Source organism: Anabrus simplex, chromosome 1 (genome assembly GCF_040414725.1).
Source record: "Anabrus simplex isolate iqAnaSimp1 chromosome 1, ASM4041472v1, whole genome shotgun sequence".
Taxonomy (NCBI): domain Eukaryota; kingdom Metazoa; phylum Arthropoda; class Insecta; order Orthoptera; family Tettigoniidae; genus Anabrus; species Anabrus simplex.
The window spans coordinates 1,534,640,544-1,534,784,722 of NC_090265.1; the positions used below are offsets into that span (position 1 = coordinate 1,534,640,544).

Consider the following 144,179-nt stretch of genomic DNA (forward strand, 5'->3'; position numbering starts at 1 on the left):
TTGAATCAGAAAACCAGCGGGCTACTGTACATCTCGGGTAGCCTAGACAAAATATGACGATTTAAAAAAATCCTCAGCTGATAGAAAAATGCATATTTTCAAAAACGACTGAGCGAATTGTCGTGCGGTTAATATAGCGTGTCTATGCGCTTGCATTCGGGGGATGGTGGGTTCGAATCCCACCGTCGGCAGCCGTTAAGATGGTTTTCCGTAGTTTCCCCATTTTCACACCAGGAAATGCTGGGACTGTACCTTAATTCAGGCCATGGCTGCTACCTTCCTAATCCTAACCTTTCCCACCCTGCGTCGCCGGGAACCTTCGATGTATTAGAGTAACTAGCACTTTTTCTAAGAAAGGAGTTCATAGTATGAAGACCAGGTGGCAGCTGCGAGCACTGAATGCTGTTGCTGCTGTCTTACCAGCACATACTACACAGATGCAGTAGGAGCGGTGACCAATGAGCCGTGAATCGGATCACTGCATCGATTCAGTAACGTGAACGGAATCAAATGAATCGATTCAGTAAAATGAATCGAATGTCCCATCACTAGATCCAAGTGGCATTAAACCTCGTGCTGGTACTTCACAGCAAAGTTCTGCAGAAGCAAGTGAGGAAGATGCTGATTTGTCCCTTCTGTTCCCCGAGAATTCAGACAGTGATCATGAAGTTCCCCTAGAACTTCACTTATAAATCAGGTATTTGTAATACAAATAATTGGGTTAAAATATAACTGAAATGAAATGGCGTATGGCTTTTAGTGCCGGGAGTGTCCGAGGACATGTTCGGCTCGCCAGATGCAGGTCTTTTTTGATTTGACACCCGTAGGTGACCTGCGCGTCGTGATGAGGATGAAATGATGATGAAGACGACACATACACCCAGCCCCCGTGCCAGCGAAATTAACCAATTAAGGTTAAAATTCCCGACCCTGCCGGGAATCGAACCCGGTACCCCTGTGACCAAAGGCCAGCACGCTAACCATTTAGCCATGGAGCCGGACAAAAAATATAACTGAACTTGTGTTATTCCTAGTCTTCAGTGTAGAATTGCCAGATTGTAGGTCCTCCCCATATGTTTAGGTTTTTGACCTTAAGATACATCTTGCATTATTTATGATCCCATCTACGTTTTCTAGGAGGAATTAATATCTCGATTTACGGCATTCCAAATTGTACAGTACACTGACTTATCAGCAAGTTCTTTAATTTATTGCAAATATTACCTTTAGTTTCCATCACAGAAATGTACTCATTTATAAACATATTGTTTTTAACTTTCCAATATTAAGAATTCCGTTCCTTGGCAAAATGCAATTAATGAATTTAAAATTAGAGGTTCACTAAACATTAATGCTATAACTTAAATGGTACTTTGTATTTACATATTCTTAGTCAGACTAGTGATAAACCTTTCACGCAATCGTTGGGTCTGTACTCTGCAAAAAATTGTATAGACTGTCTTTCCCATCTTTTCGTGGAGAGAAAAAGAAAGGAAGATATTTATGAAAGGAAGATATTTATCTTCCGTTTTTTTTGTTGTTGTCTAAAACCAGTCTGCCAAGACTAGCTCAGTGTACACAATTAAAAGTGCATGGTTTACAGTTATAATAATTTGCTAATTGAACGGAACAAAGAACAATTTAATTCCCTATCCTGTAACCAGTGCTACAGAAGTTTGGTTTATTTTTTAACTTTTTCTAGTTATGATTTAGCTTTTTCTAGCTTATATTGGATGATGGTCTAGCTTATAAAACGATTATTGTGTTGGCAACACTGACGGCAACAGCCCTTGAGCGTGTTCGCGTGGGACGCTGTGTACGGAGCAGGAAAGCTCGACCTATTAAGAAGAAGTTACTAGAATGGATCTGATGGAGGGATTGATTGATGTAGGAGAGGGAAAATAAACTCAATATGATTGGAGCATGGTATATGCCAACAGAGGAGTCCAGTAAGTTGATAAATACGAGACACTTAGGCCCCTCGGTCTCAGTCGTGTCTCAGTGGCAATAGGATTTCGAAATTCTCACTTGACGTTGTAACTTAGGTAATTTAATGGCGTGCGGCCTCCGAAGAGCCCTGGTGCAGGTCTTTCGAGTTGACGCCGTATAGGCGACCTGCGTGTCTATGAGGATGGGGCCCTACCTATGATGAATTCTAATGATAAGGACGGCACACAACCCCAGCCCCCGAGCCATCGGTTTTAACCAAAGGTTAAAATCCCCGACCAGGCCGGGGATCGAACTCGGGACCCACTGGGCCAAAGGCCAGCTAACCATTTAGCCATGGAGCCGGACGTAACTTAGGTAGAGCCATATGATATTGGATCAGTGTACAGACTTACTTCTGAATTGCGGTAGCAACGACTTATTGCAGTACAGCCGCGGAGCTATTTTACTTTGATTTCTTGTACTTTGTACATTAACTCATGGAGAGTTACTTCATTAGACTACTTGTAGTCATATTTTCCAGTCCGGAACGGACAAGAGACCTACTGCGTCTCAACCGGGCATAGATAGATTTTTATATCTCTAGGGAGCATCATTTTAATTTAGAAAAATTCCGATCTTGGAATTTTCTCCACTCTAAAGTACCCATGGTGGTCTATTTCAGTAGGAATGATATCTGCTTTATAGATATTGGTGTAATAGGGAGTGGTAATGTTAGAGAAGACGACTTTCAAATTTTGATTGACGCACGCACCAGGCAAGGCAATACTAAGATGACGAGATGAGCAGCCCATACGAAGGAAGGCAACAACCACGGAACCAGCCCATTTTTTTTTTTTGCTAGGGGCTTTACGTCGCACCGACACAGATAGGTCTTATGGCGACGTTGGGATAGGAAAGGCCTACGAGTTGGACGGAAGCGGCCGTGGCCTTAATTAAGGTACAGCGCCAGCATTTGCCTGGTGTGAAAATGGGAAACCACGGAAAACCATCTTCAGGGCTGCCGATAGTGGGATTTGAACCTACTATCTCCCGGATGCAAGCTCACAGCCGCGCGCCTCTACGCGCACGGCCAACTCGCCCGGTGGAACCAGCCCATATCAGAAGGATTTTCAAATGAACGATTCTACAATCGGTGAGCACTTGATTAAATTGCAGCAAACATTCGCGGAGTCAATTAAAGTTAATGAGTCAACATTCAATCGGTAATCATTCAGTTCTTGGTACATTACCAGCATTCCACTTTCTCCTAAAAAGTTTTTGTGCTTTTTAATTAATTCGGATTACATCAATAATCCTTGTTCCTCACGATAGTACTTAATGGTTAGTGTCCTATCACCCTACCACTGGAATTATCTTGTGTCTTTCATTTTAAGTATAAATTTTATCATAGAGCTTCAGTTCTGGTCTGGCGCCCAATCACCTTACAAGAGAGATCTAACATTAATTTTTGATGGGTAACCACGGAACTATTTCAATTAAAAGTAATAATTTGAAGGATCAGAATCTAACGGGGTATGATATATTGTCGCTGCTGTGCCAAAACCGCGAATGAGTCAATGCTCTTCCAATCCATTATTTCCCCTAAGACTGGTCACGCCTCCCAGCCACATATTAATATGCAGTCCATCAGAATAATTTTCATTGAGTTCATTTTCCTATGTGCGTTTATAAAGGAAAATGGACATTAAATACCTGATACTCTAAGAGTGGGTAAATATGTCATGCAAACACATGCCTACTGTGCGGTACAGTAAGATTCATTTTCGTTTACACACGCGCATAGGAGAATGGACTCAACGATATTTTCTCTGATGGACTGGATATCAATATGAGGCTTGGAGGCATGACCAGTCTACCATAAATGTACTACCACACATTTCGCATAAAACGTCTCGATTTTTATTGCCTTCATTGCATCGAATGTTTGGAATTTGTAATTATTACTATTATTTCGATTTTACGGCCGCATTGGACCACAGCAGTCAACTTGTATCCGGTTTTCTATGATGTTGTATGGTTTTTACTTTCTGTTCTTCCAGTATTTCTTCATTCTATCTGATCGTTGTCGTTCTTCTTCTAAAAATACCCGTTTAGTTGTTTATCGTTTATCAATTTTTGGTAGAAATCTAATTTTACTATTTTTCAATTTATTTACTTTGATTAACTATTTAAATACTCCAGTGTTATGTCTAATCCTTTCATATCTTCTTTTATTTCTTTTATCGAAACAGGTTGTTGTTTTTGTTTCCGAAGCTTCTCCAAAATTCTTCGTATTAACCTGTCTTGAGGTGTTCTCAACAGATGACCAAAGAATGGTATTCTTTTCTTTCTTATGAAATCCGTTATAGGTTCTATTTCCTGATACACTGCTGCATTTGGTATGATACACCATTCTTCTTCTGTTTGGCACTTCTTATTAAGGCATGTTCTCACTAGTCTTCTTTCTCTTTTAAAAATGTTGTTGATCTTATTCTTTTGCCTTAGTTTAAATAGTTTCACTTCCATACGTTATTTCAGGTTGGACTAACGTCTTATAATGTTTCAATTTTGTATTTATTGACAAACATTTCTTGTTGTATATATTTCTGGTTACTTTTTGGGGTCGGGATAATTTATTCGTTCTCCCTGTCTAAGAAAATTATTTCATTTACATTGTACGTTATACTTTCTCCAAGGTATTTAAGTTATTTTACAATTTCTATTTCATTCCCACATATCTGAACACTGCTCATTAAAAGGGGATCTATTGCCATTATTTTAGTTTTTTCAAATGAAATTGTTAATCCTGTTTTTCCAGCAATAGTTTGGAGACTTGCAATTTGATTCCGAGCTTCATTAAGGTTATTAGCTAGTAGTGCCAGATCATCAGCAAATCCTAAGCAATTTAGGCTAATTCCATCCTTAGCGTTTCCAGTTTTTATATTTTTATTATTCTTTTTATGGCATTCTCTCATCAAGTATTCCAGAGTACAATTAAACAAAAGTGGTGATTACACATCACCTTGTCTTAGTCCTGTTTTGATTGTGAATGCTCCGGATAATTTTTGTCTAAACTTCACCTTTGATTTAGTATTTTTTAACGTTAAGCTTATCATGTTAACTAATTTGGGATGTAATCCAAAATTTCATAATATTTTTAATACTGAAGGTCGGTGAATGCAATCATAAGCTTTCCGAAAGTCGACGAAAGTGATAATCATTTGTTTCTGTCGTCTTTTGTAGATGTCCATTAATAATTTTAGTGTTATGGTTACCGAGCTCGATAGCTGCAGTCGCTTAAGTGCGGCCAGTATCCAGTATTCGGGAGATAGTAAGTTCGAACCCCATTGTCGGCAGCCCTGAAAATGGTTTTCCGTGGTTTCCCATTTTCACGCCAGGCAAATGCTGGGGCTGTACCTTAATTAAGGCCACGGCCGCTTCCTTCCCACTCCTAGACCTTTTCTGTCCCATCGTCGCCATAAGACCTATGTGTGTCGGTGCGACGTAAAGCAACTAGCAAAACAAAAAGTTATGGTTAGATCTGGACAACTACGCCATGGTCGAAATCCTCCCTAGTACTCCCCTAATTCTTTCTCCCTTTGTCATTTGCACCGATTGTAAAATATTCCCGAGAATATTTTATATGTACAATCCAGAAGTGACATTCCTCTATAGTTATCAGGATTTGTTCTACCTCCTTTTTTGTGTAAGGGGTGGATTACTGCAGTTGTGCAATGGTCCGGTAATTTCATCATTCCAAATTTTTATCAAGCATTGGTGAAGTGGTTCTCTAATTGATTCCGATGCATTTTTCCAAAACTCAGCAAATGTTTGGTCTTCTCCACAAGCTTTAAAATTTTTAAGTTCTTTAATGACTTGATTAACTTCATCTAAGCTGGGTAGATCGATATTTTCTGGTGGAGTTTTAATGGGCATATCCGTGTTTATATGAAGTAGTTCTTTTGGTTCTTCACAATTCAGTAATTTATTGAATGTGTCTGCTAGAATGTGTGTATTATTATGTAGTATGTGCCATCTTTCCGTTCTTATCTCTTAGCACAAGTCTTGGCGGTTCATATTTTTGAAGTTATTTACTAAATATTTGGTAGTACTATTTGTTGAATGATGCTTTTTTGATGCTGTATTTTAACATTTCTGACTGCTTTTCTTTGCTTGGTAAATTCTTCATGCGATATCTCTTTTTTATGACTTTGATGATTTAATCATGCCTGGTGACTACTTTCAAATACTTTAATGAGTACCTCATTCCACCAATGATGATATTTCTTTGGTCTTGGTAAGGCTATTTTCTGGGCTATGTCCCTTAGTTTCGGGATGATCTCTTCTAATTTAGCTGTTTTATCAATGTCTCCATTTAGTTCCTTATACTGTTCATTGTTTATTAGTTCATGGGGATCATAAACTTTTCTCAATTTACGTTTTGATTTTGGTTTCTTTACTGGTGTGAATTTAATTTTGATTTTCACCATGTAATAGTCAGACCTTACGTCTATTCCTCTAAGTACTTTAACGTTTTGGATTTCCTTATGATAATTATTTTCCATACAAACATGATCTAATAGCCATTCTTCTTTTCTCCAAACTGGGTGTTTCCATGTCTTAAGTTTATTGGGTTTTCTCATAAAATAGGTAGATTTTGATATCATATTATGGTTTCTACAAAAGTCTAACAATATTATGCCGTTTTTATTGGTCTGTTTTAAGCTGGTCATTTTCCTATTATGTTACTTTATCTCTTTTCTTTCCCTAATTGTGCACTGAAGTCGCCTATTAAAATTTTTATTTATATTTACCAACGGCCGTAGCCGTGTTGAAACACCGGATCCCGTGAGATCTCCGAAGTTATACAACATTGGGCGTGGTTGGGAGTTGGATGGGTTGCCACGCGCTGTTGGTTGGGGGTAAGGGAATGGAGGAGCGGAAAGGAACTGGCCACCCTACCGCACGTAAACTCCGGCTCAGGAACTCCTCTGTGGAGGTTCGAACCTGCCTTCGAACAGAATAACCCTTACCTTACCTTTATTTATATTTGTCACTGTTTTTTCTAGGAGGTCCCAAAATTCATCCACCTCTTCTCTGGTTTTTCTCCTATTGTTTTCATCATTTGTAGGAGCGTGGGCGTTAATTATTGTATAGATTTTATTCGACGCCTTTATTGACAGCGTCGCGAGTCGTGGGGATTTGGCCTGAAAATCTATTATCGAATCAGTTATTTTCAAAATAACTATGAATTCCGTACCACATTGTGGTCAATTCCTCATCACTAGGACTATTATTTTCATGATTGAGCATATATTTTTTGGTAAGACTGATAAGTTCATTATATGTATAAAAATGCTTGTTATGAGAAAGCTAATCGAATGATACGACGACGACGACGACGAACCCGGTCTTTCATCGGCACTGAGGCGGAGCCTCAGGGCCGAGAAGTTTATGGCTTGTCGACCGATACCGGTCTTGAATGCCCTATCTTGAATTTATTCCCTGACTGAATGGTTTTTTGGGTTTCGGGTTAGAGACGGAGTTGGTGGTATCATGGCTGACCAGTGTGTGACCTAGCGCAGTGCGCTGTCTAATTCAGGATAACCTTGGGTCTTTTGTGCTTGAGGCCCTCGGTTTCGTAGTTGCCGAGTGATGTGATGAGGGGATTACCCGCATGGGGTATCTTCTTGTAGAGTTTTACAGCCATGCTCCGCCTTCTAGGAAGAAATTTCGTACATGTATTCATCTACCAATCAAAGTTTTCTGATATTCATTAAATTAACCAATAAGAATTGGGGGTGCGTCAGGGCCTTGGCCAAGAGTTGTTTTGGAACTTTCCTCTCCGCTATAAAAACCGAGGGCTGGTGGGCCATGTTGTCTTAGTTTTCGCTCCAGTCTACAGTGCGTACGTAACGGAGGTAGGGGGAAAGGCTCCCTCGTCCATCTTCGTGAGGTCCACCAGCTCAAGGTAATGGCAGTTTTGGCTTTACTGTGAGATAGTTTTTGAAAGATAGCTCCAGGGGAAGGTTTCAAATATTCAGTAATACAACTTTTATTTTCTCAAATGTTAATTTCAAACTTTAAATAAATTTCAAACAAGTCAAAAGATCTTAACCGAAATCAGGGATTAAAGAGTGAGGTACCCTCTTGTATTCCCTCTCAACTTGATCATGAGGTGACTATGATTTTGTAACATTTAAGTTCTATCTTGTAATTTCTGTAACTTAAATATTTTTCTCCATCTAGTCACCTCCGTAGTATAGGCTTAGCTTGTGTAACGTCGGACCATTTTATGTATGTTTCAAGGAGCGCAAGTGTTCGCTCCTCACCATTTTTATTTTCGACCAGTCCGCCTCTGTGGTGTAGTGGTTAGCGTGATTAGCTGCCATCCCCGGAGGTCCGGGTTCGATTCCCCGCTCTGCCACGAAATTTGAAAAGTGGCACGAGGGCTGGAACGGGGTCCACTCAGCCTCGTGAGGTCAACTGAGTAGAGGTGGGTTCGATTCCCACCTCAGCCAGCCTGGAAGTGGTTTTCCGTGGTTTCCCACTTCTCCTCCAGGCGAATGCCGGGGTGGTACCTCACTTAAGGCCATGGCCGCTTCCTTCCCTCCTCCTTGTCTATCCCTTCCAATCTTCCCATCCCTCCACAAGGCCTCTGTTCAGCATAGCAGGTGAGGACGCCTGGGCGAGGTACTGGTCATTCTCCCCAGTTGTATCCCCGACCAAGATTCTGAAGCTCCAGGACACTGCCCTTGAGGCGGTAGAGGTGGGATCCCTCGCCGAGTCCGAGGGAAAAGCCGAACCTGGAGGGTAAACAGATGATGATGATGATGAACTTTAACCTTTAGTTTTTACCAAAGACAGGTAGAATGGTTACTCGTTACCCCTGTTACAGTTAACATCATTCATTTCATTTTTAGGCAATTAGACTGTTGAGGAGTTAAGACAGTGAATAGTGTCTGTTTTGTTAAATGTAGGTTGTGCCTTTGATAGGCCTGGAACTTGCAAATTTCGAGAAAAACCGTCTGAAGTGTAAACGTGTAGAACCAAGACGCTCCTCCACTGATGTCAAATTTTCTGACACCCGTCTCCTTAAGAAGCAGGAGTCATGTAAAAGTTTTAATTAGGGAGCTTCAAGCTCAGGTTGTTAAAGGATATTAATTCATTTTTCTGATTGTATTAACATTATTCTGTAGCTGATGTACTATTTGCTTAGCAAACTGTAAAGTTCAGAATTTGAAAAGAAAAACAGGAGATATAAGGAAGAAATATAACTCAAATTTTAAATCAATCTTCTTACTCTTCTATATCCACCCACTCATGCCCGCACATTCCTTCACCTCTGTAAACTACAATATCTCCGTAACAGTCATATTCGTCATATTTTCACTCTTTCTGGTGGTAAAGACCTTTTCACATTCAGTTTCTTTCTTCCGTGTTCAATTGAGTTGTTGTATTTTTCAGAATTACACATCGCATTTTGTTTTCTGGAAAATGGTAAGAACCTACCTTCCTCCCCTTTACACTTGCGCAACAGTGAGCAGGTAGCTACTTAAGCCTGTCCTTCGTAATCTGGTGTGCCTCAGAGGTTATTGAATCTTACTCAAATCGGAAGTGTGTATTCTGTGTAGTATAGTTCAAAAAAAAAATGCCTAAAGTGAAGCAAAGTATTCGAGTAAAATTACAACAGTTCGTGTCTCAATATGGTGAGAAAGTGTTCACGAGTGATGGTAAAATACTGTATTGTAAACTGTGCGATGTAAGAGTAACTGCGGAGAAGTCATTTAACGTTCAGAAGCATGTGGCAACAAAAAAACACAAACGTGGAGTACAACGAATCGAAAATGGAAAGTCACTACAGCAAATGCTCCTAGGAGAATCTCGCCAATCTTACTCATCATTCTGTGAAGAACTTTGTACAGCCTTTCTTTGTGCCGACACTCCCTTAAATAAGCTGAATCATCCAAAATTTCGTGAATTCTTAGAAAATACACCGGCAAATCTCTTACCGATCCTTTCTCTTTAAGAAAGGACATCAGCCGAAGATACAAAAAACCTATGCAAGAAATCAGACAACGGATTGCAAATATGGGTATCAATTAATAAAACTACAGACTTTATGGGAAGATATATTGCGAATGTCATTGTGGTGACTTTGGGAGAAGATGGTCCAGGTGAAACGTTTCTAATAAACTGTGAACATTTAGAAAAAGTCCATTTTTCTACCATTAGTAAACTGTTTGACAGATCTATGCGTTCCATATGGACCGAAGGCTTTCAGCATGCTTCGTAACGAGTGCTGCGCCTTATATGGTGAAAGCTGCCAAATCATTAAAACCATCATATAGTAAAATGGTGCAATTGACTTGTTTAGCACATGCCTTACACAGAGTTGCAGAAGAGATTCGTAGTCAAATCAGTGAGGTTGATAAATTGATTGGGTGTGTCAAGAAGGTCTTCTTGAAAGCCCCTCCACGTGTTGTATCATTTAAGTTGCTAGTTCCTGACATTCCCTTGCCGCCTCCTCCCATTTTGACAAGATGGGTATCCTGGATTTAATCCTGCAACTATTACTGCCAGAACCTCAACATTGTGAATGTCATTTATTCATTTGATAGCAGTGAAGCCGCTTCAATTGGACTAGCACAGGAATTAATGTCTAATTCTGACATTTCAGGTCAACTTTCGTACGTCAAATCAAAATTTTGTTTTCTTCCTGGCACTATAACTGCTTTGGAGCAATCAGAAGTGAAGCAGATAGAACTAGTGAAAATAACTGTGAATACATTTAATGTTGTTTATGGTAAAGTGGGGCAAGAAGTATCAAATAAAATGGAAAAAGTATCGGAGAAAAACGAAGGGAATCACACATTGTGTTCCATTTCAATTATTTTGTTGGGTGAAAAGTTTTCTCCTAATAATCTAGATGAAACCTACAACCTGTTTTCCAGTCATTGACCGGGTCAGGGATGTAATGAATGTAACATATACTGTATATAGGCTGTTATTACAATGGGGTCGCCACTCCCAAGGTGATTTCTAATAATCTAGAATTAGATTCAAATGATACTTCCATTACAAATAAGCTCATCTTGTGTCACCTGAAGTAGAACGAAGTTTTTCAAAGTACAAGGGTTTGTTGGCTGAAAATAGGAAATCATTTTTATTTGAAAATTTGCACAAGGTATTCATTGTATATTGCAATTCAGGGCTCATAAACTGAAGACACAGAAACTTTTTTTTTTTTGCTAGTTGCTTTACGTCGCACCGACACAGATAGGTCTTATGGCGACGATTGGACAGGAAAGGGCTAGGGGTGGGAAGGAAGCGGCCGTGGCCTTAATTAAGGTACAGACCCAGCATTTGCCTGGTGTGAAAATGAGAAACCACGGAAAACCATTTTCAGGGCTGCCGACATTGGGTTTCGAACCTACTATCTCCCGAATACTGGATACTGGCCGCACTTAAGCGACTGCAGCTATCGAGTTCGGTGAGATACAGAAGCATGTGAAAATAATCGCAGCATGCTTTAACTATGTACTGACAATTTTAATAAAATAAGAAGCACACTACAATATCAAATTACATAGTTTACCTTCTCTTGTGCATTTAATTCATAAATAAATGGTTCGTTGCCATAAAGTGATTTATTAATTGATTTTACAACTGGAATTTCATCTCAAACATAACACTGTTAGATTTGATAGAATCTGAGGATGTTCTTGTAGAACGAAACATGTCATTCTTTGTATGTTAGTGTGTGTTTTACAGATATGCTTTTAGTGTTTTAATTTACATTGTATTTGATATATGTGTTTGACAGACTGAAAAGCCTTTGCTACATTTAACTAAGTCAACACTGGAAAACATGGCTTCATTTTTAACAAATAATACTGTTAGGTCATATTTTTATGCTATTGTGCATATTTTGGTAAATTTTAGGTCATAAGAGCATTTTTTCTGTACACATTATGGTGATTTTCAGGTCATAAAAATCCTAGCCCTACTCATCACTCTTTCTCCAGGGATGCCTTTGTACACTCTGTACCCTGTGGATTCCATTGGTTCCTGGTCTGAATTCCTCACGTCTTGTAGTCCTGCTATAAGGATCCCTTGTTAGTCTAATTCATTTGTTAGGATTATTAAATTTTCCACCTGTGCCAGAGAGTTGATTTTATGTTGCTAAATAGTGTATCTATTTCACCTTTAATCTTTGGTTTAGTCGTTGGCTTGTCTTGGTTATTTCCAAATGCTCCGACTCATCTTTCAAGCGACTGCCCACCGTATCCGAATGCAGTCTTCCCTGGCTAGTACCAAGCGGTGGAAGTATACCGAGAAGATTTCCGTCCATTCTTGGATGAAGCAAGCTCCGAGTTACAACTATGGCTGTGAACCATAGAGTTTGCCTCAAAATGTTCTCTAGCTTTCCCCGGGCTTGGGACCGGCAACAGCAACTACTGAGCTACTACACCCTACCGGGCTTCGAATGGATGACCCACGCATAAGAATGCCTCCACGTAACGGGTAAACACCCACGGATGAGATTGGATTGAAGAGCGGGTCGAATTGCTTAACGAGCTTCGAACCGCTCCCCTTCCTACTTTCTGTGCCGGCCCGGCAGCCTGAGCACTTGGGGAAGTGGTACGTTCGAAAGAAAAAAAAACTAATACTTAAGATGGAGCCTTATGTCTATAATATGAAAGTAGGATCTCTGGGTTCAAATGCCTATTGGATACTGCTTAGCACTGCTACAAATGACAAGAATCATAAAATAGGGGTTACGAATGCAAATTTATTCACATATGACAATTAAAAAAAATTGACACAGCTCTATACAATGACTCTCCACATATGGGAGGAAAAGGAAATAATAATCACTTTAAAATACGAATCGCCCATGGGCATCGTCTGCATAACGGTATGATTGAGGTTTTGCGACTTGCTATCGTTCATTTTTCCTCATTAATTCATACCGTTCATGAAATTTATACATTATTCTGTCGATCACACCGTGAGATGACCTGATGTCCCTATACACAAATATTACTAGCTGTTCTAAGCACGAATCATAACCGGGGCCTACACTACATAATATCATATTAAAAGACACATTTGCATAATGCACAAACAAACACAAATACCATTTTTGCTAAACCCCGGACTCCTCATCTATCACCAAGACCACACAACGTGCACATAGGTTCTGTTTGAACTCAAAAATATGTGCACATAATTACGAAACATACACAGATATATGGATATATACACTTCATGCACAAAGGAGAGCCATTCCTAGAAAAAAAAACAGCATGTTTATCACTGTCTCCGGCCCAAGGCGTACGCCTGGAGCAACCCGCTGAAGGGCGCCATCATAATCCGGAGTCGAACTGGCCGACTCCCGACCGTGAGGTACTGTGGGTTTCTGTAGATCCCTAGAATAGTTACAATCTCATATCGCCGGATATCTGGGGGGATCCCCACTCATTTATTAAATACCTTTAAAAGAAATCACCGTGATCTTATCATTATACAAGTATTCTTAGCTAAGCCATTTAAACCAAACAAAGCACGCAGGCAGACCCGGGCTCCAAGCCCTACTACAATGGGACGCGGAATCCTTTTGTCACGAGGCCGAGAGCCAGACATTCACAAAAAAAGGAAGGCCGGCCATTCACTTCGCACGGCCGTTCTGATTCTTCTCTCGCTCACACGTCTACCCCCCTCATCTCGGGGACACATATCCATGGCCCGCTTCATTTGCTTATTCATATCATTATGGAATTCCCATGAAATACTCTTTTTATTCACTCCCTTCTCATTATCATCACTGTGACTGTGGGCACGATCACTTCTCAATCATCTCATCGTAAATTCCTATTCGGCCTTCTCACTACGTCTCATATCGCGTATCTTCTTCCCTTGGGCCTATGGCTCTCATGGCTCCTCGTTCATACCACATAAAATACACTTATATTTAAACCTTCTGACCAAAGATTAAGGACTCCTGCCCCTGGGTCTCACCCCGGCTATAGATAAAAAAAACACTCCAAACCATTATGGCCAATTAATCAAAAATCACGGGAAACTTGCACATGGTCCCTCACACCTGTCTAAATCACACAATATGTACCTCTCCCGGTCGGGATTTCTTCTTTCTTGCAGTCCATGCACTGATTATATCTGTAAGCTAGGCATGCATTGTCTGACTGACCCATGAGTTTCCCTGGCATATTCGACAATCACGTGGGACAATGACTACCAACATCTCGACATGTTTCCTTGCTCGCCAAATTCCATTTTTCCAACCGCCCCTACGGGAAACTCAAATATTCTCCTACCCTTGTTCCCATATTTGCTAGGACATTCTACATTTCACTAAAAATATAACCCTCACGATAAGCTAATCATTAAGAAAGAAATATGAGTCGTCCGGGAATTTAGCTCCCTTGAATTTACTTCAACATTATAAAAATCAATAAAATTTCCATATAGGACATGCATTAACTTACAACATTTTGATATTTACAAAAGAACGCTAATCCTATCCCCGGGTTATGTCATGCTTAGAAATTAAATTTGGACATCACTCATCTGTTTGGTGGCCGTTGTTGCTCCTTCCACGGGAGACCCATGGTGAAGTTCTTAGTACTCCATGACCACTCGGTAGGTGGCGGGCGTGCAGTCCTTCATCCCTGGTCCATACAAGTCCGACATCCTGGGGGACTCGTCACAGCTGAAATCGTACAGTAATCCAAGTGGGTAACACTTTACACTCGTCACACGTCCTCTATTTTTAGAGTTTACACCACGAATAAGACGGACTTTCAAATTACGGCGGGCGCGTCCACAGTAAGAATCGGGTAGCTCACGAGACTCGAGCCCCTGATTCAAAGCAACACTTTGGGTGATACCAAATTATGAATTTCACTGACTCATTAAACCGGCAGTTTCTCGGCCGTATTCTGCTACTTGTTGGTAAGTTATGCTCGCGGTTTTTACTAGTTTGACACGCAGCACAGAAACAATACCTAGGCTCGTTTGGCCTCCCGTTCACTTCACAAAGCGTGCTGGGCACAATGTCGCTTTCAGTACGCGGTCAAGGGTTTCTGACTTAAACTGGGGCACCGCGGGACATAGTGTCCTCCTCAACGATCCGTAAAAGAACAACTGTCTCTGCAATGGCCTGCCCGGCCTATATTATCTTGCCCGCCGGAAGCTTGGGGGCGTCAACGTTCACGGTTCATTAAGAACAAGAGCTCCTTTCGTACCAAGAATTGACGATATTTAAATATTGCATCTTGTAGCCCTCTGTCTCCTCTTTCATTTGAGCCAGGCGTGCTGGACCTACGATCAGCAGTTTTTATGTAATTTGCTTCCCGCCTTTGATTAATTCATTAGCGTCCCTCGGGAGGTGGAGTTAACTTTGAGCGCGACTCTTGGCTTGGGTGACGCCGCTGTATCCACATGTGTTAGCGATATGTTACATCTTGACAGCTGGTGACCTCATTTCTTCCCCTGCATAAGTTATTACATATTTTTAGTCTGGGGAACGCAGAAAATTCCGCTCTATTCAATGGTGTGTCTCCCATAATTTTCCTATGTCTGGATTAAAATATCATTCCATTGTTTACGCGCCAAAGTCCGACGTTGGCACCCGTGACACGTGCATAAAAAACCGGAAGTTCCTTATGTTCGTTTGGAACTCTGGGAAGCTAGGCCACACCTCGGGGCGTATCTGACTACTCCAGCATCGCGTCCCCTTCTATCTCTCTCTGCAAGTTGAGAGCGTATTTCCGCGGGGGCTTGGCTGTTGCTTTGTCCTCCCTTTGTTCGCAGGCGCTCTTTTCGCGGGTTCCGTTCTGGCCGGACGCCGCTCGATCCCCTTCGCTCATACTGCTACCAATGACGCGACCTTTAGGAGTAATTTTAATGGAGTATAAAGGCCCATATCATTCCCATGAGCTGTACAGGACACTGTACGGTTTCACTACTAAATCCACCCAGTAGGCACTGCAGGCGGAAGATATTGTAATATATACTCTTTTTCTGTGCGAGGGCATGTGCTTACAACCAAATGTTCGTCGTTAACACTAAGCAGCCTCTGAATGACATTGAAATACTGAATATATGCTTCCCATTTCATTTTAGCATTTTAGCATGGTGTAGGTACAGCGTGCCTAACCCGGAGGGGCCGGGTTCGATCCCGGGCCAGATCGGGGAATTTTACCTAGATCTGAGAGCTGGTTCGAGGTCCACTGTGATTACAATGAGGAGCTATCTGACGGTGAGAAAGCGGCCCCGATATAAAAGGCCACGAATAACGGCCAAGAGGATTCGTCGTGCTGACCACCTGACAACTCGTAATCTGCAGGCCTTCGGGATGAGCAGCGGTCGCTTGGCAGACCTAGGCACTTTTGGGCTGGTGCACCAAGGTTTGGATTCCACTTTAATTAGACCTAGCGCTCTGACATTTCTCGGAGCGTACGTCACGTCAGTCGGAGAGTCGTGTGGCAACCGAATGTTTTCCATCACAGAGAATTGCATCACTTGAAAATGTCAAGGAAATGAGGTCTTTTTCTACATTCCCAATAATTTTTCTTGGTCGAAAATTTCACTTCTAAATGGTAGACCAAAATATTTGATTGTATCTTCAGGCTTTAATTATTCAAGGATGGTGCGACCGATTGTGATATCATGTCCTTGGCAGAGATTTCCTTCTTTAATATTTACAATTTTTCACATGGAATGATTAACTGCAAGGACTACGTAAGATAAGCTACGCATTTATAGCTATATTCAGGAGTGACTGTGTGGTTATTTCATCTATGGACTACCACGATATCGCCCGCAAACATCAGAGTCGCAACGTTCTTGACCTCGAAGGACATTTGGTAACCTAATGCTTCGCTAACAGCATCAGTAAGTTCTCTGGCAGCACCGCCAATAACAAGATTGAATAAAGCAGGAGAGACTGGAGACTATTGAAAGTCTATAATGGCCGTTTTGTTAATGCTGCATTCAACTCTGATACTAATTCCTGATTTGAGCTTGGTGACCAAATCTCGTAAGTTATTAGGCATGTTAATGCGGTTAAGACATCTTCTAAGGTGCTCATGACCGGCTTTATCATAGACCTTGGAAATATCAAGAAATATAACATAGACATTTCGTTTGTTTGCTTTCGCGTTACGGAGACAACCATTATTGAGGTACACTGACTGACAGAGCAAATGCAACACCAAGAAGGAATGGTTCGAAAGGGATGAAAGTTGGGGAAAAAACAGAGACGGCACGGACGAATAATTGATGTTTATTTCAAACCGATATGCAGGTTACACAATGCGCACGGCATCGACTCAGTAGGATGTAGTACCACCGCGAGCGGCGATGCACGCAGAAACACGTCGAGGTACAGAGTCAATAAGAGTGCGGATGGTGTCCTGAGGGATGGTTCTCCATTCTCTGTCAACCATTTGCCACAGTTGGTCGTCCGTACGAGGCTGGTGCAGAGTTTGCAAACGGCGTCCAATGAGATCCCACACGTGTTCGATTGGTGAGAGATCCGGAGAGTACCCTGGCCACGGAAGCATCTGTACACCTCGTAGAGCCTGTTGAGAGATGCGAGCAGTGTGTGGGCGGGCATTATCCTGCTGAAACAGAGCATTGGGCAGCCCCTGAAGGTACGGGAGTGCCACCGGCCGCAGCACATGCTGCACGTAGCGGTGGGCATTTAACGTGCCTTAAATACGCACTAGAGGTGACGTGGAATCATACGCAATAGCGCCCCAAACCATGATGCCGCGTTGTCTAGCGGTAGGGCGCTCCACAGTTACTGCCGGATTTGACCTTTCTCCACGCCGACGCCACACTCGTCTGCGGTGACTATCACTGACAGAACAGAAGCGTGACTCATCGGAGAACACGACGTTCCGCCATTCCCTCATCCAAGTCGCTCTAGCCCGGCACCATGCCAGGCGTGCACGTCTATGCTGTGGAGTCAATGGTAGTCTTCTGAGCGGACGCCGGGAGTGCAGGCCTCCTTCAACCAATCGACGGGACGGGAAATTGTTCTGGTCGATATTGGAACAGCCAGGGTGTCTTGCACATGCTGAAGAATGGCGGTTGACGTGGCGTGCGGGGCTGAAACCGCTTGGCGGCGGATGCGCCGATTCTCGCGTGCTGACGTCACTCGGGCTGCGCCTTGACCCCTCGCACGTGCCACATGTCCCTGCGCCAACCATCTTCGCCACAGGCGCTGCACCGTGGATACATCCCTATGGGTATCGGCTGCGATTTGACGAAGCGACCAACCTGCCCTTCTCAGCCCGATCACCATACCCCTCGTAAAGTCGTCTGTCTGCTGGAAATGCCTCCGTTGACGGCGGCCTGGCATTCTTAGCTATACACTTGTCCTGTGGCACACGACAACACGTTCTACAATGACTGTCGGCTGAGAAATCACGGTACGAAGTGGGCCATTCGCCAACGCCGTGTCCCATTTATGTTCGCTACGTGCGCAGCACAGCGGCGCATTTCACATCATGAGCATACCTCAGTGACGTCAGTCTATCCTGCAATTGGCATAAAGTTCTGACCACTCCTTCTTGGTGTTGCATTTGCTCTGTCAGTCAGTGTATTAACATGCGTACCTGGAAATGTGGTTCAACCTCCCTGTTGAACAAAAATTTCAAGAATGTCTTTACTCGCTTACCAATTACTTTCTCAACAACGCATCTACATCAAGAAAATAGGGTTATATGTTTCCAGTTTGTTATCTTTTCGTGCTGTACTTTCTTTTACACTCTCCTGTGTTCCGTTCACAGACAAATAGTAATCTATATGTCTGTGGTTCCGTTTAGCTGGCGTGATTTGTAATACGATGTAATGTGTTTTACTTGTTTTTCCTCACTCTGTGATACCGAACAGCTGGATGTTCTGGACTTGGAAGTTAAGTGATCGATCTTGCTAAAAATTATGTAAACTGGATATACTTCGGTTCAAAAGACGTGAAATCTTTGTTATTAATAATTACTGGAAACTTTTCCTCGAATTTCTTAATTGCACCTTAATTTTCTTTTAGAAAGCTACATGTTTCGCTGCTGTAATGTGTAACTTCAGTACATTTGCAACTTCGTAGTGTAGCTGACCATTTTCACTAGAATTATCCCAACTCCGGGATGATATTTCGTATTTGGACGAGACATTTCTAAGATAAGCATCTGGATAGGCTTTACCTACATGTGTTACTATTTGATACAGAAATCCTTTCCAGAAATATCGCAAGTATTCAGTCTACTTTCTCTTCTACTACTCACATTTGAATTCTGAGTGAAGCGATGATCGGTGAAGGTTCATGCGTTACTATGTAAGTGCGCTTGTTTTTCTTTATAATTACCTTAAAAATCACACACAAAATTACCAAAACCTTCTTCTTGAATAATTTATGTGCAATAAATGCCAGGGAAAAAAGATGGCGAAAACAAAACCATAAATATATATGTATGAAAGAAACTAATAATTCCAAAACTGAGGTTGTGGAAGTTCTCCGCTCGCAACCACGAAAATAGCAATAGTGGTTGAATGTAAACACATATAAAGACTAATATAAAATACTCCTCTGTGACTGCAAGAAAAATATATATTACATCACTATGAAGGTTGAAGAAAACAATATAAAAGGTATTTCAATCAAATCATCGTGAGAATCCTTATAAAACTCGAGCTCAGTCAATTGTATTGTTTACCGGGCAAGCTGGCCGCTCGGTTAGGAGCGCGCAACTGTGAGCTTGCATCCGGGAGATAGTGGGTTCAAACCCCACTGTCAGCAGCCCTGAAGATGGTTTTCCGTGTTTTCCCATTTTCACACCAGGCAAATGCTGGGGCTGTACCTTAATTAAGGCCACGGACACCTTCCCATTCCCAGGCCTTTCCTATCCAATCGTCGTCATAAGACCTATCTGTGTCGGTGCGACGTAAAGCAAAATAGCAAAAAACTTTATTGTTTGAACAAATGACCGCTTTCTTGATTTCAAGAAGATTTTTTTCTTTAAACTTCGTTACAGAATTTTACAACTTTTCTTGCACAAAACTTTAATATGACTCTCCAATACTTACCAGCATACACAAATGTGTCAAGTAGATAATAGTACATGTTTATCCATTTTTAAAGTGAACATTTTCAAAAGTATTCAGTTACAAACTTGAAAATTATTGAAATTAATGTCAAAATATATCAGAAAAAATATTTTAATAATACTGTTTTAATTTATCAACATACCATCTCCGATGAAAGTGAGGGAGCAGAGAAATATGCCTCTCAGCTTACTATATCCACCCCGTAACTCAGGAAGAGCCCATGTGGCACATTCGTTTCGTGGAGAGCCTTCGCCCGCCAATATGACTACTGCCAAGTTAGATGCCTTGCAGATATTTGAGTGTTACGTGGTGGGCAACGTGACTATTTCCTCAACCGTACTGCTTGAGTTCCTATACTGGGTCCGCTGTCTCTCACGACAATAGTTCGTCAGTTGGTGTCACTATACTCAATAAATCCCGTACCAGCCCTGATACTTGGATGATCTGGCTACAGAACTCAGGCTTTCCACGTTAGAGACAGACCTTAGACACATTCCTCCACGGAAATGGCTCATCTAAGTTTGATTTTAATTCCTGATTTATGCAATGTGTTAAATTCTTATTCGGAAATATTAATACTTGTAGTAAGGTTTTACACATCTCAGTAAGGAGCTTATTAGTTTCATTATTATAAGATAGGTACTTTTTGCCATAAATGATTGTGGGGCTCAGTTAATTCAGAGGCTTGCAGACAACGCTGAAAGATATAACAATCTAAAATGATTTTCAGTATTTTTGTAATTATGTTTGATTTTGTTTGCTATTTTTTTAATGTTGCACTAACACCTCGCCAACGGCCGCAGCCGTGTTGAAACACCGGATCCCGTGAGATCTCCGAAGTTAAGCAACATTGGGCGTGGTCAGGAGTTGGATGGGTTGCCACGCGCTGTTGGTGGGGGAGGAACGGAAAGGAACTGCCCACCCTACCACACGTAAACTCCGGCTCAGGAACACCTCTGCGGACGTTCGAACCTGCCTTCGGGCAGAATAACCCTTACCTTACTAACACCTCGAAGGTTTTCGGAGACGGTAAGATGGGAAACGGCTAGGATTGGGAAAGTAGCAGCCTTGGCCTTGCTGTGGTGTGAAAATGGGAAATCACGGAAAACTATCTTCAGGGCTGCCGACAATGGGATTCAAACCCACTATCTCCCAATTGCAAGCTCACAGCTGCGCGATCCTAACCGAACCGCCAACTCTCTCGGTGTAATTTTGTATGTATGTATTTTTACTGGGTACGTATTTCATTTCAAACTGTGTTAGCACTATGTTTGTCTCCTCCTAATCGTACCCATCCCTTTTCATCGTCATAATTTTGGAGAAAGGAATCCAAACTGGAAGGTTGTTTGCAACTTTCGCTGTGCCGAAGCAAGCTTGTATTACTGCGTAACTGTTGCTATCGTGATCATAGTCACGGAAGCTTCAGTTTTACGTTGAATAGAAGGTATTTTCAACCATGGCAACCACGGCTACTTTGGTGAGAACCAAAAAGTAAGGAACTAAGTTATCGAGTCTTTAACTTGTGCTAAAGTGTCTCTGCACTAAACAGTCCTAAATTCAAACGAAACGGGAAAGAGTGTTCAAAAATTCCATTTTAAACCGCACATCATGCTGAGACATGACTTGTGTTAAGCTATCAATGGTAGGTGATAGAGGTTCGGAAACCGATCGGCTGATGCCAATGCCGGCTTTCTTATCACTGTTCTATTGACTATGGTATATACCAGGGCTGACCACAACGAGGCTCGCGAGCCGCATGCGGCTCTTGAGTCAGTCTTGTGCGGCTTTTGACACCAACCTTAGAGTTAAATTAAATGATATAATTAATGGAATCTAACGACATCTCGCGGCTGGCGTCAGTCAGTAGCAGTGATGTGCGGCTTAACGTTATTAGCGCTGTAGGTTCAGTGGTAAGACATGGGAGGTGAAGATAGTTCCGGCGCCTTCCATTTGATAGTGCTTTGAGCGGGAGAGTGTGTCAGTGAGCCAGTGTCGTGAGGTGAAGCAGTCGCGTTCACGTATAGGCAGTTGTGTGCTGTGCTGAAGAAATCAATGGCAGATTTAATGATTTGAGATCATTCCTGGAAAATCCTTTTTCTGTTGATGTTGTGAGCGATGGCAGCCCTGTTTCATCACCAATAACAAAGGATACAGCAGCTGTAGAGTTGGAGCTACAAGAACTGCAAAAGGACGAAGGATTAAAAGGACTCAAACGAACTGGCATTTCTACCACAGAATTTTGGAAGAATATTCCAGAAGAAAAATACACTCTCACAAAACAGTGTGCCAATAGACTAATCTCAATCTTTGGGACTACTTATGTGTGTGAATCACTGTACTCAACGATTAAATTCATTAAATCTACATATCGATCTGAACGAACTCATGAACATTTAAGTGAAATTGTGCGAACTGCGCTTACCAATTATCAGCCAGATTTCAAAAAACTAACAGCAAATATGAACACTCAGAAAAAGCAATTCTCAAAAGTAAAATCTCATTCCTTGATGTATACCTGAAAAATAATGATCTGTGTAGTGTAGAAAATAAATGTTCCTTCATTTGTTATAAAATGAAAAACGTGTCTTCATAATTTGCGGCTCCCAGAAGTAACGTTAGTGGCCACCCCTGGTATATACGAAGTAAAATACGAGCAAGTGGGTGAGCTGTAATAAAGAAATGATGTTTGGTGATGAAATGAGATATGGATTCCCACTGTCGACAGCCCAAAAGATGATTTTCCGTCAGTTCCCATTTTTACACCAGGCAAATGCTGGGGGTTTGCTTTAATTAATTCCACGGTCACTTCCATCTCACTACCATCCCTTTCTTATCCTATCGTCTCCATAATGTGTATCTATACAAGTGAAGCAAATTGTAAACAAGAAAAGAAAACAAAAAAGAAAGAAAATAAATCAAATTTTCTGTTTTGGCAGCTTGTAATTTCCAACAGTGGAATGAGATGGAAAGCTGAGGGACATCTTTTCTCATTAATTTGTGGTCGCAACGTTGCTACGAGGTTAGTCGGAAGCAATTCCCTCTTGAAGCAGTAACCCATGGCTCTTGGTGTTGATAAATCCTTTATTGCGCCTCGTTTCTTCTTATCACGAGTTCACATAGCTGTTATTTTTGCTTTTGTTGTGTTTTGTCATAATTCATTTTATTTAGCAGTTATTTTCTTTTTTAGTGCGAGATGTGTTCAAGTTGAAAAGTCTTCTGTTTTATTTTCCTAAAAGTAATTACACGAGACATTTGGAACCTCTTCCATTTCTTCACATAGTCTTCGTCTAAACGTATGCAATTTTGTAATGTCGCCAGCATGATTGCATGGCCGCTGCAAAGGTTTCTGGAAAATTGTGCGGGAACAGACGACTGAAGAATGTGCGATCTCGTAAATTGTCTTTTAGCACTGGGAAGAACCAAAAATCACTGGGTACAATGTCTGGTGAGACAGCAGTATGAGGAATTACTTCGACTTTGTTGTGAGGAATCTTTGTAGTAACCCTGCATGTTCAGATCGTCATGAACAACGGTGTGTCCCGAACTTCCGGAATGCCGCAGTCAGGTGACGATCCTCCATAACCTGTGGCACAATTCGTACAATCATCTTCTAAGATCGGCTGGAGTTTTGTCAAGGATGTTTCAGTTCGTTCAGACATGCTTCGTTGACTTTTACACCTATGAACGCATGGTACACACCCTCATGACACCACCAAAGCATCTCTCACTCACCTGACGATTAATTCCAGTCGGTGTGCTGACACCACGCAAATGGAGAAAACGCTGTTCCCGAAGTGTGGATGTCTGAAACGTCTCTGACTTCAGATGCTGCCACATAGTCTCTATGAGCTTATTTACGAAGCATGCCGGTGTTTTTAAAAATGAACCCCGTGTCTCTGTCTGCTACTATTTTGAAGAAGGAAATTGAGATTTGAATGCACTTCGTAATCCTAGTGACGTCCACAGGATTTTATTCCTGAGTGAATATAATTATAACCTGAAGGTACTATTTTAATCTCACGGAGGGGCAAAATGTTCATAGTGAAGGGGAAAAAACAACCATACCTCATAGAGCAACAGCCTTGAAGGGCCTTGGCCTACCAAACGACCACTGTTCAGCCGGAAGGCCTGCAGATGAGGTGGCGTGTGGTCAGCACGACGAATCCCTCCGGCCGATATTCTTGGCTTTCTTGACCGGGGCCGCCATCTCACCGTCAGATAGATCCTCAAATGCAATCGTGTAGAATGAGTGGACCTCAAACCAGCCCTCAGATCCAGGTAATAATCCCTGGCCTGGCTGGTAATCGAGCCCGGGTCGGCCGGGTAAGAGGCAGGCACGCTACCCTTACACCGCGGGGGCCGGCATAGGGAAGATATAGAAACCTACAACCTGTTTTCCAGTCAGTGGCCGGGTCAGGAATGGAATGAATAAAGCCTCCATCTTGCGGCGAGGATAGGAATTGTGCCGGCTGCCGAAGCCAGTCGCACTCCTCTGACTGACAGATGAAATGAAATGATATTGGGTAGTGTTGCTGGAATGAAAGATGACAGAGAAAACAGACGTACCCGGAGAAAAACCTGTCCCGCCTCCGCTTTGTCCAGCACAAATCTCACATGGAGTGACCGGGATTTGAAACACGGAACCCAGTAGTGAGAGGCAGACGCGCAGCCGCCTGAGCCACAGAGGCTCTAGAAGAAAGAGAAATAAATAATGTTTCAATAACAACAGTGTAATGATAAAGCTAAGGAGTAAGAACTACGGTAGCCAAGAGCATAGATACAAGTGAAAGAATGCTACCAAGGGACCAAGGGGGAAGTTTTCATTCCCCTTCCCTTCGGGAAGGGGCGGGTCCAAGGTCTGTCTAGGGAGGTCAAGTCACGAATGCTACTTATGGAGCCGCCATATTGGGTCTTTAAGCGAGCGTTACCAAAGGCAAGTGTATTCGAATTCAGAGGATTTCGGTACCGTACATTGAAATAAAAACGAAATACCAACCAATTTTGATAAAGAATTTAATTGGGCATCTCCTGGCCATGTATATATAACTGTATAACACTTAAATGATATGAATACATTCACAGCTATTTGAATAGGAAGATAATTAACAGAGGCCGAAATTCTTTCTCTTTTTTTTCTTTTTTGAGAAACAAGAATCAACAGAAAAGCTCATGTTCTTCTGTTTTACTTCCTTACAACTTGGTCTTACTGTGTTTCTTATTAACATCATCTGTCAAATACGTAATCTTATTGACAGAAACATAGAAATCTGTACAGTACCTGTGTCATATTATGATTACCGGTACATGAAATACTGAACTTGAAGTACTGTATTTAAAGTACTAAACGACGGTTGTAATAAATTACCTTCAGCGTTTTCTTTATTAAGAAAGTAATTTCCGATACTGCGTTTCTAAAAGGTTACCCCAGTATGTTGACAAACACTGAATGCCCCTTGAGTTGAGTGCATTAAATTATGTATGGTAACTGTTGTTATCCATTCGTGTGGTATTTCTTTCGGTTCTAAGGCAAAAATATTCTGCACGTATGCATCAAGAGTGATGTTCTTGGCAACTCTTAACTAGTTTATTGATAACCCCTGCAGCTATATAGTACAAAGTGGTGGTGGTGTTTATTGTTTTAAGAGGAAGTACAACTGGACAACCATCCTCTATAAACACTAATCAGAAGACAACAAATGGAAGGGGACCAAAACTTCGACAAATGAAGGCATCGGAAAAAGAAAGATGAAGGCCACAAAGTGCGTGGAAATGAAAAAAACTTCCCAGGCCTCGAATGCGCTAATGCCGTCGAGGTCGGAAAAGAACAAGTGTTGACCAGGGGAGGTCGGATGGGTTAGAATAGTGAAAGCAATGTCAAGACTCAGCTAAGGGCCTCGTAGTCACAACACAAAATAGATTCCCCTCCGTGGGTGGGGCAATAGAACAACAACCACGGTATCCCCTGCTTGTCATAAGAGGCGACTGAAAGGGGCGTCAGGCTCTCCTAACCAGGGAGCGTGAGTTGGCCACCACGGGGCTCTTAGCTGAATCCTGATATTCGTGCATATAATAATAATAATAATAATAATAATAATAATAATAATAATAATAATAATAATAAAGGTTAAGAAAATTAAAGCCATTGGTAGACACGATTTCATAAGAAATAGAAATTCAGTCACTATTAAGTTGAGTTAACCTAGGTTTGGCTATTTTAGCGATTACATTAGGATATTACGTTAGGCTACGGTACATTAAATTACAGTAGCCTAGTTGGTTAGTGCGAGTGAAGCGAGTGTTGTGATCTTTTAAGTATTTGTCCAGCCATATAATGTACTCTATAGAGCATTTAAGATGAATGAAATTTAGCTGTAAATAATAACTACAGTACAGTATAAGACTGCTATTATCAATGGAATTGTTGTAATGATGGCCAGCTGGACATAAATTGTTGGTTTGAAGTGATAGGCCTATTGTTTGTTGTGACTATAATTGGTAACTGAACAGGAACAAGCATTTCAAATATCTGTGAAACATTTCTACGTTGCATGTAGGGTTAGAATGATACTGTCTGTAGTTTACATGAAAAGGAATGGAATGAAATGGCGTTTGGCTTTTAGTGCCAGGAGCGTCTGAGGACAAGTTCGGCTCGCCAGGTGCAGGTCTTTTGATCTGACTCCCGTAGGCGACCTGCGCGTCGTGATGAGGATGAAATGAAGATGAGACGACACATACACCCAGCTCCCGTGCCAGCGAAATTGACCTGAACCTGCCGAGAATCGAACCTGCGATCCCTGTGACAAAAGGCCAGGACACTAACCATTTAGCCATGGAGCCGGACACATGACAAGGAAATTTTCATAAATATCAATACTAGTATTACACATTTCCTGTTACTTTTCTTGCTTGTTTTGAAAGACAATTCTCTTTCTTTGGGAGGTTTCCTATTATATGTCAAAGACTTAGGTGGATTAGGGACTTTGAAAATTGTTGGGATGGAATTCCACTTGAGTAGTTTCCGTCCATCTGCCCTCTTTAGTTCAAATTGCTATTCTTCAAAATGATGCTAGAAGAAAATACACCGGGCGAGTTGGCCGTGCGGTTAGAGGCGCGCGGCTGTCAGCTTGCATCCGGGAGATAGTGGGTTTGAATCCCACTGTCGGCAGCCCTGAAGATGGTTTTCCGTGGTTTCCCATTTTCACACCAGGCAAATGCTGGGGCTGTACTTTAATTAAGGCCACGGCCGCTTCCTTCCAACTCCTAGGCCTTTCCTCTCCCATCGTCCCCATAAGACCTATCTGTGTCGGTGCGACGTAAAGCCACTAGCAAAAAAAAAAACACCATAATAAGACCTATAAATATAAAACAACGTTCATATAAACATACTGTTATTCAGGAATAATACGAATGTATAACTTCACTAACCTCCCACAAGAAGCAATTATCTGTAGGTTGCCATTTGTCACGCCTACAGTTTTGTACCCACTGAGCTCTTCTTTGCTTATCTCTTGGGAAGCGAAACACTCTAATTCCGTCAGTTGTCTTATTTTGACAATTTGGTGCGGCGCAGTATCCCGTTTTCCTTCAAAATAGAAGTAATAACTCACATCATTACTTCGGGCACGCCCACTTAACAACGACATTTGAGACCCAATATGGCCACCACCGCAAAGGATTGTGGTAGCGTGACCAGACCTCCCTAGACAGACCTTGGGCGGGTCACCTAGAAGGTAACGCCTTCTCTCTGTCCAGGAAGAATGCTATGGAGAGATATACTATTAATACCTCTTCAAGTGGAACTTGGACATCGAACCTAATTACACCACTTGGGGAGCGAATACTGTTGCTTGAATCAAGACTACCGCCGTGGCGCACACTTGATCTACAGGCGAGCTTCTTCAATACTTCCAAAGCCTGGAAACACCCGTGGTTACAGCAAACCAAACTATCCCATCACCACATTATCCAGTATCCCTGTAAGCGATATTATGGATTCCAACTACCCAGACGTCAGTAGAGGATTCCCACTTCATAACAAGCCAGGAAACTAGCATAAAACGAGGTGGAGGACCTCGTCTAGCTGTGACTGTGGAAAAGAGAAAAAAACTGTGAACACATAGCCTTTGAATGCCACATCAAGGGCACATTGTTAGACTTCCACAGACTTCCAACGAATCAGCTTTCTGGCCATCTCAGCTAGATTTTTGTCTGAACATGTTATAAATTTGGGAAGGAGCATGTTCTTGTGTATATTATGTACATACTCTGCAGTTTAACGTGTTTGTCGTAAACGGCTTTCGATCGTACGCTAAATAATACATTACTAAAAACGGTCAGGAATATTCATATATGTTAATTCGTTCAACTTGTGGTTTAAAATTCTAGTGATGTACCTAGGTAGATCTACTCTAATACAAATTTTCGGTATGGAAAATATTGGGCTCAAAAGGGAAAGTATAATATTCACAGAGCTTAACATTGTTTAAATGTTCCTTTTGTCCTCTTTCGAATTACCTGGGGTATTTCCATGCAATTAATTTCTGCACGTGACCACGTGGAAGAGGTAACAAAAGGCAACGCGTGAGAGAAAATGCATAAAATTACTTAGAAAGAAGCATAGGATTTCCGCCTTAGAAATAATTATAGCTAGTAATTGTATCTATTAACATTACAATATATACCATAATTTAGTTGACATTTTCTAAGAAAGGAAATACCATAGTAAGATGTTAAATACCTACATCATCAGTCAAATATTTATTATTCTGTATAAATAGTACAACAGCTCAAAACTTTGCAATAACACAAATTATAAAACTAATTTGTGGAAGAAGACTATCTGTATGAAGAAGTTTACATTAAACAACATAACATTTGAACTAATAACTACTCCTTAATTAAAATTATTTCAACATTAAATGCTCAGTTAACAAACATTTTTGATTTAAATTACATTAGATTACGGAATAAAAGAGGTATTCTTAAAAAAGGCATTTTATATCACATTAAGATTTAATATACATGTTGAATTTGAATTACAGTCTTCTTCTGCTTCTTTTCCTGCCGCTTTTTCCCACACCTGTGGGGTCGCGGGTGCGAACTGCGTCGCACATGTGGATTTGGCCCTGTTTTACGGCCGGATGCCCTTCCTGACGCCAACCCTCTATGGAGGGATGTAAGCACTATTGCGTGTTTCTGTGGTGGTTGGTAGTGTAGTGTGTTGTCTGAATATGATGAGGAGAGTGTTGGGACGGACATATACACCCAGTCCCCGAGCCAGAAGAATTAATCATAAGCGATTAAAATCCCCGACCCGGCCGGGAATCGAACCCGGGACCCTCTGAACCGAAGGCCAGTACGCTGACCATTCAGCCAACGAGTCGGACTTGAATTTGAATTACAGTATATTGTGCAATTGATAAAAGTCAGGTTTATTCCTGATAATACGTTTCAATTGCGGAAGTCAAGTTTAGAAACCACAATTAGTCTCTAAAAATATTTTTTTCATTCATCAGTCTTATTTATGATCCTAGTGCCATCTACTAGAGAGGATCCACTGATCTAGAGAGTATAATGATATAGTATTCCCTGAGACCACAACATGAAAGTGGACGATCTAGATTATAATATACTAATTCTTTGAACATTTCAGCCTCCTTAAGTTTGTCCACAAAATAAATAAAGTACTTTATGATCTTATTAATAAGTGGCAAACAAAGTACCGGTAGCATTGAACACACACATTTGTTTTACGTATCATTAAGACATGCAATCATAAGCCACGGGACCTTCTTTTTTTACTATTTTACGTGGAATCCGAACCACATATGGAAAACATCACGGCGATTCAAACCACAGCCACCTATGTATGTGGTAAGGATTGTCTCCCGCTTCCCCTAAATGTTAGCCTACACTTAACATTCTATGTTTCACCGAGCTTGTTTGTTTTGGAAGATTATTGAATCTTGGAATAACTGTCGAGATAGTAGCATACATTCTGTCAATATTTGCATTTACCAAAATGATTATAACAATAATTATGAAAACTGAAAATAGGAGGAATGCTAGAAGTATATTTACATGTATCATTGTATTTTCTCCTTTAATGAACTCCAACTTCTCTTTTTCAAACTTTTCCGTAAATCTATGATTTTATCCCTGTTTTAATAATCAAATATACAGTATACCTAATTGTGGTGTCATATAGGACAGTTCCGTTTCGGTAGACAATATCATTAACATTTTCTCCATCTGAAGTGCGAGATCAGTTTGTGACCTCCCACGGAAAGGGAAAGGCGTTACCCTTTTTTCATAAACACCCTCCAGCCAATGAGTAGGTTAGCCTCCTTGAAGTGTTATCTTATAGTGAATGGTGTGATACATTGAATATGATAGACAACATATCAACTTATTTCTGTAGCTAAGAGAACTTGTACATTTGAGACCCCCAAGATACCATAGATTCAATTCTATTTCCTATGGGACCAGCTCTCAAATTCGTTCCACTTCTACAATATAGGGGCAAGTCAGCTACTGACATGTCTACATTTTCAAATGAGGGAGTATAATAATCGAATTATCATTAGACTATACCGCGAGAGTATTAAATGATAAAAAACACAAGTTACAAACAGTTCATTCTGATCGTCATAATCATTATATTAACAAGTGTTCAACCTTTACTTTCGCCTGGCTCCGTCTTCGAAATGTGCCTACTGGACGTTGGACTAAAATTCCGCGAACTAGAAGTGCAACTTACACCTTTGAAACTATTTTCATTTTCTCTAGATTTCATTTCATTTTCGTCATGCATATTCTTGCAAGATTTTAGTGTTTTCATAATAGCATGTTGTATGGGACGGTTATGAAAAGCATAGATGAACGGGTTAACCAAATAATTCAAAGTGATTAAACACTCGGCGAACTTAAATAAAAGGGGCGGTACATCGACATCGAATCTTTTGCAAGAAAACACTACCAAATATGGAAGCCAGCTAATTACATAGGCAATAGTAATTATTAGCACAACTCGAGCAGATTTTGTCCTCAACACTGCCATGGCACGTAGTGGTCCCCTTCTTTCGTGAATCTGAAGAGCTTTACGATGAATTCTGCAATGGAGTATTGTGATGGCTATGATGATAAATAGTATCCTGCCTACAGTAGCGATCATGGAATAAGTTCTGGGGATGATATTAACAGCATGACACAAGCCTTCACTTTTGTCCCAGTTGTTCCAGATGTACAAGGGTAAAGTGCCGAAGATGGCGGCCAGCCACACTATGCTCAGCATTAGAAGAATCCGCCTGAAAAAGTAAGTACAAATTTGGGAATTATAATAACTTTTCAACTAAACTGAGCAAACACAATATCTTAGTTCTATTTATATGGCAAGCTTTAAAATAATTCGTAAGCCGTTAAAAGGTATCAAAAATCTGTCTATGAGTAACATGACGTAACTGACCCACCCTGTGTATATATTACAGAGTAGTCCATCAGCACCTTATAATTTAGTTTTACTCAACTTGTAGTTTACAGAGAACCTACACATATCAGTCCCAGTTCCTACAATGAATTAGCACAAAGATTTGTTTGGGTTTAAGCTCGACAATACAGACAGAAGCGTTAGCACCAATGGTAATTCAATGACAGAAACTGTATTGAGTGCATGAAGCGATCTCAGCTGCGAGTAACACTTTAGTACAGGAAGCGTACGCACATTAAGCCTACGAATAGATACCGTATCGGTATAGTGAAAAGTGGAAGGGCATGTATTATACTTTAAGGGAGAAACAGGTTCCAAGAAGGACATTCCAAGAATCATTAATGAACAAGTGGCGGGGGGGTCTATGCGAGGATCTTCAGAAGGCAGAAGTATTCAGTCAGCAGAATGTAAAGATTGTAGGTTACAATGATAATGGGCAGATAGAGGAGTCGTGTAACGAAGTATTGAAATTTACCTATGATAACATTTACAATAAGATACAACAGTTGAAAACTAGAAAAGCAGCTGGAATTGATAATATTTCTGATAATAAAGACGATGGGTTGGGATATAGTACAATATTTAAAGTATTTACTGTATCTGATGACTGCATGGAGCTTAATCAACCGCCCAATACAATTACCGCCAAGGTTAATAATAATAATAATAATAATAATAATAATAATAATAATAATAATAATGATGTTATTTGTTTTAAGTCCCACTAACTTCTTTGACGGTTTTCGGAGACGCCGAAGTGCCGGAATTTAGTTCCGCAGGAGTTCTTTTACGTGCCAGTAAATCTACCGACACGAGGCTGACGTATTTGAGCACCTTCAAATACCACCGGACTGAGCCAGGATCGAACCTGAAAAGTTGGGGCCAGAAGGCCAGCGCCTCAACCGTCTGAGCCACTCAGCCCGGCGTTAATAATTTTAGTGTGAATTTATTAATATTAAGCATCCTATAATATAAGATGGTAATTATTTGCTAGATAAAGAGTGTATGGTCGTGAAAGAAGATTAGTTGTTCTATTAATGAAATAGCGTATGGCTTTTAGTGCCGGGAGGTGTCCGAGGAATTCGGCTCGCCAGGTGCAAGTCTTTTGATTCAACATCCGTAGGCGACCTGCGCGTTGTGATGAGGATGAAATTATGGTGAAGACGACACATACACCCAGCCCCCGTGCCAGAGGAATAAACCAATGATGGTTAAAATTCCCGACCCTGTCGGGAATGGAATCCGGAACCCCTGTGGCAAAAGGTCAGCAGGCTAACCATTTAGCCATTAATGGCGAGGCGCTATAGTAGCACCCGTGTATAAAGAAAAAGGTGGGTGATAGACATTAAGCTGAAAAGTACAGGCCAGTCAGTTTGACATGTGTTTCATGTAAGCTTCGGGAAAGCATCCTTTCTGATTATATCAGACTTGTTTGCGGAATTAATAACTGATTCGAATACAAGGCAGTTCCGGTTTAGGAAAGATTATTCCAGGGAAGCTCATCTCGTAGGATTCCCGCAAGATATTGCAGATATGTTGCATTCAGGAGGTCAAATGGACTGTACCGCGATTGTCCCATCTAAGACATTTGATAGTGTAGATCGTGGGAGGCTACTGTAAAAAAATGAGTGCAACTGACCTAGAAAAAAGGGTGACTGAATTGGTGGCTATATTTCTAAAAGGTAGAACTCAGAAAACTAAAAGGTAGAACTCAGAAAACTAGAGTAGGAGATCTTTATCTGACCCTGTAATAATTAAGATGGGAATTCCTCAAGGTAGTATTATTGTACCTTTATGTTTTCTTATACATATAAATGATATGAATAAACAAGTGAAATCAGAAGTAAGGCTTTTGTGGATGATGATATTCTGTATAGAGTAATAAATAAGTTACAAGATTGTGAGCAACTGCAAAAAGGACCTCGACAATTTTGTGAGATGGACAGCAGGGAATGGTGTGTCGATGAACGGGGTTAAAAGTCAGGTTGTGAGTTTCACTAATAGAAAAAGTTTTCTCGGTTTTAATTACTGCGTTGGTGGGGTGAAAGTTCCTGATGGGGATCACTGTATGTACTTAGGTGTAATATAAGGAAAGATCTTCATTGTGGTCTTCACATAAATGGTATTGTCCGACTCGATGGCTGAATGGTCAGCGTACTGGCTTTCGATTCAGAGGGTCCCGGGTTCGATTCCCGGCTGGGTCAGGGATTTTAACCTTCATTGGTTAATTCCAATGGCCCGGGGCCTGGGTGTTTGTGCTGTCCCCAACATCCCTGCAACTTACACACCACATATAACACTATCCTCCACCACAATAACACACAGTTACCTACACATGGCAGTTACCCTCATCGGAGGGTCTGCCTTACAAGGGCTGAACTCGGCTAGAAATAGCCACACGAAATTAATTAATAAATGGTATTGTAATTAAAGGGTATAGATCTCTGCACGTGGTTAGGAGAGTATTTACGGATTGTAATAATGATGTAAAAGAGAGGGCATATACGTCTCTGGTAAGACCCCAACTGGAGTATTGTTCCAGTGTATGGGACCTTCACCACAATTACTTGGTTCGAGAACTGGAAAAACATCCAAATAAAAACAGGTCGATTTGTTGTGGGTGATTTCCGACAAAATAGTAGCGTTACGAAAATGTTGTAAAGTTTGGGCTGGAAAGACTTGGGAGAAAGGAGACAAGCTGCTCGACTAAGTCCGAGCTGCCAGTGGCGAGATGACATCAGCAGACGAATAAGTTTGTGTGATGTTTCTAAAAAACAGGAAAGATCACAATATGAGGAAAAAATTGGAATTCAAGAGGCAAACTGAGGCAAATATTCGTGTATAGGAAGAGGAATCAGGGATTGGAATAATTTTCCAAGGAAGACGTTCCATACATTTCAAAATTTTTTGGAATTATTTAATAAAAAACTAGGAAACCATAAGTTAGGGAATCTGCCACCTGTGCAACTGCCCTAAATGCAGGTAAATGGTGATTGATTGATTGATTGATTGATTGATTGATTGATTGATTGATTGATTGATTGATTGATTGATTGATTGATTGATTGATTGATTGATTGATTGATTGATTGCGAACAAACAACGGACTTCCAGACCTCGCTCTAGCTAAAACTGCAAAAGCACGCACGTTTACCTTGCTTTATGGGGCTTGCAGAGGCGGGTTCAAATTACGGACGGTACCCCAGTTATGTTGTTCGCTAATATAGTGCTGGTAAATGCATGTTAATTTCAAAAGAATGGAGTATTATTTGCCCTTAAAAGGCCCAATTAGATTGGATTTTACGTCGCGCCATTGTCGTGAAATCGTGCTTCATCCGAAAAGAGGAATATTGATAGGCATGTTGCAGCATTGCCCACTTTGTGTAATGGCCTCTGACAAAATTCTCCCCTATCGTCGAAGTCAGACCTAATGTAATTAACTACGGATGGTAAGGATGAAATTCATTGTGTTTTGACAGTCGCATGACATAAGGCTAGCTGATGTTGATCTGATGTACAAGTGCCTTTATACTAGTACTAGCAAGGTACCCGTGATTCGCTACGGTATTATACTGAAATTTATAATTGAATGCTTATTGTTTTAGATATATAATCCGCCGAAATTCGCGATCTGACTCGTTTTCAGCGAGAGTCCACCAAAATTCCCGATCTGACTCGTTTTCTATTAGATTACGGTACGTTTCCTCCCATTTTTCAATCTTCCTTTCCAGCAATAGATTTCGTACTTCCCGGGCTAGGCTCAGGTATTCTTCCCGGTCAGTTGGGTCCGTAAATCTTTGCCATACCGTATTTTCCTATAATGATTTTTAATCTGGATAAAATCCTTCAGGAGATCCGGCGTGGTGTCATATTGGGTGCCTTGGCGGCACTGAACCCGCGGTCGCACTGCATTCTTAGCCATTACCCGTCCCGGAGCCGTTTCCAGCGCAGTCCGCACATTTGACGACGGTCCGGAACATTATTATTATTATTATTATTACTATTATGTGTTGCTGGGATGAATGATGACAGGGAAAACCTGTCCCGCCTCCGTTTTGTCCAGCACGAATGTCACATGGAGTGACCGGGATTTGAACCACGGAACCCAGCTGTGAGAGGCCGGCGCGCTGCCGCCTGAGCAACGGAGGACCCTTATAAGTACATTAAGAACAGTAAAATCAATTGGTCTCACCTCCTTTTACACCCCACCGCATTTAAGTTTTTACTGCGAACTCCCCCCCTCCCCCCCAAAAAATTAAAAGAAGGCGTGTTTCTTTATGTTTAAGGGAGATTCCAAACACCAATGTTCACGTCTATTACCTTCAGTTTTGAGATATAAGTATCCCCATAAATATAAATTACTTTTGTCACTTCAATTCAAACTACTCCCCCCCCCCCATCCTAAGTGAATTTTCCCGCAAAATATACTTGTTTCTTTAATAGTAAAGGATCTTCTAAATACCAATTATGACGACTCTAACTTCTTCACTTTTTGATTTATGTGTCCTCATGAAAGGAATTCAACTCCTTTACACTCCCGCCGCCCAAGATGGTTTCCCTCACAAAACGCGTTTTACTTTGTTTTTTAAGGAGATCCAAATACGAATTTTCACGTCTGTAACAACTTTAGTTTTTATTAGATGTATAATATTCTCATACAATTAAAGTAAATTAATTTTTCAATTCTTTCACCCGCCTCGCGCCCCTTCATTGGATTTTCCGAGAATACGTGTTTCTTTACTTTTAAAGCAGATTGCAAATATCAAATTTCACGTCTGTAACATCTTCATTTTTAAGATATCAGTAGCCTAATTAAAAGAATTCAACACCATTTTCAGTCACTTTCACCCCCCTCCACCCAAGTGGTATTTCCGAAAACTAAAAATACACGTTTCTTTATGTTTAATAGAGACAAAAATACCATTTTTCACTTCTGTAACATGTTAAGTTTTTTAGATATACTGTAAAAATTCTCATTTTAAAATTTCACCCCTTTTGCGTTCCCCTTAAGTGGAGTTTCCAAAAACAAATCACCTATGTTTCTTTACATTTACAGGAGATTACAAACACCCACATTTTACGTCTGTAACATTTTACGTTTCCAAGATATTCTTTCAAAAAATTCACCCCAATTTGTCACTTCTGTTTAACCGCCATTAATTGGAGTTTCCAAAAACTAAAAAAATACGTGTTTCTTTACTTTTAAAGGAGATCCCATATACAAATTTTCAGTTCTGTAATATCTTCCGTTTCTGAGATATATGTATCCTCACTAAAGGCATTCAACCCATTTTTCACCCTTTTACATCCCTCCTATTGGGATTTACAGGAAACAAAAAAATACTTGTTCCTTTATTTTTAGAGGAGATTCTAACTACCAATTTTTACATCTGTAAATTTTAAAGTTTTAAGATGTAGACACATTGATTTTAAAAAATTCACCCCCCTTTTCACCCCCCAATATTTGGATTTTCCAAAAACGAAAAAATACCGGTTTCTTTACATTTAAGGTAGATCCCAAATACTAATTTTCAGATCCGTAATATCTTCAGGTTCTGAAATATAATAGCCTCATTAAAGGCATTCAACCCATTATTCACCCTTTTACACATTTCCTATTGGGATTTTCCGAAAACAAAAGAATACGTGTTTCTTTATTTTTAAAGGAGATTCTAAATACCAATTTTTACATGTATAAACTTTAACAGTTTTGAGACATGGATACACTCATTTTAAAAAATTACCCTCTTTTCACCCCCCCCCCATTAATTGGATTTTCCAAAAACAAAAAATACGAGTTTCTTTATTTTTAAAGGAGATCCCAAACACCAATTTTCAGGTCTGTAGTATCTTCAGGTTCTGAAATAAAAGTAGACTCATTAAAGGTATTCGACACCTTTTTCAACCTTTTCCACCCTTACTATTGGGATTTTCAGAAAACAAAATACACGTGTTTCTTTATTTTTAAAGGAGATTCTAAATACCAATTTTCACATCTATAAGCTTTAAAAGTTTTGAGATATAGATACACTCATTTTAAAATATTACCCCCTTTTCACCCCCCCCCCTTAATTGAATTTTCCAGAAACAAAAAATACGTGTTTCTTTATTTTTAAAGGAGATCCCAAACACCAATTTTCAGGTCTGTAATATCTTCAGTTTCTGAAATATACGTAGCCTCATTAAAGGCATTCAACCCCTCTTTCACCCCTTTTCACCCCTCCTATTGCGACTTTCCGAAAACAAAAAGAATACGTGTTTCTTTATGTTTAATGAAGATTCTAAATACCAATTTTTTACATCTGCAAACTTTAAAAGTTTGGAGATATAGATTCACTCATTTTAAAAATTCACCCCCTTTTCACCCTCCCATTAATTGGATGAGGGGCATTCCGGATATCGTCTAAAACAACCACTTGATTACAACCAGACGTTATGTGAAGGAGTATCTCCTATAGGAGATTTCCTTTAAAGTTCTCTAGTTGCGCACACACCTCGTTCAAGGCTGTAGGCGTACTGGCTGTAGGGTTTCTTCTCTCACGAAATCGTTTGTAATACAGAGATTGCAACAGTAACGACTTCTAACACGGTTCTTCATAGATGAGCAGCCTAACATATGAACATAATCGTCACTAGAATACGTCGCGAGTGCAGATTAGAAGTAAAAATTACCGACGTAAAGCCCCTAGCAAAAAAAAATAAAAAAAATAAAAATAGAGTTTAGGCAACAGTGTCTTGGTTTGTTCAGTGAACGCGTTGCGAGAGGAAAGAAACAAATAGCTTAAATTGGTATTTACGACTCCATTCTCTATTTTCACGTAACTCACCATCTTTGAAGAAAAGAGAATCATCTCTCGTCTAAGCAAACTCCTGCAATAAGACAGGAATAAATAAATATGAGAATAATCTTAACCAGTAAATAGTTTTCATCTTAACTATTTATCCGACTTCATGCACACCAAGGAGTGATTAAAGCAATAATTTATTATTTTTGTCAGCCAGAACGCCATACAATTCCTTCGGAGAGATAAATTAAAAATATAAATTCACTTGTTCTATAAGATTCATCTTGGGATCAGTGACAGAGTGCTACCATCCGAATCCCAAGATCGCTGATTCAAACCCGACAGAAGTAGTCGGACTTTTAAAGGGCAAAAAAAAAAGGTCCATTCGGCACTCCACGTCGTATGATGCCGTCACGTGAAAGACCTCTGGTGAAACACTGGGCGTTTAACCGACAAAATTAATTGAAACAGCCATAAATCACCCAAAAGAGATACTGTAGGTTTCTCTGCCCTCTGGTAGAGTAAAATGGGACGTCCGAATTGAGAAGCAGGCAGCCTAAATAATTTCAAATTAGAATGGAGGTTGAGACCATTAGATTATTATTATTATTATTATTATTATTATTATTATTATTATTATTATTATTACCACTTATTGTGTAAAAACTCCAAGACAGATATAAATTGAAAATAAGAAGTGAACAACTCACCCTGAGTCCATAATTTTGGAATATCGTATTCCATGCACTATGTAGATATAGCGCTCCACAGCGATAGCAACAAGGGTGAACCCAGAAGCCATATGTGCCGTGATGTACGACGTCAGAGTAATGAGACAAGGTATCTTGTGGTGTATGAGGTAAGCTGCCAGATCAGGTACATACAGTGCCAACATGTAGTAGATATCAATAGCAGCCAGGAGAAGATCTGCGGAACACAGGTTCACTGTCAGCAAATGAGCAGCTCGATTTTTACGCTGCAATCTGATGGTTTTCCAGTTCTTGATGACCACAAAGAGAATGAAGGCGTTACCGATGATAATACAGACGTCCAGTAAGATGAATACCACCGGTAATATTCTATCTTCTTCGGAGGATCCAGGAGCCTCTTGATTTGCCATTGTAATCTTAAGTTGGAAAGAGAAAAAAATTAGAACTCATCACACAATATATGAAATTAATATAAACAGTTTAAACGGTCTTATCTTAAAGTTCAAAATCTTTAGGCATTTTCAATCGTGAAATTACCAGCGTTTCACCCCAGTGTGGCAAGCCAAAAGCAGGCATATAAAACCAAACCAAAACCAAACCCCATGGCACTACAGCCCTTGAAGGGCCTTGGCCTACCAAGCGACCGCTGCTCAACCGAAGGCCTGCAGATTACGAGGTGTCGTGTGGTAAGCACGACGAATCCTCTCGGCCGTTATTCTTGGCTTTCTAGACCGGGGCCGCCATCTCACCGTCAGATAGCTCCTCAATTCTAATCACGTAGGCTGAGTGGACCTCGAACCAGCCCTCAGGTCCAGGTAAAGATCCCTGACCTGGCCGGGAATCGAACCCGGGGCCTCCGGGTAAGAGGCAGGCACGCTACCCCTACACCACGGGGCCGGCTAAAAGCAGGCATATGCAGTACAAATCTGTCATCGTACAATCGGACTGCAGTTGTGTCTCAACTGTGCACTAGCCGCCAGGCCAGGGTCTGGAAAGGTGTAGCAATCCAACCAACGAGCTCGCTGCTAAAATGGAGCTGAACAGTAGTCATTTCTTGAATACTTTAATATTTGCAATCAGCGGAATTAATTTATTGTTCACGTCAGGGAATTTTTTTCTATATGCGGGAAAATTTTTGTTATAAAATCCAAGGGCAGTTTTATCTTGTCAGTCAATCAGGTCAGGATGGTTACGTCTCAAAACTCACGAGTTTCGAAACTCATGGGCTAAAATCAGTTACAAATAGTATCAAAACTCACGACTACAAACTGCTAGCTAAAGTAAACGTTCTAATGTGTCCCAAATTCACGAATCCGGACAGCAGGTGCTTGCGATGATCGCATGAGGGATGAGGTGTGCGGTGATTCACGTTTCACTTACGACAGGCAGGGGATACTGTGAATGTCATTCTGCCACCCCAACCCGCAGGGGAAAAGTAATGGCTGGTGAATGAAAGAGACCGAGGTGTATTATTATTACTGTTATTATTAACATATTTTGCTGTTGTCTTAAAGCTAACATAATACATGTTTTACCTTTCACATAAATTTATAATAATGACGTGTGGCCTCCGGAGAGAGGTCTGGTGCAGGTCTTGAGAGTTGACGCCGTATAGGTTATCTGCGCGTCTGTGAAGATGAGGCTCTACCTAAGATGCAGTCTAATGATGAAGACACGAATATCCAATACCCAAGCCATAAGAATTAACTAATGAAAGTTAAAATCTACGACCCGACCGGAAACCGAACCTGAGACCCCCTGGACACCGTAGACCAAAGGCGAGCATGCTAACCATTTATGCATACAGCCGGACGACATAAAATTAAAGTAGGGATATTGCCCGCTGCTAGTTAAAGAAACTTGTCAGTTGGTAGTACCGCGACTTAGTCCCATTATGCAGCCAGAAGGAGGCATTTATTTGAATAGGAATTTCATTTAGAGATATTTAAGTTCAAGACAGTTAATTCACTCATTTAGTTTCAATACTTGGAGATTCATTTGGAAAAAAAGCGTATTTCTTTTTCGCAAGAGTTCATCTATTCGCTTATTTCAACAGATCATCTACACGACACACTAAAAACCGAAAAAAATTATTCATGACGCATCCGATTATTCTGTGCGATAAAACTGAATGATATTTGAAACACATTCGATTATTTAAATAGATTATTCATTCGGTTATTTAAATAATCGGATGGAAGTTATTCGATTATTAAAAATATTCCATTATCCCATCACTAATAGGGTGGACATTTATCCATTCAAAGAAGAACTGACCCTTGCTCGTGAGTTTTGAGACTGGCCCAGGTAGAGAAACCAGTTCTTACTAATCCTCTTCTTGGAATTCGCGAGTTTCGAGACTCGTGAGTTTTGAGACGACACGGTCAGGATAGCAATAAACGTTTGGGGGAATTCAAAACTATTTGACACTAAATATGCTTTTCTTCGCGTTAACGATTTATTGAAAAAAAATTGATTACATGTATTCCCCGCCAGTGCCTATGCACCGTTGCGATCGTTCCAGTAGTTTCCGTATTTGCGCGGCAAACCTTTTTTGGTGTTATACTGGAGCCACTGCTGGACAACCTTCTGAAGATCCTCGTTGGAAGTGATCTTCTTACCTCTCATGACTTCTTTCACTGAGTTGTCGCTAGAGGAGAGATCTGACGCGTATTGCGGATGAGGCAGCACGGTTATACCCTAGAACACCCACGGTGGAGACCATGCGGCCACGTATTGTCACGTTCTGCGACTTGGTGCTGTTCCTCCAGATCCCGGTGATATCTCGTGTGAATCTGTGAAGCAGACACACCTTCCCTCCGGACAAACCACAGAGTCCATGATTCTCTGCGTCTATGTCGTTTGAGCGTTCTCCAGGAATGCATCCGCACACCGGCACGAATGACGCAGCAATGTGTAGTAGAAATCAGTCAATCACTACTGATCTGCATTTAGGGCAGTCGCCCAGGTGGCAGATTCCCTATCTGTTGTTTTCCTAGTCTTTTCTCAAATGATCGCAAAGAAATTGGAAAATTATTGAATATCTCCCTTGGTAAGTTATTCCAATCCCTAACTTCCCTTCCTATGAACGAATATTTGCCCCAATTTGTCCCCTTGAATTCCAACTTTATCTTCATATTGTGATCTTTCCCACTATTAAAGACACCACTCAAACTTAATCGTCTACTGATGCCATTCCACGCCATCTCTCCGCTGATAGCTCGGAACATACCACTTAATCGATCAGCTCGTCTCCTTTCTCGCAAGTCTTCCCAGCCCAAACTTTGCAACATTTTTGTAACGCTATCGGTGAGGAAAGCAACGGGAAACTACCTCACTCCTCATTTCCCTAGTACGCCTCTTCAGTGATGCCTAGGCCATCTATGACAGCTGATGGCGGAACTGTTGAGGATCCAACCAGCCTTCGGGCTGAGGACTAAACATACACTCTTTTGTCGGAAATCACCCAGAACAAATCGAGCTGCTTTCCTTTGGATTTTTTCCAGTTCTTGAATCAAGTAATCCTGGTGAGCGTCGCATACACTTGAACCATACTCTAGTTGGGGTCTTACCAGAGACTTATATGCCCTCTCCTTTACATCCTTACTACAACCCCTAAATACCCTTATAACCATGTGCAGAGACCTGTACCCTTTATTAACAATCATATTTATATGATTACCCCAATGAAGGTCTTTTCTTATATTAACACCTAGGTACTTACAGTGATCCCCGAAAGGAACTTTCACCCCATCAACGCAGTAATTAAAACTGAGAGGACTTTTCCTATTTGTGAAACTCACAACCTGACTTTTAACCCCGTTTATCATCATACCATTGCCCACCGTCCATCTCACAACACTGTCGAGGTCACCCTGCACCCGCTCACTATCTTGTAACTTATTTATTACTCTGTACAGAATAACATCATCTGCAAACAGCCTTATCTCTGATTCCACTTCTTTACACATATCATCGATATATATATATAAGAAAACATAAAACTCCAATAATACTGTCTTGAGGGATTCCCCTCTTAATTATTACAGGGTCAGATAAAGCTGCGCCTACTCTAATTCTCTGAGTTCTATTTTCTAGAAATATAGCCTCCCATTTAGTCACTCTTTTTTTCTAGTCCAATAGCACTCATTTTTGCCAGTAGTCTTCCATGATCTACCCTATCAAATCCCGTAGATAGGTCAATCGCAATGCAGTCCATTTGGCCTCCTGAATCCAGGATATCTGCTATATCTTGCTGAAATCCTACAAGCTGAGCTTCAGTGGAATAACCTTTCCTAAACCCAAACGCCATCTGCTGGCCATAGGTGGTTCTTCCTGCACAAACCAGGCACGCTTTTCAAACTACTGCCTTTCCGGAGATAAGGAGGGTGTGTCGATCATTTTGAATGCCCTAAATATATAATACCGATGCCTTGCAGGCTTCATTGAAAAGTAAACAGAACTTACTAAGCAAAGCCATCTTCGTTCCTTTGTGGATTGGGAAGTAGGCTAAAGATTTCAATTTCTGGCAACTTGATAATTGAATTTGATGGAGTGCATATTCGTATAAGCCTACTGTACTACTGTATACATACACAACATATACACACTCGCCGCTGTGGAGAGGAACGTAGATTACATCCTACCGGGCGAGCTGGCCGTGCGGTTAGGGGCGCACAGCTATGAGCTCGCATCCGGGAGATAGTGGGTTCGAACACCACTGTCGGCAGTCGTGAAGATGGTACTCCGTGGTTTCCCATTTTAAACCAAGAGCCGGAAATTAATTAAGGCCACGGCCGCTTCCTTCCCAATCCCAGGCCTTTCCTACCCCATCCTCTCCCATAAGACCTACTGTGTCGGTGCGACGTAAAGCAAGTTAAAAAAAAATTGTCTTAGGAGGTGACCAAAAGAAGGAACTCAAGTGGCTCTCAACTTCGGAGAATGGTGTGGTGAACACGGGGCCGCTAGCTGAGTCTGGAATTGTTTCACTTGTGCCAGGTTCCTCACTTTAATCTTACTTATCCGACCTCTATTGGTCAACCCTCGTTCACTTCTGACACCGGTGTTATTACGTTTGTGATTCTTCCCTTTCTGTTACCGATATCTTCATTCCTTAAAGAGTTGGATCTCTTCCTCCGCATCTAATTACAGTTAAGGGAGATGGGTTGCCTAGTTATATATCCTCTTAAAACAATAAATCAACAACACCACCACTAGTTCCCTTGGAGAATGTAAAATGAGGCTTTACATTAGTGATAACCATGCACTACGTGGAATGAAGTGTTTTGCCGTGTGCATACACAAAACAACGTGCATTTAATACATATCCCAAAAGTGCACGGTTAATACCATTTTTGTTAAGAACTTTCGAAAGTATATATATATACATTTTTGCTAGTTGTTTTACGTCGCACCGACACAGATAGGTCTTACGGCGACGATGGGACAGGAAAGGGCTAGGAGTGGGAAGGAAGCGGCCGTGGCCTTAATTAAGGTACAGCACCAGCATTTGCCTGGTGTGAAAATGGGAAACCACGGAAAATCATTTTCAGGGCTGCCGACAGTGGGGTTCGAACCTACTATCTCCCGAATACTGGATACTGGCCGCACTTAAGCGACTGCAGCTATCGAGCTCGGTAGTATAATTTTTAATATGAATCGTAGTTCGTGTAGTTTATATATCTGTTAGGTCATCAGCTTAGGGGCTGGTTGGATCATCATATTACATGACCAGAGGTTTTGCTGTTACAAGTAAATTGCAAAACCCATTGGCGGTGCTAAACCGAGGCGTACTAGGCAAAACGAGATGTGAGATAGTTTGCTACTGCTTTCCTCACCTTGCCAGAAAGTGATATTGCAGCATGACCGACCCTGTGAGTAATACTTCATAACACTCAGACGCACTGGTCGGGCTTCGAACTACATTACTGATCACCACCCATACCTAAACAGCTTCCATACTGTCACAACCATGGTTAAGACTTCGGTGGGAGCTAAAATCTGCTCTTGCCTCTGCCATGAGACAGTAGAAACACATTTCTTAGGGACTATATGCAGTACTACAATGTTCCGGTTAGGGAGGAGGAAGGGGTTACGTGTCAAGCAACCATCACTGAACCCAAGGAAATTAATTCTTATATTAGTTATAAAACATTTCTCGAATTATCACGTACAGCTATTTAGAAATTCATTGACAACCGGGAAATTATCAGCGTTTCACCCCAGTGTGGCAAGCCATGGCAAAACGGGTCGTACTCATGGTTAAATATAACGGAGTGAAGAGTATATTACACATACAGAAACGCATTTTAACATTACAGGATGTATATATACATTTCTTAGAGAGTGTATGCAGTACTACAATCTTCCGGTTAAGGAGGAGGTTCTGTATGAGTTGCGCCGAGTAAAAGTTGCGCCGAGTGTAATTTGCGCCGTGGAAATTCCCCGCCAGGAATAGAAGTGGTTTGACAGCTGTCCTAAGAATCTACTACCTGCGCTGCACCGCAGGGGGTTATTTTCAAGTTCAAGGAATGTCTGTGAATATCTGTAGTACTGAGATTTTGAAATTAATATATAAAAAATATCATTCACTCTATCTTTTTTTTTGCTAGTTGTTTTACGTTGCACCGACACAGATAGGTCTTACAGCAACGATGGGACAGGAAAGGGCTAGGAGTGGGAAGGAAGCGGCCGTGGCCTTAATTAAGGTACAGCTCCAGCATTTGCCTGGTGTGAAGATGGGAAACCACGGAAAACCATTTTCAGGGCTGCCGACAGTGGGGTTCGAACCTACTATCTCCCGTATACTGGATACTGGCCGCACTTAAGCGACTGCAGCTATCGAGCTCAGTATTCACTCTATCAATGTTGGTTTCTTGCATATTTAGAAAACATGCATCGTATTTATATCAGTGGGTGAAATGTGTATAACTACGTAGTTTGACTTAATTTACAAACCAAGTGTGGAAACATGTAATCAGTCTTTCAGTCTTATGAAGAATATCCACAGCCTGTTTGTAGCTAACTGATAGGGTCAGAAATAGAATGAATGAAGGATGAAATACCGCTAAAGGAAGAAAATACTGCCGAATGCGAGATCTGACGTGCTTTTGCGGACAATGATTAATGGATGGCAAATGGAATGTAGCGAATTTGTTGAATAAAGAATGACCAGTGAAAACAGAAAAAAACTGTCTCACCCTACGTTTCCCCGACATGCACCCCTTATGAAGTGATAGGGCTCAAGAATGAACCATAGCTACTGCCAAAGAAAGGAAATTGTGTGCGCTGGCGAGGCCTGTCGCATTCCCCTGGGTATGAAAGATTATTAAATGACAAATGAAATTGTTTCAAACAGTGATGCTGATATAAATATGAAGAAATCAGAAATAATATTTTGAACGCCAGCTTTGTCCAGCATAAACGCTATCTAAAGTTATCGTAGATTTAATCCCCGGAGCCGTGATGGGAAGCCTACGTTCCATCAGCGTCATGAAGAAGCTTTTTTAATCTTAACAATAACTGAAATTTACAGTTTTCCGTAGCAAATGTTCATTCTATCAGCGTTGTTTCATTATGTCTTATTGAGACGATCTCCGTTGAACTTAAAACAGCCGCTTAAGTATTACTTGAATGATTTGACATTATTTAACATACCAAGTCTAGCAATACAGAAAGCGGCCATTCGGCCTTGTCATCCTTATGAAAACTAATGCCTATATACATGATTTAAATTTTCGGTATAACCTTGTCAGTGTCTTAAACCTAATATTTACACTGTATATTTACAAAGTAAGCGCCGTTGAATGAACGGTTCAGTACTAAATGTCTAATCCAGTTGGAGGATGTAAGACATGTTTCTGATGAATTTCTTTACATTACCGCTTTCCGAATAGACCTCCGTTGCTCTCAAGATCCTTCCCTGTGGAATTCCCAAACAAGACCTCTAGTTCCTAGAATGATTAATGACCACGGCGCAAGTTATACTGATTTTAACACGGCGCAACTTATACTCGGCGCAACTCATACGACATCAAGGAGGAAGGTGTTACGTGCCAAGCAATCATCTTTGAATCAGGGCGCTCAGGGCACAGTGAAGTGTAACTTCCACCGAAGTACAGTCCGACTCGTTGGCTGAATGGTCAGCGTACTGGCCTTCGGTTCAAAAGATCGGGGGTTCGATTCCCGGCCGGGTCTGGGATTTTAACCTTCATTGGTTAATTCCATGGCCCGGGGAGTGGGTGTTTGTGCTGTCCCCAACATCCCTGCAACACACACATCAAACGCAGTTACCTACACATGGCAGACGCCGCCCACCCTCATCGGAGGGTCTGCCTCACAAGGGCTGCACTCGGCTAGAAATAGCCAAACGAAATTATTATTATTATTATTATTATTATTATTATTATTATTATTATTATTATTATTATTATTATTATTATTATTATTATTATTATCGAAGTACTAGTCTCATTCATGGTTGTGACAGTCTGGAAGTTGCCGGAGTATGGGTGGGGCTAAGTAAGTAATAATTTGAAAACAGTGACATCAGCAAGCGTTAAATACAACAGGGTGACGAGTATACTACACATACAGAAATGCATACTAACATTACAGGATGAACACACGTCTTACATTCTAACGAAGTCTCGTCTCTCCTACCTCAGTCAACCGATGGAAGAGAGGGACTCCAAAAACGATCATTTACTTATAAATAACTTAAACTGTTTAATTGGTGAAATTTGAGTTGAAAATAGTACACGGAAAATTGTCATGTCTGTATGGGAAAGTAAATATGAGGAAACGAAGGATACACTCAACATAAAATATTGCCTCTAAAGTATGGAACAGTACAAAAATGATTATGTTCGAAAATGTTTTACTTTCGATATCTTGTTATGTATAAAATCTGGTCAGTTTTGTTGCCATCTTTTATATTGTTCTAGGTGGTAGTATTTCTGTTTACTGGTATGTACTCCGTTGTGTATTCCTCTTTAAATTATTGTGTTTGATTATTTCGGCTGTGATAAGTTTATGGCTGATTATCATTAAACTAATATTCTCTCCTCAGTTACTAATGATGCGGAGCTAGAGGAAATGGAATATTGGATTATATATATATATATATATATTAATCTTCTATTTCCACATTATTTGTGTGCAATTTATTCCTTTATCTTGCACTAAAGTAGAACGCAGCCGGGAAGGCGGTTTGAAGAGGGTTGCGCAGTAACATTCGCGCCCTTGGTAGTATGACGTGTTTTCCGCTGAGCCAATAGAATCATTTCAGTAATAGGTGCCTGTATGTGCGGATCACGAGTGAATGTTTCGAGTTTTATTTGTAAATATCATAATCAACGTATTTAGGGAACTATTTGCGTGTGTACGATAGATCCAGGCAGAGCAAAAATACAAGTATTCCATCGACAGGCGAGGGAAATAGTATTTATAGTGTATTTGTATTTTGTAAGCATGCAGTAGCACGCGTTCAGTGGCGGGGAAAGTGAGGAACGCCATGTTGCCACGCTTCAAAAGAAGACAGCACTCGCGTGCGGTATCGGCCTGCGAACAGTACAGAGGGTAAAACAAGCTACGGAAATAAGAATAATGCATTGTTCAGGTCGCCAGGGAAGAACTCTAAGAGGAAGAAGCCAGTGACAGACCTCGATGATTTCAATAAAAATGTTCTGCGTACAACAATATTTGATATGTACCGGTATAAAAATGGCGAATATCCTATGGCATTGAAACTGGCCCGTCCGTTTATCTTCCTTAATATCTCGAAAATTTTCCTCAACACTTTCTCGGGGTTTGATGTTAAAAATTAATTTAGACTTTCAGGAAACATTTAAGCCCACGAAAATTATAGGTCATCGCTTTTAAATTCAAGATATAACCGGATGAAAAAATATTTACACTTTCGTGCTGTTATGATTGGCCAAATTGACATCACCGCATCTCATATTTCTGTCTCTCTCTGCGCAACGAAACCGCCTTCCGGGCTGCGTTCTACTTTAGTACGTAAGTCTGTCTTCGACAGCCAAAATTAGTATGTAAATTATAATTGGAAAATTGAAACGAACATGTTAAAGTTTTTAATGTACTAAAAAGGTTTCACTTTCCGTGTTACATACATTTCAGAATTACAACAGGTGTTATGACATTTCCTTTATATACCTTTAGCAGTGTAGCGTAGCTGATGAGGGGTATATATTTCTCAGAGACGTCCGATCGCACTTGCGGATGACCACATGGATTCGAAAGACAAAATAAATACTTATTTCCATCCGTGTCAGAATTTCCAGATCTATTCTTGGAATAAGAGACCTTCTTCCTGCAGTTGAGTCGAGCAGAATTTCTGCTTGAACAAAATTGTTGTCTAGCTTTACCTCAGTCAATCCCATTCCGTTTCACAAACCAACACCAGTATTTAGATTATGAATAATAATAATACAACCCATATAACTTCGATGTCGAACTTGTGAGGTAGTATGCCTGAAGGATGAAGAATTCAGAAATGCAATAGGATACTTCATAGCACCGTCGCATTCTACGGAATCAATTCTAATACATATTCGCCCCGAACACTCTAAAAAAATTAGAATTAGAACATGGCATTTCATATTTTCTAAGACTTAATTTGGTCCGCCTCTGTGGTGTAGTGGTTAGTGTGATTAGCTGCCACCTCCGGAGGCCCGGGTTCGATTCCCAGCTTTGCCACGAAAACTTGAAAAGTGGTACGAAGGCTGGAACGGGGTCCACTCAGCCTCGGGAGGTCAACTGAGTAGAGGTGGGTTCGATTCCCACCTCAGCCATCCTGGAAGTGCTTTTCCATGGTTTCCCACTTCTCCTCCAGGCAAATGCCGGGATGGTACCTAACTTAAGGCCACGGCCGGTTCCTCCCCTTTTCCTTGCCTATCGTTTCCAATCTTCCCATCCCCCACCAAGGCCCCTGTTCAGCATAGCAGGTGAGGCCGCCTGGGCGAGTTACTGGTAATTCTCCCCAGTTGTAGCTCCCGACCCAATGTCTCACGCTCCAGGACATTGCCCTTGAGGCGGTAGAGGTGGGATCCCTCGCTGAATCCGATGGAAAAACCAACCCTGGAAGGTAAACAGATTAAAAACGAAGAAAGAAGATTACACTTAATTTGAATTACCATCAAAATATAATTCACCTCTCATGTAGATAAAAATACTGAGGACACCGACAGCAAACATTATAGGCTCAATATTGTTTCTGAGAAAGTTGCACCTGCGAGGAACTAATACAGTGCCACCCCCCCCCCCCCTGTGTTTTTGAGTGACTGCATGTTATTTGTTAACCATTCAAAGTGTTCACAACCTGTTGTTGGTTGATGATATTAATTTGTTCTGCTACTTTCTGAAAAAGAAATTAATGCTCGTTACGAAATGAATGGGAACCCTAGCAAATACTGTGCAATAGTTTTTGAAATATGCTTTGGTGATATCTCAGTTAATAACATTTTGGTCTAGTTCCCCATTGCATGCTGTAGAACCCATTTACTCTAGTTGGTATCTCAAGTGATTTACACTATTTTTAGTTTTTAAAAAATCGCTTTGGGCCAGAGGGTAGAACATTTTGAAATTCATTGAACAGTGGTCGAAAACAGCGAGGATAAAAAGAACCCTGTTGGCAATGACATCTGAAGTACTTTGAAGCGATTCAAAATATCTGCAGCTAATTTGATTGCCATTTAAAAGTCAATTTCTTGTTTTATTCCCTAAGTGCATGTATGCCCTCCTTATTTTTTCAGCTCCTTCCATAATACGGAATTCTCGCATTTACTCTAAACGTCGTAAATTGTTCAATACTTGAGAGCAAACAGTTTAATGTTTTGTCTCAAGAAATATTATGGCCACGCGTGTACGTTTGTTTCAACCCTGACAGCACAATGGTGAATGTTCTATCTTACCCTGTTCCCATTGGCTGACACTGATGGTATTGCTGGTAAGGTGACGGGCATACAACTCGGCTTCAGTGAGCGAATTCGTTTCAGTACGTGTCGCCATCTCTCTTTGTCCACTTGAATGAAGACCCACAAGGACCAAAAGCCACGTACCTCCCATTTAACATTAAATGCAGATGGCCATAATTTAACCTCATGCCAATAGGCGAACAAGTGCACGTCAACATGGCGATTATAGCACAATCACTTCACTAAAAAAGTCACTTTAAAAAGTTACAAAAAATTTCACAAAAGTACTGTTTGTAGGAGTTTCATAGCATGTTTCATATAAAGGATAGATAGCAGCTTATATCTACGGCCAGTTTAGCTGTCGAAACGTTGTTGTTTTCTCAATATCACTGTGGATGACAGAGAGAACTGTATATATAATGTTAGTTTCCTCCTTGTTGCTTGACAAATCATTTCTTTTCTTCCAAACAATTTTTTATTCTCTTTGCATGCCACTTTTGTCTCCCCTCCCCCTGGTTGCATTGCTGGTGCAATCTACGTTGCGAATGTAGATTTAGTCCAATTTTACCACCTGATGCTCTTCCCTTCACCAAATCTTTGCAGAAGGATGCCTTCAACTGTTATGATTCTGTGGTGGTTGAAAGTGTAATGTGTCCAGTTTGAATAAGATGTGTTCATTGCATAAATATAAGAAGCCAGTTCGCGAGCCAGAAAAATGAACCAGACGTCGTCAAATCTTCGTCCTGGCCGGGAATCGAACTCTGGGATTCTCTAAACTGACGACAGCTACGCTGTCCATTCCAAAGACTTTAATATTCCATTCAGCCAAGGAACTGGACTAACGAGTGCTTCTATTATTGCATCATCTGCCTCGAACGATGTGGTTTTTAACATTAACTGACGAGGAAGTTATCCTCCACGCGTTTTGCGCAACAGGGAGATATACGATGTTTAAGTCTAACCTGTCACTGTGTGCACACCTGCACCTGTGTACTGTGCAATTGTTGGTGACAGACTATCTATGTAAAATAAGAGTTTTGTCTGTACATTGCTCAGAATTTAAAAATAATGGTATTTCTTTATCGATCGTATCCACAGTAACAACTAAATGCACATTTGCATTTTAAGTAACTTCTGTCTGTCTGTCTGTCTGTCTGTCTGTCTGTCTGTCTGTCTGTCTGTCTGTCTGTCTGTCTGTCTGTCTGTACGCGCATCAAGGGAAAACGGGTGAAGATAATTGATTGAAAATTGATATGTAGTGTCAGGAAACAAGTCGCTACAATCTACGCCATAAATAATAATTTTAGTCACGCTGAGTGAAATGGTAGTTTAGGGGAAGGCCTAAAATTTAATCCTCAAATGTTTATGTCATTAGTGGTCCTATCGATAAATACTACCTAACTAGAGTGATATAGCATTACATTTCCGATCATTTAAGTCATACATTTTTGCTGTACCAACTATGATGATATTCATGAATTTCGTTATTTGTTGCTAAGTTCATATCAGCGCCGAGTCACGAGAAAATAGGTAAACAGAATTTAATGAAAATCGGTATGTAAAGTCGGGGAATGAGGAACTACAGTCTACGTTATAAATCATTTTATAAGATGCCCTAATATCACAGAGTCGAAAGAAAACAAAATTCAGAAAGCCTACAATATAGAAAGCTCACAAAATTCATCAACAAATATATTGACCATTATTTGTTGTGATGTGCTTTGTGTCTTCTGCTGCCACTCATCTCCGATAGATGTGATTACTGCTGCGTACCGAGTATAACAGCCTGTCTGAATATTGACGGGAAGTGGCTGGGGAGTTAGATCTCTCTCTTGTTTAGCATGCCCTTCCTCTGGTTCATAAATTTTCTGATATTACTCGTACGTAACACACTGGTTCAGCTACCATTCCAGCTATTCAATCCCTACTCTGATGCACTGATTGGAATGACAGTGTGCAGATTTAACGGAATATTCGCGGCAGTCTGGGGTCTGGTCATTCCAGCCCTGGAACTTTGGACTGTTAGATCAGTACCGCCGAGCTGTTCGTTAAAAGTGAGAAAATGTGCGGTTTTCCATTTGATCGAGTATTTTATATGATAACATTGCTTTTAATCGCTACATTCCTACTGACGTCATTGTAATGACCTATGTCGTTCAGTTAATGAATATGACCTGCAGTTTTTTTAAAAAAATTTATTTGGCTTTAGATCAGTTACAGACCAAACAGCCACCTGGATATTACAGTACGCTGGTTTGAACTTTACAATTCATTACAAGTAATTGTCACAGTGTGAAATATATACATATACATATAAAAGACATAGATGTTGCACATAATTACATTGAAATCACATAATTTCACAAAAAAATCAATCAAATTTGTAGACAAGTTGTTGTTAAATAGTTCCCAATAATAGTATACACTTTTCTGTTTTTGGTCGCCAGTAGTGTATTTACACAGGTTGGTAACTGTTGCTTAGCGTGAAGCAGAGCTGTAAGAAACACATTTTGTTGTTGGTGGTAATGAGCACATGCAAAAAAGAGATGGTTTAGGTCCTGAATCGACTGACCATCACAGGAACAGTATGGTGTATCCACTACGTTGATGCGATAAAGGTGACTTCTAAAAATTCCGTGATTGAAGCGCATTCGAGTGATAGTTGAGATGAATCGTCGTTGAGTGTTCCATTGTGCAAACCAAGGACGTCGCGGGGGATTCTGTTCAATCGTTGAGTAAAATTTACCTTTGTGGCTCTTTGTTTCTTCCCACTTCTGTGACCACTGACTATAGGCTCGTTGGAACATAATCACTGTATAATCCATGAAGTTGCTAGGAGTATTCAGGACCTGTCCACTGACACTTGCTTTCTTCGCTAAGTCATCTACATATTCATTATGTGGTATCCCGATGTGGGCTGGTACCCATACGAAGTTTACCCTTGAACCACGTCTTTGGAGTTCATATGTTTTTTGAATAATACTGATATGGTAGATATTGGGTTTCTGGAGGATAAGTGGTGTAGATAGTGTGGAAAGGACGCTCAATGAATCTGTAAGGATAGTGATACTCTTACGATTGAATCGTCTGGCATATTTGAGCGCTTCTATAATGGCAATAGCTTCTGCTGCATAGATAGAAATATGTTCTGGCAAACGAAAACCTTGAGCTTCATGTTGATCAGGACAATAGAATGCACATCCTACGCCACTTATTGGTATTTTTGAGCCATCAGTATAAATTTTAACAGACGAAGGATACCGGAGAGTCAAATCCTCTTGACATAACTGCGCCAATCTGTGATCCTTTTGTAGATATGTTAGTGATCTGTCCACTTCCATAGGGCATATGCAGTGTTCAAATGGAATATCATATACGTCTGCCACACTCTTCTGACAGTTTTGGGTCAGTAGTGAATCTATATATGTGACACTTGGCATCAAGAGATATCTTTGATTCAAAGAAAGCCGGTCTTGATCTCTGCTAAATGTTGTAATCTGCGAAGAGATACTAGAACTGTTGAATTTTTAGTGTGAGTTTGCTTTAGTATGAACTTATCTGAAAGAAACTGTGCACGGATAGTCAAGGGCATCTCTGCGGCTTCCAAGAGTAGAGCATTAGTTGGTGTGGTTTTCATAGCTCCAAGGCAAATGCGAATGCACTGAAATTGAATACTATCTAGTTTATTTAGTAGGCGTTTATTGCCACTGTAATAAAACATGCTTCCATATTCCATCTTCGATCGGATCAGCGTGCGATATAGCACTAAGAGTACAGATGGGTGTGCTCCCCACCAAGTTCGAGTTAATGTGCGTAGGATATTGATCCCTTGTTCCAATTTTGGAATAATATGTTGCATATGAGCAGTCCACGTGAGACGGGAATCATACACAAGTCCGAGGAATTTGGTTTGTGGTTGAACTAAGATGCTATGTGATCCCAGGATGAAGTTGTAAATTGGTGGTTCAATTCTTCTTTTTGTGAATATTACTGCCTAGGATTTACTTGCAGAGAGGTCTAACCCATGTTGATGTAACCACTGATTTACTTGCTGCATAGCATCTGCAAGACGACACTTGGCAGCAGGTATTGTCGTCGCTGAGGTAAACATACATACGTCGTCAGCATACTGAAGAAGGCTAACTCTAGGAGGCAGAATATTTTCCAAATCTCGGGTATAAATGGTATACAGTAGGGGACTAAGTACTGCACCTTGAGGTAGTCCTTGGGTCGATCGTCGTGGCCCGAGAAGTCTATGGTTATAACGAAAATAAAGCCATCTAACATGTATAAATTGATATATACCAGACACAAAAGTTGGAGGCAATCCAAGAACAATCAGTTTGTCCATCAGTATTGGTATTCGTACATTGTCATACGCAGCGGATATGTCCAAAAGAGCACAAAGGTAGCGATTATTTAGGAAAGCTGTATGAATCGCTGCGGTTAATATGGCATGGTTATCATACGTGCCACGACCCTTTCGGAATCCATTTTGTGTAGAAGGTAGCAGAGATTGTGATTCTAGCCACCAATCCAAGCGATTTTTAATCATTCTTTCCACCGTTTTACCAATGCAGGAAGAAAGAACAGTAGCTCGATATCCTGCTGGATCTCCTGGCTCTTTTCCTGGCTTGAGGATGGGAACTACAATTTGTGTCTTCCATGACTCAGGTATGCATTTTTGAAACCAAAGTTCATTGACAATTCGGAGGAAAAGCTGCAATGTTTCGTCAGGAAGGTGTTGTAACATGGGGTATCGGATTTCATCGATGTACGGTGCTGTATTGGTGGAGTTCTTAATGGCCACACGGAGCTCGTTGATTGTGAATGGCGAACAGAGAAAGTGTTCGGAGTGCTCTTCATTAAATGTACACGGTGGATAACTAGGTGATGGTGGCGTAATTCTATCAGCAAAATCCTCTAACCAAGAGGTATCAGGTGACGAATCCTGAGTACTATAATTTCTGTTGCGCAAATGGCGTATGCGATGCCAGATATCTGCTATTGGGGTTTCCTTATTCAATGTGGAGCAGTATTATTGCCAACTCTGTTTCTTGGTTTGCTTGAGAAGTCACTTGGTTCGAGCAGAAATCTTCTGATATTGTAGGTATGTTTCTTGGGTAGGGTGTGTTCGGAATTCCCGGAGAGCCGTCCGCCGGAGTGCAATGGCACGTGAACAATCAGCGTTCCACCATACTGTTGGAGTGTTTTTCTGACCAGGAGGTTTTCTCAGGGGGATAGATATATGAGCAACACGTTCCATCATCTCGACAAAGGTATTATAATTGTCCATGGCGGATGTTTGGGTCCGGAAAGAGCGTGTTTCCTCAAGTATTTTAGCCGTAAAAAGCGTCCAGTCTGCACCATGCATATTCCACTTGCTTGATGGATATGGTGAGGGGTTACTTGTAGGAGAAATATCAATGTTTATAAGTATTGGATAGTGATTTGAACCAAGCGAGTCTTTAAGTGCATTCCAGTGGGTGATGGTGGCAATGGTGGGAGAGCACATTGTTATATCAACTGCCGATGGACGGTGATATAAGGACGGAACTAGTGTTGGTGAGCCGTCATTCAATATAGATAGATTGAAAGTGTCGACTGTCTCTAAAATATTGCAACCCTGTCGGTCGGTGAAGGCACACCCCCAGGTAGTACTGTGTGCGTTGAGGTCGTAGCATATAAGGAACGGTGGTGCCAAAGGAGATAAAATTTGATTCCAAACTGCCGGTGTTATAATTTTGCCTGGTTTACAATATATTGAAAGACATGTGAACTCAAGCGCAGGTAAATGGATACGTGCTGCAACGAGTTGTATACCAGGATCTACCCCCACTGTGACAGGCAGTACCTTAAAAGGAACTGCATTATGTATGAAAAGTGCTGTACCTCCTTTGCCATCGAACCGATCGTCTCGTAGAATATTATAATTTCGAAATCTTATAAGTTTTGATGCGTTGAACCACGTCTCGGAAATCGCTGCCACCTTGATATCTCTGCAACCAAGTTCGTGCTCTAAACTTTCCTTATTAGCAATGGCAGATCTAACATTCCACTGCAGGACCTTAAAACCCATTGAATTTATTTATTAAACTAGATATTAAATCCCGAATGACAAGGGGATTTTCTATGGGTGTTGTCTGAGACGAGGTGATTATATGCATGATAAGTTTGACTAATTATTTTATAATGAAGTTATTTCGATTGATGGAATGATCAGGAATGTTATGTGGACGAGGAGGATATGGGTTTTGTCTAATAGGTGTAATTGGTAATTGTTGAGGAGCAAACACTCGTTGGTGTGGGGGAGGGTAAGATGGGGAGGGAGGGGGAGCTTCTTGGCGGCGAGTAGGACGTTGAGTGGCGAGGGAGGGAAGTTGTCGTTGCATAAGCGCGGCATGATGCGGTGAGAGTAGCCCTTGTTCCTGTTGTCCTTGATATTGTGGATGGGATAACTGTTGTGATGATTGCATTGATGGCAATGCTGTATGATACTGAGTGTTTATTATAGATGAATTTTGTAGTGGTTGTATTGGTAGAGGAGGAAATTCTTCGCGGCTACTGTATTGTGGTACAGTAGCAACCACCTGAGCGTATCCCTGACTTTGCTGCTCTGTTGACGTATGCATAGGAGGTGTGTTATAAGCAGTTGACCTTTTCATGTCCCGCTGTCTGACGTACACCGGACAGTTCTTATCTGAAGCAAAATGTTGACCTTGACAGAGTGCACACCGAACTTCCGTGGTATTGTCACAGTTTTCTGTTAAGTGTGGACCCGCACATCTATTACAGCGCGCTACTCTTGACTTACATTGTACTTGCCTGTGGCCCAGGCGTAAACATATTTCACACTGCACTACCGGAGCAACATACGGTTCCACAGCACAGCGGGTTCCCAATATAGCTATATGAGTGGGGAGGGACTGCGATCGAAAAGTTACGAGACACACTGGGATTGCTATAACTTGATCTGGGTTCGTAGGTGATCTTTTGGTATATCTCTTAATACGCACAACTGGATATGGAGAGTCAATTTCTTCTAAAATTTCCTGCTCGCTTAACGTGGTGTCGACATTTCTGATTATACCCTGTTTATGGATAAGAAAGTTGGGAATGTAAGCTTCTAAATTCCTTTGTTTAAAGACATCACATTGTACAATTAAATTAGCAGATCCTGCCGTGCGAGCTACAATTTTTAAACGATTTTTTTCCAATAGGGCGTATGTCAACCACTTCATTTTTAAAGGCAGTGTTATGTTGAAAAAGCAGTTTACCTATCGACATAGGGTGTAGATGACCAACTTTACTGTCCAAACTTTCTACGAAATTACAGTACGGGCCTATGTCTGTGCGACTATATCTATTGTCTTTACTTTGATAGGTAGGCGCTGTCTTATCAGAACTAAGCTTATTTGAACTTGAGTTAGTATTTACTGGCACGTCTTGAACGGAGGATTTACTAGATGTTGAAGTACTGGCATCTGACATATCCATGTCTATCAACTTTTCGACTTCATTTATGGTTCCATTTGACTGACCTACCATTTGTCCGCAAAACCGTTTAGCTGGTTGATTAGGTACATCTACACTATTATCTAGTAGGCCATTTCCGTGATGAGGAGTACATACATTATTACCTGCAGGTGTGATGCTCTCTTGTAGTGAGGGGGTAGGAGTGCCCGTGTTCTGAGCGACGTTATGTTGCTGGTGCTGGTCCTGCTGCTGCTGTTGATGTTGGTGTGGCTGATGAGAATAGCTTGCTAACTGTTGATGATCATAACTGGCAGGTGCTGGTTGAAATTGTGATGTTCCGTTCAATAGAGTAGGCCTATGGTTCACTGAGTCTAATTGAGGTAGCGAGTCGTGCATATAACAAGTCTCTAATGCCAACTTAATGGACTGCCCCGTATCTAGGGGGTCAGCCATTGTATAGTATTAAATAACTGATACTAAACTTGTCCACAATTCACTGTATTAAACGGTAAACTATGATGAGTTCACTAATGAAATGTTTATCTCTGAAGATGGTTTCACTGCCGCACTGACAAGTCTCACTAGCTATAGCGGAGTCGAGCTATGTTACAACCTGCCTGTCCGGCTGCTCGCCACGAACTGACCTGCAGTTGGGAAAACCACAAAGTCCAAATCGGGCGAGTTGGCCATCCGGTTAAAGGCGCGCGGCTGTGAGCTTGCATCCGGGAAATAGTGGGTTTGAATCCCACTCTCGGCAGCCCTGAAGATTTTCACACCAGTCAAATGCTGGGGATGTACCTTAATTAAGGCCACGGCCGCTTCCTTCCAACTCCTAGGCCTATCCTATCGTTGCCATAAGACCTATCTGAGTCGGTGCGACGTAAAGCCACTAGCAAAAAAGAAAAAAGACAGTCTAGGTCATATCCAGGGGTTAGCTTAGGAGCTTGCCACTCGATTGGTAGTGTTTGAATTTCTCAGACATAGCGTATTTTTATCGAGATATCTTGATGTTAAATTAAAGTTATTTCTAGCTCTGGTGAACAGATGACAAGGTTTCCGTTGGTCATATAAATGTGTAATTAATCACTGTAGTATTTGACCAGATATGGTATTGAAGCATAATTTTGGTCATATTATACACTAATTATTTTCGCAATTCTCCAAGTATTATTCACAAATTTTGTGCCGATAATACCGAATGATGTTTAGTTGCAATATCACCTTATATGTAGGCCTAAGTCCTCAATTATGAAATTTCTACAAAGTGGACTTAAAATGTACCGTACTTGACACTTTGTGCAACAAGGAATACCTTGGCGTACGTGTATCACGCGGTCTGGAGGGGTAGAATGCCTGCCTTTTACCCGGAAGTGCCGGGTTCGATTTCCGGTTACTTCAGAGATGTTTACCTGGATAAGGGGTTGGTTCGTGGTCCACTCAGCCTACGTGGGAGCAATTGAGGAGCTATGTGACGTTGAGATAGTGGCCCCGGGCTAGCAAGCCGAGAATAATGGCCAAGAGGATTTGTCGCTCTTACCACGCGTCACCTCGTAATCTACACGCCTTCGGGCAGAGCATCGATCACTTGGGAAGGGCAAGGTCCATCAGGGCTCTCGCGCCAGAAATTTTATTCTTTCTGCCTAGTCATTTCGTTTGTGTCTGGTTATTCTGGATTTCATTTCCTTTGAAATATTTCGTGTGTACCTAGGTAAATATGGTTTGAACGAGCCAGGCTCATTGACTGAATGTCAGCGTCATCGCCTTCAGTTTTGAGAGTCCCGGTTGGATTCCCGGCCGGGCCGATGATTTTGTCAGCATGTGGTCGTTTCCTCTCGTTGGGGTCTGTATGTTTGTGTTTGTCTCAACACACCTTTCTTCCTACACACTCCGATCCATCACAAAAACCCGCAAAAGCTAATACATGCCTCTACATATGGTCGGCGTGAAAAAGGGCATCCGGCCCTAAACCAGAGCATGCGACATAGTTCACACCTACGACTCAACCAGGTGTGAGGAAAAATAGCAGCAGAAGAAGAAATAGAATTTGGAGGTAACGAGTTTGGCGAGCAGTAAAGATTATTTACTTTTTATTTATTTAATTAATGCCTTTTTTTCAGTGGCGATGTTAGGGCTCGAGGCCCTCTCTTCCACTTAACCACATACTAATCAAAATCATAAATAAAATACTGGGATATTTAAAATAGTTAAAACCAAACAAAAATTAATAGAATTGAGAACAAATTTAAATACGCTACTAAGATAATAATAAAAACTCTTAGTTCTCAACATAGGAAGGACATTAAAATATGGTCAGTTTGGTGCTGGTCATCTAAGCAAATTTCTGTTGCGTCATGTTTCTAAATATTTCATAGTTTGGTATTTTTCAGGGCATAAGTTCATGTGTACTTCTAAAGTTGTTTGCTATTAGCAACGTGACCAACTGTCCTTCATTCTGCGAGGCAGTTCCACAATTTAAATTATGTCCAACGTCCTTTTCTGTTATGGAGAGTGTAACGCTGGCTGTGTTCAAAATTGTTTTTTCACAACTGAGTGCAGCTATCAAAAACGCGATGTTACAAAACATCATTCCATAGATAAGTGCGCAATATTGTTCATATGCTGCTTACACATTAGGCAGGAAGTAACAACAAGTTAACTGCTTTGAAGCTTAAAAGTATAGGATTCTGCGAAAACACAACAGGTTAAAGAGTTTTCTACAAACATTGTACAATCGACCCTGCGAAGATAAGAGGCATTGCTTTTATTCTGTCTCTTTTATTAGGCATGTCCGGCTCCATGGCTAAATGAGTAACTTGATCATTGGTCCAAGGAGACCCGGGTTCGATTCCCGGCCTTAATTGGTTAATTCCGATGGCTGGGAGTCAAGGTATGTGTGTCATTTTCAGCATTAGTATTAATGGCAGTTTAAGGCCTTTCCCTACAGATGCGCAGGTTGCCTATAAGTGTCAACTCTAAAGACTTGCACTAGGCATCTCCAGAGGCCATAAGCCATTATTATTATTATTATTATTATTATTATATTATTATTATTATTATTATTATTATTATTATTATTATTATTATTATTATTATTATTAGTTGCTTTACGTCGCACCGACACAGATAGGTCTTATGGCGACGATGGGACAGGAAATGGTTAAGAGTGGGAAGGAAGCGGCCGTGGCCTTAATTAAGGTACAGCCTCGTGTAAAAATGGGAAACCACGGAAAACCATTTTCAGGGCTGCCGATAGTGGGGTTCGAACCTACTATCTCCCGAATACTGGATACTGGCCGCAATTAAGCGACTGCAGCTATCGAGCTCGGTAATTATTATTATTATTATTATTATTATTATTATTATTATTATTATTATTATTATTATTATTATTATTATTATTATTATTATTATTATTATTATACAATACGGGTCATACAGGTAAGAGATGCATGTAGGGTCTTAAATGAAATGGCGCATGGCTTTTAGTGCCGGAAGTGTCCGAGAACAAAGGGTCTGAAGAAATAATGTGAGAGTGACAGTGAACCTGAAATTCCCGACGACGACGGCATTGGAGGATGGTGAATTTCAAGATGTATAATCCATAAGCTGTCTAAGCCAAACCAAATCTCATGGCACAACAGCCCCGAAAGGCCTCGGACTACCAAGCGACCGCTGCTCAGATTGAAGGCGTGCAGATTACGAGGTGTCGTGTGGTCGGCACGACGAATCACCCTGGCTGTTATTCTTGGCTTTCTAGACGAGGCCCGCTACCTCACCGCCAGGTGGCTCCTCAATTGTAATAACGTAGGCTGAGTTGACATCGAACTAGCCCTCAGATCCAGGTAAAAATCCCTGAGCTGTCTGGGAATCGAACCCAGGGCTTCCAGATAAGAGTCAGGCACGTTACACCACGGGATCGGCCCAAAAGCGGACTAGAGACAGGAAATTTATTTATTAGACATGATTGTTACTTATTTGTCAGTAGACTATGATATGATAAACATAGCTACACTATTTTCAGGCAAAAACGAAACATGCCCCATTTATTATTTATTTTTACTGATTATGGGACCTCACTAGGTATAATTCAACAAATTATCTAACTCTCAATAGAGAAATATCCGGCTCTATGTCTGGTTTCGATTTTCGGCTGGGTCAAGAATTTTCATCTGAATTGGTTAATTCCTCTGGCTAAGGGATTGGGTTTGTAGTCCGTATTCAACATTAGAATTCATCATAGTCATGGCCTAATCCACACAGACGTGCAGGTTACCTATAGGCGTCAATTGGAAAGACCTGCACTAGGCCTCTACAGAGGATAAATACCATGTTTTAAGCGTACTTCACAGCCGTTTTCTATTAAATTGAATTATATGCTTCCATACTTCTTAAGGGAAGTTAGGACTGAATTTATAAAAAATAGTAATTATTGATAGAATTCAATGAAATTTGGTTTGTGGTCTCCTAATGGTGAAATAAGGCCATATACCAATTTTTAGGAAAATAGCCAGAGAACTTTCTGAGAAATTCACACCTACAATTTAAAATGTTTAAAAATCGATATGCATAAAAAATGCTCCAGCTGAACAGTTACTTCAAATATCACATTGAAAACTGGTGTACAGGCACTTCAAAGTATGGAAAGAATTTTAACAGAGAGAGTCTGCATATGAAGTCCATGAATGTGAGGGAAAAATGTGTTTTATGTGTTTATTTTTTCTCAAATTATGCTAAAAAATACTCCTTTGAAGGCTACTATCTTTTAAAGTATCAACATTATAAAAAAATCCTTCTGTTAATATCAAGACAATACAGGTGTTAACAACCCGTGAAATTCTCATGGAATTTGAAACCAAATTGGTTCAGCTGGAACATTTTAAATACCTGAAAATGTATATTAGAAAAAAAAAAAAAAGAAACATTTTCGTAAGTAAAAGCTAGTGGATGGGGACTCAACCGGACATTCGAATGTCACGCTAGTACTTTAGTACTTTAGTACCCGAAAAATACCACCGCCAAATGATCCGCAGGAGTCCGACGTACAATAATATGCACAAATTGAAAAATGGATAATTATTACTTTTTTCACCAAAAACTCAGTCCCAGCCTCCCTTAAGTAGGAATGTAGAACTTTATAATTCTTCTTCTTCCACTTTCTCGTATCGTGGTGGAGGCACGGGTGCAAACTGCGTCGCGCATATGGACTTTGTTGGACCTGTTTTACGGTCGGATGCCCTTCCTGACGCTAACCCAGCATAGAGGGATGTATTGCGTGTTTTAGCGGGGGTTAGTAGTGCTATATGACGTGTGTGTGTATGGAAAGGAGTCGGAGGAATTCACCAGACGCGGCTAAAATTCATAATACGGCCGGGAATAGAACGCTGCATCCTCTGAACCAATGACCTCGATGCTAACTATTCAACCATTCCCTCATATTAGAGCTTATAAATCCCCTCTCTTCATCTGTGAAGTTGTTTTCATCAGTTATTAGATAGAACACACACCCACTCTTAGTTGTCGGCATACTTTATACGTCGCGTCCCCCTCCCACACCTCCCGGTTTTGCAACATAAAAACTTCTGCGCACACCTTTCCTTCCTCCCTTCTTTTCGTCCTTTCCAAAAAATCTACCCACGGGATCTCCTTAGACATATTGTATTTATCTAATTACTAGGGCTGGAACGGGGTCCACTCAGCCTCGGGAGGTCAACTGAGTAGAGGTGGGTTCGATTCCCACCTCAGCCATCCTGGAAGTGCTTTTCCGTGGTTTTCCCACTTCTCCTCCAGGCGAATGCCGGGATGGTACCTAACTTAAGGCCACGGCCGCTTCCTTCCCTCTTCCTTGCCTATCCCTTCCAATCTTCCCATCCCTCCACAAGGCCCCTGTTCAGCATAGCAGGTGAGGCCGCCTGGGCGAGGTACTGGTCATACTCCCCAGTTGTATCCCCCGACCAAGAGTCTGAAGCCCCAGGACACTGCCCTTGAGGCGGTAGAGGTCGGATCGCTCGCTAAGTCCTAGGGAAAAACCGAACCTGGAGGGTAAACAGATGATGATGATGATGATGATGATGATGACTACGACTATCAATAATAATAATAATAGTAATAATAATAACAATAATAATGTAACGAATGTATTTTTATGCATGGTCGTGAACAAATAATGCACTCGACCACTGCGACTATGTGCAAAATGCTCACCATCACCACATCTAACAGGAATCAAAAGCAAACAACAAATACAGGTACATATAGTTAGTAGATGTACTCACCAGTGTTCTGTAACAGGGCCACAATCACTGGAGTAAAATCAGGAAGCGACTTATCGTATTACTTTTATGGAGACAAATAACAGCGGCATCTGCGTCAATGCAACCAATCATCCTGCAGCAGTAGTGACGAAGACTTCCGTACATTATATCCGTAACCGTCTGTGCTAGGTGAGCTGGAGAGAGAGCTTGTTTGCGAACAGGCAGTTTATTCTGGGTATTTATCAACAGACCACTTTAGAACCATATAAACGTGTGTGCAACTGTGGAAATTCCTTTAGGATATAACATTCACTTTTACCTTCTCAAGGCCAGTTTGCCACGCAATATCTTAATATTTCTTAATAGTTTAGATCATTGGACATCTTCAAAGATTCTGTGAGACAGATATAAGTGAAGCAGATCATTAAGAGAGCAACGTCCGGCTCCATGGCTAAATGGTTAGCGTGATAGCCTTTGGTCACATGGGTCCAGGGTTCGATTCCCGGCAGGGTCGGGAATTTTAACCGCAATTGTTTAATTTCGCTGGCACGGGAGCTGGGTGTATGTGTCGTCTTCATCATCAATTCATCCTCATCATGACGCGCAGGACGTCTACAGGTGTCAAATTAAAACACCTGCACCTGGCGAGCCGAACTTGTCCTCGGACACTCCCGGCACTAAAAAAAGCCAAACAGTACGGCATTTAATTTTGTTAAGAGAACAATGCCTAACGTTTCTACATAATCGAAGTTCTAAGCGAAATAAGTTCAGTTCGTAGAATTCAGAACTGCGTACATTTAATATAATAAAGACTATCCGAAATTTATTTTTTGCTGATTCCGTACACTAAAAAAAGAAACAATGAATTTTGGATGAATGAAATTTTATAAACTTTATGATGAGTGGTACTAAAATAACCCTTGAATTATTATTGTAATTAATGTTACAATTTTTGATCTTGGGTTCAAATCTCAGCGATCCTTGTGGAAAAAGCGCAGGTGATATAGGTTTTCTTTCAGATCTGCTTCCCCGTCGAATTCATCTCAGTAATATTTTTCATGAACGGTGCGTGAAGCCAAGTTGCTCGATGAGGAACATTATCCTAACAAATTAGAATATATCAGGGGTCGATTAGGTAGTGTTCTTGGTTAGACGTTCATCTTCTAGCCAAATGTTACAAAATCGAAAATTGCGAGAGATTCCATGCGTAATTTTTTAGGCACGTCGAAGTACCTGTTTTTAAGTGAAAATCTCAGCATAAGCGAGTATAGACGATAGTTAAGATCATGTTATGAGTATAGCGCTATTATTCGAGTACACAGTGTACATCAGGAATGGCACACTAACATTAGCCTATATCAAAAACGTAGTTTTAATAATCATCGCTTTGATTTTTCACGTCATTCTTTCGGAAATGGTTGAAAACAATCCAGACCGTAAAGATATCAGCTTACCTCATCTGCACTAGTGCCTAATTACTGCCAACACGTCAATTCAGATTCCTATTCTGGGTAAAGTTATCTATGGCTGATGACCGGTCTACAGCGTCACTTGAATTTTGTGATTTATTTGCAATTCTATTTTTAAAAATAAATAATGAAATGCCGCGGACTTATTACCCATAAGACGCATTCTCCGAAGGCTACATATTTTGTGGGTTTATTGGATTTATTGCATATTCTAACCATATTTGAAATTAAGGATAAGTTACTTTTTTTTACATCTCGGAGAAAATTTGTCTGTGTGTCGGACATCCCTTGTAAGCAACTTTCTGAGTGGAATATATCGATATCACACAAGCATGCTGCCTGGCTATTTCAAGAAAGGGATGGGAAATTCCTTTCATCATCTCGGCTGACGGTAGCCCAGGATTAGTTTTGTGAGGAATTTCTTCTGTTAATGTGTTGCTTTATTCTTAGTCTGCGTATCCTTTCCTCAAAATGCCTAAAGAGAAAAGCAGCAGAAATTAGTTATTATATCGGTGGGTGTCACGCAATAGTGATTAGTCAACTGATGACGTTGTCGTCTATTGTCAAGTATGCTCGAAGGAAGAGAAATGTGAAAAGAAATTTCAATTTCAACATGCAAAAACGACTGCACGTATTATGGCAAAGGGGGAGAAAGGATTTATTTTACAATCTGCTTTGTCACAGCCAACTCCCTCGGTTGAGGGAAAGAAGGAAAACATACTACAACTACTTCTTCTGCACATAAAACTGAAGCCTCCGGTGAATAAAACTGGCTTATTCTTAAATGCATACTTTTTTCAATTTTAATGGATGTTTTCTACATTTTAGTGCATAATTGCATGCATATTTTAATTGTTTTTAGTGCATAAAGATCCAATCCCTACTCATAACTGATCATAATAGTTTATTTAGTGTCTGAACAGAGTCTATGTTTAACGCCACGTTTTTGGCGACGCTGAGAAAGGAAATATAGTGGTCGTACAAACCGAGTATCTGCAAATGGGAAACCATAATCACGGCTGCCGATGATAAGATCGAAACCAACCACTCCTCGAATACGAGCTTAAGAACTACTGTACGTTACCTGTACTGGAGAACGAACGCGCTCTGCTGCTAATTTAGGAAGGGATAACATAAAATGCCGAACTAGCCACTTAAATAAGCATTAACGAACTACATGAAGAAGTAAGTTATGTTGAAATGTAAATTACTTTAGTCGTAACTCTCGTAAATACTATTACCCCGTTTCCTCAAGTGTACATCTGTATTACCCTTCTAGCTTCTTACGATAATGTTGCAAACTTTGGACTGTGCATTATTGGGAGTAAGGATACGAGCTACTCGACTAAGCGGTATGTTCCGGGTCGTCATTGGAGAGATGTGTAATGACATTAACTTATTCGTCTACTAATGTCATTACACATCTCTCCAATGACGTATGTATGTTTTGTCTTCAGTCCGAAGGCTGGTTGGATCCTCAACAGCTCCACCATCAACTGTCATAGATGCTCTAGGCATCACTGAAGAGGCGTACTAGAAAAATGAGGAGTGAGGTAGTTTCCCATTGCTTTCCTCACCGAGCCAGTAGTTGCTATTACATATCAGTCTGCCAAGCCTGCACTAACCGACCCTATGATAAAAATTTTCATACAATTCATAGCAGGGACTGGCTGCATAAGGAATGGCATTGCTAGCATCGCTCATACCTCAGTCACTTTAATTTTGTCAAAGCCAAGGATAAGACTGAAACAGATCAATGAAAGTAACGATATGAAGATAAAACTGGAATTTGAGAGGACAAATAGGAGTGAATATTCATTTATAGCGAAAGGAATTAGGGATTAGAATAATTTATCGACGGAAATGTTCGATATATTTCCAAATTATTTGAAATAAAAGAAAGTACTATGTAAACAACTGATAGGGAATCCGGGACCTGGGCGGCAGCCCTAATGCAGATCAAGGTTGGCTGGTCGGTCGGTCGGTCGGTTGGTCGGTCGGTCTGTCGGTTGGTTGGTTGGTTGGTTGGTCGGTCGGTCGGTCGGTCGGTTGGTTGGTTGGTTGGTTGGTTGAAACCAAAACAGTAAAAAAATGTCGCTTCCAGTCCTTTCTGTAATCCAGATGCTTTTGTACAATAGAGATGTTAGTGATTTAGATATTTGATTATTTTTCTCCTGTGTTTTGAACAATCCTATGTTTAGCAATAAGTATGAACGGTTATTTATTGAATTCTTCAAGTTGTGACCAGTTATAAAAGTAATAGTGAGGAAAGAAACAGAGTAACTGATGAGTCCTGCGCGTAGGAAGATGCTGAATATAATAATTTAAATTTCGTATGGCTACTGATATTCAGGTGCAGCTCTTGCAAGGTAGATCCTTTGGCGAGGGTGAGCGACATCTACCGAGTAGGAAACTGGGTTACTGTGTGGCGGAGGATAACGTATTGTGTGGTGTACTAGTTGCAGGAATGTTGGGAATACCGTAACTACCCTGTCACCGAGCCAAAAACTTAACTGTTCGAGATTAAAATACCGCAACCTGGCTTTTAATTGAAACCAGGACCCCGAAAACCGAAGGCCAAGACACTGACCCTTGAGCCATAAAATCAGACGAAGGTGAAGGTTTAATAAGGACAGAAAACACTGGAGTTCAGGAATCGTTGTGTTATAATTTGCCATTATTTTTATACCGAAGGTACACCCCAACGACGCGCATTCAAATTCAGCGCCTAAAGAACTCCTCTAATGGTAAAACAGTGAAACTGAAACTACACCTATTTGGAACTTTAATCAGAAGATGTCACCACTAAAATATCGAGTAATTTTGTTATTGTGCAGTTGCCTACACTGAATGTATTTATCCTTGTTTTGTTTGCCATTCATCAAGAAGTTTGGACATTCTCCCATAGATGACACTACCAAAAAACCATGATCACGCACCGTGGTGCGAAGTGAAAGAACTTATGATTTATGGAAGTTTTGTATTTCTAGGATTTTGTAACTGATTGATGCTCATTTATTCTTGGGTTAGCAATTCTTCCTTTTCTTTCCGAATCTAGCCAATCCCTAATTTTTGTAATTAATTTACAACCAATCCCGTATTTCTTCTTCACTTTGTATCTGCCAATAAAAATTAAGAGGGCGTGTCCTGATTCATCTTGAATGATCTCGAACCTTCCCTGAGGGTTTATAAACTGCGGCTTTTCACGTCTCTTGGCCAATTGATCATCACCTTACTAAGTGTGTGTGTCAAAGCAGGAGGTGAGCGGCCTCTTTCATCGGTCAGCAGTACATCTACAAGGTAATGGCCACATAACATCTTTCATTCTTGCTAACTCCGCAGTTTAACCCGCGGGAAAGTTCCGAATCGTTAACTATGTAACCTTCTCTTCGAAAAATGTAACTTTCTGCCGGCTGACGTATAAATTTCATAAATCTTTAACTGTGAATCGGGGATAGAGAGTGATGTACCCTCTCGAGCTCCCCTTCATCTTGGTTTGAGGTGACTACGTGTCATAACTGTTTTTCATTCTGTAACGTGGTAATGTGTATTCTATACGAGTCACCTCACTAGTTTGGGAATAACCCCTGTTTCATCGGCCTAGAGCCTTTTAGGTTTTTAGTGTTTATTATCTTGGAGTGCAGTGTACGCCTCCATTCATTTTGCGTTTGGGCCAGTTATTTAACCTGTTCCTTTTCTATGAAGGCCCCCGTAGGTTGGGTATTAAATACCCCTGTATAAATCCGTTTTCATATCGCAAGTTGTGCCTTGAGAGGCCAGTGTTGTAGGTTGATGTTGCCGTACGTAGGCAGTAAGAAACTGAGAGTCTGTTAGCTCTTTTTCGAATTTTTGTAATTGTAAAGAGTGCCTTTGGAACGCTAGATGTTTTATTTTGGGAGCAAGTGCTCCATGAATTAGGGGATTTCTGCCCTTGAGTAAATTTTTGCTCTTTGTAAATTTGAGCTGTGAGCTCAAGAATCGTAAAGCGAGGGGCTTGAAGCCCAGGACTTGTAGAATTCACTATACTGTATTTTCCTTGCCTTGTTTCTAAATTGCTAATTGCCGGGCTGAGTGGCTCAGACGGTTGAGGCGCTGGCCTTCTGATCCCAACGTGGCAGGTTCGAACCTGGCTCAGTCCGGTGGTATTTGAAGGTGCTCAAATACGTCAGCCTCGTGTCGGTAGATTTACTGGCATGTAAAAGAACTCCCGCGGGACTAAATTCCGGCATCTCGGCGTCTCCGAAGACCGAAAAAGTAGTTAGTGAGACGTAAAGCAAATAACATTATATTATTAAATTGCTAACTGTACCTAATATGTTGTTCTTTGTTGAATTTTGAAATTCTAAAGAAATATAACCTTTGTTAAATTTGTAAATTAACTTTGATATTGTAGTTAGACCTATTCACCCCAGCACCTTCTTTCACCTCTTTCTGCTCCACGGGTATCCCCGTAACAATTTTTATTGTTGTATTGGTGACCAAGATGCGTTAAGGCTAGAAATTTGATCATTGAAGACGTTGAATAGTTTTACTCTCTGAGATGATATATTGCCTGTAGAATGGACATGATGTTAAGGGAAAGACGGAGTACCCGAAAGCCAAGTCCCCATGATCGATTAAACGTACAGAATTTGTTGACACAGTATGGATCCTCGGAAACCTGACAGTGACGAACAAAACAACTGGTTTTACCGATAAAATTGATATATTAACAACAAATGACATAAATGGAGTTTAAACTGAACAGTCTGCACTGTTCTACTAGTGATCATATTAAGTACTGAACAGTCAAAGATATAGACGTCATCCCAGATAAATGCCTCGTGAGTAGGAGAGAGAAAATATAAAAATATGATATAAATACATAATTGTTCAATAAAAATATGTCTTTCGGCGTTCAGTCAGCAAGCATCTGTGAATTAATTAAGCGTCTCTACATTCTTCTACTTGCAACTAGCCCTCTTTCTTGTTTCGTTCCACACCTCATCCATTAAAATCAATAAAAACAGTCTAACCATCGTTGCCTTGGCGTTCATCTGCTTCTCATACCCTGGATCAACGATTCTATTGTCCGCCTCCATAGTTGTCATCCTCGGGGGCCCGGATTCCATTCCCGGTGCTGCCAGATATTTAAGACTGGCAGGAGGGTGGTGGTGGTGGTGATTATTGTTTTGAGAGGAAGTACAACTAGGCAACCATCCTATATAACACTAATCAGAGGGAAGAAATGGAAGGGATCCGATACTTCGAAAAATGAAGATATCGGTCAAAGGAAGGCAAGGGCCACGAAGGGCGTGAAAAAGAAAGACTCCCTACCCATCGCAAACCTAATAGCGTCGGGGTCAGAAAAGAACAAGAGTTGACCAAGGGAGGTCGGATAGGACAGACGAAAGTGAGGAGCCTGGCACAAGTAAGTGGAAACAATGCCAGGACTCAGCTGAGGGCCCCGTGATCGCCAACCCACGCTCCAAATTTCAGAGCCACTGGGGCCCCTTTTAGTCGCCTCTTACGACACGCAGAGGATACCGTGGGTGTTATTCTACCGCCCCCACCCACAGGGGGATGGCAGGAGGGCTGGTATGTGGTAAAAATGGTACATGCAACTCACGTCTATTGGAGGGTGTACCTGAAAAGAGCTAACCTATTCATTTCGAAAAAATGACCCCAACACTGAAGACGCTTCATGTGCACATCGATGTTATTTCTAGTTTAGGCTTTGCCCGAACAATATCAAGTAGGCCTACCGGATGAGGGCAGATGAAGGACAATGGCCAGGTTTCCTGTCGGCAACATCAAAAGGGTTAAAATGAACTAACTGATTAGATCTACATAATTTAAATACTGTTCCTAATAGTTTCATTGAGAATTTGTCAGATTATATTTAGTAATACAAGCAATAATTATGGTCTCAAGTCACCCAAAAATCTTGTACTTCTGCATTTCCATGATTACCATAAAGAAATAGTCACTTATTTAATTAACCTGGAAATGCCGTCATATGTTAATGCTTTTCCCTCGACATGGTGCCGTTGCGGCTACGAATTGTGTCACGCTTGTGAACTTGGCCGAGTTTTACGGCCGGATACCCATATTGAGACCATCCCTATGTAAAGGAATGTATTCATTATTGCGTATATCTATGGTAGTTTCCCACTGTGGTGTGGTGTGTGAATGAAGTGGTGCGTATTAAAACAAACTAGCCCCGTCACGACACGGAATCAAACCTGAAACCCTCCGAACCGAAGGCCGCTACATTGAACATTAATTCAAGAAGTAGTTAACTTGGAAATATCGGTGTTTGTAAAAATTACGTGTCTTCTGATATCATATAAATCACACCACAGAACAATAACACAATTGTAAATTTATCTTAGTAAGTATTAAGTGATACATTTTTGAAAGAAATTTAAGCCGAAAGTTAAATCAATACACACATATAACTTCATTATAGACTGTTATGCCTTTTAATGTTCAGTCTGCAAGCCTCTGTAAATTAACTAAACACCTCCACAATCCTCTACGGTATTTGTTACTAGCTCTGTGACCTCCTTTAGGTCCATACCTCCTACCCATAGTTCATTAAAAACTCTGTCTAACCATCGCCTTTGGCTGCCTCTACTTCTCTTACCCTCCACGTCCGATTCCATTACTTTCCTTGGCAACCTTTTCCCCTTTATTCACCAAGATGCGTTAAGGCTAACAATTTGTTCATTGAAGAGGGTTCAATAGTTTTACTGTCTGAGATAATGGAGTTAAGAAAAGACTCAACATGTTTTCGAAGCGTTTCAGTTTTCACTGTTTTCAAAATTCATTATGTCCCACGGAATTCCGTTACTATTGGCAGCACTGGTTCCATGCCCACTTTGTCCAACACAACAATTATCATGAAGATTTCAATATTCAGACCCCAGGTACAGTTAGACAAAGGTAGCCATCAAACAGTCTGAGTCTCAGAGGATAACTAAAGCGCCATATTAGAGAAATCTATTGATCTTTACCAAGGAAAATAAAAATAAGAGCTACTGTTACCTGTTGGTCGAAGAAACGTCCTTTTACTGGCAGACTGCTGTCACATGTGTTCGTCTATTGGTCGAAGAAACGTCCTGTTACTGGCAGACTGCTGTCACATGTGTTCGTCCACGCCGGTAACTGTGATACTGCGTCAGAGCTCTTGACTACCTGAGAGAAAACATGTTTCCTGTTAACTACAGTAGGTGAAAGTTCAGCGGTTAAAAATATTTAAGCGGGAAGCACATCTCATATTGAAATTGTGACTCATGACTTTTCCCATTGTAACAGAACAATAAAGCTATCGTATAAGCAAGGAAAGGTTAAGCCAGGAAAATATATCTGTTAATAGTACGCCCGACGGCTAACTCTGGATCCATATCCTAACACATCAAGACGAGTATTAACTATCCGTCATGCAATCATGTGGTTCTAACATTGTTGTCAGGCTTTATGACAGGAGAACGACTACGATTAGTCTGACCAGATTTTTCTGCATACCACAACTTTCTCCGCACATGCCACGAAGGCCCTTGGAGCAGAAGATAAAAAAGGCTCCCATTATCCGTGGCCCCTTGGAATTACCCTGGCACGCTTATTTGCTATACGCTGAGTGAACCGTACGGCCATATGCTTCTCCAGAAGTGGAACTCTCGTTCCCAAAATTTTTGACTTCCTAAGAAGGAAATCGAACCCACGTCTTTCAAAGCTCTATTATCCAAAATAAAAATTGCAACCGATCATGACAGATGAAAGTGATTTCCTTCTCCGGCTTTGGGCAACTGATCTCGATCAAGCGTTACATCTTTTAGTGATGAGATGACTTCTGAACACAGTTGGTTTAGAATTTGCATCGGATTGCAACTTAGTTTTCTTCATGAAGTTCGGTGAGCATCGTTCCAGACCTCTATACCAAATAAAAATTGAAAGTTAGGACGGGAATTTAACCAACGATAAACAGGGCAAAAGTTGAAATTTGAATTTCGTAACGGTGTTGGTCCACTCTTAGGCACTGTATGATTTGTACCTCCTACCCATCTATCTATCTATCTATCTATCTATCTAGACAGACAGACAGACAGACAGACAGACAGACAGACAGACAGACAGACAGACTAGCAATAGTATAACTGCCAGACGGAGTAGCTCAAATCGCTGCTGGTCTTCTGAGCCCAAGTTGGCTGCTACAGTCCCGACTCAGTCAATTGGTGCTCAAAATACGCCAGCTTCGCGTCGGTAGATTTACCGGGACAAAATTCCCGCACTTCAGGGTCTTCGAAAATCATTAATATTTTTTTCTTTTGCTATTTGTTTTACGTCGCACTGACATAGATAGGTCTTATGGCGACGATGGGATAGGAGAGGCCTAGGAATGGGAAGGAAGCGGTCGTGGCCTTAATTAAGGTACAGCCCAAGCATTTGCCTGTTGTCAAAATGGGAAACCATGGAAAACCCTCTTCAGGACTGCCGACAGTGGGGTTCGAACCCACTATCTCCCGGATGGAAACTCATGGCCGCATGCCCCTAACCGCACGGCCAACTCGCCCGGTACATTAGTATTTAGTGGGACGAAAAACCAATATCATTATTACAATTATCGTCTACCTAAATGGGTTCTTTTACACGAGATACAAAATAATAACATTTCTGATAATTATTTATTAATTCATGTATTTATTGAATGAAAATACACAAATATCCAACTACAATATTCTCTCATAACTTCCAATGTTAGTAAGTATAAATACAAAAATAAAAATACCAAACTGGATACAAAAACAAAATGGATAAATAATAAAAATTAGTTAATCTATTTCGTAACAATAATAAAAACAATAATAAAATGATGAACATTATAAAAAAGAAGAATATTAAAATACCGACAACATGGAATCCTTGACTTAATCGATTACCTGTAATAAATGCCCACAAGATATCAAGAAGTCAGATTGTTTATCTTCAAATAAATCAATAATCAGAGGATGTAATTTATTATACAGTGATATCAGTCTGTATAGAGGTAAATTTAAATGTTTGTTTGTATTAACTTTTTGGCAAGAAAAAAATGTTCCTAAATTTTTCTGTCAGTCGACAAGATAGTTCCATATCATCTCTGTCATTACTAAGAAGTTCATAGAGAAACATTATGAACTGACATTTTCTTCTCGTATCTAGCATTTCAAATCCAAATTTTTCAATCAGCTTTTAATAAGATAAATAATATTTAGAATATTGTACGGTTTGCCTGAAAAATATGTTTCAAGAACTGTTTTCTGGAATCTTTCAATCAAATCCCTGAATAACTTTGTTGCTGGATTCCAAATAATAGAGGCGTATTCCAAATTTGATCTAAAGAACGAAAATACAAACGAAATAAAGACTTAATGCTTAGGCCAAACGAATTTCTAATTAGAAAGCCCAAAGTTCCTGTGAGCTTTATTCACAATATTTTCTACGTGAAAAGTGAAAGTTAAATCACTAGTTAATACTATTTGTAAGTCATTAATTTACTTGTTCCAGTTGGGTAACATAGATTGAGTGCGTGAAATATATTTTCTCTTTTCTAAATTATTCAAAGCAATTGAGTTTTTTTTTTTTTTTTTTGCTACTTGCCTTACGTCGCACCGACACAGATAGGTCTTATGGCGACGATGGGACAGGAAAGGGCTAGGAGTGGGAAGGAAGCGGCCGTGGCCTTAATTAAGGTACAGCCCCAGCATTTGCCTGGTATGAAAATGGGAAACCACGGAAAGCCATTTTCAGGGCTGCCGACAGTGGGGTTCGAACCTACTATCTCCCGAATACTGGATACTGGCCGCACTTAAGCGACTGCAGCTATCGAGCTCGGTCTATTGAGATTAATATTAACATATAGTTCTATAAATCAGACAGGCAGCATGGGGACCAGCACGTTTCAGAATCATATGAGGATGGCAGCACTGTAAGTAGTTAACAAGAAAACGAAGGCTGGATATTGTGTACACTGCTGTTCTGATTAATTGAACCCACCACATACCTATGTGGTTAATGTTGAATTGTAGTAGTAGTAGTACGAGTATCAAGCGAGCTGGCCGTGCAGTAGGGATCACGCAACTGTGAGCTTGCATTCGGGAGATAGTGGGTTCGATCCTCACTGTCGGCAACCATGAAGATGGTTTTCCACGTTTTCCCATTTTCACGCCAGGCAAATGCTAGGGCTGTACCTTAATTAAGGCCACGGTCTCTTCCTCCCCTCTCCTAGCCCTTTCCTATCCCATCGTCGCCATAAGAGCTTTCTGTGTCGGTGCGATGTAAACCAACACAAAAAAAAACATACATGCAGTAATGTTTCTGAGAACCTGAGGGAGAGTGTCGGCCTGAAGTATACGAAGCAGTAGGTTCGATCCTGGTTAGAGCAGCCGAATTTTAAAAATGTTCATAATGTTCACTTTGGTATGCATTTGAAAATTGGTGATATGTTGAAGACCTCCTTCTTCTTGTAGTGCCTTCTCCATTACTGAAGGTTGGCCACAATCACAGCGAAGTCTGCACGATGTTCAGCTGTCCTCATCACTCTACTAGAATCTAGTCCTGTCCAATCCCTGAAGTTCCTCAGCCAAGAGTGTTTCTTTCGATCGCGACCTCTACGTCCATCGATTTTACTCTGCATGATCAATTTTAGTAGGTTTTACTTATCATTCCTCACATAATTGATAGTACAAACCAACATTCGTTCCCTTGTCATGCGCACTAGAGAAGTGGTTACTCCAGAGATATGTAATATTCTTCGGAACACCCACATCTCGAAGGCATTTAATTCTCCTAATTGTGTTAACATTTCAGAGCCCATATTTACCGCCGTATAGAAGCCCTGAATGAACATAGCATCGTGACATGTCTACAAGCTGAGGCTTTTGCCACACAGTAGATTCCTCATTGTCAGAAAACTCGTACGAGTCATTGCCATTGCCATTTCACTGGCTAGAGCAGAAGCAACAGAACGGAGCACCTACTAAGAACGCTAAGATTACAATCAGTATCACAATAATAATGTCCGCCTCTGTGGTGTAGTGGTTAGCGTGATTAGCTGCCACCCCCGGAGGCCCGGGTTCGATTCCCGGCTCTGCCACGAAATTTGAACAGTGGTACGAGGGCTGGAACGGGGTCCACTCAGCCTCGGGAGGTCAACTGAGTAGAGGTGGGTTCGATTCCCACCTCAGCCATCCTCGAAGTGGTTTTCCGTGGTTTCCCACTTCACCTCCAGGCGAATGCCGGGATGGTACCTAACTGAAGGCCACGGCCGCTTCCTTCCCTCTTCCTTGCCTATCCCTTTCAATCTTCCCATCCCTCCACAAGGCCCCTGTTCAGCATAGCAGGTGAGGCCGCCTGGGCGAGGTACTGGTCATACTCCCCAGTTGTATCCCCCGACCAAGAGTCTGAAGCTCCAGGACACTGCCCTTGAGACGGTAGAGGTGGGATCCCTCGCTCAGTCCGAGGGAAAAACCGAACCTGGAGGGTAAACAGATGATGATGATGATGATCACAATAATAATAATAATAATAATAATAATAATAATAATAATAATAATAATAATAATACAACCGATGACCTCGACATTTGACCGCTTAAAACAGCAGTCATCATGATCATCTTCATCATAACAATTATTATTATTATTATTATTATTATTATTATTATTATTATTATTATTATTATTAGTAGTAGTAGTAGTAGTAGTAGTAGTAGTAGTAGTAGTAGTATAGCGTCCGTGGCTCAGGCGGCAGCACGCAGGCCTCTCACCTCTGGGTTCCGTGGTTCGAATCCCGGTCACTCCATGTGAGATTTGTACTGGACAAAGCGGCGGTGAGACAGGTTTTTCTCCGGGTACTCCGGTTTTCCCTGCCATATTTCATTCCACCAACACTCTCCCATATCATTTTATTTCATCTGTCATTCATTAATCATTGCCCCAGAGGAGTGCGACAGGCTTCGGCAGCCGGCACAATTCCTATCCTCGCCGCTAGATGGGGGCTTCATTCATTCCATTCCTGACTCGGTCGATTAACTGCAAACAGGCTGTAACTTTCATTATTATTATTATTATTATTATTATTATTATTATTATTATTATTATTATTATTGTTATGAACAGTTCCAATTCTTTCTTTCTTAATCTGTTTACCCTCCAGGGCCCGTTTTCCCTCGGACTCAGCGGGGATCCTACCTCTAACGCCGCAAGGGCAGTGTTCTGGAGCGTCAGATTTTGGGTCGGGGATATAACTGGGAAGGAGGACCAGTAATCCTCTAGGCGGGTTCACCTGCTATGCTGAACAGGGGCCTTGTGGAGGAATGGGAAGATTGGAAGGGACAGGCAAGGAAGTGGCCTTGGCCTTAAGTTAGGTTCCATCCAGGCATTTGCCTGGAGGAGAAGTGGGAAACCACGGAAAACCACTTCCAGGATCGCTGAGGTGGGAATCGAACCCACCTCTACTCAGTTGACCTCCCGAGGCTGAGTGGACCCTGTTCCAACCATCGTACCACCTGTCAAATTTTGTGGCAGAGCCTGGAATCGAACCTGGGCCTCCGGGGATGGGCAGCCGATCACACTAACCACTACACCAGTTTCAATAATAGTGAAAATGAAAATCCATAGCCTGTTTCCAGTCATTCGACCGGGTCAGGAATGGAATGAATGAATGAAGCCCGCATCTAACGGCGAGGATAGGAATTGTGCCGGCTACCGAAGCCTGTCGCACTCCTCTGGGGCAATGATTAATGAATGGCAGATGAAATGAAATGATATTGGAGAGAGTTGCTGGAATGAACAGGAGTACCCGGAGAAAAATATGTCCCGCCTCCGCTTTGTTCATTACAAATCTCACATGGAGTGACCGGGATTTGAACCACGGAACCCAGCGGTGAGAGGCCGACGCGCTGCGGCCTTAGCCACGGAGGCTCACTTTAATAATAGTAATAATTATTATTTTAATACTTGTATTACTATTATAATTGAAGGGCTCTCTGTTATGACCGTTTGATGGGAAAGAGAGTGAACTCCTACGATGCTGGCGAGGCCTAATGAAATAAAACGAAAACAACATTGTATTGCAATCCGGAAAATTTTCTTCAAATCTGTGTTAGGAAATGATATTTTTAATCGCTTAAAGATGGTATTAGTGATCATGAAGCTGTTTTTGTCGTAGTTAAAAATAAATGTCATAGAAAGGAAAGTCTTAAAAGCAGGACTATTAGGCAGTACCATATGGCTGATAAAGCAGGCATGGAGCAGTTTTTGAAAAGTAACTATGATCGGTCGAAAACGGTAAACGAAAATGTAAATATACTCTGGGATGGGTTTAAAGCAGTTGTTGAGGAATGTGAAAATAGGTTTGTACCTTTAAAGGTGGCAAGGAATGATAAAGACCCATCTTATTATCATAGAGAAATACACAGACTAAGAAGGAGGTGCAGACTGGAAAGAAATAGAGTTAGAAATGGCTGTGGAAGTAAGGAGAAATTGAAGGAACTTACTAGGAAATTGAATCTAGCAAAGAAGGCAGCTAAGGATAACACGATGGCAAGCATAATTGGTGGACATACAAATTTTAGTGAAAAATGGAAGGGTATGTATAAGTACTTTAAGGCAGAAACAGGTTCCAAGAAGGAAAATCCAGGAATAATTAATGAACAAGGGGAGTGTGTATGTGAGGATCTTCAAAAGGCAAAAGTATTCAGTCAGCAGTATATAAAGATTATTTGTTACAAGGATAATGTCCAGATACATATGATAACAATGACATCTACAACAAGACACAAAAGTTGAAAACTAGAAAAGCGGCTGGAATTGATAAGATTTCAGGGGATATAATAAAGATAATTGGTTGGGATATAGTGCCATATCTGAAGTACTTATTTGATTATTGTTTGGTTGAAGGAGCTATACCAAATAAATGGAGAGTTGCTACAGAACCCCCTGTGTATAAATGAAAGGGTAAAAGACATAAAGCTGAAAATTACAGGCCAGTAAGTTTGACATGCGTTGCATGTAAGCTTTGGGAAGGCATTCTTTCTGATTATATTATGCTTGTTTGCGAAATTAATAACTGGTTCCATAGAAGGCAATTAGGTGTTTGGAAAGGTTATTTCACTGAAGCTCAACTTGTAGGATTCCAGCAAAATATACCAGATATCTTCGATTCAGGAGGTCCAATGGACTGTATCGCGATTAACCTGTCTAAAGCAATCGATAGGGTGGATCATGGGAGACTACTGGCAAAAATGAGTGCAATTAGACTAGACAAAAGAGTGACTGAATGGGTTGCTATATTTCTAGAAAATAGATATCAGAGAATTAGAGTAAGCGAAGCTTTATCTGACCCTGTAATAATTAAGAGGGGAATTCTTCAAGGCAGTATTATTGGACCTTTATGCTTTCTTATATTTATACAAATGATATGTGTAAGGAAGTGGAATCAGAGGTAATGTTTTTTGTAGATGATCTTATTCTGTATAGAGTAAGAAATAAGTTACAAGATTGTGAGCAACTGCAACGTGACGACGATGATGTTGTGAGATGGACAGCAGGCAATGGTGGGTTGATAAACGGGGTTAAAAGTCAGGTTGTGAGTTTCACAAATAGGAAAAGTCCTCTCTCTTTTAATTACGGCGTTGATGGAGTGAAAGTTACTTTTGGGGATCATTGTATGTCCTTAGGTGTTAATATAAGGAAAGATCTTCATTCGGGTAATCACATAAATGGGACTGTAAATAAAGGGTGCAGATCTCTGCACATGGTTATGAGGGTTTAAGGGGTTGTAGTAAGGATGTAAAGGAGAGGGCATATAAGTCTCTGGTAAGACCCCAACTAGAGTATGGCTCCAGTGTATGGGATCCTCTCAAGGATTACTTGATTCAAGAACTAGAAAATATCGAAAGAAAAGCAGCTCGATTTGTTCTGGGTGATTTCTGACAAACGAGTAGCGTTACAAAAATGTTGCAAAGTTTTGGCTGGGAAGAATTGGGAGAAAGAAGACAATATGAAGATAAAGTTGGAATTCAAGAGGACAAATTGGGGCAAATATTGAACTTCAGGAAGGGGAGTTAGGCATTGGAATAACTTACCAAGGGAGATGTTCAATAAATTTCCAAGTTCTTTGAAATCATTTAAGGAAAGCCTAGGGCAAAAACAGATAGGGAATCTGCCACGTGGGCGACTGCCCTAAATGCAGATCAGTATTGATTGTTTGATTGAATTATTTCAAAATATGTTTTGTAGGCCAAGGCCAACAAAATACAAGTCTCTTTTTTAATAATAATGTTATTCGCTTTACGTCCCACTAACTACTCTTGTACGGTTTTCGGAGATGCCGGGGTGCCAGAATTTAGTCCCGCAGGAGTTCTTTTACGTGCCAGTAAATCTACCGACACGAGGCTTACGTATTTGAGCACATTCAAATACCACCGGACTGAGCCAGGATCGAACCTTCTAAGTTGGGGTCAGAAGGCCAGCACCTCAACCGTCTGAGCCACTCAGCCCGGCAGTTTCTTTTTGATAATCCCACTGTAGATATTAAAGCAGAACATAAATATCCATAACAAAGCTCTACTTCCTATCATCACCATCATGAACAGTATGCTCCTTCAGTTAGGAAATAATTTAATGTCAACTTCAGTTCATTATTCGTCTAGAATGTCATACTTTAAATTTCCTGGGAATAACATACACATTACCCCTCTACTGATTTATATGCTCTCTCTCTCTATATATATAAGCAGATGGTCTGGACTGGAAAGATATCAGAAAATTAAAGTGGTAAAGGAACATTAATACATTCATATTATTTGTACTGTGGTTAGCTTTCATGGTGTAAAAAAAAGTCAAAACCACGTTAATTTATTTGCCATTATGATTTTGTTCCTGATATAAGAAAAGAAAACAAAAGAAAAAAATGTTAATAATATAATTGTAAAATATGAAAATCGTACTTGGATGTAGTATTAATAATTAGAGAAAAGACACGAAAAGTGCCAGAAAATTAATAGGAAAGGTGAAAATATTCAGAGTACCTAGTATAGATTGTTAATAGAGATAGAAAAATGACAAACATGTCCTAATATTCAGCGGATGAAAGAGAAAGGCGTTTCGTGGTGATCAAATTTAAAGACTCGTAAATTATATTAATGAGCCGCCTCTGTGGTGTACTGGTTAGTGTGATTAGCTGCCACCCCCGGAGGTCCGGGTTCGATTCCCGGCTCTGCCACGAAATTTGAAAAAGTGGTATGAGGGCTGGAACGGGGTCCACTCAGCCTCGGGAGGTCAACTGAGTAGAGGTGGGTTCGATTCCCACCTCAGCCATCCTCGAAGTGGTTTTCCGTGGTTTCCCACTTCACCTCCAGGCGAATGCCGGGATGGTACCTAACTGAAGGCCACGGCCGCTTCCTTCCCTCTTCCTTGCCTATCCCTTCCAATCTTCCCATCCCCCTACAAGACCCCTGTTCACCATAGCAGGTGAGGCCGCCTGGGCGAGGTACTGGTCATACTCCCCAGTTGTATCCCCCGACCAAGAGTCTGAAGCTCCAGGACACTGCCCTTGAGGCGGTAGAGGTGGGATCCCTCGCTAAGTCCGAGAGAAAAACCGAACCTGGAGGGTAAACAGATGATGATGATGATGATGAAATTATATTAATACAAGTGTTAAGAAAGGAAAAATAGCAATCCGTGCTCTTGATCTGTCAAACGCAATACTTGTAGTCAATGAATTGTTAAAGACGAATGTGAAAATAGAACTATATTGAAATTGTAATAACATTGTATTACTTTTATTGATGTAATGTATATTGAGTTTTAGGTTCAAGTGACCGATCATCAGTGAAAATAACAGAGCACCGTGTGTAACAATGTTTAATGTCAGCAGCCTGGATAAAAATATGATAGGCTAAATAAATTCGCAAAGAAGGAGGCCAAAGGGTGGATGCCGTGATTGATTACTATATGGGTGACCAGATGCAGTAATTAATTAAGTGAAAATTTCCTTGCTTCCTTTATTTTCATTCTTCTAGTATTAATTTTGGGTAGAAAGGTACCTCGTTCGTAATGTTAGATTTGGTTCCTTTATTATTCTAACATAGAAAAAACGTAGGCTAACCTATACTTGAAGGAGTCCACATACATGGAGTTACCTAGGAATATCTAGGAATCTATATTTATTTCTATATTTCAGGATAGACGTCATACATCTGTTTTAAGACTAATAAGTCTGTTAATATTCGTACGAAGCCTCGCGCTCGTACTAACACGGTGACGTGTTTATTGTAATCTTGACATGTTGAGTTGAATAGGAATTTCATTTGAAGGCCATTGATGATACGTAAAGAGTGTATCGTTATAAGAGAAATCACACTATCCTATCTAACCGAAGTTGAGTGCCTATTCAGGAAGGTATGTTGACTAAACATGACACAAGGTTATATTATCGTGAATATTGAGTTGTGGTTGTCACTTATGGAATAACGATAAGACGTACAGGAAAGGGATATATTCAATAAGGTTAAAAATGAATGTCTTCCTAAATATGGTTATCACTGTCAGATATGGTGTAGTGGAAAGTCTTCGTATAGTAAAAATAAAGGACGAATAATGACGAAACGTCGATATATTGGAATCAAAGGTCAAATAGTGAACCTCGAAAGTGTGTGAAAGGTATATGCGATTAGTAAGAATTGAGATTTTATTTTTATTTGTAGTAAGTAATCATAGATAATCATAGTACATGAGTGCCAAGATGACAGTACATTGGATACATATGTGACCATAGTGTTCTTCCTGGTATATATGCTAACCAACCTTGATTAAGATTGACATATCAATCTATATTAATATTAATAATACATGAAGAGGTAAACTTTGTTTGTATGTAATGGCTAATCTCAGAAACTACTGTACCGGTTCTAAAAATTACTTTACTAATGTAAATATACATAATCCCTGAGTGACATGGGCTGTATTTTATTTTCAAAACAGTTCGAGGAGGGAGGTGACGGGGCAGATATAAAAATAATAGGGTAATATAGGCGAAATATCGAATTTGTCGTACAAGTTCGAGACAAAGCTCATTTTAAGCCCCTTGACGCAAAGAACATAGTGCGGTAAGCTCTACGGGCCCGAAAACCATATTTAAGGCCCTGAAACCAACCGTTATGGAGATATTAGCACCCCAGTGTTCCCGTTGTAGGAATTCGATAAGGAAATGAACTGTCGTAACCATGGCAACGTCAGTTGCAGGATTTTACAGCAGCGAGATCATGCATGTACGTTTGGGCATAGATGCCAACCAAAAGTGGTACACATATGACTTACCATCTGGAAAAAATATACTGTTGTATAAGACACTCATAGGATTGCTTAGAGCTGGGATGGAAAAGGGGGTGAAGTATAAAAATAATAGAAAGCAACCTATGTTAATGTAGAATCCATAGTTTTGGGGGTCGCTGAAGTGAATAGTCACACTCCAGATATAATTTAAGTCCAAGATCAGCCCTATTGGCACGGCGGTGAGAAGGGTTGGAAAATAATAATGATCGAGATTACGGATGTAAGTATGTTTGTTCCAGCATAGCTCTCAACCAAACTTGGTACACATACGACTTACTAACAGAAAAAAACTCGGGGGCAAGACACCCCTAGCACTCAAATATTAATGCCGAATTCATAGTTTTCAAGGCTCCCGCGGGGAACTGTGACAATCTCGATGCCGTTTAAGTCATAGTTCAGCCCCAGTCGGAATGTCCAATATGACCAAGATTATGGAGGTATGCCTGTAAGCTCAAGCAAACTTGGTACACATACGACTTACTCTCTGGGGAAGGGGTTACATGCACAAAATGGGTATTGGTCCTGTAGAAAAGTACTGTACTACATAAAAAATTATAGAGAAAACAATTTTCGATCTTTTATGTGTTATACAGTTTTACCTACCGACTATGATAACAGAATTCATGAATTTAGACTTCTGTTGCTGAGTCCATATCAACGCCGAGCATTACTACAATGGAAATATGGTTCAGTCGTGTTCACTGGCAATGGTTTTTCGTCGTGATTGTTTTAAAGTGAAAAAGCGGCATGGTCATCGGACCATATCGACTAGGAAAATTGTGAAGATGATTAAAAAAAAAATAAAAATCGAAGAAGAATAAGACAAGAGGGAGTGTTGACTGAAGAGAATTTAATGAAAACTGGTATGTTAAGTCGGGGAATGAGGCTAAAAATAATTTTATCTCGATTGGATCACCCGAAAGATATATCTTGATGCCACAAAATAATATAACAAACATTGTCTACAGAGAAGCGTTCATATGATGTATTTACTTATTCTGTTGAGAAATTTTAGCCCACCGAAATTGTTTAATGCCACTCTTTGTTCATGTTTCCATTGATACTACATCAAACATTATATGCAAAGAAGGTTAATAAAACAGAGATAAATTCCACGTGTACGAAGTCGCGGGCACTATTAGTCTGTACTAATATAACAGAGAGTGCGAATTTTGTGAGTTTGTTTATATCTGGCGGGTTATCTCAGAAACTAATGGACCTATTCTAAAAATGCTTTCACTGATAGAAAGATATATTATCCCTGGGGTGCTATAGCCTACGGGCCCGAAAACCATACTGGCACCACACTACTCTTGCTCTAGGAATCGGATAAAGAAATGAACTGCCGTAACCATGGCAACGTCAGCTCCAGGATTCTTCAGCAGCGAGATTATGCATGTACGTTTGGGCATAGCTGCCAACCAAAATTGGTACGCATATGACCTACTATTTGAGAAAAATATGCTGTTGTGTAAAGGTGCGTCCACACCAAGATTTTTCGTTAACTTTGTTATAAACAATATTCATTAACATTTTTGGATGTTAATAAACAAAACAGCGTGTTCATTAAGTTTTCGAGAGTGTTGGTAAACCAAATTTCTGTAACTTTTGTAAATTAAACTTTACATTAACTTTTCGTGTTTTCGTTAACATTTTGGTTCGCACTTACGCAAGGAAGCAATTAGAGCACACAAATTCGTAGCGTGGAATAAGATGTTTTCTTATCTATATATAAAAAGTGAATGTATGTGTTTGTATGTAAATGACACATCTCCTAAACCATTGGAGCAAAATCAACGAAACTTGGTACACTTATAACTTACTATCTGGACACGAGCACTGTTGGGGTAAGCCATCCCTTAGCACCCTTAGGGGGTCAGGCGGTGTTATATATAAAATTAATCTAAAATAGTGTCGAATACAAAGTTTTCGGGTTAGCTGAGATGACTAGTTACACTCCGGATTTTTTAAGTCCAAGTCAGCCCCCTTCGGGGTAGGGGAAGAGGGGGAAGTGATATATAATAATAATAAGAAATAGTGTCGAATCCGTAGATTTCGGGGTCGCTGAGATGAATAGTGACACCCCTTTAGGGTGGGGAGTGAAGGTTCAGTGATATATAAAAATCGAAATTGTATATAAATGACACATCACCTCCTAAACCACTGGAGAAAAATCAACGAAACTAGGTACACTTTTAACTTCAGATAGTAATGTGGGGATAATCAATCCCTAACACCCGTAGGGGTGGGGGTTAGGGGGTGTTATATATAACATCAATCGAAAATAGTATCGAATACATAGTTTTCGGGTTAGCAGAGATGAATAGTAACACGCCGGATTTTTAAAAGTTCAAGTCAGCCTCCTTCGGGGCGGGGGTAGGGGGGAAGAGGAGGAAGAGATTTATATTATTAGTAATCAAAAATAGTGTCGAATCCATTGATTTCTGGGTGGCTGAGATGAATAGTAACTCTCCGGATTTTTTTAGTCCAACTTCAGCCCCCTTTGGGGTGGGAGCGAGGGCAGTGAAATATACGACTATAAATAATCGAAAATAGTGTCGAACCCATATTTTCGGGTCGCTGGGATGAATAGTGACACTCCGGAATTTTTTAAAGTCCAACTTCAGCCCCTTTGGGGTGGGAGGCTAGGGTTGAGTGATATCGAAAATAGTGTCGAATCCATAATTTTCGGGGTCGCTGAGATGAATAGTGACACTCCGGATTTTTTGAAAATACAAATTCAACCCCCTTTTGGGGTGGGGGCGTACAAATATTACCCACTATCTGGAAAAAGTACTGTGGGGGAAAGACGTCCCTAGAACCCCTAGGGAAGGGGGTGAATTATAATATGTATTAATAAATAGAAGTCGGTGTGGAACGATCTGTATAGACGGCACTATATATATATTTTAAGGTATAAAAATGAAAACAGACGTGAATCAATGAGGCACTTCCAGGCATCTTTGAAACTTAAAACTTTGTACCAGAGAAGCTGATGACTTCTAGACAAATCGAAAATTCTCAAAATACCCTGAGGGAGCCTCTCTGGGAGTCTCAAGTTTGGGGCTCAGCATAAGAACGCAGTCGGATAATTTATCCAAAACGATAACCTATAGGTTTCATTAGCTTAAAAGTTTCCTGAAAGTCTTAATTTTTAATCCCCTCCCCCAAATCAAGATGGCGGCACAATCTACTAGACGGGCTAGAAAAGTGAAATTTGGCGAAATTATACCTTTTAGCCTGTAACTGACGGAAAAATTACGAGGTGTTTAAATTTATCAATTTTCCTCCCGAAAAATATAGAAATATCGAGGCAATTTTCAAGACAATTCAGACCTTCCTATGGAGGTATTTGGTGGCTAAACGGTAAGTCGTATCGCAAAACGGATGGCACAATTTCAGTTCAATTTAGAGTGATCTACAACTTTGGTACTATGACTTTTTGTCGTTTCTCTATACCTTATCCGTGAAATTTGGCTCTATTTCTGGATAGTACGTAAAGTTTATCCTTTTTACACGTATAATTGATGGTTTGAATCACTTATGGTAAAGATAGGATCACGAAATTCCACTCGAAGGTTGGCCTACCCAGTATCTACATGTGAGGCAAATTCTATGTCTGTATCTGTCACATAAGTATCCGAAGAGTAATACACAGTGGAGAAACCTTACCCATATTTCACTCTATTCAACGTTTCTAACTCAATCTTACCCATAAATAGATAAAATACGAGAAAATATTATAAGGTCAGCCATTTAGACCCGCTAAATGCGACGTCTTATAGTACAATCCGGTTGTCGATATGATGTACCGTTCAACAGCAGTTAAATTTTAAATGGAGGTAAACATGCATATACTTTCTTATGTCGATCTATATTTATTCAGTGAAGTCGGGTCGTGTGTGCCATTGTGTAATTAATTAATACTGCTATTGTAATCAGTACTCCCCACATCGACTTTGACTGGTAGTAGGAATGGGGTCCTTGTCCTGCTCCTGTGTACCATTGTAATGAATAATTTCCTTCTCGATTTGACTGGCAGAAGGCTAGGGAGCATGGATTTTTTCAGAACTCCTTTACCTAATTGTGTTTGGCAGTAAGCAAGGGTGCCCATCATTATAAGCAAATTTACCCATCTAAAATGTGGCATAGTGGCCTGCTATTATAATGAAAACTTACCGATTCGGTGTGACTGCCATAAGCTGACGGGCATTAGGAAAAGGATCCTGTGATTGTAATGATAACAGCACAACTCAATTTTGACTGGCACTAGGGAAGGTGCCTGCCATTATAATAAAAATTCCTCAACTGTTGTCTGCCTGGAAGTAGGAAATGCAGCCTGCTATTGCAACAAAAACTCTCCAGATCGATTGTGACTGCGCAGTAGGCAATGGGGCCTGCCATTATAATGAAAATTCTCATCTCGATTGTGAATGGCAATAGGCAAGTTGACATCATCACAACTCAACAACTCGCAGTTTACATTTGAAACAACGTGTGTGTACCTCCCTATTCTGTTCCTCGGATAAGACTAAGAGACATGGTATTGAAAAAATCTTATTAACTGCGTGTACAGTAATTTACTTCGATATCCGTATACAATGTAGAATACGTTAGCGAAGCACAGGTACATTTGCTAGTTAATTTATAAAGATAGTGATGTCAAATGTAAAGTCATTATCTTAGCTATAAACGTGTGTCACAAACGAGTATTTATCGTATTCTCGATCATCCAGGTACGATTTTAGCACGAGGAAAGTTGAAATTAATATAATGAGTTTCGAGGTGTAGAGTTAGGATATTATAAGATCTGCTGATGATAATATTTGAGAAAAAGAATAAGAGAAGTAACGTAACGAATAAAAGAAAGATCATAATTAGTATACTCCCGTGAATTTCTTAAGTAGTATATGTATAATAGTTTTTATTTTTATTTGAATGTATTTTTCATTATTTTTATCGGTCACATTTACACTCATCAAATGTTATGTAGTCTAATTATAAAGCCACTTGCGACTATTATTTAAATCATACTACTGAAGAATATATATGTGATTTGAAAAGATATCCACGACTGGGATTACACTAACAGTTACCCACTACAAAAAATATAAATAAAAGATATTTCATTTCGCACTTCTCAAATCCTCAATGTGCGTTGGTCTAGATTCGAACCACGGCTGTCTTAGTAAGAAGCCAGTGATTGCGTCCGGAGGTTGTCATCCCGGAATACACTCCTGTCGAGTAAAGGAGTTCGGTACTCAAGTAACATTGGTTCGAATTGAGGACAGAGTGCTTGCTCTGTGCCAGAGAAGTGACCCAGTCCATATACTTTCTAGCTTTATCCCACAGTACAGGTAAGAAGAAGAACAGAAAGTAACGTACATTAATAATGTTACAATGGGTCAGCTGAGTAACTTGAAAGTAGACAAATTCAGACCTATACCTATCCCCACTCGCTTCATGGGCACATTATTGATGTCAGGGGAACACCTGTGAATTTATCAAAGTTTACGCTGGAAGCTGAATGAATAAGGTCTACGTGATCAGCAGCTTTAATCTCCTCTAATGGCACTCTTTTAACGACGGATGAGACATAATGACTACAAATCCTTGGAATTTCCAGGAATCGTATTATAACCGTCGCCTGCTTCAGTTCAGTGCGCTACATTATCAAAAGTGGACAAGTCTGTTTACTTATTTTCTTGATTAGGCATTAATAACGTATTATTGTGGAAGGATAAGCACTATGAGTGTTTGAATTACCGGAAATATGTTCTTAACATACAGTAGAAATATGTACAAACGTCGGTAATTTGGAAATACATGCGCAAAACTAGAAGGTGGCGTACCGAGCTCGATAGCTGCAGTCGCTTACCCAAGTGCGGCCAGTATCCAGTATTTGGGAGATAGTAGGTTCGAACCCCACTGTCAGCAGCCCTGAAAAGAAGGTGACGCCTTCTCTTTGGCCAGGACACAAGAGCTTGCGGCAAATTCAAGCGAGGCGCGCAAAGCGAGCTGACGGGAAGAACAGCCTGTATACCCCCAGAAACCTACGGATCCATTCCGCTGGAGACAGCTACTGATTTCTTCATTAAAGAGCTAGGATTATCACAAAAACAGGAAAGAAATGAAATGCAGCCAATGATTTACATTTCTATATTAATGCCATAGTAGTTGCTGAAAATATTTGCACATCTCGTTTATGCAGACCTGGCATCATCGAAGGAAACTCTGCGACACGCGTCGTAATATTCATCTTCTGTTATTTCGCTTTTCACTCTCCTAATTCGTTTTTCAGGGCCTCAGTTGTACGCAGACAGTTCCGACAGAATTTCTGTTTTAACTTTTCCAACAAAGAAAAATCAAACAAACTGAGATCTGGAGGTCTAGAAAGATATGTTTCAAGAACAAAGACTCGTTGTTTAACAGTACTCTTTATAATCATTGAACGTGTCCAGTAAATCGTGTGTCTGACAAGCGCAAGTACCGCGCTCTACAAAAGACAAAACCTTAGAGGACAAAGGATGGGACAAAGAAGCTGTTGTCCCTCTCCAATGAGCTCCTAGCTCGTCCCTTGACTGTGCCATAAACTCTTATTTAGTGGTCACTGCACTGTATTGTAATATTGCTTCAATGAGGCACCTAATTGATAGGTTATAAGACGATTTATTTGTGTCCATCATTCGAAGAGATTATCTCATATTTCATACCGACTAATTAAATCTAACAGAGATGTTAGCTTTTGATATGAAAAATGAAACTAATTTTCGAATTTGAAAGTCTGAGAAGAAAGCTTTTTACTGAGAATTCTCTTCTAGACTTCCACTATAATCCGGTACAAGAAACAGCTACCACTCTGCAATGCAAATAGGAAGCGATCTAAGGAAGTGCGATAGTTACCGTCTTCTTACCACGACATCCGTAGTTGGAATCTCAGCCAGTACAGGGTGTTCCCAAACATGTGAAACGTAATCATGGGTGGATAGTACACGCCTAAACAATACAAAAATCCCTATTAACATCTGCCTCACAGTTGATCATTTACGAGCTGGGCCTGTTTAAGTTGTTAGCTGGGAAGAGGGGATACTTCTTATTTTGGACTAGGTTTAGATTGAAGCACGCTGTTACAGACATTTCAGTACTTCACAAGCGCATGCAACAAGGTTGTCATCGAATACGTTCGATTATGCAAACGTGGCATCTTCGAAGGAAATGCCGTGACAGTGACACGCATCGTAATTGTTCGGACGTGTCCGACAAATAATGGGATGGTGTGTTCAGGCGTGCATTTAGGCACATGGTAGACATTTTGAGGATTTCTTGTATTAGAATGCAGAATCCTTGCTGGTACGCCAGCATTACGACAGCTGCTTGGCATGGGATGAGCCAGTTAAGGCTATTTGCCAAAACTTCCCGTACAAAGTTGGAAAGCCTGTAACTCGTATACGATCGACCGTAACGCATATATTTAAAGGAACTTTTGATGTTCTTTTGAGGTGTACTATCACCCCCCTCCCCCCACGATTACACCCCACAAGTTCGGAAATCATTTTCCATCCAGGTGCTTCTTCAACGCTGAGAAAAGATGAAAATGACTGGTTGCCAGGTCCGGGTTATAGGGAGGATGGTCTAGTACTTCCCACTGGAAGCGTCATAAGTGCTGTTGGCTGTGTGTGGCCTAGTGTTGTCGTGCAGTGACATGACTCTTGCTGAGGGAAATCCAGGTCGTTTTCTCCAAATTGCTGCCCGCAAACACTAACTGGCAGCATTCATTGTCGCTTCCCTGGTAAGGAAATCAACCATATGGACCCACCTTCCTACAGACCCAAACTGACATCCAGTGATTTCTGTCTCTTCGGATGGCTGTAGAAGCCCCTGGGAGGTAAGGGATTCAACGACGATATGGCCGTTCAGCATGACGCAGATTTCTTTCATGCCGGCATCGATGCCTGGCGTACAGTTGGAACAAGTGTTAGGAAAAGAATGGTGACTATCTTGAATAGTAATGTGTATCAGTGCCTGTACTGTGTCCTGTGTATCCTTATATCGGCATGTAAAATGAAAGTTCTCTGTGGAAGCTGTAACGGTTCCAATCCCGTTACAAGATGATATCTGTATTTTTATTATTTTATCTGCATTATTATTATTATTATTATTATTATTATTATTATTATTATTATTATTATTATTATTATTATTATTATTATTATTATTATTATTATTATTATTATTATTATGTCCGTATTATTATTATCTGTGAGATTACTATTATTTTGTTATAATTATTATTCAATTCCAGTTCGCAAAGCTTGTCGCATGCGTATTTGTAATTGAGTGTATGCATATATATGTATATGTAGATTAACATTAAATACCTGTACAGTGAGAGTTTCGATATATCAGATGTTGAGTGTGACATCCTTACATTGTGCAATATTGCTGGCATTTCTGCCAAGTCATTGCCAAGTCATGGCTACGTCATCGTGACCTTTTAGCATATTCGCTCAAAGACTCAGCCGCCCCGGGGGATTTCACCATTACATGCAACGGTTTGTGGCGTTGTGGGAGTATGCCATTGTTATTTCTGGAGATTACGTAGCTGTGTCAACCAACGTCTATAAAAGGTGGATGCATATTGTAGCGTCAGTCATTATTTAAACGGAAGCAGTACAGTGAACAAGTCTACTAGATGAAGAGGCCTCAGTCGGTCAGTCAACGAGTATGAACGAGAGATGGAGAAGACTCAGTGAGCCAGTAATTATTGGTCATTGAGAGAGTGAGGCCAAAATTGGTCCGTCACTTAGTGGAAGACACGGACGCTAGGGCTTACTATGGAGTCAGAGAGGGCAACCCTGGACCTGCCAAGAGGTAATACCATATTGACTTACAAAGAAGTCAGATGATATGGAGAAGAAGCAGTCACAAGGATGTATCACCACATTAGGCGTGACACATCTACAGTAAACACCAGATCAAAGGATTACGTCATAATTACACTCCAAGTGTTGAAGGTACAGTCAAGTGAATCAGTGAGGGAAATATTTCGTATAAATTGTTAAATGTCCGGTCAAGAAGAATTTAAATTCATGCCTAGTTTCTTTCAGTTGCAATGTCATAATTTCATATTCTCATCTGTTTTATCGCAACAAGACTCACCATTTCTTGATATATTATTTAAAGAATATATATTGTTCTATCAAACGAATTCATAGTTTTATTTCATTGACAGTAAAATATCTTAACCTCAAAATTAATGGAGAAACCGAACGCCAATCTCCTTTTCCCAGAACTTATATGGTATGTTGTCAAAAGTAAGCTTATTACCCCACACCTTAGAGATAGTCAAGAGTCTCATTCTATTATTGCTGCACTGAGTGGCAGCTGGCAAACTTCAAATAACGTATGTGGAAGTAAGCAGGTAACAAGTAAGTGTGAGTACAAGGTTCGACGATTGTGTATTTTATTTAATGAATGTTAATTTTCAGATTTTCCATTTTAAATGTAGAAATTACATATTTTTCAATTTTAAATGCAGTTTTATATATAATATTTGTAAAATTTAGTCAGCGACTTAGGAAAGTATCAATGTGTCGACGCAACGTGGGACTCGAATAAATTCAGAATCTGTTCTGAATGACAGCATATCATAGGTTCATTTTGGGAGGAGTATGCACAATTTAAGCCAACGGAAATTACCGGTAAATGTAAGGAGTGTAAGTTTGTGATATATATTTGTATTTTGGGGATATGTCGAAGGAATTGAAGAGGGAAATTAATTTGAGATCGCGTACTATCACTAGTGAACCAAAGATGGACAAGGAAGACAATAACAAGTCATGTGACGACGATGTCATTGCTTCTGCGGACATCCAAGGTGATATTCAGAGTAGGGAGCAGGTGAATACGATGGAAGCTTCTGAGGTAATTCAGGAAAGTGCAGAAATTGAGAAGCATACTGAAACCCAAAAGGAAATCGTGGGGGGAATGAACCAAGATTTTTTTAATTTGTTCATGGCCGAAATGACCGGGCTCAAGAAACATATGGAGGAAAAGATTGATACTAGTAGCGAAAATAGTCAGAAAAGAATGGAGGAAAATATTGATATGAGTAGCGAAAATAGTAATAAACGAATGGAACAAATAATTAGTAGTAACGAAAATAGTAAGGAAGAGATGAAAGAATTAATTAGTACTAATAATGAAAATTGTAATACACAGATTAACGCTATAAGTAGTAAAATCGAAGAATTGATTAATGGTAACAGTGCGATTAATGATAAATTACATAGGTTAAGTAAATCACTAAATTCTAAAATAGATACTAAGATAGTAGAGGTAACTGGTCAAATATACAAGTTAGAAAATAAGTTTAATAAAGTGTGTGTTGACCTTAGAGGAGAAAGGGAGTTGAGTCGGAGCGGTTTTCATACTCAAATTGAGCATGTCAAAGGAACATGTAAAAAACAAGATCGTACTGTTAAGTAATAAAATTTCGAGTAATCGGGAAGAAATTCATGACGTAGTCGAGAAAAGATTGGACAAGAGTTACAATGCAGTTGGGGAAGATACGAGGGAACAGATTAGTAGAAATGAGCAAATTGAAAGCAAACTTGTGGAGGTCACTGAACTACGGAACGAACAGGAAATGCTATCACAGCAGGTGAGAGAGAGAGAGGAAGAATTTCAGGAAGACGTGAGAATAGTGGAAGAGAATTCTGAGAGAGAAGCGGAAGAAGAATAAGAAGAAGAAGAAGTTGTGAACTACCAGGGAGTGATACGGCAGGAATTTGAATTTGCAAGTGAGTCGGCGGGTGAGGTGATAGCGAGTGGTTTGTTCAGTAGGGATCGTGATTTAACTGGGTTTTCTGGAGAACAGTTCAGTTCTATAGAATTTGTAAAAGTAGTTGAGAAAAGATTTTCTAGTAAGTTGAGGAATAATAATACTGAATGGGAATACGTACTGGAAATCTTGTCGAATGTTTTTATCGGTGAAAGTAGAATATCGTTTCGAGTATACTGGAATAATATGTCTAATTTAGGAGAGTTTAAAGTGTTCATTGACAGGTTTTGGGAAGAATGTTTACAGGGGAGAGAGAGAGAGCGCATGATGGCTGGGGAAAGTAGTATAGTAGAGAAAGGGGGGAAAATGTTAGCCTTGTATCAGAGAAGAGGTAGTGATCATAATCCGCAGAGGATTAATAGTTGTGTCGGTGGTGATAGGGGTCAGAGGAGTAACAAGAGAGAATCGGAAGATGGGAGGCGTATGTATTTGAGTTATGAGAGAGAAGGTCAGAAGAGTAATCAGAGAGAATCGGAAGATGGGAGGCGTATGTATTTAAGTTATGAGAGAGAAGGTCAGAAGAGTAATCAGAGAGAATCGGAAGATGGGAGGCGAACGGATTTGAGTTATCAGAGAGATTATGATAGTCTTAATATGAATGTTATCAAGGTGTCGTTATCGAGCCAGAGTATTTCAGATTCACAGGGAATCGGGTAAGTTAAGTGGACAGGCTGAAGGTATAAGATGAACAGGTATGTAGTATAAGTAGTTATGTAGTGAAAGTAGATTTAAGGGTATAGTGTGATTGTGACCTAAGTAGTGTTAAGTGAGATATTTAAGTAGTGACGTAGTCGTAGATAATGAAGTAATTAATGGTAGTAGTAAGTTAGAAGTAAGAAGTGTTCTGTTAAGTGATGTAAGTACTTATAATACTGAGAATATGATGTAAGTAGTGAGGTAGTCGGTGATGGAAATTGTGACATGAAGAAGGTAAGTGAAGGTACTATTAGATATTATAACCGCCGTTGGGTAAGTGACAGTGTGTAAATAAGATGATAGCGGTACCAATCATAATTGAAGGTAATTGTTAGCCACGCCTTGTTGTACCAGATCTTGTGTATTCAGTTATTTTAGGAGCTGACTTGGTTGCAAATCATGGAAGTAGAATAGACTTTAATTTAGGTGGTGTGTGTTTATTCTGGGAGTAAAACTAGCAAAGAAGTACGTGTTAATTATGATGGTCTGAGGTAAGTGTGTTGGTGACGTGTGTTCTTTAAAGATATATGAGAGGTAAGTGAAGGTGTTCCTAGTGAGAGGAAATGTTAGTGTGTGTTACGTGTCTATAACGACCAGTATCCTAGGGATAGTCGGTATGAGGCAGTGACGTGAGGTAATTTGAGTGAATTACAGGAGGAGTAATTGTGTTCGATGTTAGGTAAGCATCGAGAGATATTTAGTGGTAAGTGAGGAAGAACACGTATGTGAACATAAATTTGTAGTAAATGACCATTCATCATTTGTGGGAGGTAAGTACCCCATTCAACTTAAATGTGCTAGTGAAGTCTAAGAACGGATAAACATTATGCTGGATTACGGAATAATTGAACCATCTTGTAGCCATAGTATTGATTCTTTAATTATTGTTGCCAAGTAGGATGTGATCTATTGAGATATGTAAGTTAATAAGGGCAAAATTGATTCAGTTTGGGTGACAAGGTGCTACTCAGAGTTCCGTTTCATCATCTGCAGAGGCGGGAAATATGATGAAGTTATTTTTTGTATCAGGGGTATTTCACAATGGTGAACCGTATCGGGAAGTGTGCATATTCCTTAAAAGATCAGGAAGGGGATATTGTCGCTATTTATAGTATTATATATGTAAGGAAGTACTTCACGTGAGATTTGTTCAGATAAGAATAAGATGATTAATTTTGTGAGAAATTGGCAAAATAAAACTAACATATGTGAATTTGCGTGTGAACAAAGTGTCGTATTGGTGTATTGGAAGAATAAGTGCTACATTGTCATGTACTGTGTGACAAAAAAACGGAGAACAGGACATTGGACAGTTATCTACGATAACAATATGCGAGAAAAGTTCTCATATAAGTGATATTTCACAAAAAGTTTTGACATGTTTAAAAAAAAAGAATGTAGTGTAATCATTTAAAATTATTTGTGTGTGTTAAATTGAGTGCTGTACTCTTGTGATTTGTATGAGAGAAAAAGAGAATGGGACACTGAACAGTTATCTACGATGGCAATGTGCGAGAAAAATTCTCATATTTGTGATATTTTATAAAATGTACGGATGTTGAAAAAGAAAATTATTGTTGTATACTCATTTAAAGTGTTTATCTGTGTCAGTGTTATATATATAATTTTGTTCATAAATCAATCGATTCTTTGTTCTTCGATTTATTTATGAGGGAGGCGAATTGTAACGGTTCAAATCCCGTTACAAGATGATATCTGTATTTTATTATTTTATCTGTATTATTATTATTATTATTATTATTATTATTATTATTATTATTATTATTATTATTATTATGTCCATATTATTATTATTTTATCTGTGAGATTACTATTAGTTTGTTATAATTATTATTCAATTCCAGTTCGCAAAGCTTGTCGCATGCGTATTTGTAATTGAGTGTATGCATATATATGTATATGTAGATTAACATTAAATACCTGTACAGTGAGAGCTTCGATATATCAGATGTTGAGTGTGACATCCTTACATTGTGCAATATTGCTGGCATTTCTGCCAAGTCATTGCCAAGTCATGGCTACGTCATCGTGACCTTTTAGCATATTCGCTCAGAGACTCAGCCGCCCCGGGGGATTTCACCATTACATGCAACGGTTTGTGGCGTTGTGGGAGTATGTCATTGTTATTTCTGGAGATTACGTAGCTGTGTCAACCAACGTCTATAAAAGGTGGATGCATATTGTAGCGTCAGTCATTATTTAAACGGAAGCAGTACAGTGAACAAGTCTACTAGATAAAGAGGCCTCAGTCGGTCAGTCAACGAGTGTGAACGAGAGATGGAGAAGACTCAGTGAGCCAGTAATTATTGGTCATTGAGAGAGTGAGGCCAAAGTTGGTCCGTCACTTAGTGGAAGACACGGACGCTAGGGCTTACTATGGAGTCAGAGAGGGCAACCCTGGACCTGCCAAGAGGTAATACCATATTGACTTACAAAGAAGTCAGATGATATGGAGAAGAAGCAGTCACAAGGATGTATCACCACATTAGGCGTGACACATCTACAGTAAACACCAGATCAAAGGATTACGTCGTAATTACACTCAAAGTGTTGAAGGTACATTCAAGTGAAACAGTGAGGGAAATATTTCGTATAAATTGTTAAATGTCCGGTCAAGAAGAATTCAAATTAATGCCTAGTTTCTTTCAGTTGCACTGTCATAATTTCATATTCTCATCTGTTTTATCGCAACAAGTCTCACTATTTTTTGATATATTATTTAATGAATATATATTGTTCTATCAAACTAATTCATAGTTTTATTTCATTGACAGTAAAATATCTTAACCTCAAAATTAATGGAGAAACCGAACGCCAATCTCCTTTTCCCAGAACTTATATGGTATGTTGTCAAAAGTAAGCTTATTACCCCACACCCTAGAGATAGTCAGGAGTCTCATTCTATTATTGCTGCACTGAGTGGCAGCTGGCGCCCTTCACATAACGTATGTGGAAGTAAGCAGGTAACAAGTAAGTGTGAGTACAAGGTTCGACGATTGTGTATTTTATTTAATGAATGTTAATTTTCAGATTTTCCATTTTAAATGTAGAAATTTCATATTTTTCAACTTTAAATGCAGTTTTATATATAATATTTGTAAAATTTAGTCAGCGACTTAGGAAAGTATCAAAGCGTCTTTACCTTATTTTTTGAAGCGCATTTGTACACTGACTGACGGAGCAAATGCAACACCAAGAAGGAGTGGTCAGAACTTTATGCCAATTGCAGGGTAGACTGACGTCACTGAGGTATGCTCGTGATGTGAAATGCGCCGCTGTGCTGCGCACGTAGCGAACGATAAATGGGACACGGCGTTGGCGAATGGCCCACTTCGTACCGTGATTTCTCAGCCGACAGTCATTGTACAACGTGTTGTCGTGTGCCACAGGACACGTGTATAGCTAAGAATGCCAGGCCGCCGTCAACGGAGGCATTTCCAGCAGACAGACGACTTGACGAGGGGTATGGTGATCGGGCTGAGAAGGGCAGGTTGGTCGCTTCGTCAAATCGCAGCCGATACCCATAGGGATGTGACCACGGTGCAGCGCCTGTGGCGAAGATGGTTGCCGCAGAGACATGTGGCACGTGCGAGGGGTCCAGGCGCAGCCCGAGTGACGTCAGCACGCGAGGATCGGCGCATCCGCCGCCAAGCGGTGGCAGCCCTGCACGCCACGTCAACCGCCATTCTTCAGCTGTTCCAATATCGACCAGAACAATTTCCCGTCGATTGGTTGAAGGAGGCCTGCACTCCCGGCGTTCGCTCAGAAGACTACCATTGACTCCACAGCGTAGACGTGCACGCCTGGCATGGTGCCGGGCTAGAGCGACTTGAATGAGGGAATGGCGGAACGTCGTGTTCTCCGATGAGTCACGCTTCTGTTCTGTCAGTGATAGTCACCGCAGACGAGTGTGGCGTCGGCGTGGAGAAAGGTCAAATCCGGCAGTAACTGTGGAGCGCCCTACCGCTAGACAACGCGGCATCATGGTTTGGGGCGCTATTGCGTATGATTCCACGTCACCTCTAGTGCGTATTCAAGGCACGTTAAATGCCCACCGCTACGTGCAGCATGTGCTGCGACCGGTGGCACTCCCGTACCTTTAGGGGCTGACCAATGCTCTGTTTCAGCAGGATAATGCCCGCCCACACACTGCTCGCATCTCCCAACAGGCTCTACGAGGTGTACAGATGCTTCCGTGGCCAGCGTACTTTCCGGATCTCTCACCAATCGAACACGTGTGGGATCTCATTGGACGCCGTTTGCAAACTCTGCCCCAGCCTCGTACGGACGACCAACTGTGGCAAATGGTTGACAGAGAATGAAGAACCATCCCTCAGGACACCATCCGCACTCTTATTGACTCTGTACCTCGACGTGTTTCTGCGTGCATCGCCGCTCGCGGTGGTCCTACATCCTACTGAGTCGATGCCGTGCGCATTGTGTAACCTGCATATCGGTTTGAAATAAACATCAATTATTCTTCCGTGGCGACTCTGTTTTTTCCCTAACTTTCATCCCTTTCGAACCACTCCTCCTTGGTGTTGCATTTGCTCTGTCAGTCAGTGTACATTCGAAAAATACAGGGCAAATTTCAGAACAACATTGTACTAAAGAAAATCATATCCCCCTAACTGTTCTTGAACTCCGATGTGTCTTGTTCTGCATTAGCAAACAATGTATAGAAGAGTATGGTAAAAGCCGAATGGACCATTCCTGGAAAATTTAATTCTAAGTAAAGTTAGTAAACTCATGTACTTGTCCCGAGGTGGTTGGTTTTACGTCTCACTAACCACGTGTACGGTTTTCAGAATCGTCGAGGTGTCACATTTTCCCCCGCAAAAGTTCATTTACGTGCTGCTAAATCTACCGACACGAAGCTGGCATATTTGAGCACCTTCAAACACTAAGTCCAAATTGAACCCACCAACATGGTTTGAAAAGGCCAGAGCTTAGGCCTACATCGTCTGAGTCACTCAGCCTGACCTAGAATAAAATTTAAGTGCTGCCAGTATCCAATATTCGGGAGACAGTAGGTTCTAACCCAACTGTCGGCAGCTCTGAAGATGGTTTTCCGTGGTTTCCCACTTTCACACCAGGCAAACGCTGGGGCTATACATTAATTAAGGCCACGGCCGCTTCCTTCCCACTCCTAGCCCTTCCCTGTCCCATCGTCGCCATAAGAGCTATCTGTGTCGGTGCGACGTAAAGCAACTAGCAAAAAAAAAAAAAAATGAATAAAACACGAAGAATGACACCATGTCATTAAGTCAACATTGTGATTTTAAAAATATTTTTTTTGTTCTAATGGGAATACTTAATTCGTGGAAGAGTCAGGAAATATACTCTGAGATGTACCCGAAATAAATTCGAACACATTTATTCTAGTGGTTAAACGTCGTACAAACACTTGGAAATGTTTTGTGAAGCAAGGGTCCGAAATGGCTAACATTTGGGAGATAGTGAATATGGCCTTAATTAAGGTAAATCCGGTGTGAAAATCGGAAACCACGGAAGACCAATTTCTTGGCTGCCGACGGTGACATTCTACCCAACATCTCCTGAATTTAATTTCACAGCTACGTGACCCAAAGTACGCTGCCAACTCGCATGGTGTTGGACAATTCCTTGGTAGTTCCAGAGAGTATTACACTAAACATGAAAAAAAGAAACCTAACTCTCAGTCTGTTTGTGAACTCAGAAGAGTATGGGTCTGCATCAGCCACACTTCATAAAAGATTGTGACAACAGTCTATTTCGGGTAGACCTGAAAGTATATTTCCTGCCTTCTCGACGAATTCAATGCCTAATGGAGAATTCCTTGTGTTACTGGTTGCGAAGACTTTCAGCAGCCACTCGGTGACAGTAAACATTGTTAGACAAAAGTTTTCTCATTTCACGTACAATTTCCTTCTTTTTTTCCGCACACTGGTGGGATTGTGAGTGCGATCTGTGTTGTACGTAAGAAACCTGGCCTAATTTTATGGCAGGATATCCTACTTGACCGTATGACATAATCAGTATTACATATTTCTGTGGAGTTTATGCGGAGCTGTTTATGGCCTGCCTATCCGATGCGGTGAAAGCTTGTTCGGCTTCACCCAGAAGGACATGGGTTCGATACTTCGTCAGTTAGTTGAACAGTTTAAGAAACAGTATTTCCTTTTCTGGAGAGGCACCTGACTCTGAGGTCAACTTAGCGTACACCAAAAATGAGTACCAGATAAATTCTTGGGGGCAAAGACAAACGGGCATAGAGCTAACCACTGTAGATTATCTCACTTAGAGCCGAGGTTACGGATTGTGGAAGCCTTTACGATCGACTCCTCAAGGGTTTTTAAGGCCTGTCCCGAGATGACTTTGCTTTGCTTGCTTTTGCTAGTTTGATGGTGTGGTGTGTTGTGTGTATTAATAAAAAAACAGACACACTGTCCCGACGCCAGAGGAAATAACCAGACGCGTTTAAATTCCCCGAATCGTGATCCCCGTGTTGACACTCAGTCAAGGAGTGGAGATGGACTGATGTACAATTCCATTTGTTTCTGTAGTTCTAGTTTATAAATAAAGATGCTTTTCTAAGAAGTCACATTTCTTGCACGTAGTGTAGCTTTTCAAAGACCTTGGATAGGAACGTAATGATGTATAGATTCTAGAGAAAATGAAATATTACATTTCACTTACACAACAATAATTTTGAGTGGCTATTCCTAGCTTGGTGTAGCCTTTGTAAGGCAGAGTCATTGATGAGGGTGAGGGGCCTCGGTCGTATATGAGAAGCTGTGTGTTATTGTGGAAGAGGATAGTGTTGCGGGAATGCTGGGGACAGAATAAACATCCAGACAGAGAGCATCTGGAATTAACCGTTTACGATTGAAATCTCTCTATCAGACTGGGAATCGAAGCCGGTACTATAAGAACCGAAAGCCAAGTCGCTGACCACTCAGCCATGGGACCAGATTGAAACAAATCCTTTGCATATGTATGATTAAAACACATTTAGTTAAGCACAGTAAAAATATATCGAGGACTTGGTACATGTTTACTTTCGAATTTCATTTCTTAAAGGATCCGGCTCCTTGACTGAATGGTCAGCGCAGTGTTCTTTGGTTCAAAGGGCCATGGGTTCAATTCCCGGCCGTGTCAGAGATTTGAGCCTTAAGTGGTTAATTCCCTTGGCTTGGGGACTGGGTGTTTGTACTGTTCCCAATATTCCTGCAGCTTACACACCACACACTATCCAGACATGTCAAGGTTACGAGCGCTAACTGACAGCTGTGCGTGCATTAGAAACAGCTGTTACGAACGCTAACTGACAGTTGTGCGTGCGTGAGAAACAGCTGTTACGAGCGCTAACTGACAGCTGTGCGTGCATGAGAAAAAGCTGTTACGAGCGCTAACTGACAGCTGTGCGTGCATGAGAAACAGCTGTTACGAACGCTAATTGACAGTTGTGCGTGCATGAGAAACAGCTGTTACGAGCGCTAACTGACAGCTGTGCGTGCATGAGAAACAGCTGTTACGAGCGCTAACTGACAGTTGTGCGTGCATGAGAAACAGCTGTTACGAACGCTAACTGACAGTTGTGCGTGCGTGAGAAACAGCTGTTACGAACACTAACTGACAGTTGTGCGTGCATGAGAAACAGCTGTTACGAGCGCTGACAGCTGTGCGTGCATGAGAAACAGCTATTACGAGCGCTAACTGACAGCTGTGCGTGCATGAGAAACAGCTGTTTCGAACGCTAACTGACAGCTGTGCGTGCATGAGAAACAGCTGTTACGAGCGCTAACTGACAGCTGTGCGTGCATTAGAAATAGCTATTACGAACGCTAACTGACAGTTGTGCGTGCGTGAGGAACAGCTGTTACGAGCACTAACTGACAGCTGTGCGTGCATGAGAAAAAGCTGTTACGAGCGCTAACTGACAGTTGTGCGTGCATGAGAAACAGCTGTTACGAACGCTAACTGACAGCTGTGCGTGCATGAGAAACAGCTGTTATTAACGCTGACAGCTGTGCGTGCATGAGAACGAGCTGTTACGAGCACAGGACGTTATCAGATAGCGCAAGCCTTGAGGGGTGTACGTTACACATTCATAACTGTGGTGCTCCGCGCAATACATGTATATATTCTTCCATATAAGGACAAAGATCTACATAATTAAATGTGTTCAACTTAGTGTTTGCATAAAATACGCGAAACAGTGTACTAAGAAAATATTTACTTTAACGTTTGTCAAAAAATGTGAAGCACAAAATAAAATACATGTGATTTTTAGGGGCTTAACATGCTCAACTCACCTATGAACAATTAAGAAGCAGAATAATGCCGAATACTATGCCGTCTCTATATCGTTTCCGCAGCTAAACGTCATAATTTTATAAACTTAAACAAAAGAAGCCGGCCCCGTGGTGTAGGGGTAGCGTGCCTGCCTTTCACCCGGAGGCCCCGGGTTCGATTTCCGGCCAGGTCAGGGATTTTTACCTGGACCTGTGGGCTGGTTCGAGGTCCACTCAGCCTACGTGATTAGAATTGAGGAGCTATCTGACGGTGAGATAGCGGCCCCGGTCTAGGACGCCAAGAATAACGGCCGAGAGGATTCGTCGTGCTGACCACACGACACCTCGTAATCTGCAGGCCTTCGGGCTGAGCAGCGGTCGCTTGGTAGGCCAAGGCCCTTCAAGGGCTGTAGTGCCATGGGGTTTGGTTTGGTTTGGTTTAAACAAAAGAAAATAAGCCACGATAAATGTAGCATCTCTTCAAGAACCATGTTGATACAGAAATACACAAATAAAAACACAGATTAACATATTACTGTGTCAGTCCATATGCCACAGCCTACGTAGCTGTATGTTTCAACCATTACTTGTAGACCAAAAGAGATAACTGGAACCTGTCATCGATAGGGGCCGGGCTGAGTGGCTCAGACGGTTGAGGCGCTGGCCTTCTGACCCCAGCTTGGGAGGTTCCATCCCAGCTCGGTGCGGTGGTATTTGAAGATGCCTGCGGGACAAAATTCCGGCACCTCGGCGTCTCCGAAATCCGGAAAATGTAGTTAGTGGGACGTCATCGATGGGCGTGTACAGTCCTGAGTCAGCAACGTGGGGAAGTACGAGCCGACGGGGGGGAAGGGACTTGCGTCCGTGTGCACAGGTATTTCTACCACGGGCACTGCGCTTACGGCGGGCAAGCTTTGACACCCGTGCACTACACTATCCACCCCGAAAAGGAAAAAAGAACCAACAATAACACATAGGCCTACGGCAGACGCCTTGCAATGGCTGCATCATACTAGAAATAAAAGCAAAGTCATCTCCGTAAAGGCCATGAAGGCCCTTGGAGTGGTGGAACGTAAAGGCTTCCTCTATCCGTAACCTCGCCACCTGATGGGGTGGAGTGGTTAGCTCTACGCCCGGTCGCCTTTGCCCCCAGGAATTAACCTGGTACTCATTATTGGTGTAAGCTGAGTTAACCTCAGGGCCACGTGTACTTCCGGAAGTGGAAATCTCGTTTCTTAAATTTTACGACTTCCTGACGGGGATTTGAACCAACGTCCTTCCGGGCGAACCGAGCACGCCTTTACCGCCTCGGCCAGGCAGCCCTTGCCTGCCAGAAATAGCCAAACGCACTTATTATGTCTTATAGGAGTAACGCAAATTATTTTCAATAAATACCGTATATTTTCGTGAAGAACATAGTAAGAATTAAGAAATATTCTGTTGCTCATGACTGTTTCACGTTCAATCTGAAGTACAGTTACCGCATAACAGAACTCGATATACCTCAAGTAACATGATTCTGGTCCGCCTCTGTGGTGTAGTGGTTAGCGTGATTAGCTGCCACCCCCGGAGGCCCGGGTTCGATTCCCGGCTCTGCTACGAAATTTGAAAAGTGGTATAAGGGCTGGAACGTGGTCCACTCAGCCTCGGGAGGTCAACTGAGTAGAGGTGGGTTCGATTCCCACCTCAGCCATCCTAGAAGTGGTTTCCCGTGGTTTCCCACTTATCCTCCAGGCAAATGTCGGGATGGTACCTAACTTAAGGCCACGGCCGCTTCCTTCCCTCTTCCTTAAGAAAGAAAGAAACATGATTCTGGAAAGAAGAGAGTTTAAATTCTACGTGTGGCCACACAAGAAATTACATTCCGACATTTCTTCTTCTTCTCCTTAAACTGTTTACCCTCCAGGGTCGGTTTTTCCTCGGACTGAGCGAGGGATCCCACCTCTACCGCCTCAAGGGCAGTGTCCTGGAACTTCAGACTATGGGTCGGGGATACAACTGGGGAGGATGACCAGTACCTCGCCCGGGCGGCCTCACCTGCTATGCTGAACAGGGGCCTTGTCGGAGGATGGGAAGATTGGGAGGGATAGACAAGAAAGGGGGAAGGAAGCGGCCGTAGCCTTAAGTTAGGTACCATCCCGGCATTTGCCTGGAGGAGAAGTGGGAAACCACGGAAAACCACTTCGAGGATGGCTGAGGTGGGAATCGAACTCACCTCTACTCAGTTGACCTCCCGAGGCTGAGTGGACCCCATTCCAGCCCTCGTACCACTTTTCAAATTTCGTGGCAGAGCCGGGAATCGAACCCGGGCCTGCGGGGGTGGCAGCTAATCACACTAACCGCTACACCACAGAGGCGGACTCCGATATTTCTTACTTCATATTTTAGTTAATGTCGGTATGGTTCCATACATGTAGGGCACAGCCGCTTCCTTCGCAATCGTAGTCATAATCACTTATAAATACTCAAATTGTACTGATATCACAACAACAGAGACATATTTCATGTCCAATACAAACCCCGGTTTGTTGACCGAGATGATCCAAGCTTACTACATGAAGCAAAGCACACAACAATTACTTTTTCTTTTAGTTTTCCGGAGAAGACAATAATATTTATAATATTCGGCTCTCAATATATTGCATGATAAGCTTTGAATCACTAAATTTCTAGCATCCTTCGTTGGTTGTAGTCAACTTATTGAGACAAAGAAGTGTTATAAGAACATGATAAGACCGTCACCTGCTGCAGCATAATACTTTGAAACAGCTACAGGAACTTACCGTTATGTTGTAAAGAAGCAACACACATTCCCTCTTCCGAAGCACACTGAAGTTTCATTTACACACGCAAACCATGAATGACCAGTTGTGAAAACAGAGAGCACGGCAAACTTGTTTAGGATTCACATAGATGGGCTTCCCCGATTGTTCTGTCCACGCCTCCCCGGAGGAGTTGGATGACGTTCGCTTGACCTTCACCTTGTAGCAGAAAGCCAAGTTCAAGGAAGAGATAAAACAAAGGTGTTGGTACTTGACTGCAGATGTCGCTACGCGTCGACACGTAACAGTGTACGGTGCGTCAGCCGTCTTCGAAGTGGATTCTTCAGTAGCTTATATGACGCACACATTTTCTTGCCTACGGCTACTGCATCCATGGGATATACCGTTATGGTGCCAGAGAATGACCTTGAATTCAGCAGTAAGTCAGTCACATCTTCGCCTCACTGGGCGAGTTGGCAGTGCGGTTAGGGGCGCGCAGCTGTGAGCTCGCATCCGAGAGATAATGGGTTCGAACCCCACTGTCGGCAGCCCTGAAGATGGTTTTCCAATTTTCCCATTTTCACACCAGGCGAATGCTGAGGCTGCACCTTAATTAAGGCCATGGCCACTTCCTTCCCTTTCCCAGGCCTTTCCTCTCCCATCGTCTCCATAAGTCCTATCTGTGTCGGTGCGACGTAAAGCAAATAGCAAAAGAATAGCTTCTGCTCGAAATAAATTCACTCATTATTTGTGTGTTTGCACAGCGGCGAATCCACTAAACGAATAATATAGTCCTTGCGCAACCTAAAAATCGCTATGTAAAATATTTTACTTCAGAAGTCTCGCCTGTAAGGTTCTGTCCTAAGGTTCAATGACATGCAAGTTAAATCAAATAGTAATGCTGTTGGTTGTTCATACCAATAATAATAATGTTATTTGTTTTACGTCCCACTAACTACTCTTTTACGGTTTTCGGAGACGCCGAGGTGCCGGAATTTAGTCCCGCAGGAGTTCTTTTACGTGCCATTAAATCTACCGACACGAGGCTAACGTATTTGAGCACCTTCAAATACCACCGGACTGAGCCAGGATCGAACCTGCCAAGTCGGGGTCAGAAGGCCGGCGCCTCAACCGTCTGAGCCACTCAGTCCGGCGTTGTTCATTCCATTAACTACTTTTACGAACTTCGGAAAGACTGAGGTGCTGGAATGCTGACCCCCAGGAGCACTTTTACGAACCCATCGACGTGGGGCTGGCTTATTTGACCACCATGAAATACCTCTAGACTAAACCGGGATCAAACTCGCTTGTTTGGGCTCAGAAGGCCAGTGTTCTACCATCTAAACCACCCCAACATAGCTTTACCAAATGAACATGACGGTCACGCACTCTTCCTTCAATACATCGTTCACGTGTGAAGTGGTACGAACACACGTCACAAGTACGAATTAACAGACAGATGGAACGGACGAGATTATGTATCATTTTGCCATTACAAGACTTTAATGACTGCAGTTTGACTAGGATCGGCAATGTTGTTAAGGGGTTGAGTTGAAAATTCGCCAGATAATTAAAAAAATCCAATATGAACCTGTCAGAAACTGCTAGAAAAAATATCCAAAATGTAAAATTATCGTAACTCTCGAAAAGTAGCAAGGTACGATGGGAGAGAGAGAAACATCGCATACTTTTCTCTACAAAGATTTGTGTGTTCTGTCAAGTTTGCAGAACCGATTCTTCGGAAGAGAATGGAAATTATTTTCAGAAGGTTGTCGTTCGTGGCCAAGCAGTGAAATCCTTTGAAGGACAGGGCAAAGAAGCTGCTATGTTCACCTTTAATAATATTTTTGAAATAATGTGGAGGTGTTACAGAACAGCCGGCCCCGTGGTGTAGGTGTAGCGTGCCTGCCTCTTACCCGGAGGCCCCGGGTTCGATTTCCGGCCAGGACAGGGATTTTTACCTGGACCTGAGGGCTGGTTCGAGGTCCACTCAGCCTACGTGATTAGAATTGAGGAGCTATCTGACGGTGAGATAGCGGCCCCGGTCTAGAAAGCCAAGAATAACGGCCGAGAGGATTCGTCGGGCTGACCACACGACACCTCGTAATCTGCAGGTCTTCGGGGTTTGTTTGGTTTGTTTGTTACAGAACATTTCGCTACTGGCCCTTAAAACCTATTCGAGAGTTTCTAATGTGCTCCATTTACAAGAAAATCTTGGGGAACCCCTTTGCATGATTAAAAATAATGCCTCAGTTCCTTTATACAAGATTCGAATGACAACAGTGGTGGTGGTGATTATTGCTTTAAGGGGAACAACAACTAGAACATAGAGACGGCTCAGATGGTACAATGCGGGCCATTTGAATCGAAGTTGGCGGATTCAAATCTGATCATTCCGGAGGTATTTGAATGTGCACGGTAGATTTAAAAACACAGATGTTGAACTTACTTCCTGTTCAATGATAGGCACTAACCATATTTTCATTTTCAATCAATATGCCTTCTTCCTATAGGATTGCCTTTTTTTATTTATTTATTTATTTATTTATTTATTTATTTATTTATTTATTATGCAGCATTGAGGGACATCGTAGTCATGGTCAACGGCAATGGTAGGATAGTGCTAATGAGCGATTTCAATGCGAGAGTTGGAAATAGAACTGAAGGATACGAAAGGGTGATTGGTAGATGTGGGGAAGATATGGAAGCTATTACGTATGGGAAGCATTTGCTGGACTTCTGTGCTAGTATGAGTTTATCAGCTACGAATACATTCTTCAAGCATAAAGCTATTCATCGCTACACATAGGAGGGTAGGAGTACCAGATCCATAATAGATTATTATCTTAACCGACTTCGAAATCAGGAAATCTGTTAGGAATATACGGGTTTTCCAGGGATTTTTCGATGATACAGACCACTATCTGATCTGTAGTGAACTAAGTATCTCTAGATCTCCGATAGAGAAAGTGAAATCTGTCTGCAAACGAATAAGGGTAGAAAATATCCAGGACGAGGAAGTACAGTACATGGATATGATCAGTGAGAAGTTCCGAACAGTGGAGAGTAAGCAGGTTCAGGATATAGAAAGAGAATGGAATGGAGAATGAAGAATGGAATCAAAGATAAATAAGTTAAATTACAGATTTGGGGAACGTATAATGAAGAAAGAAAGCAAATCTCAACAAATGAAGTGAAAAGAAATCCGGAGCATATAAGTTTTTTTAAAAAAAGTAAAGTTTTGGTATTCTATCATCCTTTATCCGTAGAACGTGGTCTTGTTCTATACTGTATTCATTTATGGAAAAATATATTTAGTTGTATTATTAATTTCTCTTTTTATCGTTGGCGATATATCCTTGTCCGCATCTGTGGTGTAGTGGTTAGCGTGATTAGCTGCCACCCCCGGAGGCCCGGGTTCGATTCCCGGCTCTGCCACGAAATTTGAAAAGTGGTATGAGGGCTGGAACGGGGTCCACTCAGCCTCGGGAGGTCAACTGAGTAGAGGTAGGTTCGATTCCCACCTCAGCCATCCTGGAAGTGGTTTTCCGTGGTTTCCCACTTCTCCTCCAGGCGAATGCCGGGATGGTACCTAACATAAGGCCACGGCCGCTTCCTTCCCTCTTCCTTGCCTATCCCTTCCAATCTTCCCATACCTCCACAAGGCCCCTGTTCAGCATAGCAGGTGAGGACGCCTGGGCGAGGTACTGGTCATTCTCCCCAGTTGTATCCCCGACCAAGAGTCTGAAGCTCCAGGACACTGCCCTTGAGGCGGTAGAGGTGGGATCCCTCGCTGTGTCCGAGGGAAAAGCCGACCCTGGAGGGTAAACAGATGATGATGATGATGATGATGATGATATATCCTTTCAGTAATCGAAGAAACCGCATTTCAGATTATTGCACTTTATTTCTGAAACTTGTTTCATTCACCCATGCCTCACTTTCATAAAGTGAAATTATCACATTCTTCTTCTTGGTCTTCCACATTTCCCACATCGTGAGGTCGCGGCTGTAAACTGTGTCGCTCGTGTTGATTTGGCCATATTTTACAGCTGGATGCCCTTCCTGACGACAGCCCTATGTGGAGGGATGTCTTCACTATTGTGACCTTCTGTGTGTATATGACGAGGAGTGAATTGGAACGAACACAACCACTCATCCTCGAGACAGAGGAATTAAATATTCCGACGCTGAAAATTTACTCAAACCGGACAAAATACAGCCATGATTTAAACAAATTTAAATGATGTCTTTTCTTGTGCCTAATATTCTATTGATCGTCTAATTGTTCCACCCATGGACTGATTTCGGTGCATTTTTCTTCTTTATCTGCTTACCCTCCAGGTTCGGTTTTTCCCTCGGACTCTGCGAGGGATCCCACCTCTACCGCCTCAAGGGCAGTGTCCTGGAGCTTCAGGCTCTGGGCCGGGGGATACAACTTTGGAGAATGACCAGTACCTCGCCCAGAGGGCCTCACCTGCTATGCTGAACAGGGACCTTGTGGGGCGACAGGCAAGGAAGAGGAAAGAAGTGGCCGTGGCCTTATGTTAGATACCATTCCGGCATTTGCCTGGAGGAGAAGTGGGAAACCACAGAAAACCACTTGGAGGATGGTTGAGGTGGGAATCGAACCCACTTCTACTCAGTTGTCCTCCCGAGGCTGAATAGACTCCGTTCCAGCCCTCGTACCACTTTTCAAATTTTGTGGCAGAGCCAGGAATCGAACCCGAGCCTCCAGGAATGGCAGCTAATCACGCTAACCACTACACCACAGAGGCGGACATGATCATATCTAGTTATTTAAACCGCTATGCGATCATGCAGAATTTGACACAGTAAGTGCTAAAACTAGAACAGCCCCGCGCAAATACACTTCTTGTCATGCAATATCTCTAGTGAGTGGCTCATCTGTGAGTGATCTGTGTGTATGTATTAGGGTTATTGATGTCTCCGTGAAGTTAATAAATACAATGATATATAGTATTTTTCTGTTAGATCATTTTATAAAAGTAATCTTATAAAGTACAAGCTTAGTGCTATATAGTGCAGTGCAGGACGATTTATTTATTTATTTATTTATTTATGTATTTATTTATTTATTTATTTATTTATGTTCTTGTGTAATTGGAACAGTTACTAAGACCGTAATATTTCAATACATTCTCTGATTTATTATTATTATTATTATTATTATTATTATTATTATTATTATTATTATTATTATTATTCACTTGTGTTTATATTTTGAAGTAATTATTCCTAACAAAAGGATTGTTCATTGAGGTAAAGAATGATCAATTCACTGATATCCATCTATTTTATTATGTTTTCTTCCTGAAAATATTGTAGCTTCGTATGGTAGTGAATGTTTTCGCAAAAGTCAGTAGACTGTGTTTTGAGTCTCAAGCTCCGTGCAATAGAGAGTAATATTCAACCCTCGAAACAGAAAATTCACTGCATGGAGACAGCTGAGAGGGTCTCAGCCGATTTTGCATTCTCGAAGAAGCTTGTTATCGACAAATGAATGTATAGGCCTACTCATTTCCTACTACTACTACTACTACTACTACTACTACTACTACTACTACAACTGTTTACCCTCCAGGGTCGGCTTTTCCCTCGGGCTAAACGAGGGATCCCACCTCTACCGCCTCAAGGGCAGTGTCCTGGAGCTTCATACACTGGGTCAGGAATACAACTGGGGAAGATGACCAGTACTTCGCCCAGGCGGCCTCACCTGCTATGCTGAATGGGAGCCTTGCAGGGGGATGGAAAAATCGGAAGGGATAGACAAGAAAGAGGGAAAGAAGCGGCCGTGGCCTTAAATTAGGTACCATCCCGGTATTCGCCTGGAGGAGAAGTGGGAAACCACGGAAAGCCACTTCGAGGATGGCTGAGGTGTGAATCGAACCCACCTCTACTCAGTTGACCTCCCGAGGTAGAGTGGACCCCGCTCCAGCCCTCATACCACTTTTCAAATTTCGTGGCAGAGCCGGGAATCGAACCCGAGCCTCCCGGGCTGGCAGCTAATCACACTAACCACTCATTTACTTTTTGTGTATTTGTAGAACTTTCGCGCGGAGTGAAGGGATAGAATAAAAACGGGAAGATTCCAGTCAGAGAAATCTCTAGGGTTATTGAATACCTGTGTAATCGCAAACCATAACTGCCCAGCTAAATTTAAGGTGGCATTAACTTATGTTTGTGTGAAGAAATATCATTTTTCATTTTTTTATTGTTTAGATATTAAGAATATTGATATATCATATAACCATAGTTTGGTGAAATAATACTAATGTCTTTCTGAGATATGGGTGTTTGAAGTACATGTCTTAGGAAGAGAATGGCATCCACATCCTTTGACAGATGAGCAGACCGTTTCTTCGGTGGCCAGTTTCCACAAGTTTGACTTTCATAAGAACAGGGTACATTATTTCAAAAAATAATGTTGAATTAGTCAAATTAGAATTGTTTGATTACGTTTATAGATGGTTGTGCATTAACTTGATGAACAATAATATTTGTACTGCTCATAGAAATTGAGAAAAATTAATAAATTAGAACTTCTTGATCATGACATTCATGAAAAGATACTTTCGGAAAGAAAATTTGGTACACTAGACCAAGAATGCTTCGTTTGGTTGTAATGTGTGCATTTCTCTCTGCTCGTACCTGCTTTTAAATCTCCCACTTTAATGGTTAGCTCAGAAGTGTATTTTCTGTTAAATGTTTCAGGCTTAGAAATTCGTTCATTTACAAAAATGTCTCTCAGGATCAGCGGTAGAGTGTCGGCCTTCGGATCCCAAGATAGCGGGTTCAGACCCGGCAGAGGTAGTCGGATTTTTGAAGGGCGGAAAAAAGTCCATTCGACACTCCATGTAGTACGATGTCGGCATGTAAAAGATCTCTGGTGACACATTTGGTGTTTACCCGACAAAATTCATTAAATTTCAGCCATAGACGCCCAAGAGAGATCAGGTTTACTCTGTGTGCCATCTAGTGGGTCTAGAGTAAAACGGAATGTCGAAATTGACGAGCAGGCAGCCAGATGGGGTCAAATCGAAATATCTGCACACGGTAGCTGAGGCCATACGATTATTATTATTATTATTATTATTATTATTATTATTATTATTATTATTATTATTATTATTATTATTATTATTATTATTATTATTATTATTTTGTAAAGCGAGCTTAATTATATGTGTTTATATATATTCGTTAATAGTTCCGATGGTGGGAACATGGTATTGGAATGGGTGCAATCTCATCTGTTGGTCAGTGCCACCTTAGATCAAACGAGGAAGGCTCGCATGGTAAATGCTGCTAGGATGACGTATGTCCTGCGTCATTCACACTGAAATATTTAAAAGAGCTACACAGAACTCAATGGGAGCAGCGTCTTGCGAGTAGGGTTGTCATACGTCAACAAAAAGCAGGGTTTTCTGAATTTTATCATAACGAGGAGTGTCCCGTCCGAATTTTAACAAGTCGACAAATGTCCTAAATTTTAAGACTGGATTTAAAACTTTCACTCTAGGATCTTTCGGAAGCGTGCATGAATTTAATTTATTACGTTTCCTCTTCTAAAAACATTACAAGCTGTCCTAGGTTGAACTCCCCCTCTAGGAACACCATGACCTTGACGTCGATATGGGGGCTTGTGTGCTTGTTGATCCCGAGGTCTGTGCCAGATCAAGTTTACCCATGCTGGATTGGCCTCGGTGTAGGGCCAGACAAACAAGGCATCCCTCGAGTTGCCTGAGAGGTGTCTGTGCTCTTTACTCTTCATTACTATTACTACCCTTCTATTCTCACCTTCTGAAATTTCATTCCTTTTCCTGTCTAGCAAACGTCACTGCCTCGGGTAGAATAGATTAGTACGGAGGTTTTATTCTCCCCCAATCAGAATTTTCGGGTTGTGGCGAGGTGATGCAAGTCTACTGGGAGAGTAGTTGTTAGCGACCCCCTCCAGATACTAGGCACCCTCTGGAGTATCTGGCCTTGCGTTCGGTACTACACCTGGGCTCTGCCGAAGGTCGACTTCTTATTTCCGGAGTACTCGTGGGACCAAAAACGGAACCTATCTCTTCTTCTTCTTCTTATTTACTTTCAAAGGATGGCACCGTTCTAAAAACAGCGTCCTTAAAAAGAACAAAAGAAAGCGATATACTCCAGTACTTGTAGATTATCTAAGTGACGAACGTCTACCTGGATTCCTGGTTGCTTCCAGGGTCGATGGCAAAAGCTTCTTCGACGAAAGTCCATTTTTGATTAGCAATTCGATTGAAGAAATTGCTAGTGGTGAAGACGAGATGCGCAAGGTTCGCGATGGATCCGTACTAATCAAGACATCATCGGCTGAACAGTCCAGATGGCTACTTAGAGAAAATTATTCGGAAAAAATAGAGGTCAAAATCGAGAAGCACCAAACCCTGCACTCCTGCAAGGGAGTTATATTCTACAGGGATTTGGTTAAGTCTTCCGATGGTACCATGATCAGATACCTAACACGCCATGGTGTAATCGACGTGAAGAGTTTGAAGAGGCGTGTGGGTGTTAAGTTGAACGATTAGGAGCTTTAATCATTACCTTCGACGCCGAGACCGTACCTGAAAGAATAAAAATGGCCATGTACCGACTGACTGTTCGTCCGTATATTCTAGCACCAATGAGGTGCTATAACTGGCAAAAGTTTGGTCACACCTCATTGAGAAGTCAAAGTTCGACGATCTGCAAAATGTGCGGGGAAGTGCGAGCATGCTGGGGTTCACTGCACACCACCACCTGTGTGCGTCAACTGTCCAGGTGTGCATGCTCCTATCTCCGAGGAGTGTCCCAATTCAAGCAGGAGAAGAATATCCAGGAGATAAAAACTCTGGGTAAGCTTCCTTATCCAGACGCCTCAAGAAAATTCAAATCAGTGGCTGCTCCGGAGTTCTCCATCTCCTTCGCTGAAAAGGTCTCGAACGTGCGTATCACCCATAGAGTTTTACACCGTCTATCTCTACGCAGCTAGCATCGACAAGTCTCAGCCACAAACAAGAGCAAGTACTGAAGGAAACTGGAGATCCCGAGGTTTTGCAACCCTTCTGGAAGGAAAAGCGCACGTTATTGCTGACGTCGCCTGGAGAAGGCCCTTCCCGGGAACGTTCGGCTAGAAAGTCCTCCCCCAACAAGGCTTCCCCAAATAGGGCTGGAAATTCCAGCCCTCCTTCTAATGCCCAGAACAAAAAAGAGAAAGGGAAGCCCCACAGCTCGCATAAGGAGTTGGAGAAGAAGCCTTCTCTAACTCAGCCGATGATACGCTGGAGTCTGTTGACGACCACGCTTCTTCCATTACTACTGGAATTTTGGGTGCTGCAGAGGAAACAATTCCTTCCTCATCCGGTATTCGTCGCCAGAAACAGGTCCCATGGTGGTCAGAGGATATTGCAGCGGCCATACGTGATCGCCGACGGGCTTTTAATCATTATCGTCGGAATCCAACGATGGCTAATCATATCACATTTATGCGTCTACTCGCGAAGGCCCAGTTTTTGATTCGAGAAAGTAACGTGTGAAAAGTATACGTCTTCCATGACGGCACTTACTCCGTAATCACAAATGTGCACAAAACTCCAACGTATTGTCGGAGTACAGAATGTGCCTTCAGTCTCCGGAATCTCCATTGATGGAGATATAGTTACGATTCCTCTAGTCATTGCAGACCACATCGCTTCACATTTCGCAGATACGTCCAGCTCTGGGAGATACGACTCTGGGTTTCTTCCAATTTTTATTTGCTTTACGTCGCACCGACACAGATAGGCCTTATGGCAACCATGGGATAGGAAAGGCCTAGGAAGTGGAAGGAAGCAGCCGTCGCTTTAATTAAGGTACAGTCCCGGCATTTGCTTGGTGTGAAAATGGGAAACCACGGAAAACCATCTTCAGGGCTGCCGACAGTGGGGCTGGAACCTACTATCTCCCAATTACTGGATGCTGGCCGCACTTAAGCGACTGCAGCTATCGAGCTCGGTTTTCTTCCAATTAAGAGCGAAGCCGAGGCACACCATCTCCCTTTTGCCTCTAGTGATTCGCATCCCTACAACGTGTCTTTCATGGAGTGGGAGTTGCGGAGTGCACTCGCGCTATGCAGAGACACGGCTGCTGGACCGGACAAAATCCACCCTCGAAGCATTTGAGTGACAGATGTCACAAGGATCCTCACCATATTCAACAGAATATGGAGTGAGGGTGTGTTTCCGTCTCAATGGCGTGAGGGAATTGTCATAACAATTCCCAAGCCACGTAAAGATCCAAAATATCTTGATAGGCCAATATGCCTTACAAAGAGCCTTTGTAAGCTATTTGAAAGGATGGTTAACCGGCGTCTTGTGTGGGCCATGGAAAAGAAAGACCTCTTGTCTAACTACCAATGTGGTTTTCGCTCTCACCGATCTGTCACTGATCATCTGGTCAGACTGGAGAGCGCCATTCAGGAGGTCTTTCTCCGGAAGGAACAGCTAGTCGTCGTGTTTTTTTGACCTGGAGAAAGCTTATGATACTACCTGGCGATATGGAATTCTCTCCACACTACACCAGTGGGGATTTCGGGGAAATTTGCCTACTTTTGTTGAGAACTTCATGTCCCTCCGGCTCTTTCGAGTCCGAGTAGGGAATGCATTTTCTCAATATTATGTTCAGGAAAATGGAGTACCTCAAGGATCGTACTGAGTGTCACGCTCTTCGTAATCGCCATCAATGGCATAGTTGCCGCTGCTGGGTCCGCAGTCGTTCCATCGCTGTATGTAGACTATTTAGCTCTACTTTACAGAACCGGAAGGGTGGCGTTTGCTGAGAGACAGCTACAGCAAGCTATTAACCGAATCGACAGATGGGTCCTGCAACAAGGTTTTCGATTTTCAGCGGCGTAAACCTCAGCTGTGCACTTCTGTCGATGTCAGCTTGTGCATCATTAATCAGAGCTCCGCTTGCGAAACCGTATTTTACCAGTGGTGGACACCTGCAGTTTCCTCGGACTCCATTTTCATAAGAGACTAACGTGACAGCCCCACATCCGTCAGTTGAAGGTTGCCTGCATGAAGAGACTTAACATGCTTAAGTTTCTCAGCGGAACTTCGTGGTGGGATGATCGTGCGGTGCTGCTACTATTTTCCTCTCCCGAATTGTCTATAGAAGTGCGGCCTATGGTTCAGCATAAAAATCTACGCTGAGCCTTCTAGACAGTATTCACCATAGCGGAGTTAGGCTGGCAACAGGAGCTTTCCGTACTAGCCCCATTCCAAGCCTACTCGCTGAAGCGGGAGTTCCATCTTTACGGATATGGAGGCAGCAGTTACTCCTCATGTACGCTGCCAAAATTCGTGAAATACCGCTACATCTAAGCTATCTATGCAGCTTTCCTACCCAGTACCACCAGAGGTACCAAGACCGGCCGAATGCCACACGGCCGGTCAGGTTTCGAATTGATAGCTTGTGTTTTGATTTAAATATACATATCGGTGGTTGGCTTGGACAGACTCTTAGAGAGGTACCTCTGTAGTTAGTTCCGCGACCGGAAATACGTCTAGACCTACTCCGTGGACCCAAGGTGAACACGGATTTCTTCGTTCATCGGAGGTATTTCCAGGACTTCGTTCACCAATATCCGGCCGCGAGATCTATCTTCTCGGATAATTCTAAAATTGGAGATAATGTTGGTTGCTCTTCCGTCACCGATGATATGAGCACGAAGATCTAGCTTTCTAGTGTATACTGCGGAGCTTTACGTCATTTTAGAAGCTCCGCAGTTCGCACTGGGTGACGAAAGAAGCCACATTCTTATGTGTACCGAATCGTTAAGCTCTCTGCAGTCTATTGAAACATGTTTCTCGCAACACCCACTGGTACAACAGATTCATGACCTTCTATCCAGCTTAAGCGATGCTGGCACCAGAACCACTTTCGCGTAGCCTCCAAGCCACATTGGGATTGCGGGAATTGAACTTGCGGATGAAGCTGCAAAGGAAGCGGTACTTATACCTCCAAGACCTATGATTGTGCCTGCTAAAGATATTTGTTCTTAGCTACATCGAACCATCTTGGCGTCCTGGGAATCGGAATGGCCAGCTATCCGAACTCCCAACAAGCTGAGAGCAAGTAAGAAGACAATCACCGTGTGGCGGTCCACTTTCCGGCCTTCACGGAGAGAGCCCATAGTATTGTGTAGGCTGAGGATAGTTCATTTACGATCTACGCAATCTCCTAAAGAGGTAAGACTCCCCAGTGTGTTCTTGTGCTGCCGACTTCACCGTGGCCCACATCCTCACAGAGCTCGCCGATCTCTCGAGCCTAAGACGGTCTCGACCAGCAGGAAACACTTGAACGCATACTAGCCGATGACGCGACTACTGGTGATCTCGTCATGCGCTTTATGAGCGACAGTGGATTAATCAAGGGTATTTAAATTACATGTGTGCTGTTACTCAGGGAACGCACGTTCCCTTTTGATTCGTTAGTAATTTTTCGACCTAATTCAATAATATTTTGTTTTATTTTGTACAGCTTTTCCAAATTCCTTCGTTGAATACATATTTGTATTTTATTTTACATTTCCTTTCCAGTAATTTGGTTGGAGAGGATAATTACTTTGTTGTACTTCCTCTTAAAACAGTAATCATCACGCACCACCACCCAGGTCGAGCTCCGCCGTGGCCGTCCGCGCTGGTCTGTTATTCTGCATAGACAATTTCCTGTACTAACGCCAAGGAGTATAATCTTTACTATAAACTTGATGGGTAGCGCTCAACACTGCAACCTCGTTTTTTTGACTTCACTGTAGACCAGGGCCTCTCAAACGCCCAAAATTTCACGCGTGCAAATCGAGGCGTAACAGCTTCGTGAACTGTGCATTGGTTCCACTCGGCTCCGACTACTTGGCTAAGCTCGACTCAACTGGCCTCAACTCGGCTCGGATTTGGAGCGCTACGGAGCGAGTGAGGAAGAGGGAGACAGGGGGAGCGAGCGAGACAGGCGTGGGGAAAGAGAGAGACAGCGCTATTGCTCCAAATCGAGGAGTGGGGATCTGCACTCTGGTCAACCAAGAGAAGTCGTCTTTTGCATCGTGCACAGTGCAGGCACCAGGCGTATGCACCCTAAGAGGCCCTAATGTAGACTGTCGATGCCACTGCCATTCCTTTCTGATTCTGTCAAGTTCAGCGTTAGGATGTGTCGAGCAGTGCGTTCAATATTCATCTTCCACAATCAATGCAATCAAGCAAAGTGATAAAGTTTTCCTGTTCTGAAGTAATTTGTATCAGGGAATTGAATTGTTGGTCTGGTGACATAAGTGGAACGTGATAAAAAAACGTCTAAAAACCGGCCATCGAAATTCAGCGAAGCATGAACAAAGGAGTTTCTCTCAATTAAACGAGGAAATCATGGGCACAAAGCTTTATGTTAAATGTGCAAGTGAGTACTGTGTAGAGATGAGAAGAATGCAAGAATGAGGAATGTGGCCTGCAAGCACCAAATTCCTGCTCTGCCCAGACAGATCGGCTCTTATCTGCTCTTATCTGCTACACGAAAACATTGACTCACACTTTGCACTTTTGCTGGATTACAACTGACAAGAGCGAGGAGCTGCCTGTAGAAAATAATATAAAGTCGCCTCGGTAGTAGGGGAGTTGCTATGGTAACCATTGCGTCACTAACTCTGCTGGTGAAAACCCCTTCGCCCCGTGCCTCACCGGGCATGTGTATTCTTCTGATCTCCCAACAATAGTCTTATTAACTATTAATAAACAATGCGTAATTATAACAATTCAAAACTGAGCCTATTTTATTTCCTATTTTCAGTGCATATGTCGGTGTGTCTCATGGAAGTAAAGGACGTCTGAAATCATTTATTGACAGAAAAGCCCAAGGTATTGCTACTGCATCAAACACTCCAGAGTTCCAAGGCTATTCCATTCAGCAAATTAGTGAAGCCAAAAATGTAGCAGCAGCTAAAGGTATCTTTTCCCTTCATACTGTGAAGAATCATCATACTTCCAAAATGTTTTCAAAAGTATCTAGAGACTACAACATTGTCAGAAAATTTGTAACAAAGAAAATTGAATCTATTGTGAACAATATTTGCCTTGACCCCCCCCCCCACCATACTTTATGTTCAAGGACTGTATTAAAGACATACACTTTCTTAGTGCATCCACCGATGATAGCAGAAAGCGTAGCATAAGATCTCCCCTGTTATTGTTCAGTATTTTGATATGACTAAATGGGCACATATTAGTTTAATTGAAACCTACAAATATGATTATTTGTTAAGAACTGTAAAGATTTTTGCTATTTAAAATAAAATAGTGGCATTTGGAGGTCACACTATGAACATAACTTTCGAAGGGCTCCACAGAAAGGGTGAAAATAATGTATTCAGCCACTTGAGTAAATATTTATAGTACGGTGGCATTCTTATTGATGGCAATTTTGCCTTTGGGTAGTGCGGAAAGAATTTGCTTCTGTACAGGATAAGATGATTTATTTATTCTACCAAGGATACATATATTATTTTCTTTCTTACGCATAAGGGAGTAGTACTTCAAATAAAACAAAACTGTTATTTTTAGATTTTCAGAGTAAAAGAAAATGGACATTTTCCATTGAATTTTAAAATTCTTTCTTTGGTTGTTCAGAAATGAAGTACCAACTTGGGGTGGGAATATACAAGGTATAAATAAATACTTATTGAAGCCAGGTTATAACTCTGAAGATTCAGGAATGAATGAATGAATGAATGAATGAATGAATGAATGAATGAATCAATCAATCAATCAATCAATCAATCAATCAATCTATCTATCTATCTATCTATCTATCTATCTATCTATCTATCTATCTATCTATCTATCTATCTATCTATCTATCCATCCATCTATCTATCTATCTATCTATCTATCTATCTATCTATCTATCTATCTATCAGTCAATCAATCAAACAATCAATTAATCAATCACTCCGTTTAATATTTGTGAAATGAAAACTGAATAATCTGACTGTAATTACATGCAAAATTTTGCGAGTGATAAATGGATGGAATTTTTCAGTTCTTGTATACATATATCTTCATCATAGATAGTTATGCCTTTCAGTGTTGAGTGTGCAAGCCTGTGTGAATTCAGTAACCGCCACCGCAATCCTCTATTTGTAACTAGGTCTGTGATTTCCCATTTTCAATCAATCAATCAATCAATCAATCAATCAATCAATCAATCAATCAATCAATCAATCAATCAATCAATCAATCAATCAATCAATCAATCAATCAATCAATATATCTGCATTTAGGGCAGTCGCCCAGGTGGCAGATTCCCTATCTGTTGCTTTCCTAGCCTTTTCCGAAATGATTTCAAAGAAATTGGAAATTTATTGAACATCTCCCTTGGTAAGTTATTCCAATCCCTAACTCCCCTTCCTATAAATGAATATTTGCCCCAGTTTGTCCTCTTGAATTCCAACTTTATCTTCATATTGTGATCTTTCCTACTTTTATAGACGCCATTCAAACCTATTCGTCTACTAATGTCATTCCACGCCATCTCTCCGCTGACAGCTCGGAACATACCACTTAGTCGAGCAGCTCTTCTTCCTTCTCTCAATTCTTCCCAACCCAAACATTGCAACATTTTTGTAACGCTACTCTTTTGTCGGAAATCACCCAGAACAAATCGAGCTGCTTTTCTTTGGATTTTTTCCAGTTCTTGTGGCCTCGTTTCGTTCTCAACCTCTATTCTTTAAATCGTTAGGAGTCTAACCATCGTCATATTGGTTTCCATCTACTTTTCTTACCCTCCTAAGTAACCTATTCTCCTTCATTCGCCTCAAATGACCCCAAAAGTGAAGCCGGTATATGCGTACAGCTTCATCCATCGAGTTCATTTCTGTTACTTCTAGCTTATGAATTAGACAAGCGGTCGCCTCCGTAGCGTAACGGTTAGCACCACAATTACTATACTGGAGCTGGAAAATGATTGGAACTCCTGGGTGTGGATACTGCGTGGTACAAAATAATATAGATATTCCTTCGTAATTCTGACGTCGATCTAGTTTCATACGTATGTTACTTCTCATCTCAAAGGCTAATTACAGTTTCTTTAGAACTTAGAAATAAAATGACAACAATAAAATTTCCAACCCAAACTGACTAGATATCTCATTTCGACAAAACCTATCACGTGGAGCGTATTCTACGTGAAAACTTGACTTTGTGATCCCGACACAGCCTAGTTCGAATTTTCGTATCTTTAATTACATAAACCATAATAACTAGAGCAATCACACCCAGTACACTTCTTCAACTGCCTAAAAGCTACAACGAAAACTTGCATCATTGCACATCGTTCTCACTACACACTTTGCTGTACAACTTGGTATTCCCATAACTATTATGGCAAATTTACTTGTGATTGGATCAAGCGTGGAAACTTTTTCTTCAGCTCCTCAGATATATACTCCGTGCGATACATTAGATTTAACTAATGCATTAAAATTTTTTATACACCCTCTAATCAGTGTTTAGCATCGTTTTATCCAAAATATTAATGGCCCATATCCTTTAGTTTTGCTCTCTTTATTTATTCTAACCATTTGCCATTTCCACTTAATATCAGCACTAGTACTACATTTTCTTGAATAATTGTCCACCATTTTTCATTCTTTGATAATTTACATCCTTTTTTACATACCATCACCTTAGTTTTCTGTGCATTCAGTTTTAAATTCTAAATTTTGCAGTAATTTACCAAATAATTTATACTCCCTTGCATGCTGGAAGGAGTCAATGTGAGTAGGAGGATGTCATCCACAAAAGTGAGACCCGGAATATCCTGATTCTCAAGACTTGGGTAAGCCTCAGTCTCGAAACTTTTTCATTGAAAATTATCATTTATGAACAGTAAAAGCAGTATGGGAGACAACTTACATCACGGTTTTAGCCTTATTTCGGTGAATATTTCTCCATTTACTATACCTTCCTTAACTTTTATTTGATGACTTGACTTCTGAATATATATCTTCAACAGCTTTAATCATGGGACACCTGTATTACTCCCATCTTTGCTACGACAGCCCATCTACTCACAGATTCAAGTACTTTTTCGAAGTCAATAACAGTGATTTACAATTTTATTCCTTACTTTTATAAGTATTTATTCATTACTAGCAAGATACCCGTGCTTCGCTACGGTATTATACTGAAATTTATAATTGAATGGATATCGATTTATATATAATCCGTCAAAATTCGAGATCTGACTCGTTTTCTGAGAGATTACGGCAAGTTCCCTCCCATTTTTCAATCTTTCTTTCCAGCAATCGATTTCGTACTTCCCGGGCTAGGACCATGTATTCCACCCGGTCAGTTCGGTCCCTAAAAGTTTGCCATCTTTTCCTATAAGCATTTTTAATATGGATCAAATTCTTGAGGTGATTCGGCGTGGTGTCTTCTTGGGTGCCTTGGCAGTACTGAACCCGCGGCCGGACTGCATTTGTAGTCATTACCCGTCCAGACCCGTTTCCAGCGCGGTCCGCACATTTGACGACGGTCCAGAATATTATTATTATTATTATTATTATTATTATTATTATTATTATTATTATTATTATTTTTATTATTATTATTATTATTATTATTATTATTATTATTATTATTATTATTATTATTATTATTACAGATGTTCTGGACCCCACAGCAAGATGCAAGACCGCTAATTGGCGGTAAATTCCATCTGCTGCCATTGTCATTTTTGACATTGGACCAGCACCATTATCGCGCGTAGGCAAGTACGCGGAATTTCTGGCGATACGAATGACATACTTCCGTGCATTATTGACCTTATTATAGAGGTGAACAATTGGACAGTCAATCTCATTCCTATCGTTTATTTCAAATGTTTTTAATTTTTATTTATATGCCAGGAGAATCTACTGTAATCAAAGAACGTTCTCCGAAGGAAAAGATGGCTCTTGAAAACGAACCCAGGAAAGATTAAAAATGATCGGTTTATGCTCAGAATAAGTACATCGAAAATCCACAGCCTGTTTCCAGTCATTCGACAGGGTCAGGAATGGAATGAATATACAGTAAAATCAATTGGTCTAACCTCCTTTTACACCCCACCGTCGTTAGTTTCATTCCCCCCCCCCTCCCCCGCAAAAAAGAAAAGAAGGCGTGTTTCTTTATGTTTAAAAGAGATTCCAAACTCCAATGTTCACGTCTATAACATTCAGTTTTGAGATATAAGTATCCCCATAAAAATAATTCACTATTTTCACATCTTTCACACTCCCCCCCTCCCCTAAGTGAATTTTCCTGCAACAAACTCGTTTCTTTAATTGTAAAGTATCTTCTAAATACCAATTATCACGACTCTAACTTCTTCAGTTTTTGATTTATGTGTCCTCATGAAAGGAACTCAACTCCTTTTCACTCCCGCCCCCTCCAAGATTATTCCCCCCCAAACGCGTTTTTCTTTGATTTTAAAGGAGATCCAAATACAAATTTTCACGCCTGTAACAAATATAGTTTTTATTAGATGTAAGTATTCTCATAAAATTAAGTCTATTAATTTTTCAATAATTTCACCCCACCCCCTCATTGGATTTTCGGAAATTACGCGTTTCTTTACTTTTTAAAGCAGATTCAAAACATCAAATTTCACGTCTGTAACATCTTCATTTTTGAGATATCAGTAGCCTAATTAAAATAAATCAACACTATCTTCAGTCAACATTACCCCCCACCCCCTCCACCAAGTGGTATTTCCGAAAACTAAAAATACATGTTTCTTTATTTTTAATAACATAAAAAATACAATTTTTCAATTCTGTAACATGTTAACTTTTTTGAGATATACTGTAGAAATTCTCATTTTAAAATTTCACCACTTTTAGTTCCCCTTAAGTGGAGTTTCCAAATACAAATCACCTATGTTTCTTTACATTTACAGGAGATTCAAAATACACACTTTTTACGTCTGCAACAATTTACGTTTCTCAGATATTCTGTAGATATAGTCTTTCAAAAAATTCACCCCAATTTGTCACTCCTGTTCAACCGCCATTAATTGGATTTACCAAAAGCAAAAAAATACGTGTGTCTTTGTTTTGAAAGGAGATCCCATGTACAAATTTTCTGTTCTGTAATATCTTCAGTTTCTGAGATATATGTATCCTCATTAAAGGCATTCAACCTATTATTCACCCTTTTAAACCCATCCTATTGGGATTTACAGAAAAGAAAAAAATACGTTTTCCTTCATTTTTAAGGGAGATTCTAAGTACCAATTTTTACATCTGTAAACTTTTAAAGTTTTAATATGTAGACACACTTATTTTAAAAATTCACCCCCCCCCTTTTCACCCCCCATATTTGGATTTTCCAAAAACGAAAAAAATGCCTGCTTCTTTAGTTTTAAAGTAGATCCCAAATACCAATTTTCAGGTCTGTAATATCTCCAGGTTCTGAAATATAATTAGCCTCATTAAAGGCATTCAACCTTTTTTTCACCCTTTTCCACCCTTCCTATTGGGATTTTCCGAAAACAAAAAATACATGTTTCTTTATTTTTAAAGGAGATTCTAAATACCAATTTTTACATCTATAAACTTTAAACGTTTTGAGATATAGATACACTCATTTTAAAAATTCGCCCTCTTTTCACCCCCCCCCATTAATTGGATTTTCCGAAACTAAAAAAAAAAATACGTGTTTCTTTATTTTTAAAGGAGATTCCAAACACCAGTTTTCAGGTCTGTAATATCTTCAGGTTCTGAAATATAAGTAGCTACATTAAAGGCATTCAACCCGTTTTTCACCCTTTTCCACCCTTCCTATTGGAATTTTCCGAAAACAAAAAAAAATATGTATTTCTTTATTTTTAAAGGAGATTCTAAATACCAAATTTTACATCTATAAGCTTTAAAAGTTTTGAGATATAGATACACTCATTTTAAAATTTCACCCCCTTTTCAGCCCCACCATGAATTGTATTTTCCAAAAACAAAAAATACGTGTTTCTTTATTTTTAAAGGAGACCCCAAACACTAATTTTCAGGTCTGTAATATCTTCAGTTTCTGAGATATAAGCATTCTCTTTAAAGGCATTCAACCCCTTTTTCACCTCTTTTTACCCCTCCTATTGGGATTTTCCGAAAACAAAGAAATACGTGTTTCTTCATTTTTAATGAACATTCTAAATACCAATTTTTACATCTGTAAACTTTAAAAGTTTTGAGATATAGATGCACTCATTTAAAAAATTCACCCCCCTTTTCACCCTCCTATTAATTGGATTTTCCAAAAACAAAAAAATTACGTGTTTCTTAATTTTTAAAAGCGAACAAAAGTTCCAATTTTCAGGTCTGTAATGTCTGCGGTTTTTGAGATATAAGTACCGGTATCCTGATTAAATGGCATTCAACCCCTTTTTTACCCTCTTTCACCCATCCTATTGGGATTTTCTGAAAATAAAAAAATACGGGTTTCCTTATTTTTAAAGAAGATTCTAAATACCAATTTTCACATGTGTAAACTTTTAAAGTTTTGAGATATAGATACACTCATTTTAAAATTTCACACCCCCTTTTCACCCCCTTAGCGACGGAATATCCAAAAATCCTCTCTTAGCGAGCACCTACATCTTAATATGAATATATCCTCAAAATTTCATTCATTTATGTCCAGTAGTTTTGGCTCGGCGATGATGAATCAGTCAGTCAGTCAGTCAGTCAGTCAGTCAGTCAGTCAGTCAGTCAGTCAGTCAGTCAGTCAGTCAGTCAGTCAGTCAGGACAAGTTACTTTATATATATAGATTACTTTCAACACAAATATATTGTCAGTTGTTCTCATCCTTTCTCTGTCCGGCTCAATGGCTAAATGGTTAGCGTGCTGGCCTTTGGTCACAGGGGTCCCGGGTTCGATTCCCGGCAGGGTCAGGAATTTTAACCTTAATTGGTTGATTTCGCTGGCACGGGGGCTGGGTGTGTGTGTCGTCTTCATCATCATTTCATCCTCATCACGACGCGCAGGTCACCTACGGGTATCAAATCGAAAGACCTGCATCTGGCGAGTCGAACTTGTCCTCGGACACTCCCGGCACTAAAAGCCATACGCCATTTCATTTTTTTTATCCTTTCTCTGAAGTCTGACTGGAAACTCTGAACGGTCGAGTCTCCCCTGCCCAATTCATAATCGTTATACCAGCACACTTACGTAAATTGTATTGTACTTAAAGTATCTAGCAACTTAATGTCTCTATAACTACAACAATTGGGTTTGATTTCTTTCCTTTCTTCTTAAATATTTGGTAAATCACACCCTCTCGCCAAAATTTTGGAAATTCCTCACATACAATATCTTATTAAATCATTTAACTTGCTTCCGAAATTCGTTAGTGATGCCCGAAATAGCTCCTGCTTTCCCTTTCCTAACTATTTAAGTTCTATAGATACTTCCTCATCTAATCTAGGTTCTGCATATCCCAGCACTCTCGATATTAAACTCCCTTCTATTTCCCATCTACACCTGTTTTCACCACACAGTAAGTCTCATAGAACTGCACCCGTTCAGCATGGCTTATTTCAGCTTTACAAACAGCTTTCTGCTCTCCACATATCCGCTTAGTTGTACTCCACACTTTACTATTTTCATTATGTTTAGAATTTCTATTGAGCTAAACAACCCTTTGCCTCTGCCTTTCAAATTTTGTTCTCTATATTCTTTTCTTCTAGTGCAACATTCAGTCCTTTAATTAACTCCTTCATGTTTCCTGTACGCATTTAATGCTTTCATTACTTCGCAGTTTTTACGTCTGCAGACATCGCTGTACAATCTGGTGCCTCTTGTCCCTTTCACCTCCATTAGCCTCATCATCTCCCACGCTACCTTAATAGTGTTTTTCTGAGTATTTTACTTCCCCACTCATTTGGTTATCCCAATTATTGTGTCTATTCCAATTTTCACTATTTTCCATGTTTCTCCTGCATAATAATTCATGAAATATTTCTGCAACCCCTCTTTCCAGCTGTATTTAGCAAGTGATTTTTGTTCGAATTTCCTGGCGCGGTTTTTTAAGGCACTACTCTCTCTGTATTCTATGCCTATAACAATTGGTAAATGATCTAACTCTTGAATATTTGTTTCCTCTGCATCTTTGTCACACAACGCTTTCTGATCTGCAGCCCTCGCATGAAACCCCCATCAGCAAAATGCCTATGTCCTCAAAATTAATTTCTAGTGCTAACTCACAGAAACATTCCCTTTTAGCAAATGGGGAGTCCTCAGGATGATTGAAGACAAAACCAACGCATAAATCTTGCTCAATCTCCTCAAAAATATTTAAAACCAAATAATGTCTTCTACTTCCGATTCAAATGTCATCCAGCTCTTCATGCAAACAAGGGCATGCACAGCTTCCTATCAACTTTTTAAACAATTAATTTCCTAATGTACTCATAAAATCTTCAACATTGACAATTTCTATTGTAATCTCTAGGTATTTTACTCCCTGAATTTCACTCTGACTACCAATCCTACCCCTCATAATTCTAGTTATTCTCAGTTCAACAGAGCTCTCATCTAGTGTGCTGGTACATTTCCTATCACAACCTTCCTAATTTGAATTACCTTTCTTCTGTTAGAAGTCCTTCAATCTCAAGCGCTTGTCAGGGAGTTGAGTCCTTCCTCAGAGTGTGAGTGCTAGGCTCTAGGCGAAGATCACTAAGGCTACACTCGCTTTTCTCAGGCTCCGAGTCAGCAGGTTTTCTCGACCCGTACGTCCGCATTCTTCATCCGCCAAAGTCCTCTCTGTGCTGCCCATCTGCTTCAGCTCATCCACCGACCATATTCGTCTCCACTGCCCATCAACCACCGCGAATTGGTTTCTCCTTATGTAGGAGATGTGTCCAGAGTGCCTAGCCTTTCCCAGTTGGAATCAGAGCATTTTCTGGTTCCTAAAAACCTCTCTCTCCATCTCCTGTTTAATCCATATTTTTCCACCCTTCAAGTGGCGTCTACCTGCCAAAATCTTTTTCACCATTGTGTTTGTAACGGGTCTCCCTTTCACTAGCCTCTTGTCAGTTGTCTTACCCATCCGCTTAATCTCTTCGATATCTGCTTCCCTGCAGCTGATCTTGAAACTTTAATTTATTAGATCCTAGGACTTTAGCTACTACATCTCCTTTGGCGTCCTCCGGTAACCTGTGTATAAAGATGATTTTCATCCTGCTGGAGCCTTATTTCTGGTCACCTCAATTCCTTTATCACCGCTTCAATTTCCTTCTCCTTATCTCTCAAATTTGTTATTTCCTTGTTGTTTTCTGGACCACTATCTCTGTCAACTTTTTAAACTCTTCTTTCACAAAATCCTTTAATTCTCTTAATTCACTGGCTTGTTCCCGTAGAAGTTCTCTGGTCTATTCTGCTTGACGAGCCCCCTTGGCCATTTATCTTTTCTTATCTCTTCCCATCCAACAATAGGATCGGGTCCAGGTTTCATTTCTCACACCTCCGATGACCAATAGCACCACCACTACCGAAACTGTTATCCAAATTGTGTTAAGCCCCGCCTGCTGCCAGGTAATGTATTCCATAGCAGGTTTGACGAGCCTCTCTTGCCGGTAACAACGACTTATCGCCGCCCGGCATTGCTGGATAGCGATCCCATGTCCGCACTCGCTTAATGTACAACCTTCGTCTTCGCTTGCACGATTACAACTGTTATTGTTTTTCCCTATGATGTACATAGCAGGACACTAATTACTCGAAAAAATTTATGGAAAGAAAATCTTTTCGTGACCTCATTTTAAATGGGCAAAATACTTTTATATACTGCCACAACAAAAAGTAGGCATTGTATAAACACTTTTGCCTTTGAAAAATACACATTTTCTAGATACAGAGAAATGACATGAATTTATCCCACTTGTGTGATAAAATAATTTCATTGCACATTTCATGACCCAGTGTATTCATAATGTACCTACATCACCAAGTCAGTGATTCCTGTTCAGGTACGAAGAGAAGATAACTGTTATGCGATAAATTTTTATTTCCACAACGTAAAGGAAGATATTTTAACAATTTTAGTACGTTTTGTACAATTTACCCAGGTTATTTTGAAGAATAATTGAATAGTTTGATGTAATATATCACACAGTTTCTGTTGCCTAGACAATTCATGGCCTATTATGTATCAAAGCATTCTCCCTGTGCTTCAAAAGACACTCAATTATAGTACATAACACCAAGGTGAAGTTTGTAAACTGCGCCAATGGTCGAGTGATAACAGTACATAAATTACCCCAGTGGTCATTTGAAGCTAATTTATCATTTTATATGAGTTGCTGATTTAGGCCTACCAAGCCACTGAATATTAGATGTTTGGAAGTTCTGTGACATCAATTTTTAAAGTATTTAACATAGATACAATTTCACTTCATTCACATTTTTTTCTTTTAAAGGGGTTTTACCCCAAGATTGGTGGCAGAGGTGTTATTCCACATTCTTTCCCTATGGTTTTGATCTGATTAATACCGCCATATTTAAATATTGTATAAATATTTAGCCATGTACTAAGTTAATGTGAAACACTTGTGCCAAATTTCACGTTTGTAGTTAGGATAATAGCGTCTTCCGCTTCCCTCCACCAAAAAATACAACAAAAAATACGTTTTTATTTAGAAATATAGATTGTTATTTTACTGACATGTTTGAATTTCTTTCGTCAGGCATGTGGTTCATCATGCTCATGGTTGAGGGAGTATGACCATTGAACCAGAAAGGACCCAAACATCACTACTGGAGCAATTTACACACCTTTAGGAGGGTAGAGAAGCTGAGCCTTCTACTGTACATTCCTTTGACCACTGGCAGAGTTTACCATTACCTTACAAATTAGTATACATTTATATAAAAGGTAAATTCTTATACAGAAGCATTCTTCACTTTAATATATTTCTCTCCACAAAGTTTATATAGGTATTTCGATAAAATTATGTATGCAACTTGTGCCGCCTGAACTCTTTTGCTCTTAAGTAAATCTTTTCACTGGGGCAAAGAATATTCACTCTCCGTATGGCTTGCATGTTTTTTTATTATTTTTCTTTTGCTAGTGGCTTAAAGTCGCACTATCACATCGAAGATTTTCGGCGACGCAAGGGTGAGAAAGAGCTAGGATTGGGAAGGTAACGGCGGTGAGCTTAATTAAGGTACAATCGCAGCATTAGCCTGGTATGAAAACGGAAAATTTAAGGAAAACCACCTTCAGGGCTGCTCGCTCGGTAGTTGCATAAATAACTATTTGAATGTACTCGTAAGTCTTTATTTTAAGGACCAGTGTTATTAAATGTAAGTATGACTCAAAGCGACATCCTTCGTGAAACTTGTACAGTGAAATATGCCTAAAGCAGTCACCAGTCGTTCTTCCGAAAACAAAAAAGGAAAGAAAAGAAAGAGAAATAGGCATTGTTTACCGCTAAATTAAGGTTACGAAATTTGAGAATTGGAAGAGGTTTATCTTTCACAAGATTAGCTACAGTAGTATATTAAAAGTAATTGTATGCATTTCCTGGTTAACAACTTATTTAATTTATGTAAGTTACGGCAAAACAGGTGAGTACGCCTCTACTGAATAATGACAGTGCGGTACTACGCATATAGAGAAGGTACATTGTGCCTGCCACATTTTCTGACCATTGAACTTAATCACCAAACTGCCAGTAAGCAGTAGTAGACTTTACTAAATCATTATCCAACCAAGAACCTTTAAAAATTAGTTCACATATTTTCGGCTTGTTAAATCCCGCTGCCTCATTCATTGTTGCACTTAATTTACGATTTACCGAGCTCGATAGCTGCAGTCGCTTAAGTGCGGCCAGTATCCAGTAATCGGGAGATAGTTGGTTCGAGCCCCACTGTCGGCAGCCCTGAAGATGGTTTTACGTGGTTTCCCATTTTCACACCAGGCAAATATCGGGATTGTACCTTAATTAAGGCCACGGCCGCTTCCTTCCACTTCCTAGGCCTTTTCCTATCCCATCGTCGCCATAAGACATATCTGTGTCGGTGCGACGTAAAGCAAATAGCAAAAAAAAAAAAAAACGATTTCGCCTGCTGGTACGCTACAGAGAATAGAGGATGAGAAAGAAAATAAATTATTGTACCGCAGAAAGAGAAACTACAGTACTGATCGGTTGATCAGGGGTGAAAGAGTATTACTATGAACTGTCTCAGGGCTGAACAAAGTATCCAGAGCGGTTTTGACCGGCCGTTTCATAGAGGTCAATGTGTGAAATGTGTTTGGCTGCTGACGGCAATGTGAGGCGACTTCTTAAGAAAGGGGACAATAACACAAGCTTCACGGTAAAATTAATTTATTCCAGGGAAAGACGGCCGTTAACGGAGATTGCCGCTAAGTGAAGGTGGCCGTTTAGTCGAGATTCACTGTACCTACGGTTGTGGCAGTAATTCGTACTTTTAAGTGCTATCTTTTGCTACTTTCACCGCTGTTTATGAACAAAGGAGAGAGATAACTGACATAATGCATACATTTTTCCCTAATTGATGTTAAGAAAAGGGCAATGTCTCTTAGTCTTGGAACAAATATTTCCTTAGGTACGAACCTACAAAATGAGTCTTGAAACATGCAAAGCCGTAGCAAAATATTTCTTACCACCTGAAGTACCTAGTGTAAATTTTACAGACAAAAATGTTAGTAAACGGAAATTATAAATCTTATTCAAACCGGAGGCCTTCAGGTCACGTAATTCTGTTCAAAGAACATTAGTAGATGTTAAATGCAGATATAAATACTCCAAAGTTCTTTCTACAGAGCTTTCAGAGATGCAGCGACATACATTTAGTAAGTTTAATATTAAAAATTTAGGATATCTAACCTTTCTTAATTAACGCACATAATAATAATAGTAATAATATTATAATAATGTTTTATTTATTTTATGTCCCACTAACTACTTTAACTTTTTAGAAGACGCCGAGGTGCTGGAATTTTGTCGCGTGGGAGTTGTTTTGCATGCCAGTAAATCTACCGATACGAGTTTGACGTTTTTGAGCACCTTCAATTACCACCGGACAAAAAAGTATTGAACCAGATACCCCAAGGTGAACAAGCTCTGCAGCAGGTGCTAGGATTTCTTGTGGCATGACCTGGTAACCAGCAAGGCCCGCGCTGGCCACAGCAGTGCCTAGAAGGACTGATCCCCTGAGTAACTGGACTGGCATGGAACGGGATAATGACTCGTGCATGATACTAATTGTTCTCTACTAATATTACCTGGACGTTCCCAGACCACAACTTTTGCATGCGCCTTGTGTAACGTACCAGGTTTTACTTGTAGGCATGTTTCTGTTTCCGCCTATATTTCTTTCCTTGTCTGTACTACCAACCACCCGTATCCCGCAACCCAATACCTAATCTGCCTGGGCGCATGTTTGATATGGGAACAGACCGATACTTCCACTGTATCACATATTCCCATTTTCCCTGCAGTCTTTTTATCGTCTTAGAATTAACAGTATGGAGGCGATATAGATTGTGTTGGTCACCACGCGGGGGAGTGGGTTTGGGTCTATATATAACATACCAAGATTTACTTGTAGGCATCTTCCCATTTCCGCCTATGGGGTTGTTTCCTGGTCCTCATTACCAACCTCCAGTACCAAGCAACTCTATACCTAATCAGCCTGGGAGTATGTTTGACATAGGAACAGGCTTATACTTCCCTAATAAAACATATTCTCAAACCTCTTTGTTGCCTCATTCTCTTCTTAGAATTAACAGCATGTCGGAAGCGATATAGATTGTGCTGATCGTCATGCGGGGACAGAGGCTTTGACTTCTCTCCCACTTCCCCGAAGTTGCTTTTCTGCGACTCAATATACATGCAGAGTGGATGGAGTCACTAGTGGCCATTTCTGACATCGCCGATTTACAGTAGTGCAGATAGACGTTGTGTGGCGTTTCCAACCATATCAACTATTGTGCTTTCCCAACCTCGACGTGAGACGGGTTTGTCGTTGGAGCACTAAGCTACCGGTGAAAGATCGCATTGCCCCCTACTGTCGCTAGCTCCACTTAGGGGCGTATCACTTGTATCTTTCTTTAACTCTCTCCCTTGAGGGTTTACGGCGTATTCATTGTTGGAAGCGTGATCCTTCTTCTTGGAAATATTTAGTGTTCTTAGGATGGCATTTCCTATCAGGCGATTATGGAAAGCATAGATGAAAGGATTTACAAGATAGTTCAAGTTAATTAAGCATTCAGCGAGGATAAACCAGAAGAAAGGTACTTGAACATCAAACATTCTACACAGTATTGTAACCAGGAATGGTGACCAACTAACAATATAGATAGCAAATATTAATAACACTACTCGGGCAGATCTAGTTTTTAAAACTTTCATTGCAGATAGTGATTGATTTCTCTCATGGATTTCCAAAGCTTTGCAGTGAATTCTACAATGGAGTATCGTGATGGACATAATGATGAGCAGTAACCTCCCTGCAGTGGCAGTCAATGTGTAGTTTCTGGGGACGATTTGAATAGAATGACACGTGCCTTCACATTGGTCCCAAGTGTTCCAAAAATACAGAGGTAAGGTACCGAAGATAGCAGCCAACCAGACAGCACTGATCATTAACGTTATCAACCTGAAAATAAAAGACATTAAAGATGTCGTTAAACGTCTATTCATTACACAGTTAATATACATATTAAGAATGTTATATCCCTTGCGTAATAAAGATAAATTTACACAGATTATAAGGAACTTACTACCCTCCATAACAGTAAAAGATAATTATTGGACCGATCGTACTGACACAGTACTTCTATTCCCATCTCCGAGCTCAACGGGATTGGAGGTATTTAAGGGGACGAAAATGGATCGCCTAGTGCCGTGACTACCAGTTTATAAAATAATTGCTATGTGAAAGATGTGTGACACCTGGGGTCTCGTAACATTTATAAAATTTGAAGGAACGTTTATTATTATTATTATTATTATTATTATTATTATTATTATTATTATTATTATTATTATTATTATTATTATTATTATTATTATTATTATTATTATTATTCAGGTTGCTGCACGTTGCACGGACACAGGTAGGTCTTATGGAGACGATGGGATAGAAAAGGGATAGGAGTGGGAAGGAAGTGGCCGTGGCCTTAATTAAGACTATTGCTTGGTGGGAAAGTGGGAAACTACAGAAAACCATTTTCAGGGCTGCCGACAGTGGGGTTCGAAACCCCTCTCCCGAATGCAAGCTCACAGCTATGCAACCCGAATCGCTTAGCTTTCTCGCTGATTATGGTGATGATGATGTTAATGATAATGACACCGGGCGAGTTGGCCGTGCGCGTAGAGGCGCGAGGCTGTGAGCTTGCATCCGGGAGATAGTAGGTTCGAATCCCACTATCGGCAGCCCTGAAGATGGTTTTCCGTGGTTTCCCATTTTCACACCAGACAAATGCTGAGGCTGTACCTTAATTAAGGCCACGGCCGCTTCCTTCCAACTCCTAGGCCTTTCCTATCCCATCGTCGCCATAAGGCCTATCTGTGTCGGTGCGACGTAAAGCCCCTAGCAAAAAAAATGATAATGACGATGATAATCTTATGGCTTCAGCTAACAAGTGAAATAATTTTGATCTGCCGGTATTTAGGCTCCCTTCAGGTGAACTTTGCTGTTCCGCTTTACTGGAACACTTCTGTATGACCTATTGCTGAACCTTGATAGATTTTACTGGGTAAACGCCAAAATGTATTGCCAGGGCCTTTTTACATTCCAGTTTCGTAAGACATGCTGTGAGGACTTCTTTCCACTATTCAAACATGCAATGACTTCAGTCAGGTTTGTAACCGCGTTCTTTGGATCCGCAGACTGACACTCCTACACAAATCTTTAGAGGGAACGGTAGTATTAGTATTGTAGTGTCTTCTGACTGGGAAGAGCTTAGAAATGAACATTTCTTGATATTGTAACCGTACAGTACCAAACCACGAACCTAAGGGACTGAAAAGATATCGTAATTAAAATATAAATAATGATTATGTGAATCAAATATTTATAGGGCGACTCTGATAAGGTATTAATTGAATAATAATATATGGTGGTTTCATAGCGTAAATGTGATATTTTAAAGATGTAATACGCTTGTAGAGCCCTTTGTAACAACCCAATGAAATGATAATTCTTCGTATCGTAACAAGGGATTAGAACTTCCTTAAGTCTTCGAAAGTTTTGTGACCTTCTGTTGAATGGTGGGAGACAACAAGGTCATAAACCTGTAAGGTATTTATTAATCGACGGGTGCAATAAACTGTGAAGCTCCGTATGTACTTCAGTCTTTTGCTTGACCAATTAGAGCTAAGCAGAGTTTGTATATTTAAATGAATAAACGAGCAATGAATGGACCAACCCTGCTAGTTTGTTAAGGATGCGCTTGGTATCCTACTGGCTTTCCTGTAAGCCCACGTAGTATGTTAGGCCACTATTTAATAGCGTGCATCCGTGTGGTGTTATTGAGAGTCTCCTTCTGCTGCTGCTTAACTGTCTTATCTGACCACCATCCTATTGTAATAGTCACACATTGTCTCTGGTTGAGACACAGTTATAAGTTCAGTGTTAGTGCAGTGTATGTACGATGTTAATTTAACATGTTCTTGATAGAAAAAATTCCATAGACTGCATGTGAAATGTCAGTGAAACAAGTGTTATAAGCTACTTTGGAGTTCTAAAATAAAGTCATGTACATTTAAGTAGATACTTGTTCATTATATGGGTATGCATCTAAAAAGATGTTTTAAAATCATTCTATGCACAATCCTACCTTACAATTTTGACACTTCGGTCCACCTGAAAATTCCCACACCATCATACTGAAGATAAATCAACTACACTTCATACGGTGGTCTAATTGGCGCGATTGGTAGATATATATTTGCTAGTTGCTTTACGTCGTACCGACACAGATAGGTCTTATGGCGACGATGGGATAGGAAAGGGCTAGGAGTGGGAAGGAAGTGGCCGTGGCCTTAATTAAGGTACAGCCCCAGCATTTGCCTGGTGTGAAAATGGGAAACCACGGAAAATCATTTTCAGGGCTGCCGACAGTGGGGTTCGAACCTACTATCTCCCAAATACTGGATACTTACGCGACTGCGATTGGTAGATAATGTGTATTAATAGAGACACTCAATTACGTGCGTTGCTATCATGGGATGGCAAGAAGTTAATCAACAAACGTTAGAAGTATGGTATTCCTTTATTCCTCTATTCAAATTCAAGTAAATACTGTGGTGTAAAAAAATATATAATTGCGTGGAGCGTGACAGCAAGCGAGGACAAACGATTGTAGGAATGGACCCGGTGCCAGACATCAACTGTACCGATTGGCAGTGTTTCGATAGGAGAGTATCTAAGTGAACAGGATACATCTCGTAATATTAGGAGAATCGTCATACGTAAATAATAACGGCGAAAGATAAAATAATATCGGTGTGGATTAGATGGAGTACAGCAAAAGTGCATGCAACATTATGTATATGCGTGTTTATCTTAAGAACATATTGTTCATGTCAACATGATAGGATATGATGGTATGATTTATCTACCTCACTTAAATTATCTTATTCATTTGAAAGAGACACACGAGACACAAATACGTCACTTACATTATTTCAGTAAGTTTGGTTATCGTCAGCCCATGATAAATAATACTTGTATTTATTACATGACATGGTTGCATTGGGCTGGGAAGATTTGGGAGAAAGGAGACGAGCTGCTCGATTAAATGGTATGTTTGGAGCTGTCAGAGGAGAGATGGCGTGGGAGGACATCACTAGACGAATAAGTTTGAGTGGTGTCTTTAAAAGTAGGAAAGATCACAATATGAAGGTAAAGTTGGAATTCAAGAGGACAAATTGGGGCAAATATTCGTTTATAAGAAGGGGAGTTAGGAATTGGAATAACCATGGGAAGTGTTCAATAATTTTCCAATTTCTCTGCGACCATTTAAGAAAAGGCTAGGAAAACAACAGATAGGGAATCTGCCACCTGGGCGGCTGCCCTAAATGCAGATCAGTCGTGACTGATTGATTGATTGATATGCTCTCCAGCCGCAGCCATTTTCTTTACTTGCTTCCTGCGCGCACGTAACAGCTGAAAATGAGACCACGTGGGATGAAATCTAAACTGAACTAAACTTTGAGAGTTTGCCTTTCTTTGCGCATATCCCACAGTACGATATGTTCATAACATTTAATAGAATATGTTTATGAAATCGGGTCCATCATTTTGAATTGCCTTGTACAATTACTACAGTGTGTCACACTCGAGTGGTCGCTCCTGAGGTCCTCCTTCAAGAACATGAAACGCCATGGTCAGTCGTGTTGGGACGGCAAAAGAATGGCACTTCCAGTACCTGTTGTTCATTAATCTAAACCGACATTTTCCGGGGCTACAGTCGAGCGAGACGCATTATTCTATCTTGATACAATAACTTCTTGTTAATCTACAAACTTACCTTCCGTTCATAATCTTGGCATATCGTAAAGCGTGCACCACGTAGATATAACGCTCCACTGCTATCGCCACTATGGTGAAGCCAGACGCCATATGCGCTGTAATGATTGATGCTATAGTCATAATGCAGGGTACCTTATTTACTCCGAGATAAGCTGATAAATCAAAAAGAAGATACATAGACAAGAGATAGTAGATGTCAATGAATGCTAGGTAGAGATCTGTAATGCACAGATTAACCGTCAAGACTTGGGAAGCTTTATTCTTTCGATGAAGTCTTATTGATTTCCTGTTCCTTATTACCACGAACAATATGAAAGCATTTCCAATTGCAACACATAAATCCATGATGATGCAGATCACAGGTACAGTAATATCTTCACGAGTGGAATGTTCAGTACCATTTACACGTACCATTGTCACCTGGAATCAAACGTATGACGGTATAAGTATACATGAGTCGGTTATAACCCGATAGGTAAAAAATAAAATGGTAACTTACACTTATGGCAAAACAGGAAACTTAATAATTAATAATGCAGAGTTTATTTATAACATTTCGTTTTCGCTTCTGACATTTAAATCTTATTTGAAGAAGTCATGGAAGTGGGTAGTGAAATGAAGTATAATGAACTGCTACAACTTTGGCTAGACAGTTTTAAAAGTTCATGGCTTAAGGGATTTTAAGAGCTAATGAAGGCTGTCTGATCATTATATTCAAATAAATACATTTTGGTTTCATTTATAAATTTACATATGATTATCATAAAATAAGTTGATAGAGTATTTAATTTTTCGTCTGCTCAGAAAATGATTTAGCTTTGAGCTATTAATAAATCGTGCCGAGAAACGCTAACGAAAGTACAGAGAAACTGTTTCTGAAACGAATAATGACCTTTTCAATCTATCGCTCTGTATGCGATATCCCAATAATATACTCGTTTCAAGAACGAATTTCCTCTCCGTTAGATATATAATACTCTGTCTATCCATTCTGCACACCATACTTGAAATACTTCTTCACAGAACAATGAGTCTACGTTTCAAATTTCGTTTTCTCTCATAAAACGAAAATAACGAAATGGGTGACACGGGGCTTTCAAAATAACTGATTCATTTTATGTGATTATGTCACTGATACATGCGTACATACAAAGACATCGTACATACAATCTAAATGCATTCTAAACCAGTGTGCAGGCCACTGTCAATATATTTACGTTTCCACAAACCTCGGTGTGTAACTTGCATTATGGCCTCTTCTACTTCCACATCTTTTACCTTGAAATCATTAAAAAGTGAATATGACTACGATTTTTTAGGTCTCCTTCTCTTAGATTCTATGATCAAGACCATTATCCTCTTCGGTAACTTGAATATCTCCACGAATCTCAAGTGACCCCACCATCGAAGTAAGTTATAACTGATTCAGAGTTAATCCCAGTACCTGGTGAGTTGGCTACGTGATATAGGCCGAATACCTCTAATGTTACATTCGGAAGCAGGCAGATTCAAACTTCACCATCGGCAATGCTGATGATGGATATCAGTGGTATTTCATTTCCGTATCAGGCATATGCCGGGGCTATACTTTAACCCATATAATATGTACGAATTCTTATTTTAATTTTAAATGTTTCTGGATTCCATGAAATGCTTATAGCAAGGAATAATCAAATATTCCATGTCGGTAGTTTAAGGAACGAAGAGATATTTTCTCATTTTACTCAAAAACTACATAAAGGAAAGCAATTAATTTCATAATCAAAATGTAACTACGAAGATAATATTATAGGCCTACATAACTAAGTGACCTTACATTGATCGAAAAGCTGTATGAACAGCTGGAAGCTTCCGTCAGAATTGGAAACTCCGAGCTCGCACTACCAGGATCAGAGAGGAAGTACAGCAAGGATGTGTATTATCTCCCCTACTTCATCTGTACTCCGAGCGGATCTTCCCATAGGGATCAACAATCCGAGGTACGCAGGTGACACTGCCATCTTGGTTGACAGTATTGAAGGTCTTCAACGTCTGGTAGACAGAATCGTAGCAGAAGGAGATAAACTAAGACTCAAAATTAACACCGACAATACAAAGTTAATGGCAATTACTAGCACTCGTAATACGCACATTCTTATGAACATTTATGCGTAACAAGTTGAAAAAGCACGGATTTTTAGGTACCTTGGCAGGTGGATTACTGAGGACTTGTACCCGGATTTAGAGATTCGTGTACGAATAGAAATCGCTCTTGCTAGTTTTCTGAAAATGAAGAATCTACTATGTGACAGAAGCCTCATCTTGGAGACACGTCACAACTTCGTCAAATTCTATGTTTATTCAGTGTTTCTGTACGGCGCTGAAAAATAGACTCTGAAATGTGACACCTTTAACAGAATAGATCTCTTCGATATGTGGGTTTTCTGAAGGTTGTTATGGATCTCATCGGCTGACTACGTCTTCAATGCTGTCGTACTCAGGCACACGAGGGAACGCATTCTGGTCTGTACAATGACGAAATAAAAGATAGCATATTGGGCATGTTATGAGTAATGAAAAGTAAAGCCTACTAAAATCGATGGGCGTAAAAGTCGCGATCGAAGGAAATGCTTTTGACTGAGAAACATAAGGAGCTGGACAAGACAAAATTCAATAGACCGATGATGACAGCCGAACATCGTGCAGATTGTAGCCTACCTTCTGTAATGGAGAAAACACTACAAGAAGAAAAAGTGTTCTTTTTCTTCTCATTTTTGCTACGTATGCTACTATGTTTACTCAATGATTAAAATGTAGATGAAACTATAATTCAACCTATTTTACTGGTTTCAGTTACTATTAGTGTTTCTGTTACTTTAGTAGTTGTGCACCATAATGACCAAAAATACCAGAGAGATCACTCCGGACTAAGTTTACTAGTGAAAAATGTACATAAAAACGTTACATATACTGTGTACTCACTGCATCCATGAAAATTGCATCGGATTTATTTGGTGTTCTACTAATAGCAGTGATCAGTTGAATCGCGAATCTTCAAAAATGTATCAGAGGTAAGGCTTTTCAGGCGTGTGCTCTATTAATCAGCGTTTCGTCTTAGGTCTGACACTAGACTCGTCAGAGTGGGATGTGTCAGATCCTACCCACTGACGCTGGGTGTATGCAGGTGAGCTTATCAGAAGCCTATATATGAGGCACAATCTGATAACTGCATACGGGAGATAAATCTCCACAATGGAATTATTGCCCGCCTAGCAATTCCGAATGGAAAATTCTAAATTCCCATGGAGGGAATTAGATATTTTTCATCAATAGAGCATGTCAACAACACATCAGATGTAAGGCTTTTCAGGCGTTTGCTCTATTAATCAGCGTTTCGTCTTAGGTCTGACACTAGACTCGTCAGAGTGGGATGTGTCAGATCCTACCCACTGACGCTGGGTGTATGCAGGTGAGCTTATCAAAAATGGCTTTTAGTGAAGTAAAAATAATGTAATACTTCAACTCAATGCAGCTCATTAACGGATACCGTCATAAATGCGGAATGTAGAGAACCACTAAGTAACCAATATCTAATATATCCTACTAGCTATAGCGGCCGTCTCTGCTAGGGTACTTTTTCTGAGTGTTTAATTTTAGGATTTGTAACCTGTTTGAAGTGAATTTTTGTAGGATTTCTTTATTATGACATTTAATGATAGTTTAAGAACTATTTTGTAGACTTGAAAGTATTGTTATGTGTATAATTTTAATTTTTAATTTAAGATTATTTATTCTTGCATTGAACTATTTCCTTGTGCCACTCCAGATTGTCTGGGAAGTAGTTGATCTTTTCAAACCAATAATAAATGTAAGTTATAACTGTGTGTGTATTCACGCGTCGTGTTATATACTATATTATGATGTACATGATTCCAGCTGTCAGTGGGACTGTCACCAATCAGTCTAGGGACTCCGAAAACTATGGAATCAACACCCCTCTGGATCATTTTGGACATTTTTGTTTTTACCTCTTCTGAACCCCATGCCGATGGAGGCTGAATTTTGACTTAACGGCATCTAGTGTGTCACAATGTGCGAAGAGTGCAGCCAATTCACGAAGTAGCCGATTACAGGCTTTGACCGTAATCTATACAGTGCATATTCTAATATCTTGAATAATCTACCTGTATTTTGAATGTTATCCACAGATCTACAAACAAGAATACAAAGTGCGTGACCAATTACAAAGCTGGCTGAAAGGAATCTGCTTATTTTAATATAATATACTTCAAGACCTCCTGTGTCATACAATGAAAAAATGAAAATATTTAAAAGTAAAATTTGTGGAAGTACTGTAACGGTTCAAATCTCATTACAAGATGATATCTGTATTTTTATTATTTTATGATTTTATCTGTATTATTATTATTATTATTATTATTATTATTATTATTATTATTATTATTATTA

General features: G+C 40.7%; 1 protein-coding gene across 1 annotated transcript; it reads right to left on the bottom strand.

The window, feature by feature from the left end:
• Positions 1-28,918: 28,918 nt before the first annotated feature.
• On the bottom strand, positions 28,919-107,196 carry LOC136862002 (adenosine receptor A3). The gene is made up of 4 exons (XM_067138857.2): positions 107,158-107,196; positions 73,209-73,358; positions 39,048-39,463; positions 28,919-31,373 (listed from the first exon to the last, which is right to left on the bottom strand). Exons 3-4 carry the CDS (start codon positions 39,455-39,457, stop codon positions 30,740-30,742), a joined length of 1,044 nt encoding a protein of 347 aa, XP_066994958.2. The 5' UTR covers positions 39,458-39,463; positions 73,209-73,358; positions 107,158-107,196; the 3' UTR covers positions 28,919-30,739.
• Positions 107,197-144,179: the final 36,983 nt, after the last annotated feature.

Excerpts from the sequence above, each read along its gene's own strand:
- LOC136862002 (XM_067138857.2), bottom strand. The coding sequence starts at position 39,457 with ATGGCAAATCAAGAGGCTCCTGGATCCTCCGAAGAAGATAGAATATTA. Across the intron at positions 31,374-39,047 it reads TCCAAAATTATGGACTCAGG|GCGGATTCTTCTAATGCTGA; the intron begins GTGAGTTGTTCA and ends TTACTTTTTCAG.